General features: G+C 40.6%; 2 protein-coding genes across 7 annotated transcripts; one reads left to right on the top strand and one right to left on the bottom strand.

Annotated features, from left to right (window-relative positions):
- Positions 1-19,180: 19,180 nt before the first annotated feature.
- Positions 19,181-20,419, top strand: LOC119649387. The gene is made up of 4 exons (XM_038051508.1): positions 19,181-19,617; positions 19,675-19,831; positions 19,890-19,991; positions 20,043-20,419. The coding sequence occupies exons 1-4, from the start codon at positions 19,392-19,394 to the stop codon at positions 20,251-20,253; spliced, it is 696 nt and encodes a 231-aa protein (XP_037907436.1). The 5' UTR covers positions 19,181-19,391; the 3' UTR covers positions 20,254-20,419.
- Positions 20,420-53,570: 33,151 nt separating this feature from the next.
- On the bottom strand, positions 53,571-81,751 carry LOC119647516 (F-box/WD repeat-containing protein 7). 6 transcript variants are annotated; one of them, XM_038048483.1, is made up of 11 exons: positions 81,383-81,748; positions 81,079-81,283; positions 80,819-80,934; positions 80,614-80,755; positions 70,423-71,696; positions 70,051-70,360; positions 69,810-69,991; positions 68,829-69,054; positions 55,154-55,364; positions 54,929-55,100; positions 54,760-54,871 (listed from the first exon to the last, which is right to left on the bottom strand). In XM_038048483.1, exons 4-11 carry the CDS (start codon positions 80,623-80,625, stop codon positions 54,760-54,762), a joined length of 2,499 nt encoding a protein of 832 aa, XP_037904411.1. In that variant the 5' UTR covers positions 80,626-80,755; positions 80,819-80,934; positions 81,079-81,283; positions 81,383-81,748. The 6 variants fall into 6 exon arrangements, with proteins under 6 accessions (XP_037904406.1, XP_037904411.1, XP_037904410.1 ...); XM_038048482.1 differs by having other exon boundaries at positions 80,819-81,283; XM_038048484.1 differs by lacking the exon at positions 81,079-81,283.
- Between the last annotated feature and the right edge of the window lie 55,491 nt (positions 81,752-137,242).

Genomic DNA, 137,242 nt, shown 5'->3' with positions numbered 1-137,242 from the left:
CAGTAAGGGCAATCTGTCCTACACGGAGATACTCAAAAAGGTCAAAACTGATCGCTACCTAAAATATCTGAGCGGAAATGTTAACAGAATCCGAAGAACCCAGAAAAGGGATCTTATATTCGAGCTGAAAAGATTGAGCGTAGGCAAAACTGATGGCTTTCGCACTCAAGTCAAAAACTCACTTAGGGAGAATGCCGCAGTGCGTGCCCAAAAACATGAGATCTACATACAATGTAAGGATCTCGATGAAGTGACATCGAAAGGAAAAATGTGTACTGCTCTGAAGGAGGAATTCAGACTTACAGAAGAGTCTGTTGTGGACTTACGAAAAGTCTATGGTGGTACTCAAACGGTCACAATACGAGCACCAGCAGAGGTAGCGAAGATGTTGTTAGTTGCCGGAAGGGTTCGCATTGGATGGGGTGTCTTTCGTTTAAGAGAACAAACTTCACTGAAGAAATACCTCATGTTTGGGCACTTCGCAAAGGCATGCACTAGCAGCATTGATCGATCCGATCGATGCAGAAGGTGTCGGGAGAAAGGCCAAAGTGCCAGAGAGTGCAATAGAAACCCCAAATGCCTATTGTTCTGAGTAAAAGAGGGACAGGATAAACGGCATATTGTCGGAAGTGGTAAATGTCCGGAATCTAGGAAGGCGCTCACTGCAATGATAAAATGAGGTTTATTCAAATAAACCTCAATCATTGCAAGGTCACTCAGGATTCGCTTGAGCAAACTACATACTAAGATGGAAATTGCCATCATATAGACATCGTCACGGTGGCATATGGGTCACAGATTCGACTGGTGGAGCGGCGATATAGGCTTGCGGTCGACAGGCCATACAATGTACTGTAAGTCAGGTAGTCAGTGGCTTTGTCTTCTTTTTTTTCTTCAGCCTTTGTCCCGTTCACAAGCGGAGTCGGCTCGTCGTGATCGGCTTCGCCATTTGGCTGTATCGAATGCCTGATCTGGGTGCAATCTCGAGGCTTTCAAATTCCCATCCAGCGCATCAAGCCACCGTTGCTTAGGTCTGCCTTTTGGTCGTTTACCATCGACTTCGATGTTCAGACCAATCTTGGCAAGTGAATTCTCGTTTGCACGAATTGCGTGACCATACCATCGAAGACGCCTCTCTCGCAAGTTTTCCACGATCGGTGCAACCCCATAACGATCGCGGATATCCTCATTTCGGATGTGATCTAAACGTGTGACGCCACTAGTCCAACGTAGCATCTTCGTCTCCATTACCGCAAGACGCCGTTCATTGTCTTTTATAGTCGGCCAACACTCAGAACCATAGAGAGCGACTGGACGGACAACATTGCGGTAAATTTTCGATTTGAGACGTTCGCTGATACGTCGATCACAAAGGACACCAGTTGTGGAACGCCACTTCATCCAGGTTGCGTTAATACGTGAAGCAATTTCATAACGCAGTTCTCCATTGGCTGATAGCGTTGACCCGAGGTATTTAAATCGCTCAGTTCTGGGCAGATCACTGCCGCTGACAGTGATTGTGCCTGTTTCATGGGGATCGGTCGTCAAAAATTCAGTTTTGTTTAAATTCAATCTGAGACCGTGTTGCATGAGGCGATCATTCCATTTTTGCTCGAGATCATTTTTGCTATCAGATGCTAGGAAAACATCATCTGAATAAAGCAGTGTGTAGGGCGCTGGACGTTGGATATCCCGTGTGACGGTGTCCATAACAAGGACAAAGAGGAGTGGTGAGAGGGCACTTCCTTGATGAACACCAACAGAAACACGAAGTGGTTTTCATACACCCGCCATACTTCGAACTTTACTTTTCGGATCGTGGTAGAGCAATTGAACCCAGCGTACGAGTTCTTCTGGCACGAAGTGTTGTCGTAAAGCATACCAGATGAGTTCGTGTGGCACACGGTCAAACGCTTTCTCTAGATCCAGAAGGGCAATGTAAAGAGGGCGATGCTTCTCACGGTGTTTCTCCATAAGTAACCGCGCAGTAACCGTGCAGTTCTTGACAAATCCGGCTTTATTCACGGTTATTTCAACGACTTCGCGAATACGGTTGTCAAGAATGCGTTCAAAAATCTTCATGGTATGGGAAAGTAACCGGATCGGACAGTAATTTGAACATTCTGCTGGGCTACCTTTCTTTTTCCATATTATAACAATGGTACTTTCTTGCCAGTCAGATGGTGTTCTTCTTCCTGAATAACCCGGTTAAAGAATTCACTGAGCCACAGTGTTGGGTCCCAGCTCTTCGCTTTCCAGAGCTCACATGCGATGTCGTCAGGTCCTGTTGCCTTCCCCGATTTCATTTGTTTTATTGCCTCCTCGACTTCAGTTGCGCTGACTGGCGGAACTGCTCCAAATGTCGGCAATGATTGTGGAAGTGGAGGATGAGCAAATTCTTCAGTTGAAATCTGCTCGAAGTATTCTCGCCATCTATCCATTGCAGCTCGACGGTTGGTAAGCAAAGTACCGTTCTTGTCATTAACACAACAGAAGTATTCGATATCCTGTGTGCGTTCATCACGGTTTTTAGCAAGTCGATACAGATCTCTCTCGCCATCCCGAGTGTCCAGTTTATCGTAAAGATTTTTGAAATGGTTCGCTCGGTTGACAGCGACCGCTTTCTTTGCTTCCCGGTTGGCATTCTTATAAATTTGCCAATTAGCAGGCGTTTTATCGTCGAGAAATTTGTGGTAGAGGCGTTTCTTTTCACGGACCTTCATTTCAACATCATCATTCCAAAGCCAAGTATCTCGGTTGATGTACCGTTTACCCGGCTTGGTGACCCCGAGGGTTGCAGAGGCCGCTTTGTGGATCGTGTCTTTCATTTGGTTCCATGATTCTTCCACATTCGTAATGGTTGGCAATCGTATGAGTGAGACCGTTTCTTTTTTCTTCTCACCAAATCGCCACCATTTAATGCGCGGCGGGCCAGTGCGTTCCTCACGCTGTTTTATCGGTGGCTTAATTCGCAGGACGGCAATCAACGGCCGATGTTGAGGTGCGATGGTCTCATAGGGAACGACTTTGCAATCAGTGACAGTGGTAAAATGTTGGCGTCTTATGAGAATATAGTCGATTTGCGTTCTATTGTTCCCACTATAAAATGTGGAAGATGAGACAATCGTTTGATGAACCATGTATTCATAAGTACAAGGTCATGGGTGTCCGCAAAATCGATTATACGCTCGCCACCCTCATTGCGCGCTCCGAACCCCTTTCCCCCATGGCACCTGTTACCGTCTGCTTTTTCGGTAAGGTCGCCGGCAATTATTATGTAATCGTCAGCAGGTACGTAACAAGTCTTTTCATCGAGAAGTTGCCAGAAGGCATCTTTCTCGGCATCAGGTCGACCTGCCTGTGGTGCATACGCGGTGAAGAAGTGAATAGTGCGATCAGCTGATATAATGGTGAGCTTCATCAGCCGATCATCACATCGTTCGACTTCTTTAATGGCATCACGGAAATCCTCTGAGATGGCAATGCCAACACCATATTGAGTGTGTGGGTTACCAAAATAGAGAAGTTTGTAGCCATTTTTACCGCGTTCGCGTTCAATGCCGCAGCTTTTGGCACCAGACCATCGGGTTTCTTGCAGAGCGCAGATGTCAATGCACCTTTTCCGAAGGGCTCTTGCGAGTTCCTCGGTCTTTCCAGTTAGGGTACCAACATTTAGCGTACAGACACGTATTTATTTTGTTCGTTGTGTGCGGACTAAGTTGCTTACGTCCTGACGCCGTCCATGCGTCAAGAACCCTTGCCCATTTCTCGACAGGACCGGGGCCCGTCCTGCCGCGTCGACTGAGTTGGACGCCCTAGCATTTCTCCGAGGCCTGTGACTTAATCCGATCATCATGTTTGTAACGACATTGTATGCATTTTCTTGGTCGACCTGTCGCGGGGCCTGTCACCAAGAGAGATCAGGTAGGATTTAGGATAGTAGAATAACTCCAACTATACTCTATTTATCTCTTTCCCTGATCTCAGTATTTTATTTTTGTTTTACTGAGGATAGTACAGAGTACGTTGCCTCAAACCCTCCTCCTTTACCTGGGCTCTCCTCTACTCATAGAGCCCTCCATTTGGCTCAATGCATCGCCAAAGCGTGTGACGCGTCCATGCCTAGGAGGTGCTGTTTCCCCAGTAGAGACCAAACTACTGGTGGAATGATGAACCGACCGACCTTCAATCAACCTGCCACCGAGCGAGAAGAGGGGCTCAGGGAGCGATAGGGAGAGTCTATTAGGGGCAGAAAGAGTGCGCCTATAAGGTAGCCCGCAAAACCCTCAAGCTCATCCAGCGAAGCAAGAGGAAATGTTTTGAAGAGCTCTGCCCGGAAGCGGACGTAAACCCATATGGGGGGTGCCTACAGAATCGTGATGGAACGATTCAGAGGCCGTTCATCTCCATAGATCATGTGTCCCACCCTATTGCTGGAAATCATCCAGTGGTTATTCCCCCAGCAAGAGGAGGGCACCAACACATTCCAACCATCTCTAAATGTGACGGCAATTTCGCCAGCCACCAGAGACGAGCTGCTGGAGATCTGCGGTAGAATAGGAAGCAATAAAGTGCCGGGCCTGGACTGAGTACCAAATAAGGCCCTTAAGCTCGCCGTGAAATCCAGGCCGGACATGTTTGCTAAGTTATTCGAAGCGTGCATGTCCGAGGGAATATTTCCAGCGGCATGGAAGCGGCAGAAGTTGGTACTTCTGTCTAAGCCTGATGTTAAGTGGTGAAATCGAAATGTGTAAAAAGCTAAAACTGAGACAAAATATGAGATTTATGTCTCTCACATATTTCGTACTCGGAATGTGCAATAACAGTTAACGTGTCTCCGACTCATTGATTATCAATGCGCAATCGGATGAAAACTATGTAATTACATAATTGTCGTGGAAGAGGTTTAGTTAAACGTGTAGGACGAGCATGATAATACGCAATTAGTAGACGTACTAACATGTTGTCATAGCTTGCAATCCTACACAAATGAGAAAATTGGGAATGGATCTTGACGGAGATCTTCCAATAATACATGTGTGTGGTGAATATGTGTGTGTGAAAACAGGTTTAGCTTGAAACCCTTCCACTTGTCCAGTTTTACGCTTTAAGATAAGAAAGGATCTCAATCGGAGATACGCCGTGAAAGAGTTAGATAAAAGAAGATTATAGAAGAGTGAAGATTTCGGTCGAATATCGAGCACGAAATAAAGACAAATTGACGGATTTCTTTTGTTTTAATATTTGTGCGTTTAAATACTTTACATTTGGTCCTTCGAGCCGGATCTATCGCATCGGCAATAAACAATTTGCAATCGTGTAATTGAATAATTTGATAAGAGTCAATGAGGTGTCGGTTGCGGTTAAATAATTGTTGAATGTTTGTGTATTGAATAAATTTGATGAATTAAGGATTCCTAAATTTCGTCGGAAATTTTGTTTCTTGTTGGAATTTGACCAAGTCTTGTAATTTGTTGTCTCGGGCGCGCCGTGCCAAATTCGAAGACGACAGAACATTACCAAAGGACAGCTTCCGAAATTTTTGTCGCGAATTGTGAAATAGCGTGACAAGTACAATTATGCCCCTATCGTTACAGCCTCGGAACTGTCATTGGCTAAAATCAGTGATTTTGGGAAGTGATTTTGCAATGAAAAAACAAAGCATCATTGAAAATTTTACTGTGAAGATTGACGCGTAAGAGGCGTCTTCCGTATCTATGGTGGATATTTTTCGTGGCCGAGGAACACGTAGCCTTGTTGCGAAGTTGTGCAGAGCTATAAAATTAGTTGCGTCTCAGCACTGTGTTTGTTTCAGTTTACTGTGAATGTTATCTGCGGGCCGGGTGTAGTTTTGTTGTTCGTTTTGAAGCAATCCGCGAAATGCGTAAATACTCATAGACGGACCCCGGCGCCGAGACGCACCTAAATGTGGAGATGCAGCACAGCATCCGGCTGTTCCGAGCCCAATGCAACTTCTACATTTCTGGGTTTGCCATCTTTCTATCGTCAGTGATCCGCCGGCTGGTGACCTTGATTTCCACCCAAGCGACACTTCTCGCCCAGGCAGAGGCCTCCATGAAGCAATCCCAGAGTGCCACCACCTCAAGCAATCCCAGAGTGCCACCACCGCTGCTCGCAGTCTCTTCGAACAGAAAGCAAAGTCGAGTGACGCGGAAGAGGTCAAGTCATGGGTTATGGTGTTTTGTTTCTTCCGCGGCCGGATATCCGTGGGAGGACGGAAGATAGCAATTTGGAAAACCCGGAAAACAAAATGATTCCAGGAAGTGTATAGTCGACGAAGTGGTCAACAACAATTTAAGTTTAATTTACTTTTTAGTTGGAATGTTTCAACGATTAAATTATATTTCCAGGTAGGCTACTATTATTTGCTTACGTCTGTGCATCAACTCATTTTAGCAGAAGAGAAGAAGCTACAACCGAACGATATATTGTTTGTGAAATTGCCAAGAATCGTTGAAAAGTAGGCTGAATCGTGCGAGATTTTTTTGGTGACAATTTTCTCGCAGATTGCATTTCCGCTATGTTGGGTCCTTGCAGCGGCAACGGACTAAAAAAAAAAAAGGTTCTGTGTTCAGGTCGTTCTCTCCTTTATGTATCATATATATTGTTGATGTATGTTGACTCCTGTTAATTTTTTGTTCGACGTCATATGATTTTGTGAATTTTTAGAAGAGGTTTGGTTAGCAGGGGTAACTGCTTCAAAATATCGTTTTCGACTGGATGGTAACCAGCCATACAAATACGGAATTAAAACATAATAGGATTCCACATATTTAGATATCAACCCAGTTTTATTTAATTCTTATTTAAGTAGAGAGAACGATGCTTGACACTAACTTCAACTGATAATTTTCCTCTCAATTAATCTTGATATCTGTTTATACACAAGTGCCATAGTACATTGTTGATGCATCCGAAAATCAAATCAATGCAAATTAAATCAACAATTTCGAATTCATTCAACCCAAATGATCTATCAATCTTTACATTTTCTAAAATTTTAAATTAACACTTAAGAATGTTTCAAGTTTTTAGTACTTCAGCTGGGATCCTATTATCCCTATTTGTTTCATATTTCCATATTTGGTGCATTGAATATTTATCATTAAAGATGTTGGTGCCAATAATCCCATTGGACCAGATATCATTGAGATCTCTTTCTGTTGATCATGGTAATAATTAGGAAAGCCAAAATACTCATGCAAGATATTCCATGATGGCGCCTAGTACTTTTGGATGACTTTTTAATTTAAAATCCCATATGTGAAATGTTCTTTACTATTTCATAAGAGTTCAAAAATCACTTGCGTAATTCAAGTTTCTTTGGAATACTTTTTATTTTATTTTTTGTTTTCGTTAATTGCTCCAAGAATATGCTTCTGCTGATAAATCGTCTATATAAGGACAAGAAATTATAATTTGCCGTTTTTGGGGGTATTTCTTTTTATTTGAATAGCAAGCGATTGTAAACGTTGCAACGCCCACGCTATCAAAGGTAAATGTCAATAATTCAAAAATGTTGGCCTTAATGGCAAATAATTACTCAATGACTACTAGATTAAATGCAAGATGCATTAAAACCACGCTTCGGTTTAATTGCTGCTGAAGGGTGCGATACTCCATGATGTGGCAAAGGATATTCAGTAATATCATTTTGATGCGATGCTAATCGCATTCGTTTTAAATTTAAATATTCAATTATTCATTCTAAATAACGCATATTCAATTCATTATTTGCTGGCAATCTTTGTTCTAATCTTAGTTGTTGAGTTAGGGACTCTTCTCCAAATCAAACTGGCTCTTTGTCAAGGTTCTGCTCACACCAATTTTCCAAATGAGCAATATTGTATGAAAGAATATTAACCTTTATACCATTATACAAAGGAATTTGAATAACTGGCGAATGAGGAACGGAATAGGAGAAGTCAACTTGTGTTTGCAATATTCGCGAATTTCATTTGTTTACATGATTAAGTTTGATAACTTATACATAAATTGCTGTGAATCAACTTTATACTATAGACGGTTTGGATGGTTTGGATACATTTCATAATTCCAAACACTAGTAATCTCCTTAAGGTGGGTCTGTAATTAATCAATTATTTTTTTCTTTTCGTTGAAATAATGCTGAACAGTGGATCTGCCTTCGTTGATTCTCGGAAAAGTTTTCTAGAGAATAATTTTATTTGATTATTCTTTTATTCAATTCAGTTAAAACTTCTAATTGATTTCTTTTAGTGCCTTAACATAATGAAGTGTAATTAAGCAGATAATAATTTGAAGTCGAACTCATGATCTGAAGATTTCATTATGTTTGGCTAATATTATTCCATTGTGTCGAATAAAATTCGAAGTATTGCGAAAATATATTTATATTAATAATATAGTGGCACTTTGAACTTCCTGACCGAAGTTACAAATATTCTACAAGCAAAAGGCAAATCCAACTGATTATATTAGTAGAGGTATATTCCCAATAAAGTTAATTAAAAATAAAATGTGGTAGAATGGTGGTAAAATTTCGTAAAAGCAAAGTTGACTCACACTGAAAAAAAAGTAGTTCAAGTTCAACAAAATCCAAATTGATAATTTAGAGTTTTTAAAGAAGTACTGTTCCTTTTCAAAGACAAAAAGGATTCTAGTTTACATTTTGAGATTTTTCATAGCTTTGAAAATGCCGATTTAATTGTTAACTCTGAGCGAGCTAAGAATCGTGGAAGTGAAACTAATAAAATGCATAACGTATTAAGTGAATTAGAAAAAGGAAAAGATCTTAAATCATTCCTTTTTACTTCTTTGTGATCAGAATAAAACAGTTAGAGTTGAAGGGCGGATATATGATTTTATAGAGAATTTAAAGTTGAACTTACAATCAAATTATGGGCAATTTGCTTGAAATCATTTAAGTCCAAGTAGGATTTCCTCAGTTGTGAGTCTAAATCATCAAATTACTGTCTGATGCCTTTTTGCGACATTCGAAGATTTATCGGTAACCGAGGATTCTCCTTGAGACTATATTGAACTAATGAAGCTAACTATATACTATACTATGAATGAGATACCTTAAAAGCATATATAATAATACAATTCCCTAAATTTTGTATGAAATAGAATGAAATTTAATTCCCAATCGGTGGGTTGTTGAAAAGAAAATATTAGACCGGTGAAAATGTATTTCAAAGCAAAAAAATATAATAGGATCTGTTTATTTATTGAAATTTCAAGGCGAATTACGCCTATTTCGAATAGTTCAAACGAATTGACTATATTGACGCTATGTCTTTTTAATGATGGCGATTACCTAAAACTATATATGCACTAAAGTAGATGAAAATATTGAATACTCAGATCTATGTGCAACAATAAGTTAAATACGCAAAACCTTAGAAAAAAATGAACAAATTGGCGAAAAGATATTTAATTTGAATAATTAAATTAAATTAAAAAAAAAATAAAGTCAATATTGAATTAGATAATATCGCTATTGCAAAAGATCAATTCCCGCAGCAGTACAAATAACAAATATAATATTCAATCAATTTTTCAAATGAATAAAGGCACTGCTGCCCGGGGAATATGTTAAGTGGTGAAATCGAAATGTGTAAAAAGCTAAAACTGAGACAAAATATGAGCTTTATGTCTCTCACTTATTTCGTACTCGGAATGTGCAATAACAGTTAACGTGTCTCCGACTCATTGATTATCAATGCGCAATCGGATGAAAACTATGTAATTACATAATTGTCGTGGAAGAGGTTTAGTTAAAGCCCCATACGCCCAGAACATCATTGGCCCATACCAAAGAGGCTTCACTCCAGGCAAATCAGCAACAGATCAGATTTTCTCTCTGCGGCAGGCGATGGAAAAACTGTTGGAATATGGACAACAGTTGCACCATCTGTTCATCGACTTTAAAGCCGCCTATGATAGCATAGCCAGGGTAAAACTGTACACGGCCATGAGAGAATTCGGTATCCCGACGAAATTAATAAGACTGACTAGGCTGACCCTGACCAATGTGCGAGGCCAGATAAAAGCAGCAGGATCGCTCTCAAGACCATTCGACATCAACAACGGTCTACGACAAGGGGATGCGCTATCATGCGTCCTCTTTAACCTGGCCCTCGAGAAGGTGATCCGTGATGCTGAGGTGAATGCAAGAGGTACGATCCTCTTCAAGTCCACCCAACTACTGGCCTATGCTGACGATATCGACATCATGGGAAGAACCACCCGAGACGTTCAAACTGCCTTCATCCAGATCGAGCAGGCGGCCATTGGCGCGAGATCTTGGGCTGCACATCAATGAAGGCAAGACAAAATACATGGTGGCAACGTCAGCACCGAAGACGAATCAACCAACAACATCAAACCGCACTGGTCAAACACAAGCACGAACAAGAATAAGGATAGGGGAATACAACTTTGAGACCGTTGACAATTTCTCCTATCTAGGGTCGAAAATCACAACCGATAACAACTACGATGATGAAATCCGCGCACGGTTGTTGTCAGCCAACAGAGCCTACTTCAGCTTACAAAGACTGTTCCGCTCGAAACGTCTCACCATAGGGTCAAAGCTCTTACTGTACAAGACTATGATCTTGCCAGTCCTCATGTATTCCTCGGAAACTTGGGTTCTTAGCAAGAAAAATTGCGAACTCTTGGCCGCGTTCGAGAGAAGAATCCTCCGAAGAATTTTTGGCCCCCTACATGAGGATGGACGATTCCGTAGCCTACACAATGACGAAATCTATGAGCGATACCATGACCGTCCGGTTGTGGATAAAATCCGGCTCAATAGGTTACGGTGGGCGGGTCACTTAATCCGTATGGATGAAGATGATCTCACCCGGAAAGTCTATAAGGGCAATATCTATGGTAGGAAAAGAAGACGAGGCAGACCCTGCCTAAGATGGAGCGATGGCGTGGGCCAGGACGCCAGACAGCTTTTAGGGATATCGAATTGGTGGACCTCGACGCAAAACCGGGATGTCTGGAGTTCCTTATTAAGGCAGGCCTAGACCGGATACCGGTTGTTGCGCCGTTGATGATGATGATTTATGTCTCTCACTTATTTCGTACTCGGAATGTGCAATAACAGTTAACGTGTCTTCGACTCATTGATTATCAATGCGCAATCGGATGAAAACTATGTAATTACATAATTGTCGTGGAAGAGGTTTAGTTAAACGTGTAGGACGAGCATGATAATACGCAATTAGTAGACGTACTAACTTGTTGCCATAGCTTGCAATCCTACACAAATGAGAAAATAGGGAATGGATCTTGACGGAGATCTTCCAATAATACATGTGTGTGGTGAATATGTGTATGTGAAAACAGGTTTAGCTTGAAACCCTTCCACTTGTCCAGTTTTACGCTTTAAGATAAGAAAGGATCTCAATCGGAGATACGCCGTGAAAGAGTTAGATAAAAGAAGATTATAGAAGAGTGAAGATCTCGGTCGAATATCGAGCACGAAATAAAGACAAATTGACGGATTTCTTTTGTTTTAATATTTGTGCGTTTAAATACTTTACACCTGGTAAACCTCCAGGTGAACCATCCTCATACCGACCTATGTCTTTTGGACACTGTAGATTACTGTTGAGAGCCAAAGCGGCCTTTCAGATCGGCAGTATGGGTTCCGTAAAGCCAGATTAACCATTGATGCCGTCAAATTGGTTACTGGCTTGGCCGAAGATGCAATCCACGGAAAGGGTAGTACCAGCAAATATTGCGTGGTAGTAACCCTGGATGTGAAAAATGCATTTAATTCGGCCAATTGGAATCTAATACGAAAATTCTTAGCGAAGGTTGGTATTCCCGCTTATCTCGCTGATATCGTCGATAGTTATTTAACGGAAGGGAGGCTCTGGTATGACACGGATGACGGACCCCAGGAGAACGTTGTTTCCGCGGGTGTCCAACAGGACTCCGTATTGGCCTACTAGTGTAGAACATCACGTACAATGATGTAGTTAATCTTCCCCTTCCGAGGGAAGCCACAGTAATGGGTTACGCCGATGACATAGCGCTGGTTGTTGTGGCAAAGCATTTCGAAGATGCTGAGTTATATTCAAGCGGGGCAATCAGCGCTGTTAAAAGTTGGCTCGAGAGCTCACTTGCGACGGAAGTGGTCCTCATCACTAAGCGCTGGAAGAGAAATTACACCTGCATTAGAACCGGGAATCATATCATCACTTCCAAGCCGACCTTCAAATACTTGTGGGTGGTGATAGACAGGAAGCTGGGTCGAAAACTGGGAAATAAAATTCAGGAGCCTGAGCTGACGGGGCGATGTCTTGTCCGACTTTTGCATAAAGGCGAAGGTAGGCGGTTTATTATTTTCCTAGTTATCACAACCTCGGCGGATGAAGGATTTTACTTAATACTGGCACTAAGTGCCAAGCATTTAGACTGGGACGATCCTATCTACTTAAAAACCGAGGGGGCACTGGTGGTGGTGGCCGGTTAATGGGAGAATCCATCGAGAACTCCCCGCAACATCCAGCACGTGTGCAGAATGGTGTACTTCTGCATGGTTTGAACCAGACTGTGCGAAAATCCCAGCACATCAAGGGAAGCCGTGAGGGATTTAGGTACAATACCTGTAGTTGACAATATTATGGGGACTACAACCACCCGCTCGAGACGCCAAATTTCTTTGATTTCCCGAGCCATCCTCTGCAGTGGCAGGAATCTTATGAAATGCCTTAAGTGGGTCAATTTCTGAAAATATAAAGTGTCTGGTGAAGTTTGCCACAATGTCTTGTATGTCGGGCATCGGGTAGCGATCTGGATTAGTCACGGCATTGAGTCTACGGTAATTATCGCAAGGGCGCCATGATCCTTGCTCCTTTTTTGGCACTAAGTGTAAAGGGCTGGCCCATGAGCTTCTAGATGAACGACAAATACCTTTCCGCAACAGGTAGTCGAACTGTAGCTTCAGTTTTTTAGAGTTGAGTTTACAAGGGCGCACTGCAACCGAGGGTCGAATAGTAGTGATATGAGTTACACCATGTTTCTTTAAGTTTCTGGCTGTTGACGGGTTCGTGATGGCAGGATATTGATCGAGCAGATTATGGTAAACTGAATCGCGAGTTTCGCAATAGACATCGTCTTGCCCGATAGAGCTGATCGAGCCGATTAACCGAATCTGCCAAGCGCTTAGTCTCAATGTATAGCACAATTCCGAAATGATTTAAGAAGTCGGCTCCAATAACGGGTTTGGCTATTTCCGCAACATAAAAATCCCATGAGAAATAACATTGCAATCCGAGAGAAACTGTTACGGCTTAAATGTGCAAGGTTCTCTGCACTTTCGAGAATCGGCACCAAATCTGCGGTGATAATACCAATACCCACAAATTGCTGCGTCTGCTTTGTGGTTCCGATCACAGTTAGATACTAGACAGCTACCTCACTCCTCCTTGCCCCTCAAGGGGGGAAATCAGTGCGAGTACACACGATTTCAAATTGTTTTGTCCTTGAGCATGAGCGAGATGTACCGAAAACCCGATCAGCTGTGTTTTACATACCGCCCGGACCTGCCAATGTATTGGTGAGATTGGCAAGTTTTTGCTTATGTATAAGTGAATACGTGAAACAACTTTTTGCTATATGGGTGAGCACGCCGTAGTACCAGAATAGCAAAAGCTCACCGATCTCTCTCTTACCAATACGATTTGACGAAGATTATGCCTTTTCCTTGTTTAGCGTCTCTGATGTGTACAGATAAGCTTCTGCAAGCACATTTGCAAGTGGGGTCATTTTTGTAAGGGTACTGCCTATAGTAGATCTACTGTGGTTCCGCTTAGTGGGCCGATGACTGCGTCGTAAACGGTCGCCATGGCGGAAATCGCCCTTTGTTTGCTGCTGCTGGAGGCGGTGAATTTGAGAGCCCATCTCTGCACTTTCTTGCACTGCTGAGCGCTCTACGAGCGATGACAATGACGCGGAAATTTCTGCGACCCGGTCGGAAAGTCGAATTTCCACGATGCGGTTCGCGATTTAGTCAATTCGGATAGGTTGTTCGAACTCGAGACCGCCAGGATGGACTGCATTCGTGATGGCAAACGATTTAGCCAGAGCAACACGACGACAAGGTCAGATATCTTGCCATGTGCCTTTATCTGCATCGCACGACGCCCCTGTGAAGACTTCTAGTCGCCGATTTCAATTGTTTATCCGTGTTTGATTAACGGTTTTTTAACAGTAAAACAGTGGAATCAGCTTACACTGCCGCCGCCCATAGATTGGACAATTCTAATATCTCGACACAACTCCTCCATCCGGCCGACAAGACCATTACGGCCGAAGAAATGATAAGTGACGACTGCCCCGTCATAACTGTCGACGACGGCAAGAGCTATCATCCTGGAGACCAGCCCGACGCTCGGACAAGTGAAGCAAATTACTGTGTTAACTACATCCATGGCTTCCAAGATGAATTCAAACTTGCTTCAGGTAAGTCTGTCTTCAAACGAAAACAAACAGACTCGGGCATCTCGGACAACGAGGCCCCAGCGAACAAAAACCGATTTTATCTCCTCTCTAACAACGGGCATCGCCCCGAAGCATCGCACGGACGTCCCGGAACCTCGAAATCCGCTGACACGGCCATTCAAGTTAAAGATAAGAATATAATTAGCTTTCTCCCCCGATTTTCTTGTATGGATTGGCTGCCAGGGCACTGGGCCTTGTAATCAAGAACATAGACAAAAATGCCGCATTAAAAATTACCAACCTACCGGCCGACAGGCTCAAAGTCCGGCTCACTTGTCCCAATACCCATAGGAAACTAATACATTTAATTAAGATCACCAAATTGGAAGGCCATTCCTTCACACTGAAAGAGGAGAGGAAGCCAACCCTCATCCCCAGAGGAATCTCCCCCATGAGTTCACTCCCGAAGACGTGGCTTCGGAAATAAAGGAGCTAACGCAGGACACACATGTCCGAGTAACTAGATTTTCCACCCCTTGGTCACGAGCGAATGACACCAATTTGAGCCTCTTCCGCGTGACTTTCAACTCCGACGCAGACGCCAATTTAGTCACAAAAATTGCCAACAGTTTGGCCACGTATCCGCAAACTGCGAATACGATCCCAGATGCGTGAAGTGCGCGGACCCATACGCCTCCAAGGACTGCCCCGTTCGAATGTAGAAGACAACGCCGAAAAGGAGTCCGCGGCACCCCTCAAATGTGCAAACTGTGGCCAACTGGGTCACCCTGCCAACTTCTCTAAGTGCCCCCGTAGGCTGGAATCTATCCAGCGCAAAGAAAGAGCAAAAAGCATCCCGCACTCTCGATCTGCTTCGTTCTTCTCCCACCTTGACAGACCCTCGTCTGCTCGCGTCTCGCAACCTAACACTCTGCCCCATGCCAACTGCACGGCCCTTCCTCATTGACTCTGTCTTTTGCCGCAGTGGTCAGAGGCCGAGCAAGACCCGAAACCCTTAGCCCTTTATCGCCTGCACATTCTTCCATTCCAACGGGCTTCTTCATTGAAGCCAGGTCTCTTTTCAATATGTCTTTCTCCTCGCTGTGGAGCACAATTTCCGACTTCTATCACAATTATCTCCGGCTTCCCCCCTAAACGTAAACCCGAAGCGTACCTACAATTCCTCTTCAAATTGCTACACCATCAAAAAGAAGGTTCTCACACTCAACACTAATTCGCTCATTTCTAACGACAAACTTCGCTCTCCACAAGCTCTTAGAGGATTAAAATCCTAATCTCGCTCTCCTATAACGTAAAATTACATGCGCCCGGTTCCAGTACTTTCCGCAACGACGCGAGCAGAGGCACAGCCATACTAGTCAAACCGGGACTAAGGGCAAATCGTATCCCATTGGCTGCACTGGCGTCAAACTGCCTGTTAGCAGTAGTCAGACTTCCTGTCAGTGGCGGTGGCGTCTCCTCTCCGAGAGCATCAAAGACCTGTCCAGCAAAATCAATGGAGCTATTCGGTCAGAACTGAATGCATCTTACAAGAAACTCCTCAAATCCCTCAAACCCGGCCCACAAGTTCTCTCAATAATTAATCAATTGGCCGGAAGAAAAAGATATACTAACCTCGACCAAATCCCGATAAAAATAGGTAAACTCCCCTGTCACTCCCCTGAGGAAAAAATATCGTAAACTGTCAGCTGTCAGCAATAAAAGGTTGAGCCTGGAAGAGTCTTACCTTCGCCCCTTTTCTCCCAGATGCCCGGCTGATACAGTCACAACAGGCCCGTTCGCCTCCTTCTTTACCTCCCTAGGAGATGTCGAGATGAGATGTTCAATCTCCCGGTGCAACAATAAAAAATCTTCGAGCCCCAATGACATATCTGACTTTGTTCTGTGGAAGTGTGCGCCTACCATTAGTGAACGTCCCGCCATCCTCTTCAACAACTGCCTGAACAACGGCCACTTCCCGGTTTCTTGGAAATTAGCCCTCCTCATATCTATCCCTAAGAAAGGGTGCTCGGGCGATCTCAAAGATATGAGGCCTGTCTCTCTTCTTTCCATTATTGGAAAAATCTTCGAACATATCCTATTAAGTCACCTCAATAGACACAACTCCATCATCATTCCACTTAATCAATTCGGCTTCGAAAACCTCAGATCCACCGAGCAGGCAATCATGTACCTGCAAGACCATATCCTCAATCAACTGGAAAACAGGCATTGCACCGTAGCCTGCGCCTTAGACCTCGAAAAGGCGTTTGATTCAGTTTGGAAAGAGGGAGTGCTCTACAAACTATTCCAGTCCAATTGTCTCCTCCCCTTATTCAGAATCCTCGCAGACTTCATCTCCAACAGAACTTGCCGCGTGCGCTACGATGGATTACGCTCCATCGACTTCCCGGTAAAATCAGGAGTCCCTCAGAGACCTATTCTAGGCCCCAAACTTTTTAACATCTTCCTCCACGATATTCCCCTCCCTCCCGTAAACTTATCCCCCACGACAACGGCAACTCGGGCAGCCCTTCTCCCGCATTTTTCCCCAACGACAATGGTTCTCCCGCGTCAGGAGGGATCCTCTTCGCAGATGACACCATCCTATATGCGAGTGGTCTCAGGCCCTCAATAGCCTCCCTCTCTCTCAATATCCTAATCAATAGGGTCATCGCTTATTTCAACCGGTGGGCCCTTACCGTTAATTCCCTTAAGTCTGAGGTTATTTGCTTCAGAAACCCTAGTGGGGAGTGCTACTGGCGCACAGTGCCAGAAAGCAAAAACCTGCATTTACGCATTACTAACCACACTCTCAAGCCGAAATCAAACATTAAATACCTGGGAATCTCCCTCAACAACAAACTCAAATCCAACCCTCACGTCAGATCCGCTATTGCCAATGCCTCTAAAGCCTCAACTCCCTTAAAAAACCTCCTCTCATCCCGGGCCACTAAAATCCTATTATACAAAATTCTTATTCGTCCAATGCTGACCTACGGTTTCCCAGCATGGCCTACCATGTCACCGAACGTAGCAGAAGCCCTCCAACGCTTTGAAAGGACGATACTCAGGAAATGCACGGCCAAATACAGAAGGCCAAACCTAAAATTTCACAAAAACTCTCTCCTGTACGACCTTTCCGGGGTTTGCTCCATAATTCCGAACATGATCAAGTTGTCACGCGGCAGACTGAAAAAGTGGCTGTCCCACCATAACCCGCTGATAAAAAATCTCGCTAAACGCAATGCATTGTCACGCGAGCAGAAATACTACGTGTCAGGGCTCCTCTCGGACAGTAACTCTCCTCTCAACCATCACGCCTCCCCTCCTTTTATCAAGGCTCCTCCCCGGACTTTCACAGAGGCTAAACGCGAAAGTCCAATGTTCTAGCAGTCAATCCCCGCGCAGGTGTAGATCACCTTTCATTATTTTTCTTTACTTAATCCAGATTAAGACAATGGACATTAATTAGCCTTTACAATATGTAATACCTCCAAGCATTAACTTCTTCCCTAAATTAAGGTCCCTCCTTCTATCAATTAGGCTCCACAATACATGCCTCGCAATCCTACAGTCCTCTTCATCCCTCCCGCCTTGGGTCACTGTCCTTGTACAGGTCCAATTCAAGTAGAAGGTAGCCCTTTCTCGGAATGCTACCACCATTGAGAAACGACTGCGCTTTACTCCAATTCCGTCGATCAGTCCTGTCCACCGGTGCCTAAAAACTCCCTTTTTCCCGTTTTCCAGTACGGAGTACTATTTTGTGTTATGTTTGTTTAGGTGTAAGTTGTAAAATATTCTTTGGTTTGAGCACATGTTGTGTCAAATGAGCACAGACATGCAACACCTTTTCGCTTTATAACATGTAACCGGCTAGACCGGTTATTCCCGTAGGTTAGCGTTACATACTTAATTAGTCACGCTTGAGCTTTTAAGTTATTATTCCTTTTGTACCGTACATATATTTCTTTTCTTTGCACAATAAATAAATCTGAAATCTGTTCTGCCTGCAACTTGCCTACCGTTGATGTGGAATACCAGTCGATTCAGCTGTCAATGAGTACCTCAGTAAAATCAGGGTAATAATCTCGTCCGAGCGCAATGCTGAGCACACTGCCTTCTACAGTGTACTGTAAAGTATCCTTGAATGAAGTGCTCTAACATACTTCAAAGCCCTGGTCCAAAATGGATTGTTGTACCAACAATTTATTATTTTATTACAGCATGTATTGGGAACTTGCCGGTCCCAATACATGCTGTAAGTAGAACTATCAAGTACTGCTTGAGGCTCATATCGGTAAACCGGGCATGTTCCCGTGATCAGCCCATGCTTGATGGATGGATGGATAACTTTGCATACAGCATTATGCCTGGTGATGTACTGCACTGGTGCCATAACAGTACAGCCAGAAATGAGATGGTCCAACGTCTCTAACGCCGAACCACACATTCTGCACTGGTCATTCTCTGCCCGTTCTTTCATGATGAGCTTTTTATAAGCCCGGGCGGCGACCACGCCGTCCTGAATGGCACACATGAAACCCTCCGTCTCAGCAAAGAGCTCCCCAGCACACAGCCATCTGTTCGACAAATGCAAATCAACAAATGGCTGCCAAAGACAATTCACGTGTTTACCGTACATTGCCTTCGACTTCCATTCATCGATCCGCTCTTGGTCTGATTTCACCCCACTCAGAGCACAGTAGATCTGCTATAGGCAGTACCCATGAATCAAAGAAAAAACAGATTGCGACACGCGCATGTGTCGAAATTCTGTGACGTCACTAAGAGCGTTCAGTCTCCATTTTGAATTTAATTGCCGACACGAATGTCAGTTAAACAGGTGTTAATTGAGTAAAAGTTGAATTGTTTTTGCCGTTTTTCGTAACGTTTTCAAAAATTAGCAGTAAATAAAAATGCGGTGCGCAGTATTTGGGTGTAATAGTGACAATGAAAAGAAAAATCGAAGTGAAGAAGAAAAGAAAATACGGTTTTATACGTTTCCGGAAGACAAAAAGCAAAGTGATTTGTGGAAAATTAAGTGCTGCCGAAAAGACAATTTAAATGCGGCTACGTCAAGAGTCTGTAGCAGGCACTTTACACCAGAAGATTATAAAAGGAATCTACAACACGAGCTTTTAGGTGAATTATAAGAAACTTTGGTTAACTTCTTTATTTATATCGGCTTTTCATATTCAGGTTATTCGAACAAAAAAACCTTGCTTTTGAAAAACGACGCTTTTCCATCGTTATTTCTTCCAAAACAGAAGACTACTGATTCAGAGGAGCAGGAAGAAAGGACGAAACGGCTGCAGAAAAGAATTAATAAGTCAGTCGTTAACGAAATATTAGAAGGGTATACAAATCATATATATTTTTAAACCAGAAAGTATTTTGAAAATTTACAATTTTAGGATTAGAGAGCCCCTCGAAGAAGACGTTGTAGATGAGCGTACTACGTGCCAATATTCAACGTGCGCTCTAAAGGATGAATTGGAACAAACCCAAGCATTATTGTAAGTGTAAGTGTAAAATTTTAACCCTAACCATTCTCTTTTTATTTCCAGCAAATACATAGCAACCCTACTGGATTTGACTAAAGACGTGGAATGCGGTATTAACATTAAGAAATTGTTCTTCAAATCTAGGATGTATTTTAGAATAAGATCTCTCAATAAAAATATGATAGAAAGTAAGCGCTTACCTTATAAGAGAAAATTAGATTCAAGTCAGGAAGATAAGAAAAGAAAAAGAAAGATGAGAAAAATCATAGAATAATTTTCTAGTAATTTAATCTTATTTCATTAGATGAATTTAATTTTTAATCTGTTTCATGAAAAGATTTTTGTTAGCATAACATTTTAATTTGGGCCGATTTGCTTTAAACGTCCTCGTTTTAGCATTGATTCGGTAAATTTTATCCAGCATTCAACCAGCTGAGATAGTGCGTAATTCTATTATTACTATAATAAAGTTATTTACTTAAATCGAGTAATCATTTACTTAAATCAAGAAAGTATCGTCAATACTTATTATTTTTTTCTTATCAGACTAACCATTCACTTTGTTCTATCAGCTGGTTGAACGCTCTTTATGACGTCATGCGCAGAACTGTGACCATTTTCTGCGCACACTGTCGCAATCTTCTCTTTCTTTGATTCATGGGCAGTACCCTTACAAAATGACCCCACTTGCAAATGTGCTTGCAGAAGCTTATCTGTACACATCAGAGACGCTAAACAAGGAAAAGGCATAATCTTCGTCAAATCGTATTGGTAAGAGAGAGATCGGTAAGCTTCTGCTATTCTGATACTACGGCGTGGTCACCCATATAGCAAAAAGTTGTTTCACGTATTCACTTATCCATAAGCAAAAACTTGCCAATCTCACCAATCCATTGGCAAGTCCGGGCGGTATGTCAAACACAGCTGATCGGGTTTTTGGTACATCTCGCTCATGCTCAAGGGCAAAACAATTTGAAATCGTGTGTACTCGTACTGATTTCCCCCCTTGAGGGTCAAGGGGGAGTGAGGTAGTTGTCTAGTATCTAACTGTGACTCAGAGGATTGAAAGATCGATCCTTCAAGTTAAGTGGAGTCAGTCCACAGTCTGCCTTACAGACAGCCGCGTGCAAGGGACTCGCCTGATCTTTACTGTAAAAATAAGCGCGTAGCGAGTCGACTTGGCGATGATGTTGTGCCGCCACGTCAACCACGGATCTACCTCCGATGTCACGAGGCAGGTTCATCTGCTCCACGGCAGACTTTGGATGATGCATTCGGAATTTGCACATAGTGTACCAACTATACTATATTGTTGTTTCTTAGTTTTTCTTTTAGTGATTTGTATATCAGTATGTACATATATGTATTTGCTAGTGAAAGGCATATATGTATTTGCTAGTGATAGGCAATGATTGTTTGGTTTAATATGTGTATACACACAGGTTTTCGTAGGTGAACGTTTTCACATTTGTTAATAATGTTGAACTTGTTCTTAGTGTGAAGCTTATGAAGTTGATCATTCTTATAACAATTCTTATACAATGCTTTCCAGATCAGAGAAGAGAGAGAGAATTTTTAGGGGTGCGTGGTGATTTCACGGTTTTCCCTATATATATTTGCATGTTATTCAATGTTGAGTATGTGATTATGGAAATGTGTATACCGGGATGGAAGTATCGAGATCGTGGACCTCGTCCTTCTGGTAGGGTATTCCAAACAATTTTGAGGGAGTTACATTTGGGATAGTCTAGATCTAAGGAATTGGTTAATGAATCGCCAGTTGGTGTTTCTAAAGTCATTAATTGTTATCATTGATTGCCTTTAAAAATATCATTACATTCCTTATTTAATATATTTCTCGTGATATTATTTCGGGTCTGTAAGTTAAGTTGGAATACCAAAGCTGGACGCTTCGAGTATAAAGGCTTTGTGTTCATCTTTTAGTTTTAACATTCATACAAAGTTAAAAATTCAAAGTACTCCATGAGATATCCAACTCCACCGTTCATATAGGTTCACTATATACTATGATGATGTCATACACGTCTTAACTTGCGATAAATTCACGTGAAATGCAAAAGTTTGATCTTCTACAACTTTGTTAGTAACAGATGAATTTCCTTCAAACTTTCCAAAATTGTGTATTATTACTTATAACGGTATTGTACTTTCAATGAATGAACTATCGTATTATGCTATTATTAACTTAATTTGAACAGATGGAATGGGATGTATTTTTATGCTTAAATTTTGTTTAGATGAACCATTGTGATTTTTTTCAGTTTCTAGGTTCTAAAAACGATGTTACGCTTTTCGGGACATACATTTTGAGCCTTCACTCTAATCTTATCAAGCATAGCGTCGTAACCTTTCTTTCGATAAATCTACATATATTAATTAGCTTCAACATAATAAAACATAGTTCGTACGATTCATTCTATTTCTCCATATATCAAATTAGCTTCAATGTAATATGATACAGTTCGTAATTGTAATTTACTACATTTCTTTGCCATCTATGAAATTACGAATATAGACCAAATGCGTTCAGATGTTTACTACATGGTAAGAGAAAAATGCAATTATGCAGTTAACTTGAACAATGAATCACATTTGTAACTTCAATCGGCCAACCTAAATATTGTTACTAGTTGCACACAACCCATTTCTGAAATGACGGTATGGATCATGAGGAAAAATATTGAATGCTAATGAAATTGGAAGCGCACATTGTACATATATTGATTCATCCATAATGGCATGAGAAACAAGTCGGAATACCGGAAGCTGGGCGCTTCGGGTATAAAGGTTTTGTGTTCATCTTCAAATATGTGAGAAACTCCTACGCACATTTTTCCGTCCGTATGTAGCTACGAATCCAACATCTTTCTTCTTCTTTTCCTTCAGCCTTTGTCCCGTTCACAAGCGGGGTCGACTCGTCGTGATCGGTTTCGCCATTTGACTCTACCGAATGCCTGATGTGGGTGCAATCTCGAGGTTTTTAAATCTCCATCCAGCGTATCAAGCCACCATCGACTTCGATGTTCAGACCAATCTTGGCAAGTGAATTCTCGTTAGCACGATTGCGTGACCATACCATCGAAGACGCCTCTCTCGCAAGTTTTTCACGATCGGTTCAACCCCATAACGATCTCGGATATCCTCATTTCAGATGTGATCAAAACGTGTGACGCCATGTAACATCTTCGTTTCCATTACCACAAGACGCCGTTCATTGTCCTTTATAGTTAGCCAACACTCAGAACCATAAAGAGCGACAGGACGGACAACATTGCGGTAAATTTTCGATTTGAGACGTTCGTTGATACGTCGATTACAAAGAACACCAATTGTGGAACGCCACTTTATCGAGGTTGCGTTAATACGTGAAGCAATTTCATAACGCAGTTCTCCATTGGCTGAAAGCGTTGACCCGAGGTATTTACATCGCTCAGTTCTGGGCAGATCACTGCCACTGACAGTGATTGTGCCTGTTTCATGGGGATCGGTCGTCAAAAATTCAGCTTTGTTTAAATTCAATCTGAGACCGTGTTGCATGAGGCGATCATTCCATTTTTGGACTGCTAGGATGCTAGGAAAACATCATCTGCATAAAGCAGTGTGTAGGGCGCTGGACGTTGGATATCCCGTGTGACGGTGTCCATAACCAGAACAAAGAGGAGTGGTGAGAGAGCGCTTCCTTGATGAACACCAACAGAGACACGAAGCGGTTTTCATACACCCGCCATACTTCGAACTTTACTTTTCGGATTGTGGTAGAGCAATTGAACCCAGCGCACGAAATCTTCTGGCACCAAGTGTTGTCGTAAAGCATACCAGATGAGTTCGTGTGGCACACGGTCAAACGCTTTCTCTAGATCCAGAAATGCAATGTAAAGAGGGCGATGCTTTTCTCGGTGTTACTCCATGAGTAACCGCGCAGTGTGTATTGCGTGAGTATTTCTGCAGTTTTTGACAAATCCTCTTTGATTCACGGTTATTTCAACGATTTCGCGAATACGGTTGTCAAGAATGCGTTCAAAAATCTTCATGGTATGGGAAAGTAATCGGATCGGGCAGTAATTGAACATTCTGCTGGGCTACCTTTCTTTTTCCATATTGGAACAGTGGTACTTTCTTGCCAGTCAGATGGTGTTCTTCCTTCCTGAATAACCCGATTGAAGAATTCACTGAGTCACAGTGTTGGGTCCCAGCTCTTCGCTTTCCAGAGCTCAGATGCGATGTCGTCAGGTCCTGTTGCTTTCCCCGATTTCATTTGTTTTATTGCCTCCTCGACTTCAGTTGCGCTGACTGGTGGAACTGAACCAAATGTCGGCAATGATTGTGGAAGTGGGGGATGAGCAAATTCTTCAGTTGAAATCTACTCGAAGTATTCTCGCCACCTATCCGTTGCGGCTCGACGGTTGGTAAACAAAGTACCGTTCTCGTCATTGACGCGACAGAAGTGTTCGATATCCTGTGTACGTTCGTTACGGCTTTTAGCAAGTCGATGCAGATCTTTCTCACCATCCCGAGGGTACAGTTTATCGTAAAGATTTTTGTAATGGTTCGCTCGGATGACAGCGACTGCTTTTTTTGCTTCCCGCTTGGCATTCTTATAAATTTGCCAATTAGCCGGTGTTTTATCGTCGAAAAATTTGTGGTAGAGGCGTTTCTTTCCACGGACCTTCATTTCAACATCATCATTCCAAAGCCAAGTATCTCGGTTGATGTACCGCTTACCCGGCTTGGTGACCCCGAGGGTTGCAGAGGCCGCTTTCTGGATCGTGTCTTTTATTTGGTTCCACGATTGTTCCACATTCGTAATGGTCGGTAATCGTATGAGTGAGATCGTTTCTTCTTTCTTCTCACCAAATCGCCACTATTTAATGCGCCGCGAGCCAGTGCGTTCCTCACGCCGTTTTATCGGTGGCTTAATTCGCAGGACGGCAATCAACGCTGGATGTTGAGGTGCGATGGTCTCATAGGGAACGGCTTTGCTATCAGTGGCGGTGGTAAAATGTCGGCGTCTTATGAGAATATAATCGATTTGCGTTTTACTGTTCCCACTATAAAATGTGGAGGATGAGACAGTCGTTTGATGAACCATGTATTCATAAGTACAAGGTCATGGGTGTCCGCAAAATCGATACTCTCGCCACCCTCATTGCGCGTTCTCTGCTTTTTCACCCACATGACCATTAAGGCCGCCGGTAATGATGATATAGTCGCCGTTCGGAAAATTGAACTTGTGATGCGTGACAGATAAGTTTGTTGCTACTTTAATTATTAATTAATTTAATTTGATTGAATTCGTTTTGGGAACTGCGGAAGGCGCTGTTTGCGTTGCATTTAAAATGTATGGAAAAGTAACAGGCGAAAACGAAAAGCGCCGCCATATTACAAATGACTGTAATCTGTCCACAGAGCGAACCTTTCCGATGTGGAGAGAACTTTGCCGACCTGAGATCTTCATTGTATATTGAAGCTTCTTTCGTCCGTATAAATTGATCGTATTTATGTTTCTGGTTTACTTCATCTGCAAAAGTATTCATATGTACACATATAGTACGTATATGGAATAACGCTGGTTTAATGTACTAATATATCTATCAGGATTAACTATCCGCAAATTTCATTAGCACGTATATATACTGTTTAAGCGATTTGGTCAAGTTTTCTCAAGTAGCCGCATCTTTGGTGCCAGCCGAATGAAAACAAATCTGCTTGTGCATTTAACCTCTTCCGTCGTTACATCACATGCAATGCAAATGGCCTATTTGGACATAGCGAGATTCTTTTCTGTCGTTGCATCAACATATTACCTATCAAATGGTGTATTTGCCCTCATCATGGTTCTCTTCCGTGTCATTACTTCGCATTTGTGTACACAGCAACAGGTGTCGATTTGTCCCAAACAACAAAATAAATAATAATAAACAAGTGTTCGTGTCTTGTGTACAAGAACACTTTCGAACTAATGTGTAAACACGGAAGGGTCAAAGATAGGTGAATTAAAGAATGACATTACTTTTGATTTTTAGTATTCGAGAAGTCTCTGGAAAGAGCTAAAGTGTTCTAATCGAGAACACTTTACAACGCGCGGTTGTTCTTTAATTCGCCTTTAGATTATATAAGAAATTTGGAAATAGAACAGTCAAAAGTAAAATATTGTTTTTTGGAAATAAAGTAAGTTTTTGAAAGTGGAAACGCGAGTGTTCATAATAAGTCCAAGAGTCCCCCCAACGACGTAAGTAATAGTAATAAATCTTTAGCTTTCCTTTTTCAGGAGTTCGAACACCCTATAGTCCCGTAGTTAAGATTCGGCAGCGGCGGCGGTTTTGGGAACTGCGGAAGGCGCTATTTGCGTTGCATGTAAAATGTATGTAAAAGTAACAGGTGAAAACGAAAAGCGCCGCCATATTACAAATGACTGTAATCTGTCTACAGAGCGAACCTTTCCGATGCGGAGAGAACTTTGATCTTGAATGTATATTGAAGCTTCTCTCGTCCGCATATCACACGCATTGTAATTGTGCTTGAGCCTTTACTTCATGCACAAAAGCATAGATATGTACATATACAGTACGTATATTTAACAGCGCTGGCTTAATCTATAAATATGAACTACCTCAAAACTTCATTAGCATGTACATATAAATACATATATATGTCTGTCTTGAGTAAATAATAACTATATATAAATGATTGGTAAACTAAAACGAAACTTTTCCCTGCGACCCCCCATGCATAAGAGCTCACTTTGTTGTGGTATTGAAGGATTGATATGTTATAATGACGTCATACAAAGTTGTTCCTTATGTTGTCCCTTGCACTTGTACCAGCATAGATTTAAGGGACTTTGTCGTTCTAGCGTGGACTTAAGGGGGTTTCGGGCGAAATTGCTAAAATTTGCTGATATGCTGTTATCAACTTTATTTGTGCAGATTTCGGAACGGGATGTATTTTATTGCCTAGATTTCGTTTAGATACATGACTTCGTTTTTTCTTTCAGGTTTTTTAGTTGGATAGGTTCTGAGAATCAGACCTATTACACTTTTTGAAGGTCACATTTTGACTCTCACTCCCCCAAGTTTTACTCGACATGAAATATGGAAGTTTCGAAAAATGCTAATTGAATCCCTTCATTTGATACCCCACGTGACCATATTCTGGAAAAAAAAGCCCCTCTTAAACTCAACACAAAATGGCGCCACTATTTCACACAAAACATTAAATATAAACAGTGAAATAAGAAAGTTGTGGAACTCTCATCCCTAAATCCAATAATAGGTTCTCTACAACAATTGAGAACGATTTTATCCACCATCCCCCAACGACCAGACCTGAAATACAGGAGCAGTACAAGGGAGTGTTCAACAATTGGCCGTCGAGCCTGAATTAAAAATAAAACCGACGAGCAATTTTGATTTATCGATCCGTACACTAAAAATCCTATTCCTAATCTCCAAGTCTCCAAGTGATCTATCGATAAACTTGGCCGAAACGATCCTAAAGCAGCAAAGGGATCTTTCCAAGAACTGGAGGTCCTCGAGAAGAATTTCAGGAAGGATAGTGTCGCTCGAAAAACAACGTAGTACCTGCAAAAGATGTTGAAGACACTAATATCCATATTCAGGCTGAACTACCGGAAGTTGCTTGGTATTCTGGAAATAGGCAATCCATACTTTGGACTGCAGGAGGAGATGGAAGGTAAGGTTGGAGCAATTAATGCAATGGTCCAGAGTGATCAAAAGCCCAGTCCCAACACAAGCCAACAACAGAGGACAGGATATAGGAGCAATAAACACTGGCGGCAATGCCAAAATGGTGAAGGAGTTCAGGCATCAGAAGCCGTTGACGGAACACCATACGTCCTTCTTGCTCAACTGCCGGAAATACCGGCAATCCAGATTCCCACTTTTCTGGTATCAGCAAAGAGTGGTGCCAGTTTCTAGAGCAATTCAAGCCGTAATTGGCAGCAATCTGTCGATTGGAAATATTTAAAAGCTACAATACCTATTAGGGTATCAACGAGGGGAGGCGAAAGAAGTCGTATCGCACCTGCAGCTAGTAAGGAATAATTAGGAAGCAGCGCTAGGCTGCCTGTGAATATATGGACGCCATTGTAGAAGGTTACGACTGGGATGACATTATTGAGGAACCGTCCCGAAGGCAACTAGAAAATGTGTTCTCGTCCATAGAATACGTGAATGAAATCCGGGTTCCACGTTGGAGTGTACACACCTCCAAGGATGAAGAGATGCAGCTAGTAAGCTTCAGCGATGCATCCGGTGATGGTTACGATGCGGTCATCTATAGCCGACGCAAAATTGAGACAGAATACATAGCGCGGTTGATCGCAGCCAGAGGGCGCGTCACACCTTTAAAGACACAGTCGAGTATAGGTTCCAAAGCATGCACGATCCCGAAACTCGAGCAGGAAAGTGTAGTACTTTTAACGGAATTATTGAACGACGTCCGTAAAAGTCAAGGGACTAGCCCAGTAAAGTTCACGGCGTATACGGATTCCGAGGTGGCCCTCTGCTAGATTCTGTGTCGGAAGGATATCGACAACAAATTAGTTCAGTGACGAGTAGCCATCCATAAGTATCTGTCACCCACAGATATCCACCACGTTAGGTCAAGCCATAACCCTGCAGATTGTGCATCCAGGGGCATGTGTCCCCGGAAATTTGTAGCTCACGAATTGTGGTTCCGTGAACAGCAATTCTCGCAAGGGGAACTCCCTCGCACGGAGGTCGTCAGTTCTGGCGCTGAAACAGTGACTCATCTAGCAGAAGTTGGTTCCGAGCCTGCGCCTGAACCAGATTTCATTGAGCGATTCTCAAGTTTACTTCGATTGATAAACACAATTGCGAGATGCCGTCGATGGAGAAAAACGGGAACTTCCGGAACGTTCTCAGCTCAGGAGTTGAAGCAAGCGGAGTGGGTAGTCGTCAGGTATCAATAAAAACTACTCTTCGGGGGCAAACTTTCCAGAATTCAGAAGGAATTGAATGTTGAGAAATACCATTAGCTGCCCACGCTAAACCCTTTTGTCGATGAGGTATCTGGGGTTCTCCAAGTGGGTGGAAGATTAGAGCAGGTGTTCATCCCGTTTGAGCAGAAACACCCTATAATTCTCGGGAAATGTCACCTAGGTGACCTAGCTGGGTCAAGTTCGAGACTGACTATCTGGGGTATCTGCAGAAGCGGTATAAATGGAAGGCCTCCGGTAGGCAACTGAGGCCAGGTGAACTTGTTCTAATCGAAGAAAGTGGTCACAGGCCATTAGGTTGGAAGACCGGGCGAGTGTTAGAAGTTTTTCCAGATCCACAGGGCACACCATCCGTCAAGTAAAACTAAAAACTGTCGGTAGGGACAATATACATCGGGCCGTGCATCAGCTCGTTCCCCTTCTTCCAGAAGAGGAAGCTGAGCCCTCTTAAACGCAGAAGGCAGATGATAATGCATTAGAACCGGACAAGGTTCCAACTAACATTCCCTCCCGAACGCGGAGCGGAGTAGGATGAAAGCCATGGTCTTTGGCGCAAGTGGTCACTCAGCTGTGCATATGCCTTATGTCCGCCACAGTGGTGTCCTGCGCAGTTGACCCGGTCTTGGAAACCAGAGTTTTGGAATTGGGATTAGTGCAGGGGAAGGCATTTGACCTAAAATAAACTATTGCAACCTCAGTAAACCTCACGCGTGATCTCGACATAATATCGCAACAGCTGGAAAAGTTCCATAGGATCTGTTAACGACAGATGCCATGGGGACAAACATCGACAAATCCTATAGGTACCGTGGCACCCGTAAATTCCTCAGTCTGGAACTCCTGTATATATTATACATTCCCATGTAAAAAATAGAAAACCCGTAGTTGAATCCGAAATTGTATTCTATATTAATGATATTAATTAATAATCAGAACCCACGTAAAATTCTTGTATATAAAGGATTTGTAAATAAGTGACTAATCCAAATTAACAACAGACCGGCGGCATAAAGTCATCATCATCAACGGCGCAACAACCGGTATCCGGTCTAGGCCAAGAACAGTAGCATGACTTCAAGGTTCCAGATTTGCTTTTATTGTTTTTGTTTTATGTTATGTTGAGTGACGGTATGTTGTTTTGTGTTGTTGTTTGATGGCATGAGCTCAAGCTGATATGAATGCAGACTCGTGCAAAAGTAATTCAATGTCTGGGGAAGCCGGCGCTCTGTTTTTAAACACGCAAATTCAAAGCCTGATGGCTCACATTTCTTTTCCGTGGTACGTCATCGTGAAATTGAGCTGATGATGTATTTCCTAGGCATTGAATTGTTCATCATAGATTTACTAATATCTTGAGCGTGCATAGTAATTTTACCATGTCGATCACATAGTTGATTATTGAAATACAGGGCAATTTATGAACCCATTTCCAAAAAAAGGTGTTTTTCTGCTGCCATGTTAGAGGGCGCTGTGATCATCTTAAAGAAAACCTACAGACTTAACTACAGTCCACAAACTAGGATTATTAAAAACTATTAAAAGCTAAATTTTTGGTGCCGCGTTAAACTTTTTTTTTGCGAATTTTGGTGTTTTTTCACGGCTTCTTCAATGAATAAAAAAAATGACTGAATGAATTGCCATTATCCTAGTTTGCGGACCGTGGAAATATGTTTTGAATAAGTCGTGAAAATTTCAAAGAATCTGGTTGGATTTTGGGCTATGGTGGCAGCCGATTTTCAACATGCAGTTTCGAGAAAAGCGCATTTAAAAAGTAGAATGCGATTTTTAGCCATAAAACCTTAACTGACCATTAATCTGCTATACCTAATCCGTAAACCTTAGCGAAATCATTCGAATGTCATTCGGATTGATAAATACGAGCTTTATTTCCGAACGACTCCGAATATCAAAAAATCACTTTGCCCATATATTCTACACTATATCTAGATTCAATTGATGTAAAAAAAAATTCGATTCCGCGAATCCGGCACACGGAATGGCCTCCTTAAGTGCAAAAGGCACAGAAAAGAAAAAGACATGCTTAATATGAAATATAAATATGTAACTGTACTTAAAGAAACTATGAAAATATAAATATGTAAGCAATGTAATACGTTCTGTACTTAAAAAAACAAATTGTGGACCCTTGCGCAAAGAGAAAGTTAGAAATAAGTTTTGATATGTACTAGCAAGGCAATCGACTTTCAATTACATCGAAACGGAAAAAAAAACATCATTACCCGGAAGACAATTCTACGTCGACCGGAGATCTATCAGGGGAGACTACCGATGGAAGGGGTTAATAAGGCGCTACGCAGCACTTAGGGGTTTTCGATTCGGGCGCCGTCATTTCGAACATTAGATGGAGATGGATGGCCTTACACCCTTCAAATGCGATAGGTTCGGTGTGTTAGAGTGAGATAGCACGATAGAACTTTCAACCTTTCATGCTATCTCGCTCACTCCGTCTCTTTTGCACTGCAAGCTTTCGGGTGGGTGCCTGGGGTAAGGGTGCGTGCCTCTGGTTGGGTTTGGCCGTGCGCCTTGGGTAAGGGGTATATGCCTTCAGTGGGTTTTTGGGTGTGTGCCTTTGATGGGGGATTTGGGCTGTGTGCCTTGGATGAGGGCGTGCTTTGGTGGGGCCTTTGGTACGGGTTATTACTTTGTGTGGGGGTGTCTGCTTTTGTCGGGTGGTCGTGTCTTGGGGTTAGCGGTTTGTGTCTTGGGGATAATAAGCTCTATTGTTTTTCTAGAATAAGTACTTTTGCTGTGTGTCTTGGATGATACCGAGTTATGTTTTGGTGTGTTTCTGGGATATGAAGCTTCAATGGGCGTCTTGGGAGATGTTAAGCTGTTCTTGGTGTGTTTTTGAGATAGCGATCTTTTTCAAGTGTTTTTGGGGAGTGTCAAATTTTATTTGGTGCCTTTATGGGGATATTGTTCTTTTTGGCGTGGTTTTTGGAGGTTATTAAGCTGGTTTGGTGTGTATATGAGATAGCGATGTTTTCCGAGTGCTTTTTGGGGAGTGTCAAGTTGTTTGAGTGTCTTTATAGGGGGTATCGGTCTTTTTGGTGTGCTTTTTGTAGGTTATTAAGCTGGTTTGATGTATTTGTTTGGGTATCGGCCTTTATGGTGAGTGGCTTGGTTGTAGTGGGGTTTGTGGGGATTACGGCGGACGCCTATGATGCGGCCCTTAGGTGGTAAGTTTCGCCGCGGGCTTGAGGCGGTTGCTTGGCCAATGCGACATTTTGAATATTACTTTAAATTACAATGCATAAACTGAATAATTGTTATTTTGAACAAATTTTATTTTGAAATAATTGTGTTTCTGCACATCCACTCCTTCGAAATAATGTTCCTGTATGGCGTTCAGCTCATCGATCTGGTTCTGGTTACGAATCTTTTCGGAGAAGCGAGGGGGTAAGAAAACAAAATTGTATATTATTAAAGTGGACTGTCAAACGCTGTCCAGATTTAGTTTTAACAAGCTTGAATTCGGTGACGAGATATTTTTACCCATCTTTAAACTGGATATTGACACATAGGTCTGGGGTAATGTTTCGCTGACATTGTTCAGGATTTCGGAACAAATAATAAACTATTGTAAAATCTTTTCTTAAGTAAATCAAGAAAATTGTACTAGTGAACCCAAACTTGAAGTTGGCGCTCGGTTCTCCTGCGCTAAACACAAAACCTTATTAAAATCGGTTTACTGTCTGTCTGTCTGTCTGTCTGTCCGTCTGTCTGTCTGTCTGTCTGTCTGTCCGTCACACGCATTTTTCTCGGAGACGGTTATAGCGATTGACACCAAATTTGGTAGAAAGGTGAAATTTGGGAAAGGTGAACGCTCACGCATACAGTGAATTACATCCTTTTACGTCGAATTTAAGGCGGGGTCCCCATACATGTAAAAGGGGGATGTACAATTTTTTTTCATCAAATATAGTCTTGTGGGGTATCAAATTAAAGGTCTCGATTAGTACTTTTCAAAGCCGATCTTAGTTTTGACATTCGTTGGAAGGGTGGGGAGCGCGGGGGGTTGAAAGTGATCACTTCTTTAAGGGGGCCATTCTCAGAAACTACCAAACCGAAAAATCTGAAAGAAATCAGGAGGCTGCCACTATACGGTGCCTGGGCTCCGAAAGACCTTCCATGCCGATGTCTGTTTAAACAAAGTTAATAATAGTATATTACTACATTTTTTTGTAATTTGTTAGAAACCCCCCTTACGTTCATCCTAGTACCATGAAATGCAGTGATATAGGCTATAATATAGAGCATGATCTTACCAAGTTTGGTGGAAATCGCACTATTACTAACAAAGTTATAATACCTTAAATTTGTTGCTTCTTTGAAAATTGAAGACTATCAATGTCAATATCACCCAAAAGTGGATACTCTCACATAATATATGCATATATTACGTGCTACGTACTAAGAAATACACAAAACCTTTCGTACCTGAAGCTTCCAGCTTCCGGTTTCCCGAGTTGTTTTCTGTTTCATAAAAGTAAAAAAGAAAAGTATATAATAGCGACCCAAACATAAAGTTGGCGCTCATCTTCCTTGCGTTAAAAGCGCATTGAATCAATGTTAAAAAATTAAAGCGATATTAAATAAACTTACCATGTTGGTATAATGCAGCCTTGTAAATGATAATTACCTCCAGAAGAAATTCCTTTTATACATATATTCGCTACATTAGAAGATAATATCGCGATCATGAAGATATCTACATAGCTCATAAAAAATCATCATCAGCATGATACTTGCCTTGTAATTTATCCAGGACAGTTTTCAGATTTTCTTATGTTCTCTGAAATTAATTACACAGCATGTGCAAAATGTAAACTTCCTATTGATTTATAAATCCATAACACTAACATATGCAACCATATGCCTAGGAACAAGATTCCGCAGATATTTGTCTTATGATTTATTGCAATACTTTGCATGATTTTCAAAATGAATAAAAACAAAATACATGGGCCTAAGATATTGCGATCATGAAGACAAGTTGCAATTTTTTTGATATTTTTATATTCTCTGAAATGAATTACCCGACATCTGCTTGGGAATAATATCTATAAATATATAAAAAATATAATGTCTTATGATTTATATTATACATTTCGCATGATTTGCAAAATTATGCTAAAAAAAAATGTATAGAACCATTGCGATCATGAAGATACGCTGAAGATGCTTGCCAACAAAAAGAGAATTGCATATGCCTCCGCCTTGATTTATCCAATGCGAAATGATGCATAAACAAGTCAGAATACCGGAAGCTCGCGCTTCGGGTATAAAGGTTTTGTGTTCATCTTCTCTAAGAAATTTCAACGCATATTTTTCTATCCGTATACAGCTACAAAACTACGAGACATACGTACATATTACAGCCGCAGATGTTACGCTCACCCTGAACAAACAAACTGCCTATTTTCGAATACTGTACACATATATGCACGCATATAAATTGATCGTACCCATATTTCCGATTTACTTCCTATATCTATCTGAATTAGGCACTACCCGCAAAGTCCATTAGCACGCATATACTTTTTTTTTTTTGGTGCGTACACGGAGGTGGAAAATCTTAGAAAGACACGTCCGCCGCCCGAACGGCGGAACAACAGCGGGCGCCTGTGGGATTCACACCCACTAAAAACCACCCCCGGTCTCTCCAGCCCCAGCCCCGCGGGACCACCATTGAGGTATTACTTCGCGGGGTAGGTTTGCTCTTAGGCACTCATCCTTCTTCTATTTGCAGCTTTCCTCTTTCTTTGTTCCTTCTGCAACTCCTCCTGCATTTGGATGATTGCAGAGCCAACCGCAAGTCACTTCTCCTCGGACTCCAGCATCTCAGTAACCAAGCTCTCCGGGGTCACGCTCCTGCTCAGCACCTGGTTTAAGCTCCTTCTCTCCATCGCAAATCGTGGGCAGTGAAACATCACATGCTCTGGATCCTCCGGTATGCCATCGCATCTGGGACAGTTCGGAGAATCATCCAACCCAAAGCGGTGCAGATACTGTCTGTAGCAACCACCGTGTCCCGTGAGGAACTGGGTAATGTGGTAGTTGGTCTCCCCATGTTTTCGCTCAAGCCACACCCTAATGTTGGGAATGAGCCTGTGCGTCCACCGACCTTTCGCAGACTCGTCCCATCTGCGTTGTCAGAGATCAAGCGACTCTGACCTTGCCGCATTTCTACGCTGTGCATGCCCCTCCATATGTCTTGCATTGTACAGGACACTCATTTCTTTGGCCAGAATGTCAACCGGGATCATGCCTGCCACCACCAATACTGCCTCATCTGATGTGGTTCTAAAAGCACTGCAAACCCTCAAAGCCATCCGCCGGTAAACCGAGGTCACCTGCTTCCGTCTCTGAGAGTTTGCAAGCGCCTCTGCCCACACAGGCGACAAGTAGAGCAGGATGGAGCGCACCACTCCGGCTAGCACCAACCTCCGGCAATGTTTCGGACCGCCAATATTTGGCAACATTTTTGCAAGTGCCGTGGTGGCACTGGCTGCCTTTTGGCATGCATACTCTAGGTGCTCCCTAAAACTCAATCTGGTGTCAATTATTACCCCGAGGTATTTGATAGCCGGCTTTGATACGACCGTATGTCCACCGACCTCCACTTTTACAGTGTTATTTTCCCACCGTTTCGTTATTAAGACCGCTTCCGTTTTCGCGTCCGCCAAGGTCAGCCCGGCCTTTTCTAGCCAGGACTTTACCGCTCTCACTGTTTCCCTTGCGTAAACCTCCACATCTTCTGGATGTTTTGCTGCAACAACCACAGCTAGGTCAACAGCAAAGCCGACAATCGTAGTCCCCTCTGGGACGGGAAGAGCAAGCACCCCATTATACATGATATTCCACAACAGGGGACCAAGTACCGATCCCTGTGGTACCCCGGCTGTGACAATGTACTCTTTGGGGCCCTCATCCGTCCCGTACCAGAGAGTCCTCTCTGAGAGGTAGTTTTCCACCAAATTCGCTAAGTATCCGGGGACACCTATATCAACCAACGCCTCTTTAATTTTATTCCAGTTGGCCGAGCTGAATGCATTTTTGACATCCAACGCCACCACGGCACAGCAGCCGCCAGAAATCAGTGCACCTTTTGCCAGGTTTACCACCATGCCAATTGCGTCCACCGTAGAGTGGGCGCGTCGGAAACCAAACTGGCGTTCCGACAAACCATTGCTGGCTTCGACGATGGGCAGGAGTCTGTTGTAGATGACTCTCTCCATCATCTTCCGCATTGTATCCAACAGGCAGATAGGACGGTACGACGCTGGGTTTCCAGGTGGCTTGCCAGGCTTCGGAAGCAACACCAACTTTTGATTTTTCCACTGGGCAGGGAATATTCCTTCTTTTAGGCACGCCTCGAAGGTGTTGGCGAAAAGGTCGAGCCTAGTCTTCACTGCCAGTTTCAAAGTTCGGTTGGGGATGCCATCCAAGCCTGGGGCCTTGTTGTCACCGAACCTACCACATATTTTCCGCAGCTCCTCCACAGTTGCAGGCGGTATTATGCCGTCATTTAGCTGGACAAAAATTTCCCTTCCCCTATTTTCGTGGTGAGGGAACAGAGTGGTAACAGTCTGTTTCAGGAGGCGCGGACAGGTCACCTGGGGTGATTTCCGTAGCCTTTTCATCAGCACTCTGTAAGCCTCGCCCCAAGGGTTTATGTCGGCATGGTCGCACAGCTGTCTGAAGCAGTTCCTTTTGCTCCTCCGAATGGCTTTCTTTAGGCGGCCACGCAATTGCTTGTGTGCCTCCTCTCGACCGTCGCCACCGGGTTTTCCCCTGAGCCTCTGGCAAAGCCTTCTTGCCCGAAAACATGCGGCTCGCAAACTTGCGATTTCGTTGTTCCACCAGTAGTTGGGTTGCCTACTGGGGAGCAATCGCCTTCTGGGCATAGTAGCATCGCATGCTTCCGTCATCCATCGAGTGATCTGGGTGGCTTTCTCTCCAGCCGTACCATTCAGGGATATGTCGGATTTGAGCACCGCGGAAAACGTGTCCCCCTCGAAAGCTTTCACTGTCCAGCCAAGCATACCACCCGGCATTCTGCGAAACTCTTTTTCGAACCCGGTCCGCCCTTGATCTCTATGCAGATTGCCTGGTGGTCGCTATGAGTATAGTCCTCACTGACATGCCAAGCGATTCTACTGGCTAAAGTGGCACTCACGTATGTCAGGTCCACTATAGACCCCAGGCCCCTTCCCCGGAAAGTGTACGAAGACCCAAAATTCGCCAGTACCACGTCCAGTTCCGCGAATGCTTCGAGGAGAACACGTCCCCTGACATTAATTATCCGGCTGTCCCATTCAAGAGCCCACGCATTGAAATCGCCTCCTATTATGATCGGCCAACGTTCTCTTGCATCCAAAACAAGAGCAGCAAGCATCCGCTCATACTCGACGAGTGTAGCGCTGGGTGGAGCATAGCAGCTGTAGATGTGGATGCCCTTCACCTTCGCTCTGATGAAGCCCTCCTCCGGGTGCTCCATTATTTCCTGGAACGCTTGTTCTCCACAAGTCCACAGCGCTGCTTGGCCCGTTTCGTCTTTGACCCAAACGCTACCACCGCGGTTTCGGTATGGTTCACTTAGTATGACCACATCGATGTTTTTCTCGCGGATGGTTTGCGCGAGTAGATCCTGCGCCCCCTCGAAGTGGTTGAGGTTGATTTGTATCAACCTCATCTGCGATTTGTGCTAAGGGCTCTCCTGTATTCCGGGCACCTGCTGCTGCCCGCAATGTGCCGATGGTCCACACCCTCCTTTCCTTTGCACAATAGACAATTTGGGCCAGCTCCGCAGTCCTTGCTGATGTGGCCTTCCACTCCGCATCTCCTGCATTGCTTTGACCTGTCATTTGGATTAGTGCATGACTTCGCAATGTGATCAAAGCCAAGGCATCTAAAGCATCGTTTTAACGCCACCTGTTCCCTAAGGCGACACATAACCCAGCCTATTCTCACTCTCCCTGCTGCTAACAGTTTGAGTGCGTTCCCCACTGGTAGGCTGATGATGGCGGTTTGTGTTCCCCCATAGGCTTTCCTTAGCGATTTCACCACTGATTCTTGTAGTCCGGCAAGATCGGACTGTTTCTCCAACGCTTCGCGAACCTCCTCCTTCGTCGTGATTTCATCTATATCTTTACAGATTATAGTGATCTCCGGCCTGCTAGCTCTTATGTCGGCTTCCTGCCCTAAAGTCTTCCCGATTTGGCTTAAGAATTTGTCCGAGGTTACATCCTTGGATTTCTTAAGTTCCAACATAAGATCTCCCTTCTGCGACCGTCTAATACGGCTGATGTTGTCTCCCAAATTGGTGAGTTCGGGGTCTGCCTTCACTTTCCTGAGAATGTCGGCGTATGACCCTTCGCCTCGTTTGGAAATGAAAATAACCTCCGGTCTAATCTTCCTCCGATAATTTCTTCTCCGCGGTTCTACCTTCCTCCAAGCTTCCGCATCCGCCTTTGAAGGTTCGATCCCTTTTCTCGAGGTAGCCACTGCAGTATTTTCACTGGTAGCTTCAGACGTACTTTTCATGAACTCCGCCTTTTTGGGAGTTGAGTCCTTTTTTCTTTTCGGGGTTTGCCGGCCTGTTGAGTCATTCAGCTTCTCGCGCAGCCTCTTCCCCGGTTTCTCCCCTTTTGTGTTTTGAACCGGCGTTACTTGAGTTGCCTGGTTCACTTTTCCAATCGGCGACTTCCCTACTCGTTCATCCTGGGCCTTGCCGTACGTCAAACGGATGCCTCTTATCATGGCCCTTATATTTTGGTGAATGTTCCTGCGCTCCTTTATAAACTCACACAGCTCCATGATCTTTTTACCGAGGGCAGTAAAGGCAGCTCCAGACTGATCATTGCCCAAAACATCGCTCGGGTGAATCGGCGTCAGTGATTCTTCCTCATCGAAGACTCCCGCTATACACTTCCCACTGGGGGTAGCGATCGTGGGGGCTTGTGCCCGTGTGGGAGGGGATCTGCGAAAAATCGAGCTCCTTCTGAACGGATCCATCACTGGAGCCAGTTCAAGTTCCTCCCGTACGCTTGTAACATTAGATGCCACAGTAGCCAAGGTTCCCACTACTGAGGCACTGCGGTCGTTGGATATCGACGGCCGGGAGCCCGCTTGCTCACTCCCAGAAACCGCCGGCACTGGGTTTCCGAAGCCCTGCACCGTAACTTCATTCTTCTTTTACTCCTCCATGTTTGGTTTTATTTCTGGGTATCCTTCCCATAGCCAATTTTTATCCACGGGTGGGCGTTTACTTCCCACCTACCCGGCCTGTGCATAAACATGCCCATACACGCACATCTCCGGATGCGTGCATGTGCCTGGCCATGACACATTCGCCGAGCATTCCCTTATCCGCACGAAGGGACGCGCCTGATGGGAGATTTGGCAACTCCACACAGGTCCACACTAAAAGATATGTGTACATATTATAGACATGGATATTATTCTCACCCTAAACAAACAAACTGCATATTACCGAATACTTCATGAACAATAATATACATATGTACATATATAGTTCGTATAAAACTAAAAAAACTTAAAATAAAATGATGCTTTGTGACCCCCCATTCTGATCAGCTGACTTTGTTGTGGTATTGACGAATTGATACGGGATGATAACGTCATACACATACACACAGAATGCACGAAATTCACAGCAAATGGCAAAGTTTCACCGTATATAACTTTGTTAATAATAGTTGGATTTTCTTCAAAATTGACCGAATTGTGCCTTATGTCGTCTTTTACACAAATGTAGTTCTAGCGTGAACTTAGGGGGCATTCCGGCTAAATTCTAAAATATGTTAAATGTCATCAGACATTTGATAACCGGGTAAATTTCGAAAATGTGGAAATGTACTATTATTAACTTTATTTATGGAGATATCGGAACCGGATGTATTTTAAGGCCTAGATTTTATAGAGATGCACCGCTATGTTTTTTTTTCAGATTTTTCGGTTGGATAGGTTCTGAGAACGAGACCTGTCACACTTTTTGGGGGTCATATTTTGAGCGCTCACTCCCCTTCATTTCACCCGATATCTAATATGGAACCAGTTTCGAAAAGGACTAATTGGGCCCTTTCATTTGATACCCCACGTGATCAGATTTTATGAACAAAAATGTTGCATCCTCCGTTCACATGTATAGGGAGCCTCCCTTAAACTTACTAGAAAATGGCGCCACTTGTTGCAAGTAAAGGAAACGACAGATCACACGCTTTTACTAATTTTCGTGACACTCGGTCTACCCGTTTCCGAATAAATCGGGTGTGGCAGACAGACAGGTTTTCCGTTTACACGAAACTTTAAAAATTGCGTAGCTTACTTAGACGATATGTTGATTAATATTCGCCACATCTCTTCAGGAAATGGAAGTAAACAGTGTCAGATCCGAGGAATCGATTTTTGTTGGCATCAATTTTATCTAGATATAGTGTAGAATATGGTATATGGGCAAAGCGATTTTTTGATATTTGGTGTAGTTCAGAAATTATAGTGCTTAACAAGTAGAATGTCACTTGCCACCTTTATGTCGATCGCCATAATAAAGCACGTATTTATCGGTCCAAATAACGTTCGAATGACTTCGCTAAAATCATAAGAATTCAAGTCTTCAAGAAACCAAAAGTTTATGAAAAAATGTCAGGCGATGACGGCTTTACGGTTTCTTACCAGGACAGAGGCAAATCGTCAGACGCTGCCTCACCTCTGCCCTGGGAGCAGCGTGACCGAAGCGGCTCGTAGATGTTGAGTGCTCCTTTATTTAATTCGTTCAAGGGAAAAACAACAAGGTAGCCGATTTTCTAAGTCTAATTGATAATGCAACGATGCACTCAAATGTTAAAGATGAAAGCGGCTGTATTCCGAACAAAGAAGGAGTATCCGATCTTTAGAAAACTCAGATTACAATAGTGAAGAGAAAACAAACAAACAAAAGGAAACTTAAATGATAAATAAAATAGAAAAATATATTTACACGAACTTGGCCTCAACAGTGAAAGCCAAATCAGTAATATACTAAGACGGTATATACCAGAAAAAGGATGCATAGGAATATATTGCGAATTAAACAATCATAAATGGAACACTATGCAATAAATAATAAATTTTTACTAAGATAATAATAACTTAAAATTCATCAAATGCTCACATCATGTCATAGATTTACTAAATACAGAGCAGTGTTCCAAGAAAATAAACAAGTCGGAATACCGGAAACTGGGCGCAATTTTCCGTCATATTTTACTAAAATCCAAGGTACTCATATCAACGATATAAATACTGCGTTAATCCTAAATAAACAGGCATTATATATCACCGTATTACGATTCATACATACATGAATATGTGTGCATTTAAATTGATTTAACGCATTTTCAGCTTTATTAGCACATACATACGCATGTCTACCTCGAGTAATTGATACTGATATACAAATAAGTAAAAAAGTTCACTTTTTATGATGATAAAGTCATACACGTCTTAGGGTATAATAAATTTACTTGAAATGCGAAATTTTGATCTTCTATAACTTTGTTAATAATTGTTGGATTGCCTTCAAACTTTTCAGAATTATGACTGATATGTATATTGTGCTGATGCCAAATTTAATACTTCTAGAATGAACTTAAGGGGGGTTTTCCAGTAAATTTATAAAACATGGTAACGTACTATTATTAACTTTATTTGTGAAGATGCCGGAATAGGATGTATTTTGAGGCCAAGATTTCATATATACCACTGTGTTTTTGTGCCGATTTTTCGGTTGGGTAGGTTCTGAAAACAAGACTTGCCCTTTTGAGGCATACATTTCGAGTCCTATTTCCCCTATGTTTCACCTATCAGAAATAAGATCAGTTTCGGAAAGAACTATTCGAGCGCTTTTATTTGATAGTCCTCATGACCATATTCTAGGAAAAAAATTTCAATCCACTCTTGCATGTATGAATCCCTTGAAACTCAAAATGGCACCACTCGCTGCATGTAAAAGGGCACACTGACTACATGTTCCCACCAAATTTCGTTACAATCGGTTCAGCTATTTTGAAGCAAATTGGATATAAGAAACAGACAAACAGACCGATAGATAGATATTGAATCGATTTTAATAAAATTTTGTTTCACACAAATCCTTAAAAAAAACAAACCTCTTTCCACTACATGACCAGATTCTATGAAAAAAAATGTTGCATCCTCCTTTCGCATGTAAGGGGAGCCCCCCTTCAAACTTATCACAAAGTTGCGCCGCTTACTGTATGTAAAGCGATGAACAGACCATACGCTCCAACAAACTTTCGCGATAATTGGTCCAGCCGTTTCCGAATAAATCGGGTGTGACAGACAGACATCGACTATGTTAATAAGGTTTTGTTTCACACAAGCCAATAAAACTGGTTAGAGATTATCGTAGAATATACAATAAAATCGACCTAAAAGCAATAAGAACAAACATTAGATAACATAATCTTCTACTTCTTCAGCCTTTGTCCCGTTCACAAACGAGGTAGTCTCGTCGTGAACGGTTTCGCCATTTGGCTCTACCAAATGTCGGATCCGGATGCAATAGCGAGGCTTTTGAATCCCCATCCAGCGTATCAAGCCAGCGTTGTTTTGGCCTGCTTTTTGGTCACTTATCATCGACTTCGATGTTCAGACAAATCTCGGCAAGTGAATTCTCGTTGATTCGAATTACGTGACCATACTATCGAAGACGCCTCTCTCGCAATTTTTCCACGATCGAAGCAACCTTATATCAATCGCAGATATCCTCATTTCGGATGTGATCAAAACGTGTCACGCCAATATCCAACGCAACAGCTTCGTCTCCATTACCCCAAGACGCCGCTTATTGTATTTTATAGTTGGCCAACACTTAGAACCATAGAGAGCGACAGGGCTGACGACATTGCGGTAAATTTTAGGTTTGAGAAGTTCGTTGATACGTCAACCACAAAGAACACCAGTTGTGGAAAGCCACTTCATTCAGGTTGCGTTAATGCGTGAAGCAATTTCATAACGCAGTTCGGCATTGGCTGATAGCGTTGACCCGAGGTATTTAAATCGCTCATTTTTGAGCAAATCACTGCCGCTGACAGTATTTGTGCCTGTTTCATGGGGATCGGTTGCCAAAAATTCAGTTTTATTCAGATTTCATCTGAGACCGTGTTGCATGAAGCAATGATTCCATTTCTGCATAAAGCAGTGTATAGGGCGCTGGAAGTTGGTTTTTCCGTGTGATGGTGTCCATAACAAGAACAAAGAGGAGTGGTGAGAGGGCGCTTCCTTCATGAACACCAACAGAGACACAAAACGGTTTTGATACACCCGCTACACTTCGAAATTTACTTTTCGGATCGTAGTAGAGCAATTAAACCCAGCGCACGAGTTCTTCTGGCACTAAGTGTTGTCGTAGAGCATACCAGATGAGTTCGTGTGGTACACGGTCAAAAGCTTTCTCTAGATCCAGAAATGCAATATACAGAGCTTGCTTCTCATGGTGTTTCTTCACGAATAACCGCGCAGCATGTATTGCGTCAGTAGTTCCGCAGTTTTTGACAAATCCGGCTTGATTCACTGTTATTTCAACGATTTCGCGAATACGGTTGTCAAGAATGCGTTCAAAAATCTTCATAGTATGGGAAAGTAATCGGATCGGACAGTAGTTAGAACATTCTGCTAGACTACCTTTCTTTTTGCATATTGGAACTGTGGTTCTTTCTTGCCAGTCAGATGGTGTTCTACCTTCCTCATTAACTCGATTAAAGAATTCACTGAGCCACAGTGTTGGGTCCCAACTCTTCGTTTTCCAGAGCTCAGATGCGATGTCGTCAGTTCCTGCAACTTTCCTCGATTTCATTAGTTTTATTACCTCCTCGGCATCAGCTGACAGGTGGAACTACTTCTAATTGTGGAAGTGGAGGATGAGCAAATTCTTTAGTTGAAATCTGTTCGAAATATTCTTGCCATGTATCCGTCGCGACTCAACGATTGGGAAACAACGTACCGTTTTTATCATTAACGCAACATAAGTGCTCCATAATAAAATAATTATCCCAAATTCATATACAATCGGAACCACAGAAACAATAAGAGGTGGACTACAATGGACATGGACAACGATGACTACGAAGAATCCAGGAACACCTAAAAATAATTGACGCTAATAAGCACGCTATAATTGAATCTACAACCAAACAAATTCAAATTAACAACATATTCCAAGAGTATCGAAAAAATAATAAACAATATAAACCAACTACAAAAAACTAATTATAAATTCCAATAACGAAACAAAACAAATAAGTCTTTAACTACAATTGAATTAAACCATAATCCCGAATTTATTAAAGGCGAAACCTTAAACATCAAAACAAACGAAGTAATATTTTTATTATAAGGTTTAGTAATAGTAAAATAGAAATAAAAAGAAAAATTCATACTAATCGGATAAACGAATTCTAGCAAATAGTTACTGTAGATCCTATTAGAAATGTAACAGCATATAATCTTTTTCCTCAGTCTTTGTATTATTCACAAGCGGCGTCGTCAATATACAAAATGTTGAAAAAACAAAACAAAAAAAATCAAATATAAACGTGAAAACACTACAACTATTGTAAGTTCATTACTAGCATTCGTAATAATAGTAATCATAATTGTATCTACATAAAATATAGAAATACAATAATTAGAATAAACATAAATAAAGAAAAAAATGTTAACTTACCAAATATAAGCAATGTTGAGGACAACATCGAACTTAAGGGGGAAGAAGTTACACCTCATAAATCAGATCCCGATTCACATATGACAACTAAATTTTTCAATTCACACCCCATATAAAGGACATTGAATTATGCATATTAAATTATTATAGACTTCAATCATATTTACCTATTATCATGCATACATACATATATCTAATAATATCTATTCTTAAAAGATGACATCACCCACATAGCCCTTCGTCAGCAGATTATTAAACAGAATAAGTACAATTAGTGAAATGCTTAAACAGCCAAAGCACATTTTCCCAAAGATGCAATTCAGCAAATCAGCCAAATCCATTTTTTGTCTAATAATCCATAAATAAGAGATCCATCAGTTGGATCGAGAAGTTTTAAAAGTTCTTTGAGTTCATTAAGTAATTGAGTCTCGGAGAGTTCAATTTTAATTCGGTTCTTGTTGTCCTAGTTTTTTGTTAAAACGTTTTAATAATACGTAGAGTTTCTCTACATAGCTATAAGAAAATTACAATCTATTTGAAAATACATTTATTTTCGAAAAGAATAGCCTTTTTTTGGAAAGTACGCGGAAAAACTGAAGATTTTCCTTATTTTGGGTTTAACTAAAATTGAAATCATAACTCACGTCCTTTCGGTTTCATTGAGTGACAAAAATATTATAACATGAATCATAATTATTTCAACATAGTGTTAAACATGAAGTGAACACAGTTTAAGAGTACAGTTTTTAAGGTTTTGTTTGTAAAACAAAACCTTATTAAAATCAGTTCAATGTCTGTCTGTCTGTCACAGGCACTTTTCTCAGAAACCGCTATACCGATTGACGCGAAATTTGGTGAAAAGGTGGGTACTGTGGACCCCCAGACATGCAGTGAGTGATATCCTTCTACGTTGAGATTTAAGGGGGGGGGGGGTTCCCATACATGTAAAAGGGGGGTGTACAATTTTTTCCCACCAAATAAAGGCATGGGGTATCAAATGAAAGGTCTTAATTAGTACTTTTCGAAGCTGGTCCTAGTTTTGAAATTTGTTAAAAAGGCGGGAAGTGGGAGGGATGGAAAGTGATGATTTCTTTAACGGACCAATTCTCAGAAACTACCCAACTGAAAAATCTGAAATAAATCATGAAGCTGCTTCTGTATGGTGCCCAGGCCTCAAAATGCTCTGCATATCGATATCTGTTCAAATTAATTTAATAATAGTATATTACCATATTTTTGGGAAAATTCAGTAAAACCCCCCTTAAGTTTATGCCAGAGTTATAAAAGTTGGTATTAGTATAAAATATAATATGAAGCATATTATCTCCAAGTTTGATCGGAATCATACTATTAGTAACAAAGTTACAGTAGCTCAAAATTGTCTTTTCCGTGTAAATTTACAACCCGAAGTACTAAATCTAGCTTGCTAAATGCATAATCTTAACGGACTACATACAAATGGGATAGTTCTACCCTCAAATATACTCACAGAAGAAGCAAACAAAACCTTTCATATCTGAAGCGCCCACCTTCCGATTTCCCGATTTGCTTTAAATTAATGACAGCGAACGTTGTGCAGTAAGTGAATCATATTTTATGACTTTGTTGTAATAATAATAATAATCGCTGGCGCAACAATCCATATTGGATCAGGGCCTTGAAGTGTGTTAAAGCACCTCATTCAAGACCGTAACAGTATACTAGAGTACACTGTAGCAGGCAATGTGATCAGCATTGCGCTCGCTTGAGATTATTACCTTGATTTGATTCAGGTACTCATTTACAGCTGAGTCGACTGGTATCCGACGTCAAATCACGACACAAATCCTACTGCCACCAGTGAAATTTGAACCGCGACCTTCCGTAGAGCACAAGGCTATCTGCTCTAACCGATCAGCTATCCGGACACATTTTGTTGTAGGGTAAATTAAAAACAGTGAAAAGCAGAGAGCTGAACATCGTGATCCGTTCTGCGGTTGGATCTAATACACGGACACGGAATTTCACAACACACCGTATATAACATTGTTAGAAAAGAAAAAATATATGGGACGGTGGAAACTTTCCGAAGCGGGTAATCTTGGGGTTAGATTAAGAAAGATTAGTACTAAGAAAACTTTTTTTGGATACCCCACATTGCTATATTCGGCGAACAAAATTGTGCATCCATCTTTTAGCGGTGTGGGGACTCCCTTTAAGTTCAACGTGTAGCAATGTAAACCACCGCGTGTGCTTCCACCTTTACAACAAATTTCCGTGAATAGATATAACCTCAAAAAGAAAAAACAAGTCGGGAAACCCGGAAGCTAGGCGCTTCAGGTATGAAAGGTTTCGTTTGCTTCTTGTGTGAGTATATTTGAGTGTAGAACTATCCCATTTGTACGTAGCCCGTTAAGAATATGCGTTTAGCATACCAAGTTTAGTACTTCGTATGGTAAATTTACACGGTAGGCAACTTTGAGCAACTGTAACTTTGTTATTAATAGTATGATTCTGATCAAACTTGGAGATAATATGCTTCATATTATATTTTATACTAATACCAACTTTTATAACTCTGGCATAAACTTAAGGGGGGTTTTACTCAATTATCCCAAAAATACGGTAATATACTATGATTAACTTAATTTGAACAGTACCGTATAGAGGCAGCTTCATGATTTTTTTCAGATTTTTCGGTTGGGTAGTTTCTGAGAATGGCTCCGTTAAAGAAATCATCACTTTGCACCCCTCCCACTCCCCGCCTTTTTAACAAATCTCAAAACTAGGACCAGCTTCGAAAAGTACTAATCGAGACCTTTCATTTGATACCCCACATGACTATATTTGGTGAAAAAAAATTGTACCCCCCCTTTTTGCATGTATGGGGACCCCCCCTAAATCTCAACGTAGGAGGATATTACTCACTGCATGTTTGGGGGTCCACAGTTCCCACCTTCTCACCAAATTTAGTTTCTGAGAAAAGTGCCTGTGACAGACAGACAGACAGACATTGAACCGATTTTTGTTTTACAAACAAAACCTTAAAAGGACAGACAGGCAGGCAAATAGTAAACCGATTTTAGAAACGTTTTGTTTACAATATTAGATTTTGTTTACAAACCTTAATAAACGAGGGTTATTGTTTGTAAAGGCTCATATTTCCAAGTTTAGAATTCGTTCATATTCCGCGGATATCATGAAATGCAGACTACATCAAAAATTTCGAAAGCTAATGGCTGTATAGCAAATACAAAATCATGATGGCGTTTCGATTATATTTTGTGGTTCATTTCGTACTTCTTGGTTCCTTCCACTGACGACGATTCAGAATCATTACACCAAGTACTAAACGATCACGCGTTCTCATTAGGTGACAAATTGCTAAATAAAGATGATTGTATCTTTAACAGGTTAATGCATCATCCCACCAAGGTATGATCTTAATGTTATTGAGCATGTTTAATAATAATTGTTGAGGCGACAATTTAGGTGGATCAAGGCCTTTAGCGTGTTTGAGTACTTGATTCAAGTCCATGACAGTACAGTATACAGCGGAAGGTAATGCCGTCAGCGCCCGCCCGTGATTATTACTCAGATTTGACTCAGGTACTCACTCATTTACAGGTGAGTCGACTAGTACCCGGTATCCCATCGCGATACAAACCCCTCTATCACCAATGAGATTTGAACTGAAGCCTTCCGCTACGACAGCCTAGCTCTTTAAACACTGAGCTATTCGAACACTTGAGCATGTTTGGTTTGAAGACATAAAGCCGACGTGTAGCTGATACGATGAGAAACAAGGATAAAATTGAATAAACTGGAATATCTGGGACTCAGTTCCCTACAAAATTTAGTAAAATCCAAAAAAAACGGTTAGAAGCTGGAATTGATCCAAAAAGGGGGACAATACGGGATACTAATTGGTTGGTTAATATACTAACTAATTCGGTTTTTGACCAGAATCTCTACGAATCAGTTCTTTGCCTTTTACATGAATTTATACCAACATATTTTTTCAGAAATGGCTGATGTTGAAATAATTTTGCAACTCGATAAAACTGCTAGAGCACGCAAACACAGAACTTATTAGTTTTACTATTATTCAAGAATCGTACCTAGCATAAGTTGGGAAACAAGAAGCTAGACGCTTCAGGTATAATAGGTTTTGTTTCTTTATGAGAGGAACTTTAAGTGCCTGACAGTTACGCATGTACAAACGGAATAAATCAATTGCGCACTATATACTTATTTATGCAAAACACTAGATTTGCAAAATACGCTTCACACTAGGAGTTAAGAAGTGAGAAGTTCACCTAAAACAGATACAAACAAGTCGAGATACTGGAAGCTTGGCGCTTCGGGTATAACGGTCTTATCTTCAACTTATGTGAAGAACTCAATGTACGTCTTTCCATTTGAAAGTAGCTAAAAATGAAAAATATTCCTTTATATATTGCCAAACTCCACGATATACATATCACACTCTTGAGATGAAAGTGTCCTAGCTAAAAAATGTGTTTTTTAGTAAACTCTTGTGTTACCAACCAGGTACCCGAGTACCCATCGAAGTATATTTTGTTAAATTACTTTCGTTCTTGGAAAAGTGTCGGATCTACACGATTGGGCAAATTTTCTACTAAATTATGGATTGAATAATTTTCTTTCAGTTTCTTAACTGAAAAAATTTTGAATACAAAATTCACGTCATTCATGTAGTATATCATAAAGCACAAGTGCTTACAGACAAACAAATGTAAATAGATGTTAGATAAATAAATTATAATAGAATATATTCATTTTTAGTATTTATGTGAATACAATGATTATGACAATAACTATATTTCATAATACCATCGTTACGAAAAAGTGTTGAATTTTCGACTGTTTATGTGCAAAAAAACGAGATAATTGCATTGTAGTAAATAGCTTCATTCAAAATAATTTCAATTTATTGATTGCATTCTAAACATTTGGTTATTTTTGACGTGTGGGCAAAGGGTAGTATATGTCCCAGGGTGAAACGTGGATTGGTACCCACGATGGAGCATAAAACCTGGGAAATACCTGCTGAACCAACACTAACAGCTCTACTACCAAACTCTATCTCCACCTCCACGTGATGACCGCTGGGAGCTCTTTCTTAACGAAAAGCTGCAGACGGAGAAGGATGAAGGCGAGTATACCGCGCCTAAAAATGGGACAAATTGTACCAACTGGTCCTCCAGGTTGGGGGTTGGGTAGGGCTGACAACCCTACACATCGAAATTTATTACGTAGCCACAAGAGGAGCCTCGGACTGGACGGATTACACAACGACGAACCCGGCAACGACAACGGAATAACGATTTACGACGACGGGCGATCCCTGTACAGAGATGAAGCTGATGAGTAGCTAGCCCATACCCTGTCCCAATATAGGGCTGATGTAACAGCGTTAGAGGAGATGCGTTGGACAGGGACCGGTTTTCTGGAGAAGAGCCGCTACACCATATATTTTAGTGGCCATCCAGTAAACCATATGCTCGGAGTAGGTTTCTTAGTTAACCAAAAAATGAAACCTGCTGTTATCGGCTTTGAAAACAAGCGAACGGCTATGCACGCTGCGCTTGCGAGGTAAGTTTAGAAATATAAGCCTCATTAACGTTCACACCCCTACAGAGTCGGAGAAGGATACCTTCTACGAGGCAGTAGAAGGAACCCTCGAAGCCTGTCCCAGATATGATATCAAACTCATACTTGGGGATTTTAACAGCCAAGTAGGGAAGGAACTCGTATTCAGGCGATACGCTGGCTCCCACAGCTTACACGAAAAAATAAATGATAACGGACTGCGGATTATTCAATTAGCAGGGTCACACGAAATGGTTGTTGGAAGTACCTGGTTTGCGCGGAAAGCGGTCCACAAACATATATGGGCCTCTCCAGACGGGACCACCTTCGACCAAATTGACCACGTGTTGATCGAACGCCGCCACCTCTCAGCCTTGATGAAGGTCAGATCATATAGGGGGGTGAATATAGGCTCGGATCACTATCTCGTTGGCATGGTGTTCCGACCTCGAATAACAACACCACCCAGAATCCCCTCTAACAATCAGGTTAGAGTTAACACTGAAGCCATCCACAACACAGCCCTCCGCGACACCTATAAGAGGGAAATGGATGCCGCAATAATCGCAGTCAACAGAGGACTTGGAGATGAAGCATCAACATATGATCTTCACAACCACCTGAAGAAGAATGTTAGCATGGATACGGCCACAAATGTATTTGGCCCCAGCCGCAAAAGGAGCCGGAACGGCAGGTTTGACGATGAATGTAAGCTGGCAACGGAACGGAAGAATGCCGCATACCGAGTAATGTTGCATTCTCAAAGAACGCGGGCACGCGCAGAGACTTATTACGAACTCCGCCGCTCACACTCAAGACCATTCGACATCAACAACGGTCTACGACAAGGGGATGCGCTATCATGCGTCCTCTTTAACCTGGCCCTGGAGAAAATGATCCGTGATCCTGAGGTAAATGCAAAAGGTAGGATCCCCTTTAAGTCCACCCAACTTCTGGCCTATGCTGACGATATCGACATCATGGGAAGAACCACCCGAGACGTACAAACTGCCTCCATTCAGATCGAGCAGGCGGCACGAGATCTTGGGCTGCACAGCAATGAAGGCAAGACAAAATATATGGTGGCAACGTCAGCACCAAAAACCAACCAACCAACAACATCACCATAGGGTAAAATCTCTTACTGTACAAGACAATGATTTTGCCAGTCCTCATGTGTTCCTCGGAGACTTTTGTTCTTAGCAAGAAGAATTGCGAACTCTTGGCCGCGTTTGAGAGAAGAATCCTCCGAAGAATTTTTGGCCCCCTACATGAGGATGGACAATTCCGTAGCTTACATAACGACGAAATCTATGAGCGATACCATGACCGTCAGGTTGTGGATAAAATCGGGCTCAATGAGTTACGGTGGACGGGTCACTTAATCCGTATGGATGAGGATGATCCAGCCCGCAAGGGCAATTTCTGTGGTATAAAAAGAAGACGAGGATATTAACATAGTATGCTGGTCCCAAGCCCAGGTAAAGGAGGAGGGTTCGAGGCAACGTACTCTGTACTATCCCCAATAAAACAAAAATAAAATGCTGAGATCAGGGAAAGAGATAAATAGAGTATAGTTAGAGTTATTCTACTAGGCTAAATTCTACCTGAGCTCTCTTGGAGACAGGCCCCGCGACGGGTCGACCAAGAAAATGCATACAATGTCGTTACAAATATGATGATCGGATTGCAAGCCGACCTCGCTTGTGAATGGGACAAAGGCTGAAGAAAAAGAAGACTAGGCAGACCCTGCCTAAAATGAAGCGATGGCGTAGGCCAGGACGCCACACAGCTTTTAGGGATATCGAATTGGTGGAGCTCGGCGCAAAACCGGGATGTCTGGAGTTCCTTATTAAGGCAGGCCTAGACCGGATACCGGTTGTTGCGCCGTTGATTATGGGTAAATAGCTTCATTCAAAATAATTTGAATTTGATTGCCTTCTAAACATTTGGTTATTTTTGACATGTGTTCATCACAAACGGGCTTTTTACTCTTATCGCCACACTTCATTGTCTTTCTTCGTTTGGATAGGTTGCTTACTGCAAATGAGGCATAATCCTACTACAATCCTTCTGTTAATGTTATCTAGCAGTTGATTGGCAGTACTAACCTTCACTATAATTGGTTCGCCGTTTACTTTCCATTGCCAAATTCTTTTATTGATTTCGCATAATCAGTTAACTTGGCTTGATTTTCTGTTATCAGCTAACTCTTCTGCGAGTGGTCGTATCAAAGGTCTTCGTTGTTCTTTTTACAAAATCCCTCTGAGGTGTAATATAAATTGTTGTCGCTAGATAACACGACATTTCGGTTGGTTCAAAATAATATTTACGAAAAATTTTCCAAAAAGAAAAAAAAATTATTTCAAAGAAACATTAAAAATGTAAAAAACTTAACATTTACGTTATGAGCTGGTTGAAATATGTGGAAAAGTGCACGGTTTTCATTCCAAGAAGGAGAAGCAAACATAATTGAAAATTCAGTTTTTTAGCAGGAAACGGGTTTTTGACGATTCTGAAAAACTAGCCTTTGAATTACGCCACTTCGCCACGACATCAAATTTGATCATACATAACTTTGTTAATAGTTGTGGGATTTACTTAAAACTCAGAATGACGTCCTATCTTATCACTTATACTGATGTTAAATGTTGTACTTTTAGGATGCATTTAAGCGGAGTTTCCGGGAAAACTTCTAAATGTGGTAATATTATATACCTTTATGCAGATATCGGAATGGGATGTATTTTGATTCCTAGATTTCAGATAGATGCAGCCTTGTTTTTTCAGTTGGATAGGTTCTGAAAACCTGTTTCACTTTCTAGGAGGTCATATTTCGAGCTCTCACTCCCCTATGTTCCGCGGGTTTTCGGTCAATTCCAAAAAGTTGGTAATATACTGTTATAAAATTTATTTGAGCAGTACATTGTATCATCACACCATTCAACATCACCTTGATGTTTGAATCAAATCGTATCTTGCACATCTCAATGAGTTTATCGAGTCATTGAGTTTGTACTGCATGCAATGCTGATGTTTGTCGCCCCGACCCTTCTGACCCGCCACTTCCGTAATGAGTCGTATCATTCAATGTATTTACTGACTAGCACATTTGAATCGAATCACTCATGAGCTACACATCACAATTTATCCCTATTTACGAAAAAATTGGTATAAGGGTTAACTTTACTTAATTGCCTAAACAGTAACAAATCCCATACTCTTTCAATGGACGATAAGCCGTTTATTCAATTATAATTTCTTGATTACTTATTTTTACGAATATCAGTCTATAGGCAATAATTGTAATTGTACATATTATTCACACGTGAGTGTAACAAATTTTTATTAGGTACAACAAAGGTGCGGTTTTATGAAAACGACCGAGTTATCAAATGTCTTTACTTTATAGAATGGCAATTGTGTGGCCTAAAATATCTTATTTCGAATGTTAAACTCGCATACTGATAGAAGGTTGACTAAAATAACTAAATTAACAATAAACCAATAAAAGTTATTGCGCATGAACAAAATTCAATTCATCCTTCCCGCTGGAAATTTTGATGGTTTGTTATAAAGTATGAATTATCTTTGAAAAACAGCTTAAAAAGCGAACAATTTTAACAATCCTGCAAATTGTATTGGAAAAATCAATAACAACAATTACAACAAATCGGTTAACAATACAAATAAGTTATAGTTGGGGAATTAGAAACTGTGCAAATGAATAAATATAAACTGCTACAATTCACGTTTACATTAAGGAAACAAATATGTTCTTAGTGGTATTTTTATTTCACACATTTCCTCCTAATTGAAAGATAGATGAATGTAAAACCAATGCGATGTGAAATTGCAATCAATGCAATCAAAATCGTCAAAAGTTCATCTTCAAAAATGCTTGGATTCATTTGAAACCGATTCACAATCATTCTCACATTATGAGAGTCTGGCTTAAGATTGTGGACAGTCTGAATACTGAATTCAAAAGTAGTAACGATAAACGAATAAGTTAGGGTCACTTTTTCGAAGGATGGATACAAATGATATCACCTCTTGCCATCCATATTAGATTTTTAAAATATGTTGTTCATCAATTTTCATAATTTCTTCACTATAAAACTTTTATGATTTTCAACTCCATACCATTCTTAATAGTTGAAATAGTTTAGTGCATACTTGTGAAATAATAAAACTTCACTTAGGTACTATATTGCTTAATTGAATAACTGACTGATGATATTTGTATAAATAGATTTACATATAAGCTACAGCGAGTGGTTTGGTTCTTTTAAGCGCGTTGAATATATTCACTTTCCCTAAACTTGAATTGATCAGCTCCACAGAGCAATGGTGTAAACTAAAATGCAAACCATCGAATAACTAAATGTGATATACAGTTCATCAACTCAAGAACATTTGGCACATGCACCATCAACGTCGAAATCTAATACCATCAACTTAGTTTCTTCCGTACCATTTCGAGAGCCCACAGCGCATATCAACTTTGTATCGCTGGCCCTAAAAATATCAAATAAATATAATTATAAATGCAAATGTATGGCTTATATTAACTACCTTATTCTCCAAACAACGCCTCCAGATCCCCCTGAATCTAATGAAACCAGATTTCTTATAAATTCCCCAGTTTTGACGTCCCACAGTTTTACTGTACCGTCATCAGAACTTGTTATGACAAAGCTTGAATTAAATTGTAGACATGTTACCGCTGATTGATGTTTATTCGAACCTAAATTCATTGTTTTATAAAATAATTCTTTGCGATGCAATTGTATATATTACCTGACAAAGTTTGAAGGCATTGTCCAGTGGTTATATCCCAAACTTTGACAGTAGAATCAGCATTACCGGAAACTAAAATGTTTTGTCTTAACTCCATACCAGAAGTAAGACTTTGGTGGCCCATAAGCGTATGTTTACAACTACCAGTTTCTGCATCCCACACCCTTATCGATGTATCGAGCGATCCAGAAACAATGTGTATTCCGTCAAACTGGAATTGTTAAGAAAGTTACGTTATTTAAACAATATTTAAAAATGTCCAATTATTAAAAATTATGAGAAGTCAGGTCCCAAGCCCGACTGTCTGAAGGGAGAATAGGTAACATCAATGTGAATGCTTCTATGTTGTATATGTAGTTGAGTGAGAGAAGAAAAGTCATGTAAAATTTATTCAAGGAGACTTTTCACAACCAGCATTTTTCTTGCCATTTTTTTTTAATCCCTAATTCGATAGAATACATTCTCAAAAACCATCCCTCAAAGTTTTGATTCGAACCTCCCAATAATTTTTTTAAGGCAAGTCAGGAAATTTCATACAAGTCACTACTAACAAGAAGACACAGAACAGCTCATTTTTTTCACAGAATATAGTGATGCGGGGTATCAAAGTGGCAACCGGAGAAAAAAATCAGAGCGATGCACCTATGGAAAATCATTCTAGCAGTACGATCGACGTACGATTTTTCATCAGTATGGGTGATAATATAAGACAAGATTCCGAAAAGTTTGAATACAATCCAACTATTACTAATAAAGTTATAGGAGGTTGAAGTAGTGTATTCCACGTGAATTCATTGTACTTCGACATGTGTGAAATCATCATCATATAAACTGAACTCACATCACACGCCATCTATAGAATGGCGGCCGCACGAATTTTGACCAGCAGCTCACTCCGTTCCGCTTGTTAGTAGATGGCGAGCTCAGGACCACTCATCAGCTGAAGTCAATTTAGATGCAAACCTGAAACTTTGGAACAAGAATTCATAAAAAGTGAAGCGATGACAGCTTTACGGTTTCTTACGAGGGGTCCGTGGACCAGGAAAGAGGGAGTAAGTTGCTCCCCATTTGGTCCGGTCCAGCATTAAGTTGATGGACGGACTTGGGACCCCATCATTCTCAAAACGAAGAATTCATATTTTTGCCGAGTTTTGAATTAAGCAAAATTCGGTTTCGATCACGCTCCTCAGGTTGGAGGCACGTCTGATGAGATCGCCCCCAGTCTGCGATTGAAACCGACCAGACAGAATATTTTTGCGTGTAATGTTCCATTCTGATAAATGTATATCTACGTTGGTACCAGCGTTATTCAGTTTTTGCACTTATATATGTATGCTTTGGGGTGCATGCAATAAAATGGAAATATTCAGATGCATGCTATCTGTTTAGATAGGTATGTGCGTATATACATATGCACAGATACGGTAATAGACATTGTTCGTTTAGGATGAGCATAATATGTTTTTTATATGTACATATATCTGAAAGTTTGCAATATTTTGAATTTGTAACTATCTGTGAAAAGAAAAACGTACATAGAAAATTCCTCACACACAAAAACTTTATACGCCATTTAAGATGAATAATGTTTTAAATTCCGAATGGTCGCAAACACCTTATGAAACTTTAAATCAGTTTATCTCGAAAATACGTTCTTCAAAATTTCTCATGTTCCTCAGGAACTGCTGGATCGATTTTAATAGGTACTTTATCAAATTAATTGCAACACTCGTCATTATGGCCTGAACTAAAATCCCTTTTTAAAAAAATAAGGCTGCTTAAATTTTATTTTTCAACCGATCCAGTTAGTTCTAGTTCAGGCCATAACTACATGTATTCTAAATAAAACTGCGTTTACAATTTTTTTCGGGTTTTATGGTTTGGTCAAAAACGAAGGACAAATTGAATCAAGTCTCAAAAAACGGGCAATTTCAACGTCAAATACAACCCTTTGGATAACAACAACCGGATACATTTTCTATTTTGATCTCATTATTTATCTTCAAAATAAAGGAAACCCCAAATCATTATGTCATTATTTTAAAGACACTACTAATTGCGTTCTAAGTATTAAAAAGGCCCCTAAGGAGCTTTGTATATGGAATCAAGGGTCAATTTCTACGATTTATATGTAAAAAAAATTAATATTTTTAATTTCTGCTTTTTAAGGTTTGGTGTGAAACAAAACCTTATTAAGATCGACTCAATGTCTGCCTGTCTGCCACACCCGATTTATTCGAAAACTGGCTAATACGATTGTCATGAAATTTGATAAGGTGTATCGCTGGGAGCTCTTTCTTAACGAAAAGCTGCAGACGGAGGATGAAGCCGTATATTCCGCGCCTAACAACGGGACAAATTGTACCAACTGGTCCTCCAGGTTGGGGACTGGGTAGGGCTGACAACCCCACACGGAAAACCAAAGTTACAAAGCCACAACGGGAGCCTCGGAGTGGACGGATAACACAACGACAACGTAATAACGATTTGCGCATTTACTCATGGAACGTGCGCTCCCAATATAGGGCTGATGTAACAGCGCTGCAGGAGAAGAGTCGTTATACCATATATTATGGCGGCCATCCAGTAAACCATGTGCTCGGAGTAGGTTTCTTAGTCAGCCAAAATATGAAATTTGCTGTTATCAGCTGTGAAAACATAAGCGAACGGCTATGCACTCTGCGCTTCCGAGGCAAATTTAGAAATATAAGCCTCATTAACGTTCACGCCCCAACAGAGGAGACTGCAGAGTCGGAGAAGGATACCTTCTACCCTCGAAGCCTGTCCCAGATATGAAATCAAAATCATACTTGGGGATTTTGACAGCCAACTAGGGACGAAGCCTATACTCAGGCAATACGTCGGCTCCCATAGCTTACATAGGGATACTAACGATAACGGACTGTGGATTATTCAATTAACAGTGTTACACGAAATGGTTGTTGGAAGTCCACACACATACGTGGGTCTCTCCAGACGGGATCACTTTCAACCAAATTGACCACGTGTTGATCGAACGCCGTCACCTCTCAGCCTTGATGAACGTCAGAACATATAGAAGGGTTAATATAGACTCGGATCACTATCTCGTTGGCATGGTGCTCCGAGCTCGAATAACACCACCCAATCCCCTCTAACAATCAGGTGAAAGTTAACACTCAAGCCATTCACAACACAGCCCTCCGCAATACCTATAGGGGGAAATGGATGCCGCAATAACCGCTGTCTACAGAGATAATGGAGATGAAGCATCAAGAAATGATCTTCACAATCACCTGAAGAACGTTATCATAAATACGGCCACAAACATACTTGGCCTCAGCCGCAAAAAGAGTCGGAACGGCTGGTTTGACGATGAATGTAAGCATACCGAGTAATGTTGCATTCTCAAAGGACGCGGATACGTGCAGAGACTTATCACGAACTCCGGCGAGCGGAGAAGCGGCTTCACAGACGGAAAAAGGAAGCCTGGGAGAACCAACAGGTCTGTGAACTCGAAAAGTACAGGGAGGAACCTCATCAGGCGCGCAAGTTTTACCAACAATATTCATCCTGCCTAGACAAAGAGGGAAATCTGATTTCCCACAGAATGGGCATATTAGAGCGATGGGTTGAGTACTTTGATGAACTACTTAACAACCAGAACATTGGTGAGTTGGAGGTCCCGCCAACTGAAGACGACGGACAAATGCTGCCACCACCAAATATAGAAGAAACAGTCCGCGCAATTCATCGGCTTAAAAATCATAAGTCGCCAGGTTCCGATGGAAATACAGCCGAATTGGTTAGATATGGAGGCGACCAATTACACCAAGTGGTTCATCAACTTGTGCTCAAGGTGTGGGAAAAAGCGAAAAGCGAAACAATGCCTAACGACTGACAAAGAGGCACTACCTGTCCCATACACAAAAAGGGAGATATCACGCAGTGCAGCAATTATAGACGTATCACATTACTGAGTAAGCTTTTGTTTTACACAAAACCTTAAAAACGGAAGCAAAATGTTACAAGTTCCGTCCGATCCGATTACTTGTTCCATACCATGAAGCCTTTTGAATATATTCTTCAAAACCGTATTTGCGAAATCGGTTAAATAACCGTGAATAAAGCCGGGTTTGTCAAGAACTGCGGAATTACTGATGCAATCCGCGTTGCGCAGTTGCCCATGGGAAAATATCGTGAGAAGGGTCGCCCTCTTTACATTGCATTTCTGGATCTTGAGAAAACTGGTATGCCCTACGACAACAGCTAATGCCAGAAAGAACTCATAAGCTGGATTACATTACTCCACCACGATTCGAAAAGTAAAGTTCGAAGTGTAGCGAGTGTATCAAAACCGCTTCGTGTCAGATCGAAGAACGGATTCTGGCAACTCTTTGATACAAAGGAAAATCGAATATTCCTCGCGTATCCTCGCTCAAACTTCTGAGTTTGATACCTTTCCAAATATCAAAACTAAGACCGCATATAGAAGGAAGATGATTAAGCTAGAATGAGCTGACTCCGCCCCGTGATGTAATACCTTAGAGTGGTGCCGCGGGGTAGAGGGAGGGGTTGGTTTCAGTGGGTAAAAATCCACCTCCGAAAAAAAAGACAGACAGACCAGGAAGAGTGGAGGAAACAGAAGCTTGTGCGAACCCCGAAATAAACGTTTGTATGATCCTTCGTTGTATAGACCTATATGCCTGCTAAACGGCATGGGCAACCTTGCCGAACGGATCATCTTCAATAGGTTTGTACCAATCACAGAAAAGGAGGGTGGTCTCTCAGACAGGCAGTTCGGATTCCGAAAGGCGAGATCAACTGTTAATGCCACCCACACGGACGGAAATTGCAGAAAACGCAATGAAGACCAATAAATCTTGCGCGGTAGTTACTCTCGGCGTGAAGAATGTCTTTAATACGGCAAAATGGAGCAAAATAATTGTGGCTTTAGCCAAACTGGACGATTAACCTATACAACAATCTGCTGGGTTTCATAAGAATGACGGATGAGATGATTCACTTAAACGACGCTGGACACACAGGATTATTCCAGATGTTCCTAAATATATCAAATGAAGGCACGGTGAGGTTAGTTACTACCTAATCCAATTCTTAAGCGGACACGGAGGGTATCGTGCATACCATTGTCGCCTCGGGTGTGACGACTCTCCGTATTGCCCGACATGCGTGATGATTCCGGAGGATGCGAAGCATGTCGTTTTTAACTGGTTCGCCGCACACAGAGCGGAGGCGGAAATTGAGGCCGAGGTACGGTTAACACCCGAGAATATCGTGGACCGCATGCTAGCCTCTGAAATATCTTGGAGGGCGATGGAAAAATTAATAAAGACGATCCACAATCTACTGAGGGAGGAGCTTCGGAGGAAAGTTACAAACAAGAACAACTCGTCGACCACCAACTATGTTATGCAACTGTGAAGAGGAGAACACCCAGTACATAACATCAGCGTGTAGGATGTTGAGCAGTATCGAGTACATCAATCGTCATAACTCCGTCTGCAAGATTCTCTATCAAAAGTTTGCGTTAAGTATAACTTAATGGCAACCTACCATACTTACTATAAGTATACTTCGCCAGTGCCAGACAACAAAATTTTCGCGCTGCGAGTGTGAAAGAAAATTCAAGTTCAAAGGGTATCATGTAGCCGGAGAATAAAGTTGTGCTTCATGTGAAATTCTTATTATTGCACCAGCAGAAGTTCTATTCAAAGAATATGGTGGAAAGGAAAGTTAAAGTTTTGAGAGAAAAGGTATATTCCTTGTAGATTTGTGTGTTAATAGTAGAGTTTAAAAAAACGTCGAAAATAAACATATACACATATATTAAACGATTTTTTTTAATGAAAGTAAATAAATGAAGATGTCTATAAATGTCAAATTAGAAGAATTTTCACTTTTTTTTTATTTTCGGTCTTTAGTATTTCGTATGACCACCTTTCGCCCTAATCACTTCTAGAACTCATGCGGGCATCGATTGGTATGAATTTTCAATAAAATCGTCTGAAATTTCATTAAGCCATATCTTTTCAAAAGTTTTTTCTAGATTTGCTTTGTTCCTTATCGATCTTTGTTGCAGTCGCCGCTTTATGAACGCCCATAAGTCCTCTATGGAATTCAGATCTGAACTGTTTTCTGGCCATGGCAGCGACTGTATACCAAACTCCTCTCTCCAAGATGTTACCTGTGAATAAGAACCGTATTGAGGATAAAACAGATTAAACATTTCGTTTATTGACAGGTACGAGCTCTATGAAGCGTTCTGAATCATTACTTCATCAAAAGCCTCATGCAGTGCTTCTAATGTCTGAACAATGCGATCTTCGATAACCTTTCTGCATTGACAGCACCGCTTAGAAACGAAAAACTACCAATTCTTTTGGATGTTATACATCCCCACATCATTCCTGAAGGAGAATGGCTTGCAGTTCGTACAACACACTGGGGGTTAAATGTCTCTCTTTTTCTTCTTCGCAGGCAAACTGGACTTCGTTCATCCACACAATTGTGCGGGTACAAATCCAACACCTGAGAGAAGCACGCGCAAGAAGAGCGCAGAGAAATGGAGAGGCTGTACCCTGAAGACAGAATGGAGCTGTGAAGGAAGCAACGAAGCGGACGACTGGAGATTTGGAAACATAGAGACCTACGGAATGCAAGCTCGCCCCGTGGAGTCATGCCTAGATGGTGGTCCCGTGGGCAAGGGTAGGAGAGAGGTGGGGGTGCTTTTTTAGTGGGTGCGGATCCCACATTGCATCCATGCCAGCTTTGGCGCTCACACGGCAGAGCTGAAATGGATGTGTCTTTCTAAGATTTAACACCTTCGTGTATTCAAAATATACATATATATATGGTCAGCTACGAATATCCCAAGTTTATCTTGTAAATAAGTACCCGCGGACAAGCAGAACGTTTTCCCTTTCTGGGGGAGTAAACCTTAACAAAGGAATCGACGCGCCTATCGGATGACGTGCAGTGACGTTGTACGGTATTCAGCGCTCCCCTCCAAATTCCTTCCCTACCTTTGGAGATAACCATGGGGCATTGCAGCATTGCGGCTCTGTTGCAGGGCTGATTGGTTCCCCATTACTCGTGGGAATGAAATTGAGGACTTTTTTTTTAAAAATTCTTTAAATGGGACCCCACGGACACGAAGACAGTACCTAAGACGGTTAAGGGTCGTTCAGCAACACCAGACCGGCTCTTCGTCCTTGGATGTTTTGGCGGTTATGCCGTCAACCACCAGAGACAGGAGACCTAGGCGTCGTATGGTTTGAACGAACCAACTCAACGAATTTATCGTCTGCGCCTATTATCGTGTCACGGATTTGGAACGGAATCCATAAGGGTACAGACACCGACTTCATGACGCGTTCATAACTCGCTTCCCGGAATTAAGTCATGTTCCGGAGCTGAACGTAGTCAGTTAATACCGGGTGATAGTGAAAAATAATCGAGTTGCCTTACCAACCAGGCAACCGATTTTCCACGAAATTTCACTTGAACTCGGTGAGTCATCAACTTACCGGACTGAACAAACGAGCAACGCGAATACTCCACCTATAACGTACTCCATGAACCCAGTAATCAGGAGAAGCTTATTGATTGGGGATGTCGATCCAATTTATAATGAGGCTTTGACCACATTCCAGGTCGCATTCACAGAATATGCTGAGATTCTCCCAGACGCTAGGCCAAGGATCCCAAAACTAAAAATTGCTTCGGCAACTACTAACATCATTGCTGCCCTTGACAGAATTTTGGCTGATCGTTTGGCTAGCGATTACTGCTCCAGAAATTCACAGCCTAATCTAGTTGTAGCTGCCACCGTTATTCGACTCCATAATCAACATCGTAGAGCGAATAACAGAGGTGCTAAAAAGCAGAAACTTGCGGTATGCTCCAATCGCATCCGTAGGTATCAAAAAAGCTTTCAGCGAAGTACAGACAACACCTTACTCTTCCAATACCAACGGGGATTCTACAAAAATCTCACTAACTCAGGTAGGGAAAGAACCTCGATCTGAATCAGGCAGAAGACTTCTGGAGAAGTGTTTGGAGCGAATCCAGCCGTTGCAATTTAGAAGCGGCGTGGCTCCCACACCTTATGCGTCCATGCGAGGCCCTCCCCGAAATGACCACGCGTGACATTACTGAAGTTGATGTAGACGCAGCCCTTGAAAAGGTAGGTAATTGAAAGACGCCAGGAGTTGATAAGATTCACAACTTCTAGCTGAAGCGGTTCAATAGCACTCACAGGGTATTGACAAATCATTTTAATTAAATGATTGCCGATCCTAAATTAGTTCCAGAATTCTTCAACAAGGGGGTAACTTTCCTTATTTCCAAGGAACAGGGCGCCTGTTGCCCTTCAAAATGGTGACCAATTACTTGTCTTCCTACCATCTTCAAGGTCTTCACTTCAGTTTTGAGCGCGAACATCTCAAAACATTTTGATGATCATAAATTGATGAGGATGAGGAACGAAAAGGATGCGCAAAATGATCCCGAGGTTGTAAAGAACAGTTTGTAATAGATACGGTCGCTGTAAAGCAGGCTGTCCACCAAAAGCGAAACATCTTGACAGCCTATATCGACTATAAATCAGCCTTTGACTCCATATCACATTCGTGGTTACTGCAAGTGTTACACTTGTATAAAATCAACCCGAATGTCGTTTTTCTTCTGAGAACAGTAATGAAGAATTGGAGCACGAAGCTATCGGTATCCTCACAAACATCAGGAGAGATACCAATCAGGCGTGGCATTTTCCAAGGCGACTCTCTAAGCCCACTGTGGTTTTGTTTGGCTTTGAATCTACTATTTCATCTTTTGCATGAAAGCAAATACGGGTTCCAAGTCAAACATGGCATATTGTCGAAATGTACATTATGCCATTTAATGTACATTGACGACATCAAATTGTATGCTAAAGACGAGAACCAAATTCGCTCCTTGCTGGACATCACCATCCAGTTCAGTAGGGATATCGGCATGCAGTTGGATTTGGAGAAATGTCGCATAAAAACAATAGTTCGGGGAAAACACACCGACAACGAAGGGTATGGATTCGGACGACGTGTACAAATACCTCGGCATATTGCAAGCAATAACATCCGCTGTAGCAGTAATCAAATCTAAGTTACTGGGGGAATTTGAACGGCGCCTGGATCTTGTTCTGAAAACTGAGCTGTTCGAGAAAAACAAAATCATGGCGATGGACACCTTCGCCATTCCCGTTCTTCTTTACAGTTTCAGTGTGATATAGTGGAGTAATATCGATTTAGAATCTGTCAATAGACGGGTAAAGGTAGTTCTTGCAAACAACAATATGCACAATAGAGTTGCGAAAAATTGAGGATCGAGAGTTTTCTTTGAGAAAAAAACCCTTTAGTCAATTACACCAGGCTACCGTCATGGCAGATAATAAATCTCCTTTGAACTTGAGAAGCAGAGAATGGGATCCCATGTGAAATATTACTTCAGTCCAACAGAAGGTCGACATGTGGAAAAAGAAACCCAATCATGGAGGCCATATAAAAAATTTGTCGCTGCCAGGCATTGACATCGAAGCCTCCAACAAATGATTTACTAATGGTGTACTGTTCTATGAGACCGAAGCATTCCTAACTTCAATTCAGAGGAAACCATCCAGCACATGACATCTGCGTGCAGGATCATGGACAGTACCGAGTACACCAATCGTCATAATTCCGTCAGCAAGATTCTCCATCAAAATCTGGCGTTGAAATATAATGTAGTGGCAACCTACCATCCTTATTATAAGTATACTTCGTCAATTGCCAAATTTCGCTGTCACCCGAGCGGTCCATTACAAAGCTCTTTACGATAAATTGGACATTCAGAATGGCGAGAGATTTCTATCGACTTTCCCAAAGCCGACACGAACGCACGCAAAATATCGAACACTTCTGTTGCGTTAATGACAACAGTACTTTGTTTCGAGCAGATTTCAACGCAAGAATTTGTTCATACTCCACTTCCACAATCATTGCCGACACAATAAAGGGAATGAAATCAGGGAAAGCTACAAGACCTGACAACGTCGAATCTGAGCTCTGAAAAGCGAAGAGCTGAGACCTAACACTGTGGCTTAGTGAATTCTTCAATCGGGTTATTCAGAAAAGTAGAACACCATCTCACTGGCAAGAAAACCACAGTTCCAATATGGAAAAAGTAAGGTAGTCCAGCAGAATTTTCAAATTACCGTCCGATCTGATTACTTTTCCGTACCATGAATATTTTCCAATGAATTCTTAACAACAGTATTCGCGAAATGATTCAAGTAACCGTGAATCAAGCCGAATTTGTCGCGGTACGGTTACTCATGGAGAAACGCCGTGAGAAGCATCGCCCACTTTACATTCCATTTCTGGATCTAAAGAAAGCGTTTCACCGTGTGCCACACCAACTCATTTGGTATGCTCTAGGGCAATACTTAGTGCCAGAAGAACTCGTGCACTGCGAAACCCAGTGATTAAAAATCGCTCGACCACGATTCGAAAAGTAAAGTTTTAAGTATGACGGGTGCATCAGAACCGGTTAGTGTTCATGAAGGAAGCTCCCTCTCAACACTCCTCTTTCTTCTTGTTACGGACAAAGATGATCTCGAGCAACTTGTCCAAAAATGGAATGATCCATTCATGGAACACGGTCTCGGATTGAATCTGAATAAAACTGAGCTTTTGACGACCGATCCCATGAAACAGGCACAATCACTGTCAGCGGCAGTGATCTGCCCCGAACTGAACGATCTAAATAACTCGGGTCAATGCTATCAGCCGATGGCACAAAGGCTACAGGAAAAGAAGATGCTTTGATAGAAGCGGTTAATCATATCCTTGATTAAGTTATTATTTTCCCAGATATCGATAATTTTTGCTTAGGCACGTTTATAGTGGAATTAGGAGAGGAGTAAACTTTAGATTATAATAGAGAGTTACGGATCCTTAGCCGGGCGAGATAACACAAAAGTTAAGCGGGGGTCTAGGAGTTCGGATCCCCAAATTAATTCATCCTGCAAACAGATATAACAGCGGCTCTAAAAAAAGGGGTTTTCAAGGACATATACCGTCATAGACATTCGTATAAGCGCACTATGCCTATCACAAACATGTGGGATTTACTCTTTTGTTTTCATCAAAAGAAATTTGTATATAACTGATCGCCTAGAGATCTTCTTGGCTGTATGAAGTGAATTTGACGATAACTAACGGTACATCTTCTGCAGAAATAGGCAATTTGCTAACTGCTTCTATCCATTTCATAGATATATTGGCAACATTCGTATACTCGCATGCTATCAGTGAAAACGAAATTAAATGAATTTTGTTAAAGAATACTCTTTTCTACGAGCATACGTTCGACTTTTTAAGAAAAAGCTTATTCTGATTTTAAATGAAAATTGTGGCAAAAAGTATATTGTTCAAAAAGACAATGCCAGTCCAGATTGCAATCCTATCGAAAATTTGTTAGGAATACTTGCAAGCAAGGTTTGTGATGAAGGTAGTCAATTTAGCTCGGTGAGTGACCTCAGAAACGCCATAGATTAAATTTCCTAAAAAAACATTAGCAAATTTGACCGATTTTTTTCTGTTATAGAAAATTAACGGAGCGACACTAATTATTAGCTTCAAAGAAACTTTTTTTTTCCGTTTTATTGAGCTTTAATAATTTATTTCTTTATAATGCGCTTATATGAATGTCTATATGAAATGTATGTACTTTTCAAGCCTTTATTTTAAAAAAATACAAATTCAATTGGATTATGTAAATAAATGTAATGTAAATTAAAAAAAAACGAAATTGCGCTTATATGCTTGTGTCTATGACTAGCAATTAGCCAAAGAAATATGTATGCTTCTGGAATGACATCATCCAAAACAATGGCTTTCGATATAAAAACAGCCACAGCGCTGATTAAATATTTTAGCGGAAACCCTAAGATTCCAAGCAAATATTATTAAATGAACTGACGCGCGCCGAAAACAGGTATTCTTGTTGAATTAGTGAAAACCCGGACAACTGGTAGACCAAAATACACAATATCCAAGAAAGTAAATACATTGGACAAACTAATTTTTCGTGCATGCTCTTGATGATTCTAATACTTGGTGTTTCTTGGGGCATTACCATTTTAAATCTGATTATTTCTTACAAATTAAGTAGAGGTTAGCAGCTATAAAAACAAATCGGGAAACCGAAAGTATATTTCAGTGCAGAACTACCCTGTTTGTAAGTAGTCTGTAATGTCTATGCATTTAACATATCAGACTATTTACTTTAGTGTGATATTGATATTAAGTACTTTGTGTTGCAGTAAATTTACACGGTAAAGACAACTTTGGGCTACTGTAACATTGTTAGTAATAGTATGATCTATATTACTGCAAGTTTTTATAACTCTACTTTGAACAAAAGGGGGACGGGGGAAGTTTCTAGCCAATTTCCCAAAAATATAGCAATATACTATAAATAAAAAATAAAGTTAATATATTTGAGCAGATATCGATATGGAGAGTGTTTTGAGGCCTGGACATTGTACATAGGTAGTAATCAAGACTTTTCATTTGATACTCAACATGACTATAATATTCGGTGAAAAAAAAATTGAATGCCCCCCTTTTGCATGTATGAGGGTTCCGCCTTAATCTCCATGTAGAAAGATGTAACTCAGTGCATGTCTGGGCATTCACAGTTTCCATCTTCACACGAAAGTGTGTTCTATGAAAAGTGCGTGTAACAGAAAATCATTGAACCGATTTTAATAAGGTTTTATTTTACAAACAAAGACTTAAAAATTACAGAGGAACAAAGTTTTTAAAGGTGATTTTTCAATTTTAATAATTTTCCAACATCTGGCTCTACAAACTTCTGCGCAAACTTGTATATAAAAAAATCGTGTAATTAAAGCAAATCGCCGAGCGCATGAAGAATTTTAAATCGTTCAATAAAGCATTAAATTCATTGAAGGCAAAACGGGAAAAATCTTAAGGTCAACACTACATTAAAGAAAAGAAAAATATTGCAACGGATTGCCAAATGTGGAAAATCCTTTCAAACCTTTTGCCTCAGACGAGGAAACTTTAGGAGTGATAATCGAACTTTAAAAAAACTCTAACCAGCCAGTTTTTCAATGGATTGGCATTCTGATTAGCAAAATAAGTCTACACTAATGGTAGGCCCAGTCGTTGCAATAGAAAAATCTCCGCTGTACTAAGGGACAGAAAGAAAAGAAATGATGACACGACTTATATTATTGATCAAAATGCTGGCAAATATACAAAATGCAGGAGAATGCATGTTATAGAAGAAATGCGTATGCTTCGATGCACACGTGATGTGCGGGATTAGATGAAATCAAGAACAAATAAATACGAGGCCGTTTAAAAATTACGCATATAAACAGTAAAATATTGAATGGTCATTAAAAACGCGTAGGATGACATCACCAGAGAAATATTATTCAAAACAGTGGAGAAAACTAAGAGAGACCTCTAAATGGTACCTAAATACAATTCAGGGACCGACCTAAAAAAGACGCAGGACAGAAGTTCCTGAAAAACATATCAAAGATGGTGGACAATATTAGAATATAATGGCAAATTAATATTTATGTCTTCTTCCCTATTTCATTCAACATATTATTTACCTGAAGAGAGTATACTCGGTTTGTATGACCTTGCAGCGTATGTAAGCATTCCTGGCGTTCGGGATTCCATACTTTCACCATATAATCGTATGCTCCAGATACTATTAGTTTTCCGTCGTACTGAACACATCTTACAGCGGCTAAATGCCCAACTAGCACGTGCAAACATAATCCTTTTTCTATATCCCACACTCTTAATGTCGCATCTCGAGATCCGCTTACAACTCTGAAATGTTAGCCAAGGAAAATAATTAACTAAATGTAGATTTATATATATATATATAAGAAAAATTCTGATTAAAATCAAACATTGTACAGAGCCCTTATATCCAAACGCCAGCGGACAATGATGCGAAAACAAACATCTAAAATGTTTAAATTTTATTTCATTTTAATTAAATTGGTTTTATATTCAATGTTTAATCCATTAAATTATATAAACAATAGTTTATTCGTAAAAAAGATTAATATCAAATTTCAGAAAAAAATCATTTTTCTTTCTTTTTTCCGTTATTGCAAAAGCAGCCGGATTAATAGTTTATCGAAAATATGTACATAGAAGGCATTTGCATATTATTAGTTCAATTTGTATTTAAACAAGTCGGAAACAGGAAGCTTGGCCCTTCAGATATGAACGGTTTTGTTGAACTTTTGGGTACACGATGGTTCCATTTATACATAGCCATAGTGTTCATACGTTGAATGTACCCGATATTCAATTTGAAGTGGAGTGTAATGAAGAGTATTTTGATATAATGGCTACATTTGGTGGAAAAAATGTTGGGCCCATCTTTTACTTACATAATTCACATGTTTAGGCGTTCATAGTTCCAACCTTTCTACAAAATTTCGTGACAATAGGTATTACATGAATACTAAAATACGCCACGCTTGAGAAATCTGTGAGCTTACAGGATCTCCAATTTTCGCGAACCTACATTTTATTCTAGAAAAATAGTATTATTAAAAAAAGGAACATACTTTTTTCCGTGCAAATGCATGCAGCGAACAGTTGACGTATGTCCTTGCAATGTATGAATACAATGACCAGTGTCCATGTTCCAAACTTTGAGTGTCCTATCAGTACTTCCAGAAATTATTATATTCCCAGACATCTGTGATGACCAAACACCGCCTGTGTGGCCTACTAGAGTTCGAAGACACTGGAATAATAATAAATTTTTTAATGTTAGTCTTGCATGAAATTTATTTAGAAAAGTACTTTTCCGTTGATTGCTGACCACACTTTTAACGTATTATCGTCTGATCCTGATACTATGCGGTTTCCATGAAACTGCAAACATGTGATTACGTGGTCGTCGTGACCTTTTAATATTTTTGGTTCTCTAATCGGCTTTGACCTCCAGTTAGTTTCAATGATATGCTGCCGTATAAACGCAGCTTTCCATGGAGAAGAAATTGCGGGCATATTCCCAGCTCTACCCCGTTTAGGTTGATCAGAGTTAGGCCCTGCCATTATTTGTGATTGCTTACACTTTTCTTTCCAAAGTAAATTGTCATCGCAAAGAAACCTGTAATTGATAAAATACAAATGTGTTTGTATTTGAAATCTAAATAAAAAAAGCACACTCACCGCCAACTTCGACAGGTTTGAGCTGCCCGTAACAAGTCTTTCGGATCCAAGTAGGACAATACTTGCAATGCCAATTCTTTTGGTAAGAGAGAAATAAAATCCCGTTGGAATTGAGGTTCAATTACTTTCATCATATGGCGTACTTGAGTAGGCTCACAGTGAGCTATAAGTTTGTCAACAGCGACGAGTCGTTCTACATGTGACCATCGCTGAAATTGCTTTATCCAATTTTCTAATTCAGGCGGAGGATTATCTTTAGTTGGTATTAATGTCCTAGATGCAAATCGACGTGGATCACCCGACGATGATGTAGATTCCAGTGCTATTCGTTTTCGACCGATCGGAGGTGAAAAAGCTTGACCTGTTTTCGGCTCATTTCCTTGGATATCTTTGAGTTTGCGTTTTCGTTGTAGATTTCCGATAGTAGTAGTACTGTTCTTCGTGAGCAGATCCTCAGTCATAGTTACAGATTGCATATATTTCGATAAATCGACATCTTTTGATGGTAGCTCATCCTCCAAATCATTGTTCGTTTGAGTGGAATAACTGCAACAAGTGCACACTTCTTCATCAGATGTTTCATCGCAATCCCCCCAAGTATCATCATTGAAATCGTTGGTTTGTTTACAAAAAAAAGAAACCGCACAAGCATCCTCTAGTATCTCTTCCTTTTTACTTTCATTCGATAAATTCGATGATATTAAATTAGATGTTGGATTATTTTCATCAATTGTTGAGAAACTACAGATGTGACTATTTCTCAATGGCAAAGTTGGCGATTCTGACATAGCTGTTGCGTCCGTTTGATTTGATAATATGGTATTTTTATTTATGGCAACCTCCGAATTTCCAAGTAAACTGGAACATTGCGGCTGTGAGCCATAAGATGATGTCGAAGGAATCGGCTCTAAAATAACTTTTTCTGTTGTTCGGCAATTTTCAGGTACTTTGGCCGCATCTTTGCTGTTTTCAGTAAGTTTGTTCTTAATTAAATCTTTATGTGATTTACAAAAATAAGACGAATTGTTGCCGGATGATGCATTATCTGAGGATAAACTGTCGTCGGAATTCGTATAAAATGCATCACTTTGTTTATCATAGGAAATATCGTGAACTCCCGATTGAAATTGAGAATTTGAAAGATTTTTCGCATCTTTTGCTACGCACATTGTACAGTCAGAAAGTGCAGATTGTGGATCGCACTTCACTACCTTGGGTAGAGATTTCGATAAGTAGCTTCGGCTTGTACTGGGAGTAATCGAATAATGTTCAGGCTGTAAATGTAATGAAATTAGATATTTTAAATGTGACTGACCGTGCAAAATTTATTTCTATAATTGGAAAGATAAAGGATAAAACATTCTCTGTTCATTTCGCATCATACCTTATGTCTAGGTAGAAATTTATATGAGAACAGATTTAAAGAATAATAAGTCGGGAACCCAGAAGCGAGTTCACAACTTTTGGTGGAACTCTGAAATCGGAGAAAGCCGCAATCCCAGAGGGCGCAACCAGTGAAATAAAAACCGATCTGAATACGAGCAGCTACATGAAGAATACAAAAACACTCGGTAGAAATTACATGTGGCCATAATAAAAAGTAAGAGCGAACATTTTCAGCGACTGCCTGAGGCAAACGCTTCTCACAAATTTCTTGGCCTACTCTGCTTAATGGAATATTAACGGATCCTTTTCCAAAGATTGTGAGTACCGCCAACCTTTCCGAGATAGACAACGCTGAAGTTCCCTTGGTAAGTGAAAAGAAAGTTCTCACATGCGACCCAAGTGACACCAAAGCACAAGGTCATTGACCTCCGATCAGGTAAAAGAATGCGATATAAAGAGGAGGAAGCTTTAGGAGATCAACTGGCACCAAAAAGGAAACAAGTCAGGAAACCGGAAGCTACGTAGTACGTAATATATGCATATATTATGTGAGAATATCTATCAAAAAGGGAATCTCATATTTGAGCTGAAAAAATCCAGCGTGGGAAAAACTGACGGCTTCCGTAACCAAGTAATAAGCTCACTTAAGGAGAATGTCGCGATTCGTTCCCAAAAACATGAGATTTATGCACAGTGCAAGGATCTCGATGAAATAACATCCAAAGAAGAGATCAGCACTGCCTTGAAGCAACAATTCAAGTTGGAAGAATCTATCGTGAGCCTAAGAAAAGCTTATGGCGAGATTCAAACGGCCACAATGCGACTGCCAGTGGAGGCAGTGCAGAAGCTGTTGGCAATAGGGAAGTTTCGGATTGGATGGGTTGGTTGCCGACTAAAACACTATAAAGAGGTGCTCCAAATGCCTAATGTTTGGACACTTCGCGAAGGCAGGTACTACTAGCATCGATCAGTCCGATCGATGTCGAAGATGTGGGAAGAAAGGACATATTGTCAAGGAATGCAATAGAGACCACAAATCCATTTTGTGTGAAAGTGGTAAATGCCCGGAATTTAGGAAAGCATTAGCTGCAGTGAAAAAATGAGGTTAATACAAATAAACCTCAATCATTGTAGGGTCGAACAGGATTTGCTTGCACAGACCACAATATAGCATGGGTCAGGCGGCTAGTAAGTTTGTGTGGGCAAAAATAAGCGGTATATTCGTATACAGCTGCTACGCCTCATCGAGCTTCACACTGCCTGAGTTTGAAGACCTGCTAGACGATCTTGTTCACGACGTAAGGGGCCGAGGTCCACTTTAATGCGTGGACCATCGAGTGGGACAGCAAAGAGACTAATGCAAGTTGGCGGTGCTTATTAGAAGCATTCGCCCAGTTGGATGTAGTTCTGGTCCGAGGAGACCCGAAATCCAAAAGAACACCAGGATAATCTGCAAAGCGATGGACGGGCAAGCATTCATGGAATTGTGGTTAGATAAAGCTCTCCATATTACAGAAAACATCTCTGAAGCATGTGGCGTGTCGATGCGTAGGAGAAATTCGTTCCCCACTAAAATTATTGGTAGAATAGTGAACTTGCCAGACGCCAGACGAACGGTTCATAGGGCAATAGGTAAGATTGATCAAGGGCAAAAGGCGCATGTCTATAGAGAAGCTCGCAATAACCTTAAGCTTGCCATCCAGCGGGGTAAAAGGGAATGTTTTAAGGAGTTCTGTTCGGAAGCGGACATACATCCATGGGGTAGCGACTACAAAATCGTGACAGGATGATTCAGAGGCCGATCATCTGCGCAGATCAGGTGCCCTATGCTCTTGTTAAAAATAATGCAGGGATTATTTCCCCGTTACCAGGGACGGCTTCTGGAGTACTACAGATGAATAGACGACGGTAAAGCCCGGGCCTGGACGGCATACCAAATAAGGCCCTCAAACTTGCCGTCAAATGTAGACCGGATATGTTTGCGTCGCTGTTCGAAAGGTGCAGGTCCGACGGTATCTAACCTGCACCATGGAAGCGGCAAAAGCTGGCGCTGCTGCCTAAGGCTGGCAAATCTCCAGAAAAACCGTCCTCCTATAGACCCACATGTCTATGGGGAAATGTTGAAGCGGGTGATTTACAATAGATTACTCCTCGTCGTCTAGAGCCAAAAAAAGCCTTTCAGGTAAGACCCAAAGAGTACATTGTCTCCGCGGGTGCCCCACAGGGCTCTGTACTGGGGCCACTACTGTGGAACATCATGTATAATGATGTACTACTTAACTTTCCGTTTCCGGAGGAGGCCACGGTGGTGGGTGGCGCTGACGATATAGCACTGGTTGTGTTCGCAAAGCATCTTGAGGAAGCTAAGCTGTACTCAAGCGAAGCAATCAGTGTTGTTAAGGCTTGATTAGAGAGTGTTGGTGGTCATCATAAAATATCAATTCTCAACACCACAACATGGTGAGCTCACATGAATGGGAGGTCTAAGGGTATATTTCGTTTTAGTTAATCATTTATATCATCATCATCAACGGCGCAACAACCGGTATCCGGTCTAGGCCTACCTTAATAAGGAACTCCAGACATCCCGGTTTTGCGCCGAGGTCCACCAATTCGATATCCCTAAAAGCTGCTTTGTGCCCTGGCCTACGCCATCGTTCCATCTCAAGCAAGGTCTGCCTCGTCTTCTTTTTCTACCATAAATATTGCTCTTATAGACTTTCCGAGCTGTATCACCCTCATCCATACGGATTAAGTGACCCGCCCACCGTAACCTATTGAGCCGGATTTTATCCACAATCTGACGGTCATGGTATCGATCATAGATTTCATCATTATATAGGCTACGGAATCGTCCATCCTTATGTAGGGGGCCAAAAATTCTTCGGAGATTTATATATCAATATCAGTTACTCGAGACAGCCATGTATGTATTTATATGTATATGCAAATGAAGCTTTGGGATAGTGCCTAATTCAGATAAGATATATTTATACATTGAAGAAGAGGTATTCAATATACATACTTTATATGTACATATACTTTTATGTATAAGTAAATCGGAAATGTGTACGATCAATTTATATACATACACATACAAGTACAGTATTCGATAACAGGCAATGTTGAGTGGGCATTTGTACCATCATCTAGTACGTAATGTATATGCACAAATTATGTCAGAATATCCACTTTCGCGTGCTACTGACATTCAGAGTCTTAGAATTTGCACGCAGCGACAAACTTGACCGACTATAACTTCGTGTGCGATTTCCAAAATAGAAAATTTCACAACAGTGCAGTTATCCAACTATTACTAACAAAATTATTTGAAGTCAACTTATTGCATTTCATGTAAATTTATTGCATTCTACGACGTGTATGACGCCATCATCATATGTATAAAGTGAATTGATACGAAAGACGAGGTCCATGAAGACACACTTTGGCTTTTTTTTCTAATTATTTGAATATCAGTATCAATTACTGTGTGTATACGTATATGCTAATGAAATTTGCGGGTTGTGGTCAATAAGATGGAAGTGTATGTACGTATGTATACTTTCGAGCACAGAGTAAAGTGGAAATGCGTGAAGATGCATTAGATCAATTTTGTGTACAATATTTATTTCTTCAATATGTATGTACATATGCATATTTTGTTTGGCAATGTATGATGCATGTATGAATAAATGAAGCGCCGAGCTTCCGGTATTTGGATTTGTTTTAAACTTTAACATTATGAAAATATATGCAAAATTACATCAAAATGTTTTTCTTAAAAAACCATTTGCACAAGAAAAAAACCAAATTTTTACCCGCCACGTTCCCTTAAATTTAATTTCAATCCTGATAATTCGTACTTTCAAATGACGAAGGTGTGGTACGAACTATTATCGAGGAAACTTAATGCATGGGTTTTATTTCACTTATAGCAATTTTGCTTTGGGGATCTGCAAATTTGTACCAATAGACTCCCAGCCTTATTTTCACTAATGACGACAACTGGTAGTTAGTTCACTAAACCCCCAAAATGTCAAAATTGATTTCGCGCACGAAATGTAAAAGAGGGGACTAAAATTTTGTTTCGTGCCTTATTGCACAAATAATTCCGTAAAAACTCCATTGAAAGCTTTTCTAGTTGCCCCAAGAGAAAATATTCGTAAAACGTGGATCGCCATCATGCGACTAAATTCAGTTTCCCTAGTCAGATTTAAATTTTGAGGATCATTTCAACGTGAATTAAAATTTTTTAAACTTGAACTCAAATCTTAATTGATAATATATGATTGCGTTAAAATCTTATTTCACTATTATTCATTTTTCATGTTTGTGTTGCAGGAAAATCAACAGACTTCCCAGAATATTCATCCTGTCCAAGATTCGAATCCCGTTCATATATATTTTGGCGAATTTAAAAAATACGCACATTCTATCGCCATCCAGGTAAGGACGCGAGTGAAATTTCTTGTGTACTTTGTGTTCGAGCGTTATTTCCGCTAACGCCATGTGAACATTGTCCTTGCTCATTAAGGGTACTCTCCCAACTGCATTGTCTCTACAACTTTTACGCTGGGACCTGCTAATCAATTATGGAGCAGTATGCCGAAAATTTCATTTCTCACGTTTGTAAAATGGAAAATGTTTGAAGCTATCCCTGGAGACTGGCGTCCACATATAATTATTCTGATTTTCGTTTTGAGGATATTGTACTTGTTAGAAGTTGCTATATACAGGGGTATAGCATAAGTCGACCTAGATCCGTTTAGGGCGTGTAGTATCCATCAACTTAATCGTTTTCGAGTTTAATTTTTTTTTTATAAAAATTATTACTATCATTCAATTTTTACATGTAGAATAAGATGCTTTATGACCTCAATAACCATAATTGTACGTAAGTTAACTAAATAGGTCGTTGTGAACGATTGAAAGTTAAAAAAAAGTTAAGTTATCCAAAAAAAAAAAAAAAATTGGCAACTGTTTTGCAGATGTGCTTAAAAATATCTACGTTTTATCATCTATCCAACGGGGTATAACAATCTAGGGTTTTATTTAAACTCATAGAAAAAACTTCGCTTCTTACACATAGGATTCAAAAATAATGGCGGTAATTTATTCTTTTAACTTAGATAACTAAATAAAACAATAGATGAGTACAAAACAACATTCAACTTTTATGTTCGAATAAAATACCTCTAAATTTCATGTTCAACATATCCACCTCTATTTTGCACAAAGGCCCACATTATCCAACTCATTTATGGGGATAATTTGTGCATTCTCTGGGACACGTCTTGAAATGTGCAGGGCAGCCATCATGCTGAAACCACTATTCTCGAAGTAGATTGAGTGGGAGATCCTCCAGTAAGTCGCCTAGGTCACCTCTCAGGAAATTTTCGCAGTATTCGTCATTAAAATTATCACAGAGAATGGAAGGGTCAATCAAATGATTAGAAATGATGCCCATCCACACTTCACGCTGAATCTACGTTGTGACCCCTTTACTCTCTTCTTATTGGGATTTCCTTGTTTTTTTTGTGGCCCAATAGTGAGGGTTTTAGTAATTGGTAATCCCATCTTTATCAAATTTTGATTCATCAGTCCACAATATTGATTTAAGGAAATTCAGGTCTTCCACATCAACATTTAACATAAATCTGCAGAAACCTAACCTTCTTGCAGGATATCCTTCAGTTTCATAAGTCTTCGATAAACTCCGTTGAACCCGTTCACATCCGGCACTCGACGGCCGGGGTAGCGTGTTATGTATTCATTGCGAGCTGGGGCGCATACACAATTGCATTATCCTTAGCAAATCAACATATTAGCATATTCCTCGTTCCTGTAGGTTATCATCTGCAACAGTACCGTATCACAAGCACAAATCAGAGTCAATTAAACAAGTACAGTAGTCACAATTAGAAGAATCAATCCAGAAACAAAGCTAACCCGAGTAGAAAATCGAAAGCAAAATAATATGGCATCTACTATGGACGGATCCCATAAGCAGACTAACTAACAATAGCAAGCAATCAAACACAAAACAGTGGCGTGTTGTATTCCCTAACCCGTTTCTGCACATTATTTTTCTCACTCACATCTGAATAATTGAAAATCTGAAAAATTTTTTTTGAGATGTCCTGTAAAGAAAGTTAAACTTTTTAAATTTGTACTAATTTTTTAACTTTCAATCGTCTACAACGAACGTGCCAGTAGTAGTAACTAAATAGTTAACTTACGTATAATTATGGTTCTAGAGGTCATAAAGCATCTTATTCTACATGTAAAAATCAAATAATAATAAGAGTCACATATTTCAGAATATCTAATTCAATAGACGAAAAATCGGCCATTTTTATAAAGAAAAATTACTACACGCCTGTAACGGATGTAGGTTGACTTATCCTGTAACCCTCTATTAACTCTTTAATCTTACAGCCGAAACGTAAGGTAAATTGAAGGATTGTTTCTGATAAAAACAATCGCCGCGTTTTCTTTCCCGCCTTGTGAGAATTCAATTTTTAAACCATTATAATTAATAATTTTTTTCAACGGATATGGTAATTGGTCAGTTGAAACTGTTTAATTTAATTTTACCATATTTTAGAAATTTACCCGAAAACCATCCTTAAATTCATCATTGAAGAACAAAATTTAGTAGTGTTATAAGGGATAATATCGGGCAAAATATTGAGAGTTTAAATCAAATCCAACTGTTATTAACAAAGTCATAGAAAGCCAAAGTTTTGCATTTCAAGTAAATTTATTGCACTCAAAGACGTGTATGACTTCATCATATAACTTAATGAACGGCGAGGTACATGGGAACATTTGATTTTCCACTTTTTTGGCTTTTTGTAGTTATTTGTACATCAGTATACTGAAAAGAGGCATGTGTATTTATACGAGTATGTATGTTGAAATGAAGTTTGCCAGTAGTATTCAATAAGATGGACATGTGTATACGTTAGTACCAGTGGTATTTAATTTACGTACATACATGTATTTATGCTTTTGTGCAACGAGTAAAATGGAAATGCGTGAAGATGCGTTAGATCAATTTAGTTTCTTACATATACATCAGTATGTGGTAATGAGCCATGTTTGTTTATCTAGGATGTGTTCATATTTGTTTTTGATGCTAAAATGAAGTTAACACATTAGAGAATCATAAAAGTTAACTCGCTTATCTTTGGCCAATTGTCAACTTTTTAAGGACATTAGTATAATTTGTATATTTGTCTTGTGTATTTGGAAACTACTGCACTAGAAAACCTCAAATTCATTTCTAACCAATTAGCTTTATGCAGATGATGTTTTCCTAGCATCTGATAGCAAAAATGATCTCGAGCAACTTGTTCAAAAATGGAATGATCGCCTCATGCAACACGGTCTCAGATTGAATTTAAACAAAACTGAATTTTTGACGACCGATCCCCATGAAACAGGCACAATCACTGTCAGCGGCAGTGATCTGCCCAGAACTGAGCGATTTAAATACCTCGGGTCAACGCTATCAGCCAATGGAGAGCTGCGTTATGAAATTGCTTCACGCATTAACGCAACCTGGATGAAGTGGCGTTCCACAACTGGTGTCCTTTGTGATCGACGTATCAACGAACGTCTCAAATCTAAAATTTACCGCAATGTCGTCCGTCCAGTCGCTCTCTATGGTTCTGAGTGTTGGCCGACCATAAAAGACAATGAACGGCGTCTTGCGGTAATGGAGACGAAGATGCTACGTTGGACTAGTGGCGTCACACGTTTAGATCACATCCGAAATGAGGATATCCGCGATCGTTATGGGGTTGCACCGATCGTGGAAAAGTTGCGAGAGAGGCGTCTTCGATGGTATGGTCACGCAATTCGTGCAAACGACAATTCACTTGCCAAGATTGGTCTGAACATCGAAGTCGATGGTAAACGACCAAAAGGCAGACCTAAGCAACGGTGGCTTGATACGCTGGACGGGGATTTGAAAGCCTCGAGATTGCACCCAGATCAGGCATTCGATAGAGCCAAATGGCGAAGCCGATCACGACGAGCCGACCCCGCTTGTGAACGGGACAAAGGCTGAAGAAAAAGAAGAAGCCTAAATGCCTTGTTTTATCTTTTAAAATGAATTTTCAACAAGAAAAAAACAATATGAATGTTTCTATAACCATGTATGCGCATATCTCATAACGGTTAATGTGAATACATGACCGTTTTATCGTTTCTTCTGAACATCCAAACAGTGACAATCGAGGCAAAATCAAATTTAATTGAGTTAAAAGTTAATTTTTTCAAGTTTTAAGTTCTGTGAGCCTCTACTGTAACAATTGATTTTTATAATTTGAGACTTTACTGCGTATTGTGAGCTGCATCTGCTCTGCTCCACGCCAGCAAATGTTTAAATGTTTTAACTGAAAACATTTTTTTTTTAACTTTCAAATATTTGTTAAAACCCACAAAAAACTTCCCTCGCTCCCACCTGAAAAATCGAAAAAACCGCCTTCTTGAGACCTCCCGAAGCAGGTCCCCCCTTTAAGTTTTACTTTTCATAGTTTACAATTACTAAAAATTACTTCCCTCAATCTAATAAATATATTATATTTTAAAACAATACTTCTTAACAAAATAATTGTCGTCCAAGGTTTCTTGGCAATTCGTAACATTAAGTATATCAGAATATAGAATAAGATCCAATTGCTGATTTTCTTTTGTAAGATTTTGTTAAAATTACTAGAAGCGCTTAAGTTTAATTTTGTCTTACTACTTAAAATAAACTAATACCACAGTTCGCTGCCTTGAATATGTACTTACAATATGGAACATCTTATGTTGAAGGATATGTTCCCAGCATACGCATTAGGCTTGTGGTGAAAATTCAATTCCAAATTTTCAATCCCATACCGCTTTTTTCTGTACACCACCAAACCCTTCCCTTCATTTTAATGACCTTAATCTAGAATACAATGAATGAAAGTAAACACTTTAACATTTTTTCAAGGCTGAAGGAAAGTTAAACCTCTATATCGATGTCAGACCAAATCATACGAATACGAATATTGTAAAATCTTCTGGAAGTCAATAGCAGTCTGTTGTGGAGGCGTGGTTGTCAAAATATACTTTTGAAGGATCACCCTGAGGAATAGTTGAATAATATTCTGTAATGGATAGTTCCAAAAGTCTCTAGATCGCAGAACCAAACGATTGGCATTATCTCCAAAAATGTACAAAAATCTTTTCGACACTAAAACTACAAGCTAACATCAAATGTTTGATTACTTCAATTGTATTCTCTGGAGTACAATGAACAACGAAGTTCGATTTTAGCGTCAATTCTTCTATAAATTTTTGATAGTTCTGACGCGGACGCGATTTTACTGTTCCAATCATCTTCACTATGCAAGAAATTCATGGACAGGAAGGAAATATACAGGCAGTCTCCACACTTATACTTCCTATCTCTTTTGATAGGGTTCCGCCACGTCTTGATACCGAAGCCGGAGAAGAATACATGCATTTTAATTTATGTTAACTTCCTATAGTATAGAAACATGCTAAGCTACATCAAATCCATTGTGCCTACCTTTGTGGTAAACTCTTGGTCTAACTCATTTGCGTACAAATCAATATCCAAACTGTCAGCCATTTTCAGCTGACACACGCAGCCGTACAAACGATAAATTCGCACAAAGTTGTTGAGCGAAAGAATTTGGAATCACCCTCAGGTGCCGACCATTCTCACGATTCTTAATGTTCTGTCATGCCACTGTCAAATATATAAATATATGGCCAACACTCCAATTAAATTGTTCAGATGTTATGAGCCTGAAATATTACACTAAAATCCACTCCAAAACACGATGCCACCACCAACTCACGACAAATTTGGCAAGCCGCCATCACAAGTTACCAATGATCATTGAAGTTCACTGTATGGACTGTGATTTAAATTAAACGTAGTAGAATTAGTGTTTAAGTACTAGACAATGTGATGAACTACTCTTTCCACCATAACTGGCTAACAACCACCTACCACACTCCTATAATGTTCGATTTTATCGATTCTGCTTTAAGTAGGAACGTTCATCTTTACTTTACTTGACAAATAGCTCGAATTTGCCAATTTATTATGTATTGACACTTTTATCTACGTATTTGTTATCATGTAAACGCTTCTGGTGTTTTTTATGTCTCATCTCTTTATATGAAACCAACAGGATATTCTCCAAGTAGGCAAAGCAAAATTAAATGTAGATACCTATATATATATTAGGGTTTTTTTTAAGTATAGTCACTAGATCATTGGTATCATTCTTCTCTTCGATAACCTTTTAACTGTTTTCTTTGAATTTAGTACTACATTAAATAAAAAAAAAAAATTACTGACGTTTGTTATAAAATACGAATCCACAGTTTTTAGCAAAAGAGGAAGAAGAAATAATAAAAATCGTCCAACATGAAAACAATTTTGTGGAGAAGCCAAGCATAGAATTCCATGAAACTATATTTTTAGTATTTTGCAGGATTCATAATGAAATTGGCGGAGGATGATGCCTTTCCATTGTTGAGGAATTTGATGAAATCGTACAGCCGTAATAATCCATCAATAGAAGAAATCGTATATAATTACAGGTGTAGTATATATGTACAATGCTACCAAAATGGCAATTACGCCAAATCAAACAAATCAATTCAAAGATAAGAAACACATATCATAAATTGTAATATCATCAAAAGTAATTTGAATCTTTCAAAAAATAAAGGTAAGAGTTGTTTCACATACTCAGCAAATCATACGCTCAAATAGTAAACAAACATTCTTTCCATTCATAAAATTCGTCTGCTCTCTCGTTTACTAAAACGAGAACATATGGGCGAGTAGGTAGACTCACAAATCGTAATTAGAAACTATTTATGAATGGCCATATTCACAATGTGCAGGAACTCTGTGGGAATTAGTGTTTAACTTTAATATTAATTTCTTTGCAAACCACACTTTTAGGTACACCGGAACATAGACTGGGTTTTTACAATCAATCTCGATAGATTTAACCATTAGACTTTATTAAATAATTTGTGTGACTGTTACTGTTTGCTCGTTAGAGGCAGAAGAGAGTCTCTCGCTTCAAGTGTTTCTTTTCTGCCCCTAACTCATGGCACACTTTTCTCGCCGGTCCTCCACTCCCGTGGCGAGCTCCGCAAAGTGGATAGATCCGCGCCATCTATTCGTTCGCATTCGCAACATTCGAAATAAATTTCGAATGCTGCGAATCCTGCCGCGCCACAAGTGCATCGTTTCAAGTAACATACCCAGTGCATGGAACGTGCGGTGAATCACATGGAGTATTGAATATGGGTAATTGACCTAGTGGTAAAAACTTTAGTTAAACAATAAATCATGTAATTTATTGTTTTCAATTTTTATTTGAGAAAACCGAAATGTTTAATAAATATTAACTTATTTAGAAAATATTGACTTGTTACATCGCTATGCTAGTGTGTCTAGTTCCTCCATGTAACGACCCATTCGTGGCAACGAATACTAGAAACCACGGTAAATTTTTACGTGTAAAAACGTTAACATTGTGCCAGTCTATCTGCAGTCTAATGACTGTGGTAAGTATACTGTTCTGTCAGAATACTCAAATTAGTCTCTACTTCAGGTATTTTCTTCAAATTTACTGTCATGATATAATAACAAACAATGCATTAGCCATTAACACAGTGAACGTAATAAAGAATTATCAACATGCGACTTATATTACATTCCCATCTTTCTTTCAGTCGAAGTGAAACTTAACTCTTGACTAAATATTTGCTACAGGGAAATGACTGTACTGGCCAGAGCTACAGCATACCTCGCTCCTCTGGACGTCAGGTCACAGCTGTACAAGCCGCTCACTCCAGTGAATAAGCCTCCGGGTATTAAAGAATACCCTTTAGAAGGCGACTGTGACTCTTTAAATTGCGATTCCCTTTACACTACAGTTTACAGGGGATAGACTTCTACTCTGATCCATTATCTGGAGATAGTACTGGAAATTCTTCTAGACATTTTAAAAATTCGTCTTATGGCACTCTTGCCATTACACCATCATATGGCGTCCCCGCCAACCAAAATCCAACTCCAATACATTATTGGTAATTAATAAATTGCAATATATCTGTTTTTTTTTCTTGGTATTAGGATAGATGGATTCGTATACGCACGTTTAGATGGTTCAACTCCCGCAACACCCCCTGTCATCAGAGAACTAGCCTGGAAAGCTCTCTCAGATTTTGGGAGCCTTCAAGTCAGGGAATCCCTTTCACCAACGGGAGAGAGTTATTAGTTCAGGGATCCCCTTGCTATGCGGTCCCTCCGCCAGTCGAGCTCAATCTTCTTTGCAATAAGAAGAGCCCGAACATAATGCGCAATACGACTTCAGCTGCCAGTGCTCCTCAGCATCTCCCTGACAATGTTGTCTTTAAGAGTTGCCCTGTGTCTGCATAAAGTTGCTGACGAAGGCCGTCCCACCTTTCGCAAAAGAAAAAGGTGTGTTCAACGTCGTGTGCGACTCAGAACACACAATCGGGAGATCGCGCCTTCCCAATGTGCAGTTAAAACTGAAAACCTCCATGCCCGCTTAAAGTTGTGTAAGGAAGTAATCAATTTCACCGTGCATTCGGTTCAACCACGGGTCTAAATTGTCGATGATTGTCGATTCATTTGCCCCTTGGCTCATTGTGCCAAGAAAGTTAACACTTGATAAGAGTGCGGTGATGTTCTTTACGGGCAACCAACTCTCTTAAGTTTTCGCTCTTACGGCGGTAGGTAACTTTACGCTCCTTCGCAAGGAGGCAACGGGATTACTCTCGCGATCACCATCATGACCGGTTGTGAGACAATGCGATAAGCAGACGCCACTCGTTAAGCTCCCCGTCTCTGCACTTGAGCAATGCGCTTACGATGCACTTCCCTGTCAAGAGCATCAGCCCATACCCCCTCACCATAGAGCAGACCCGACTGCGTTGCTCCCATAAGGACACATCACTTAGTAGATATAGGGCCCCCAACATTCGTCATTAGCGGACTCAACTCCGAGACTTCAGCTGCAGCCCTGTCCGCTGCTTTGATTTGTTGGAAGAAACTCATCTTCTAGTCGAGGATTAAACCAAAGTATTTAACCGCTGGTTTTGACTCTATAGTCAACGCAAGGTCGGGATTCTCTTTCTGGTTAAGCTGACTACTTTTTTTCTAACGTTTTTTAAATAATCTCTATATCCGCAAGAAATAGGTTGGCACGTGGAATGATTTTTCTAATATGCGTAGCAAATTTGTCCATCTTACTGAATTGAAGCCATTTCTGACATCAAGCGTTAATCGTTCGCGCAACAGTCTAATTGGATCTTGAAGTGTGTTAGGACACTTCATTGAAGACCGTACCGGTACGCTACAGGATTACAGTAGCCTATAGATGGCAATGTGGTCAGCATTGCGCTCGCCCGAGATTATTACCCTGATTTGACTCAGGTACTCATTCATAGCTGAGTCGACTGGTATCCGACGTCAAATCACGGTACAAATTCCACTGTCACCAATGATATTTGAGCCTTGTGCTTTAACCACACAGTTATCCGGACCGAACAGGCAGTATAGATCAGCAAAAAAGATATTCCGCAGCGCGGAACGGTCAACGAGGTGACGGGGGACTTGACTATAAGCTTGTGACACGGAAAATAGAGGCTCTACGGAGGCCCTGCATACTAGGTACCGACCAGATGGACCGCATTATACGGGAATTATTCCCCAGACATCCTGTACTGGTTGATGTCAATAGCGCGGGAAGCTTCGAGATAGTCCCCTCTTCAAAATGACAGAGCTCGAAGAAGCAGTTCTCACCATGAAAAACAAGAAGGCGTCAGGTCTTGATGGTACCTCGATGGAAGTCTACAAACTGGTGTACCGCCAATAACCAGACTTGAAGGAGAGCATTTTTTCTTGTCGCTGGAAGGTGGCCAGGATCGCGCCGATCAGATGCTTCCCTGACAGCCTGGGCGCTGAAACGTTGGCCTGGATCCGGTGTTTAAAACTACGCGCCCGGTTCTCGCCGCCATTTCCAGACTCCGTTTCCCTCTAAAGTCTGGTTTAGGTATGCCCCACTCAAGGACCCTAGCATTAAAATCACCGCCTACCCGAAACAGCGTCCCCAAAGCATCAAGTCGGCGCCGAAAGTCCGGCATCGTCTCATTCGTTGTCAGGTAAACGCTAAAAAACGTTATCCCTAAACACCGAATCCAGGTAAACCCATTCCCTCGGCCTTGAGCAAGAACACGACGTCGACCGTCGTCCCGAACCCAAATAGCAGCGGCACCCAATAAGTCGAGATGCAATGAAGCCGGGTACTTGTTTTGCTATTGCTCGCTGATTAGCACTAGATCAGCCTTTACCTCCGCAGCAAACTGCGCTTGAGTGCATGTTAATTTGTAAAATGTGGATTATGCCATTCGCGTCCTTGCCCTCTCCAGTTCCACCCTAAAGATTGGATACCCTCCCTAGCCCGCAGTATGTGCGATGCTCTCATCAGACGCGCCACGATTTCTGCAGAGAATGCAACTTTCGCTTTCATTGCAGGTCTTTGCTTGGTGACTTACCTGGCCACGTCTCCGGCATGCTGTCCTTCTGTCCGGTCCCATGCAAGTTGCTGGCGTCTGTTGATAGTCCAGACGCGTGTAGCACTTGATGGGGACTACCCGCATTCGTACCTTGCATACTACCCACCCAATTTTGATTTTCGAGCTGCTAAGGAGTTTCCTTGCATATTGCTCGGGGACTTCCACCACGGCGAGTTTTTGGTTTCGAGAGAGATGTGATGAGAGGTGATACTTATCGGGCATTGGTTACCCCTGGACAGTTAGTTAAGTTAAAACTGACGCGTCACGCGCTCCTTTTCCTGATTGTGCTTTCTTGCTGGACGAAGGGCTTTGGCCGAGCCAAAGTGAGCCGTTTCACCGTCGACTTCGCTCGAGGACTTCGAAGGGTTCCTCGTTAGGTGACTGCAGCAGCTTCCGAGGGGCATCTGCCCTAATTAGGACATGCGTACAGGATTCGAGATCCCTGGGCACGTCAGTTTCGGTTTTCGTGTGGTTGGTGGCGGTTTCAGCATTGGCATTGCAGGACCTGTGACCAAGAAGGGTCATCTTGGCCCATTCTATCGACCTTCGGTGTCCTGTGCCACCTTTCAAGCATCCCATTCGATTGCGGGCAGTACGCGGTTATTCGGTGCTATTTAAAATCGAGAAGTTTGCCTCTGAGAAAAGGGAGGACTCAAAATGCATTCCCTGGTCGGTGATTATAATTACGGGCACACCAAAGCGTGGCATCCGTTCTCGACAGAGCGCCTCTGCACAAAATTGTGCAGTAATGTCTTTCAGAGGTATTGCCTCAGGTCACTACATGCACCTATCGATGAATGTGAGGCAATATCTGAAACCGTGCGTGATATCGAGGTGAATTGTGTGGAAACGCTTGGTGGACTGAAGGAACATTCCTACCGCTTTTCCCACATGCTTTGTAGTTTTGCATTTCTGGCTGCAACGCACAGTCTGACCCAAGAATTAATGTCCTTGTTCATGGACGCCCAGAAAGACTGCGCCAGATCGTGAACGGCGGGAAATACTTCCTTTCGGAAATTGGCCGGAATATATGGCCTTGTTCCCTTGTCTAAGGTCTCACAGTAAACACTGGATGTTGAGCCAAAGATAGGAAACCCCCTAAATATGTATTTGCAGTAGGTCCTCAAGCTCTGAAAAACTGCGATTGACTCTGCAACACGTGACAAAGCATCAGCAACCTCGTTATCTTTTCCTGACACGTGTTGCTTGTGAACCCCAGGTCAACCCACTCAATATTTCACCGATCCCTAGTACTAAAAGCAATAATGACATTAGTCCATACAAAATACAATTATTGTAATTATTGTAATAATTAAATCATTATATCGTTGAACCAGTAATGCCAATGTCGGATGAACGACATCTGCTTGGCGGCTTATTATTATTCAGTGTCGGAAAAACGACAGCTTCCTAAGTTTATTATTAATAGTCCTCATAGTTACAATAATTACAAATACGTGAATGCATAATTCTAGTGAATTGAATCTAGTTGGAGAATAATATAAAATCACTCGAAGAAAATTCGACTGGATAACAAATGTATATATAGTTCTTGTATTGACTAATAAAACTCCACTAGTAGACAGGAAAAAATTCAGTTGAAGAGAGCAACAAATCCGTTACAAACTATAAATAATAATTATATCGTGCAAAATCACCACGCCAAGTAACTTTGGACTTTGGAATACAAAACAAATAACGAAAATAATAATACAAAATGGCCGAGCAACAATAATTACCGTTAACTTACTCAACGAAGCGCGAAAATTATACTGGCAACAATAACGAATACTCACTAACAACATGGTTAGAGGAAGCCTCATCTTTACTACAATTGATGCAACCTGGTGTTCAACAATCTTATATCCTTTGTCTGATCCTCTATAAACTTCAAGGCGAAGCGGGAAACGTAATTCAAAAAATCCCGAACCCCACCTGAAATAGTGTTCGACATATCCTACATACCGACCTGCAGTACACTAGTTAATAATATTATGTATATATATATAACTCTATCAGAAACGAAAACTTAGTCCTGAACAAATTTAAATCACTTTTACCTGAATATAAAGCCTACTTATTGAGATGAAAAACTGTAGAACGCTGAGCCAAGCCTATAATTTACTTCGCGAAATGGAACAAACTATTGACAATAATAATTACAATTATATACATAATCGTGAAAACAGAAATAGAAATTATCACAATAATAATAAACCCACGTAGCTGGCCCCACGCCCGGTTGTGAAAGGAGAAGGGATGGATAACGTCTCAGAGGGTGGATAAGGAAAGTGCAGGAACTTTGCAGTTTTGCAGATTACTCACTGAGAAAGCTATCACCGCACCTGGCAGTTAGGTATAAAATGCAAACCCATCTAATGAGAAGAAGGAGAAACTTGAGGTCCGGTACGAATAACCCACGAGAGTCGTCTGACTTGGTGACTAGGTCGGGTTCCCGTAGTAGACAGCACGGGGTCGAAAACGCTAGTCGTGGGGCGATTCGACGTCTAGGCGCCACGACGACCAGAGAAGGCCGGAAGTGAGAAAATATTGGGGTGAGCTTTGGGGGTTACTCGCCCAGCATGCTGAGTGGTTCACCGCCGAAACACTCGCCATGTCACTCCGTCTGGCATGAATTTTGCGGATGCTACCGAAGAGGAAGTTCGACGAGCCATAAACAGCTCGAAGAACTGGAAGGGCCTTGGTCTGGATCGGGTGCAGAGTTTCTGGTATAAGAAATTTACCAGTAAACACAGTTCGTTGGTACATAGCATAAATCAGCTTATTAGTCAGGCGGAGGAATAGTGGAAGGGTCAATGCGCACCTCGAGACCAACAACTTCTGTCCGAGGAGCAGAAGGGTTGCCGAGTTGAGTCAAAGGGTTGCAAAGAGCAACTCATTATCGACTCGGCAGTTGTAACACTAGCAACTAGAGGCAAAAAACTTCTTTAGTTGCTATATCGACTATATCAAGGCTTTCGACAGCATCCTGCATACCTTGCTAGTCGATGTCCTACGTCTGTATCCGAAACTAATAAAGTTATTGGTGACAGTCACGGAAGGGTGGTATATCACCTTATCAGTGCGTACATCTAAGGGTGCTAATACCTCAGAGACCATCCATATACTGTGGAGTATTTTTCAAGGGGATTATTTGAGTCCCCTTTGGTTTTGCATGGCACTGAACCCCTTTCATGGCTACTGAATGATGCTAGAGGGCATGGTTTTGCAATTAAATATGGGCTACGTGCTGAATGCGAACTGACACACTTGATGTACTTAGATGACATCAAGCTGTATGCTGGTATTAACGACCACCTTAGAAGTCTGTTGCGAATAGTAGACATGTTCAGACATGTGACATCCAGATACAATTTGGGTTAGACAAGTGTCAATTCCAAAGTCATCACACACCGCATGCCGGACATAGCATTGATGACCTCCACATCGAAGCTATGACCGAGACAGACTTCTACAAATACCTAGAAATTCTGCATTTTGCTCTCGGAATTCGTGCGACGTGTAAAGCTGGTACTGAAATCGCCGGGGAAGAATAAAATGAGCGCTTTGAATATATTCGCTATCCCTTCACTGACTTATGCATTCGGAATATTGCCGTGGACGAAAACCGATCTGGAGAAGGTCCAGCGGCGGATACTATCTATATCCAAAATCCACCGGCCACAACCACCAGCGCCCCTTTATAATTTAAGTAGGTAGGATCGTCCGAGCCTAAATACTTGGCACTTGGTGCTAGTATTATAATAGGTAAAATCCGGCATCTGTCGAGATTGTGACAACTTGGACAACAGTAGAAATAATAATGAGCACAATAATCGAAATAATAATTTCCCTAATCGAAACAATAACAATAACCGAAATACGAATACTAACAACAATAGGCTGCTGATAGAAAAGTTCAATAGACCTAACCTATAGATATAAATTTTCAGGTATTCGCCTCGGAAACTACTTTCCATTACCCATAATTAATCTTCATATCGAAAACCAAGTAATTCCAAGGTTCCTATTAAGTTAAATATAAAATTAAATCAAATATGCCCACAGAATTCAAATTACCTGAGTCTCACAAAATGTTACGGCGTGTCATTAACTTTGCAAATAGAGACTTTAAAGCAGTTATTTGTCAAAATATTCTGCATACTTTAAACGCTCAAATAAATGTCGGAGAAGGTAGTATGGTAATCAATGATGGAAAATTAAGTTCAATTACATGATCCCTGATGAGATAAATTATCAAATCGACGTTGAAACTGAACAATTTCGCAAGAAATTGTTTGATGGATTAAACAGCAATGAGTTAGCCTCACTTTTTTACTAAGCCGGAGAAAGCCTCAGTTGTATTACCCAAACAAAACACGAGATAATCCTAAATCCAATAAACCAATTTACTCCAAAATTTATCGCTTCCAACGTGCTCATGGAAAGCAGGTTGGAACTCAAATTAACGATATGTTAAAACAAGGTATAATTAGACCTTCATACTCTCCTTACAATACCTTAATATGGGTTATTTCAAAGAAAATGGATAGCTCTGGCAAACAAAAATGGACAATTGTAATTGATTATCAGAAGCTCAATCTGTTCTTTGTGATCGACGTATCAACGAACGTCTCAAATCTAAAATTTACCGCAATGTCGTCCGTCCAGTCGCTCTCTATGGTCCTGAGTGTTGGCCGACTATAAAAGACAATGAAAACCGTCGTGCGGTAGTGGAGACGAAGATGTTACGTTGGACTAGTGGCGTCACACGTTTAGATCACATCCGAAATGAAGATATCCGCGATCGTTATGGGGTTGCACCGATCGTGGAAAAGTTGCGAGAGAGGCGTCTTCGATGGTATGGTCACGCAATTCGTGCCAACGAGAATTCACTTGCCAAGATTGGTCTGAACATCGAAGTCGATGGTAAACGACCAAAAGGCAGACCTAAACAACGGTGGCTTGATACGCTACATGGGGATTTGAAAGCCTCGAGATTGCACCCACATCAGGCATTCTATAGAGCCAAATGGCGAAACCGATCACGACGAGCCGACCCCGCTTGTGACCGGGACAAAGGCTGAAGAAAAAGAAGAATGAGGAAACCATTGACGAAAATTTTCGATTCCTAATATTGAATCGAACAACGACAACGGATTAATGATTTGCGCATTTTCTCATGGAACGTGCGCTCCCTGTACAGAGATAAAGCTGATGAGCAGCTAGCAGATACCCTGTCCAAATATAGGGCTGATATAACAGCGTTACAAGAGATCCGATGGGCAGGGACCGGTTTCGTCGAGAAGAGCAGCTACACCATATATTATAGCGGTCATCCAGTAACCCATGTGCTCGGAGTAGGTTTCTCAGTCAACCAAAAAATGAAACCTGCTGTTATCGGCTTTGAAAACATAAACGAACGGCTATGCACTCTGCGCTTGCGAGGCAAAATTAGCAATATAGACTGGGATCATTATCTCGTTGGCATGGTGCTCCGAGATCGAATAACAATACCACCTAGAATCCCCTCTGAGAATCAGGTGAGAATGAACACTGAAGCCATCCACAACACACCCTCCGCGACACCTATAAGAGGGAAATGGATGCCGCAATAACCGCAGTCAACAGAGGACCTGGAGATGAAGCATCAACAAATGATCTTCACAATTACCGGAAGAACGCTGTCATGGATACGGCCACAAACATACTTGGCCCCAGCCGCAAAAGGAGTCGGAACGGCTGGTTTGACGATGAATGTAAGCTAGCAACGGAACGGAAGAATGCCGCATACCGAGTAATGTTGCATTCTCCAAGAACGCGGGCACGCGCAGAGACTTATCACGAACTCCGTCGAGCGGGGAAGCGACTTCACAGACGGAAAAAGGAAGCCTGGGAGAACCAACAAGTTTGTGAACTAGAAAAGTACAGGGAGCAACCGCACCAGGCACGCAAGTTTTACCAACAAGTCAGCAGGATGAAGCCTTATACACTTCGATGCTCATCCTGCCGAGACAAAGAGGGAAATCTGATTTCCGAGAGAATGGGCATATTAGAGCGATGGGTTGAGTACTTTGATGAGCAACTGAATAACCAGAATATCGACAAGTTGGAGGTCCCGCCAACTGAAGACGACGGACAAATACTGCCACCACCAAGTTTAGGAGAAACAGTCCGTGCAATTCATCGGCTAAATCATAAGTCGCCAGGAGCCGATGGAATTACAGCCGAATTAGTTAACTATGGAGGCGACCAGTTACATCAAGTGGTTCATCAACTTGTGCTCAAGGTATGGGACAGCGAATCAATGCCTGACGATTGCCAACGAGGCATTATCTGTCTCATACATAAAACGGGAGATATCACACAGTGCAGCAATTATAGAGGTATCACGTTGCTGAGTACCATCTATAAGATATTCTACGCTATCTTGCTAGGCTGGATAGCCCCATATGCCCAGAACATCATTGGCCCATACCAAAGAGGCTTCACTCCAGGCAAATCAGCAACAGATCAGATTTTCTCTCTGCGGCAAGCGATGGAAAAACTGTTGGAATATGGACATGAGTTGCACCATTAGTTCATCGACTTTAAAGCCGCCTATGATAGCATAGCCAGGGTAAAACTGTACACGGCCATGAGAGAATTCGGTATCCCGACGAAATTAATAAGATTGATTACGGTGACCCTGACCAATGTGCGAGGCCAGATAAAAGCAGCAGGATCACTCTCAAGACCATTCGACATCAACAACGGTCTACGACAAGGGGATGCCCTATCATGCGTCCTCTTTAACCTGACCCTCGAGAAAATGATCCGTGATGCTGATGTAAATGCAAGAGGTACGATCCTTTTCAAGTCCACCCAACTACTGGCCTATGCTGACGATATCGACATCATCGGAAGAACCACCCGAGACATACAAACTGCCTTCATCAAAATCGAGCAGGCGGCGCGAGATCTTGGGCTGCACATCAATAAAGGGAAGACAAAATATATGGTGGCAACGTCAGCACCGAAGACGAATCAACCAACAACATCAAACCGCACTGGTCAAACACGAAGAAGAATAAGGATAGGAGAATACAAGTTTGAGACCGTTGACAATTTCTCCTATCTAGGGTCGAAAATCACAACCAATAACAGCTACGATGATGAAATCCGCGCACGGTTGTTGTTAGCCAACAGAGCCTATTTCAGCTTACAAAAACTGTTCCGCTCGAAACGTCTCACCATAGGGTCAAAGCTCTTACTGTACAAGACTATGATCTTGCCAGTCCTTATGTATTCCTCGGAAACTTGGGTTCTTAGCAAGAAAAATTGCGAACTCTTGGCCGCGTTCGAGAGAAAAATCCTCCGAAGAATTTTTGGCCCCCTACATGAGAATGGACGATTCCGTAGCCTACACAATGATGAAATCTATGAGCGATACCATGACCTTCCGGTTGTGGATAAAATCCGGCTCAATAGGTTACGGTTAATCCGTATGGATGAGGATGATCCCACCCGGAAAGTCTATAAGGGCATTATCTATGGTAGATAAAGAAGACGAGGCAGACCCTGCCTAAGATGGAGCGATGGCGTAGGCCAGGACGCCAGACAGCTTTTAGGGAAATCGAATTGGTGGAGCTCGACGCAAAACCGGCATGTCTGGAGTTCCTTATTAAGGCAGGCCTAGACCGGATACCGGTTGTTGCGCCGTTGATGATGATGAATATTGAATCAATATTCGACAAATCTTCACTACTCTTGACCTAGCGAAACGTTTTCATCAAATTGAGACACCGAACATGATAGTCACAAAACCGTCTTTTCAACCTCCAAGGACACTACGAGTTCCATCGTATGCCTGTTGGACTAGAAAGCGCAACTACAACTTTCCAACCCATGATTAATGAAGTTCTCAGTGAATATGTAAACATCTCATAGTATATTTGCCAGTTCACTCCAGGAAACGGAAGTGAATATCAGAAAAATATTCGATACATTGAAAAAATATAAATTGAAAATACAAATGTAGATGGGGGACATGACCACAGCAGGAATAAAACTCAATACTGAAAAAATAAAAATAATTAAACATCTTAAAATGCCTAAAACAACAAAAGAAATAAAGTCATTTTCGGGAATTACCGGCTTCTTTCGGAAGTTTATTAACAATTATGCAAAAATCGCATCTCCATTCACTGACGTCCTAATGAAAGATAAAGATCTCGACGTTGGTAACCCAAAGTTTATTGCAGCCTTCGAAAAATCGAAGGAATTGCTAACCAATTATCCTGTTTTGAAAAATTCTAATTTTTAACAAAAATTTATATTAACAACTGGCGCTTTGGATAAAGCCACCGGAGCTGTACTTTCACGGAATGGGCATCCTATATCATACGCAAGTAGACCACTCAACGAACATGAGCGTAACTACAGTACTATAGAAAAAGAACTATAACATAATATTTTAGACCCTATTTATATGGAGTTAAATTTGACATTAGAACTGAACATCGTTCTTTAGAATGGCTAAGTAATTTGAAAGAACCGAATTTAAAGTTACAGAGATGGAAAATTAAACTTAATAAATAAAATTTCAATATTGAATATGTCAAAATGGATGTAGACGAACCCGTAAAATTAGATAAAGTAACTGTATATTCAGAAACAGAAAGTAAACGTAATTACATTCCTATAAAAGCGGGTATAGTCCACTTATACAAAACTCAAATAATAATAATTAACAGAAAACGAACAGAAATTCAAGCAATACATAACAAGTCGGGAAATCGGAAGCTGGACGCTTCAGGTATGAATGGTTTTGTGTATTTTTTCATAAACACCTTTGAGTGTGAATTTTTCCCAATACTGACTACATACTTGACCCATACTTGACTTATTATAACTTTGTTAGTAATGGTACGATTTCCACCAAACTTGGTAGTATCAAGCCAATTACTGAATATTATAGTAATATATTATTATTAACTTTATTTGAAGGGATATCGGTATGGAAGTTATTAGGATCTTAGCCACCATATATTGGAGGCCACTTGATTTTTTCAAGAAATTTCGGTTGGTTAGTTTGTGAGAATGGCCCCGTTGAATAAATGACCACTTTCAACCCCCGAACTCCCCGTCTTTCCAACAAATGTCAAAATTAAGACTAGCTTTGGAAAGTACTAACCGAGTCCTTTCATTTGATACCCCTCATGACTATATTTGGTGAAAGAAAATGTACACCCCTTTTTGCATGAACGGGGACCCCTCTTAAATTCGACGTAAAAGGATGTAACTCACTGCATGCGTGAGCGTTCACCGTTCCCAACTTTCCACCAGATTTGGTGTCAATCACTGCAACAGTCTCCGAGAAAAATGCGTGTGACGGACAGACTGACAGATAGACGGATACTTCCAAGCCGGCCATCAAATATATATACTTACTCATTTTTAAGCAGCACATAGAGCATACTTGTAAACAAGTCGGGAAACCGGAAACTGGGCGCTTCAATATGAAAGGTTTTGTTTGCTTCTTCTGTGAGTATATTTGAGTGTAGAAGTATCCCATTTGTATGTAACCCGTTAAGAATATGCATTTAGCATGTCAGATTTAGTACTTCGGGTTGTAAATTTACACGGAAAAGACAACTTTGAGCTACTCTAACTTTGTTACTAATAGTATGATTGTTATCAAACTTGGTGATAATATGCTTCATATTATATTTTATACTATTACCAACTTTGATAACTCTGAGATAAACTTAAGGGGGGTATCACTCAATTTTCCCAAAAATATGGTAATATATTATTATTAACTTAATTTGAACAGATATCGATATGCAGGTTGTAGTGACCGCGGCTGCGTGACGGGAGCGGAATCTCATTCGGCTCTTTCTTAATTAATTTGCTGAAACAACGCATTTAATAGTGTGCAATTGCCTTAATGTTCGCTGCAGATTGCACATTATTGAATGCATTCGAGCGAATTGATCTTGACAAGAGGCGAATGATTTGCCGCATCCGCAGGCGCGTGCGCATGTTACCGCAACATTGCCTAGCGAGTGAGAAAGGCTATGTAGCGGGAATAGAAGCGGTGCACGAACAAAGAACGCGGAGAGTGGTGTTGGTTCTTTATTGAGGACAGGAGGAAAGAAGGAGCTGTTGTTGTTTGCAATCGAGGAAGAGGAAGAGAATTCAATTTTGATAGAAGGAGAAATAAAGGAAGAGGAGAGAAAGTCTTGGAGAACAGAAGGGGATCATTCTTCGGATTAATGAAGATGTGAAGATTTTCGCGAGCAAAAGAAAAGAATTCGACCAAGAAAACTAACACCACATCGTGCTAAACCCTAACGCAAGTGTATTTTAAACGAAGATTCCGAGAATAAGTTCAAATCGTTGACAAATCGTTCAATCGTTAACAAATGATAAATGCACAGTGATTTAAAGCAAAAAGGAGAAAAACAATTGAAAAGAGAGATAATTGAAATATCAAATGAATGAAGTTAATATTTAGCTGCAGAAGTAAAGTGTCGGAATTCCCGCGCTGTGTATAAACCAAAACAAACACATAAAACGTGAAGTACGAAATTATAAAGAGAAAGTGAATTAACGTTAGTTTTTTTCTAAGGACTATATATTTTTTTTATTATTAATATATTGAATTGTAAAAAGGAAATAAGTACCAGAAGCATCAATCCGAGCTCGAAGTGACATCTGGGTAAGTTGTTTGTTTATTTTCTTTTCTGTTTTCTTTTTTCCTATGATTTTATTTTCATTTTTTTCTTTAAACTTTTGTTTATTTTTATTTCCATTTTTTTTTCTGTAAATTTTACATTTTGGTTATTTTTTTTTATTTTATTTTCATTTTTTTTTCTGTAAATTTTACATTTTGGTTATTTTTTTTTTATTTTATTTTCATTTTTTTTTCTGTAAATTTACCTTTTGTTTATCTTTATTTTCATTTTTTTTTTGTAATAAGTATTGAATGCTTGAACAAGTACAATGTTGACTGAATAATCCTATCGTAGTTTGAGGACTTCCTCCCTTTCGTTCCTCCTTACTCCCGCAGAATTTCTATAAAGGGACATCCTCTAAATGAATAACTGGCCGAAGGATGTCGAGGAAGGGTGGGAACCTCAGAGGCCGCGCCTCATACAAGATCTGTGGCGGAAGAGACAGCAATTGAGACGGTGATCCGTCGTGGATCTTCCCCTCCTTGATCGCGGCATTCGAGTCCGGAGACTTACGGCTCCACGCGCGCGGTCGAGCCGGTTTTTTTTCTTTCCTCTTTTAATTTCCAACGTTATCTCGCGTTCTGTTTGTCCATCGATAGGCCGTTGCGAAATTCCTTGTAAAGTCCAATTTAAAATCCGGTGCGGACCCACGCATCGGAAAAGACACGTTGGTTTTTAGTAATGAAGCGTGAGGGATCAAAGCGCTCAAAGGACCCCCCCACATTCCCGAGCCTGGCTAGCACAGAGGCGTGCAAGAACGTGTCGACCGAGCACTTTGATAGAGCTTCAATCTTTGTGGGCGGACCTTCACGGTCCATTTAGCCAATTTGTTTAGATTTTTGGGATAGCTCTGCCCTCTAGGTCGTTATCGGCCACTCAGGATGATCGACCTGATCTCCTTATCTCCACTCTTATCATTACAAGGTTCGTAGAAAAAAGAATATACTACCTAGAGGCAATTCTAGGTGAAGTGCTATCACCGGAAAATTTTGTCCGGAGAATGGTAGCTTGCCAGGAAGACTGGGATGCGATCAATTCCATGATCGCAGTAATCCAGGAGAAAGTGCGAAAAGCAGAAGAAGTGAGGAAGGCGCGGTTACGAACCCCGCAGGAAGACGGAAGGAGACCTAGCTAAAGTAAGCTAACTCTGACCCGCGATGTAATACCTAAAGGTGGTTCCACGGGGTAGGAGGGATTCGGTGGTGGTTTTAGTGGGTAAAAATCCCAAACTCTGGCGTGCCCAGGCCAGAGTCTTTTAAAGATTTCCACCTCCTTAAAAAAAAGAAAAAGGCAGACAATAAACCAATTTCAGTAGGGTTTTGTTTTACATTAATTTATTTTGTTTTACACAAAACCTTAAAAAACGAAAAATCTATATTGATCAGTCCGACATGACTAACAAAAATAATATCTTGATTATACTCAGAAAATACATACCAGAAAAACGATATATAGGTATATATTGTGAACTAAGTGATCCTATATGGAATATCGTAGTAATAATAAATCTTTACTCCGAAAACAGTAATCTAAAGTTTATCAAGTGCACGGAATATACAATTGATTTACTCTACGAGGGGCAAAGTAATAATAAAATCATAGAAGTACATGAGCATACATATCATCGTGGAATAATAGAGAACTATACCGAAAACAAAAATAAATACTACTATAATATAATAAACTCATAACTAAATCTATAAATAATTGCGACATCTGTAATAAAGTCAAATACGACCGACACCCGACACCAATTATGAAAATCCTAAATACAGAAAAGTAGAACAAAAATGGAAATATAATTGCATATAAAGGTAGACACAATAAACATCAAACAAAAATTTACCCCAGGAAAATAAAACGTATAAAGAAATACAGTAGCAAACAGATAATATCAAAGCCGGACAATATAAATTTGACAACAGAACAAGAACAAATAATAAAAGACACATTGCGAATAAGTACAGATAATTCAGTAATTACACATAAATACAACTTGAATTTGACAAAAAAGGATATTGTAACGTTAATTGTCAATAATTGGCTAACTCACCAAATAATAAACTTTTACCTAAACCCAATAGCAGATGATACAAACAAACCCAGTTTACCATAAATTCATGTAATGAATACGTTTTTCATGCCAATACTTAGAACCTCTGGATAGAATTCAGTTAGAAGATGGACAAGGAAAGTAAATATATTCTTTTTGATCTTATAATAATTCCCGAAAATCAGAATAATATACTTGAAAGTTCAAACAATAAAGATGTATGACTCATTGGAAAATGACGAAAATATACCGAAGTTACCTTGCGAATATCTAGAAAAGGAATCTTTGGATAAATTAGACAAACGAAAAGAATCGTTAATTTTAGACAGAGAATAATATTTCAAATAATTCAAGGTAAACTTCTTTCATAATTGCAGATCTCCTCAATAAAAACAGTCTTCATAATACTGTCATTCATCATTCCTGTGATCAGGTGCAGAGCAGAATATTGTTAATAAAGAAAGATCCTGTCCGACTAATTAAAGACTACAAACGTATTTACCATAAAAGGAATCTAAACGAAATAGAACTAAACCCTCACATAATTAACGCAATAGAAACCATTTTTAGTGAACTGAAATTACTAAAATTTACTAACACTAGACAGAAGCGTGGCCTAATAAACTCTATAGGAATCAAATATAAAATACTTTTTGCCTCATCTTAAAGCAATATTTGAATATGAACCAGCAGATGAAAATCAATAATGTATTTCAGAATAATCTCAATAAAATAATACTTAATATTAATCAAACAAATCCAATATTTAAAGAATTTTCGAAAAACGTGAATAAACTTACCGAACAAATGAATAAATTACTAATTAATACACAGCTCAATCAGAATTTCAACTTAATAAAGGATGAGTTAGAAAATATAATATTAATTCGGCGAAATCAGGATTAATGTCCCATTCTATATTAACGAAAGACGAAATCACTGATTTAAATATTTCCTTTGACGAGCTTAAAGACATAACTATTAATGCATTTGCCAAAGAAAATGTAATTGTATTTGTTATCAATATTCTTATACTTACTAAACCAACATTGTCATACTATATTAGAAAAATACCAAACAGAAATAATAATAACGTCCAGCACCCTACACACTGCTTTATGCAGATGATGTTTTCCTAGCATCTGATAGCAAAAATGATCTCGAGCAACTTGTTCAAAAATGGAATGATCGCCTCATGCAACACGGTCTCAGATTGAATTTAAACAAAACTGAATTTTTGACGACCGATCCCCATGAAACAGGCACAATCACTGTCAGCGGCAGTGATCTGCCCAGATCTGAGCGATTTAAATACCTCGGGTCAACGCTATCAGCCAATGGAGAGCTGCGTTATGAAATTGCTTCACGCATTAACGCAACCTGGATGAAGTGACGTTCCACAACTGGTGTCCTTTGTGATCGACGTATCAACGAACGTCTCAAATCTAAAATTTACCGCAATGTTGTCCGTCCAGTCGCTCTCTATGGTTCTGAGTGTTGGCCGACCATAAAAGACAATGAACGGCGTCTCGCGGTAATGGAGACGAAGATGCTACGTTGGACTAGTGGCGTCACACGTTTAGATCACATCCGAAATGAGGATATCCGCGATCGTTATGGGGTTGCACCGATCGTGGAAAAGTTGCGTGAGAGGCGTCTTCGATGGTATGGTCACACAATTCGTGCAAACGAGAATTCACTTGCAAAGATTGGTCTGAACATCGAAGTCGATGGTAAACGACCAAAAGGCAGGCCTAAGCAACGGTGGCTTGATACGCTGGATGGGGATTTGAAAGCCTCGAGATTGCACCCAGATCAGGCATTCGATAGAGCGAAATGGCGAAGCCGATCACGACGAGCCGACCCCGCTTGTGAACGGGACAAAGGCTGAAGAAAAAGAAGAAAAAGAAGAAAGAAGAAGAAATAATTAAAATTTCAGCATAAAAATTAAGTAGCATTATATTGTGAAGAATATTTTGAAATAGAGATGTTAAACAATTGAAAAATAAATTAAAATATCTTCTTCTTTTTCTTCAGCCTTTGTCCCGTTCACAACTGGGGTCAGCTCGTCGTGATCGGTTTCGCCATTTGGCTCTATCGAACGCCTGATCTGGGTGCAATCTCGAGACTTTTAAATCCCAACGCAACAGCTTCGTCTCCATTACCCCAAGACGCCGTTCATTGAATTTTATAGTTGGCCAACACTTAGAACCATAGAGATCAACAGGACTGACGACATTGCGGTAAATTTTAGGTTTGAGACGTTCGTGACACGTCAACCACAAAGAACACTAGTTGTGGAACGCCACTTCATTCAGGTTGCGTTAATGCGTGAAGCAATTTCATAACGCAGTTCTCCATTGGCTGATAGCATTTCGAAGTCGGTCGAAGTTTTAACATTCATTGGGAAGTTGGGAGGGGTGTGTCGTAGGTCGAAAGTGGTGATTTCTTTACGGGCCCCATTCTCAGAAACTACCCAACCCAAAAGTCTGCAAAAAATCAAAAAACTGCCCCGGCCTCAAGCATTGATTATTAAATTAATAATAGTAATATACTATTATTAACTTAATGTGTTTTGCTGGAAAATTGACTAGAAACCCCCTTTAAGTTCATCCTAGATTTATACAAATTCGTAATATACATTATAGTATGAAGTATGATATCCCCAAGTTCGATCAAAATCGTACTGTTACAATAACTCAAAATTGTCCGTTCCGTGTAAATTAATATCAATCTCACACTAAAGTGAGTAGTCTGACATGTTAAACATACAAATAAATTACGGGCTACGTTCAACGTTCTGTACCCAAATGCACTTACATAGGTAACGAACAAAACCTTCCATACATTAAGCACTAAACTTGCAGTTCTCGACTTGTTTAACTTATTTGGATATCACTGTCATTTACTCGAGGCAGACATGTGCTTCTATATGTATGTACTGATAAAGCTTAAGGGTAGTAACCAATATGATAGACATGTGTGTATGTTGGTACCAGTGGTTTTTAATTTACGTACATATATGTATGCTTTTGTGCAAGGAGTTAAGGGCAAATGTGTGAAGATGCTTTAGATCAATTTGACTTTGATGTTCAGACCAATATTGGCAAGTGAATTCTCGTTAGCGCCATTTACGTGATCATACCATTGAAGATGCCTCTCTCACAATTTTTCCACAATCGGTGCAACCCTACATCGATCACGGATATCCTCATTTCGGATGTGATCAAAACGTGTCACGCCACTAGTCCAACGCAACATCATCGTCTCTATTACCGCAAGATGCCGTTCATTTTCTTTTATAGGCGGCCAACACTCAGAACCATAGAGAGCGACGTTGATACTCGATCACAAAAAAACACAAGTTGTGAAACGCCACTTCATCCAGGTTGCGGTAATGCGTGAAGCAATTTCATAACGCAGTTCTAAAAAATTTACCAGCGTGAGAGTCGGTTGGCACACAGCATAAGCCAGGTCATGAGTCGTCCAGAGGAATTTCACCGTTCCTCACTGCGGGGATTACTTACCTTATCCCTAAGAACACCGTGCAGAGCCCCGCAGACACCAGACCGATTACTTGCTTCCTAACCCTCTACAAATTCATATCGTTGATTATTAGTGGAAGGGTCAATGCGCACCTAGAGTCCAACAACATTCTGGTCGATGAGCAGAAGGGTTGTCGAGTTGGGTCGAGGGGTTGCGAAAAGCAACTCATTATCGACTCGGTAGTTGTAGCGCTAGTAACTAGAAGCCAAAGATACCTCTTTAGTTGCTATATCGATTATGCCAAGGCTTTCGATAGCGTCCTGCATACCTGGCTAAACGATGTCCTACGTCTGTATCGCATTGATCCGAAACTAATAAAGTTTTTGGTGACAGTTATGGAAGGGTGGTATGCTACCTTATCAATGCGTACATGGTTTTGCAATTAAATATGGCCTACGTGCTAAGTGCGAGCTGACGCACTTGATGTACTTAGATGACATCAAGCTGTATGTTGGTACTGACGACCATCTTAGAAGTCAGTTGCGAGTAGTAGACATGTTCAGTCGTGATATTCAGATGAAGAAGAAGGGGAATAAAACAAGCGTTGAATCCAAGCCATCCGTAAAGATTATCAGGAGCCGCACGCCTAGGAATTCTGCAAGGAACCCATGCTCTAGTTGGTGAACTGAGGGATGCTCTGCTGTCCGAATTCGTACGACGTGTAAAGCTGGTGCTGAAATCGCATCTCCCGAGGAAGAATAAAATAAGCGCATTGAATGTATTCGGTATCACTTCACTGGCTTATGCATTCGGAATATTGCCGTGGACGAAGAACGATCTGGAAAACGTCCAGCGGGGGATCCAAACTCTGCCGTGGAGCGGATGAACCTGCCTCGTGACATCGGAGGCAGGGGCGTGGTTGACGTGGCGGTACAACATCATCACCAAGTCGACTCGCTGCGCGCTTATTTTTACAGCAAAGAGCAGGCTAGTCCCTATCGGCTGTTTGGAAGGTAGACTGTGGGCTGCGCGGGGAGTTCTCGACGGATGCTCCCATTGACGTACCACCAGCCACCACCACCAGCGCCCCTTTAGTTTTGAAGTAGATAGGATCGTCCGAGCCTAAATGCTTGGCACTTAGTGCTAGAATTTGGTAAAATACGGCATCTGCCAAGATTGTGACAACTCCGAAATAATAATCATAATATACCTAATAATTTGTGACTACTATAGAAGAAATAATATAAAAATTAGAATTTGATTTAGTAAAGTAAAAGAACCAGAAATTGAATTAAAGGAGGGAGTTACATGTGAACCCCAGGTCAACCCCCTCAATATTTCGCTGATCCCTAGAACTACAACTAATACTGACATTAGTCCATACCAAATACAATCATTGTAATAATTAAATCATTATATCATTGTAACAGGAATAATTATTAAGTAAATTAAATAAGTAATTGTATTATAATAAGTATAACTTGTAAAATATTTCACAATATCACATAATATTATTAAATGAATAATGAGTAACATAATATACTTTTGTAATATAATATCAATGTAAACATCACTCATCGACTTATCAGTATGAGTCACCACCCGAACATAGGATCAAATTGCATAGCAAGCATAATTTCAATCTAGAAAAGTTCAGATTACTGAAGATGCAAAATGTATCGTCAACATTTTGCATCCTTTATTTCCTAAAGTATAGGAATACATGAGGACTGGCAAGATCATTGTCTTGTACAGTGAGAGCTTTGACCCTATGGTGAGACGTTTCGAGGGGAACAGTTTTTGTAAGCTGAAATAGGCTCTATATAACTCACGTCTTTAATGTCGGAAGTGAACTGGCTGTTAAAGCTCAAGTGCTTTGTCGAGCTTTTCTTTCAAAGCAAAAGTGAGTGGCTTATGGTCCATGAACAATGTGATCGGCGTGCCTTCAAGGAAATACTGGGAGTATTTAATTGCGAGATTCGCGGCAATAACTCACGATCATAGGTGCTGTAGTTCCGTTGAGCGTGATTCAGCTGTTTGGAGAAAAAACTCAACGACTGCCAGATTTGGTTCATTTTTTGGTGAAGGGCAACGCCTACGGCAGTGTTTGAGGCACCGACGAATACGGCTATCTTGCTGAGAGAATGCCAGAAGTGTAGCATCCACTACCTGTTGCTTAGTAGTCTCAAACGCCTGGACAGCCTCTGGGAACCACACAATCAGACGGGGGTCTTTGGTTTTCGGTCCAAATAAGAAGGCGTTAAGGATCGACTGAGGTAGGTGGCCTCGGGCAAAAACCAGTATAGAAGTTTCAATATGGAGACTTTGCAAAATGCATTCGAGGTGTTCCAAATGCTCGGACTCAGAGGAAGACGCGAACAGAACATCATCTACATATACGAAACAAAAGTGGAGGTTCCGCAGGACAGAGTGGATGAATCTTTGAAAGGTTTGCGCGGCGTTGCACGGTCCAAAACTCATCCTAGTGCGTTGACTAAGTCCATGTCGAGAAAATCCGACAGTTTGCGATAGAGTGCAAAATCGTGGATGAGTGGGATGAGGTATCGGTCTTGAATCGTCTGATTATTTAGATCACCGTAGTCGCCACAAGTCACACGTCTGTAGTCGCACCATGTGAAGTGCCGAAGACCATCAACTGTCTGAAGATATGCGACTCTGCGAGCTTCTGTGGTGGTAATGGACGCACCTTAGAAAGGAGGTGTTGATGTGGTGCTGAACATCATACTTAACGGGCTGAGACTGACTACGCTCGGCAGTGATGTTGCAGCATTTTTGAAGAAGTGATGGAATACGTGCGTCGGCAACGTATTCAAAAATAAGCAGGATGAGATTTTTCGTGATGTCCTAAAGAAAGTTTTGGGGTCAATGGGGGATCTATTATGTATATCTACTAACAACCCAACACGCAAATGGAATGAGTAGAAACGACCAGAAAGAACGGGGAAGGAAAACAGTCTTGCACCATCAATTGCGGTGTTTGTTTTTGTTTTATAATATTTGGAAAAAAGAGGCAGTGCTAACTCTTGCGTCCTGACAATTCAATAATGTGATGTGCATAAATGGTTTTGAATATCTTCACACCACCTTTAGATTGGACCGAAAAGAAAGATCTATTAATAATATATAAAACGATTAACAATGGCAACAATACAAGGCAACAGTAAACGATTTCCAACCGAACATAATATATCCTAAATCATTAAATTAGATATAAATGTTTCACGCTTTCTTCTAATATTACCTTGTTGTTGAGCTTGGGACTGATATTGTTGTTAGCGGATGTAGTTTGCAGTTGACAGCGTGAATGCGCTTGTAGCTCTCAGATAATATAAAATAATATAAATAATAATATAAAATAACGTGCTCATAATAATAATAAGAATGGCGCAACAATCCATGTTGGATCAGGGCCTTGAAGTGTGTTAGAGCACTTCATTCAAGACCGTACACTAGGAGGCAATGTGGTCAACATTGCGTTCGCCCGAGATTATTACCCTGATTTGACTCAGGTAATCATTCACAGCTGAGTCGACTGGTATCCGACGTCAAATCAAAATACAAATTCCACTGCCACCAGTGATATTTGAACCGCGACCTTCCGTACGACAGCCTTAATAACGTGCTCATGCCGCCCATTTCTGATTATTCTGCCACAAAGATCTCAAAGTGTTAAAAGATGATGGTAACGGTTAAAACATGATGGTGATGGCCAATAAGTTCCTAAGCCAATAGTTCCTAAAAAAATCAGTTAATACGGATAGCACACAAATCACCAAAATCAGCTGCTGTTTGAAAGTATCGGTTCAAAATATTGATCATTGAATTTTCACGAAGTCTTCGTATGACCTAGTGTTGTTACTTAAATTGTTTAACGACACCCTTCCCTGAGTTGCCTTCAGTTTGATTTTTTGGAACTTCGATCTGTCTGTTACTGAATGTCTGATATTTCACCTTTGATAGCCAAATCACTTACAGCGTCTGCCCAATTTCAATTTGTGGGTAAGCGGTGAATGTGAATGTCTCGAATTGAGAGGGCCTGGTTTTGGAAACGTGGTCCACCGTTATAACGTTCTTTTTCGCCGACGACGTCAACTAGTTATTTAGTGGAGATTCGAAAACGAATAGAAATTGTTTGAACATAATCAAATAGATAGACAACTCATTACATGTTTATTAATTTTATTGTTTGTTGTTGTGGGGTCACAAATTTATGGTTAATTAAAAAATCACAATATATTTTATTTTAATTCATTTGTTTAAATTACTATTATTTTATCATAGCGTAATTATTATATTATAATATATTTATTTCAAATTATCGTTTCTATTTTATCAACTCGCGGCAGACTCAACTGCCCCGGTTCCTACTCGATTCTCTACTGAATTACTACCGAAAGGCAATTTTTGATGTCCACCGCGATTCGCGCTTGTGTGCGTCCGCCATAACATTAGGACCCTGCAAAACTAAACTTATTACATGGCGATCCTGCCGATCCAGCATTATTACACAGGGTTTGAAGGGCTTAAAGTGTTATGGAAAATGCATTTGGAATTGTGGCAATGCGATTGCTAGCTAGCTAACATAATAGTTCTAACATGTTGTTATCTGTACAATTTTTAAGAAAAATGTTGAGCACAATAATGGTGGTATTCAATAAGGCGCTTGGAAACAAGACACCCAGTAACTTTGTGAACTTCAACCACAAATAAGAATGAAATACACTAGATATTTGAATGGAGTTGGAGCAGTGCTTTGGCAAAGTTTGTTCATAAACAAAAATAACAATTAGGTTTTTTCGTCTTATAGGTACGTGTTTGGTACGGTGATATATATTTACACATTTAAGTAGAGATAGTAATTATGATAGTAATGCTATATATGATATATAACAAGTGCATATATTAACTTTAAATACAAACAGGTATCACTCAAAAGCTTCTATTAGAAGGTTCACTAACCTGAAGATCATGTTCAATCTGGGGTAAGGGAAGTTGTTCGCTACTATGCCGACTTGAAGTGAAGAATGTTGTGGTTTGAGCAGTACTAACTGTAGCCAAAATTAGGGCCCCCAATTGCCCTAGCATCAAAATATCTTCAATTGCCTTTTTCGCGTATATTTGTTGCAGTAGGGCAAGCTTCCCAAATGAAGTTATCTAGCTTTCTGAATACGCGCTGACATCATTTTTCGGCTTCTCTGGGGACGCGAACTGGGCGAACGCGTCTTACGTTTTACGCTGTGCTCAGGCTCATGAGTTTCCTGAAATAATTAAATAATGTTAAATAATTGTAACATAAATTAACGAAAAATGTAAGTAGAGAATCTTAGGTTAATAATTATTTACCGCTGATAGCTCTAGATCTTCATCATCCAAGTCTACGATGGACGAATCACTTAATTGACGTTGGTATATACTCCTCTTCGAAGCCAGCTCCGGATTTTCGGCTCCTTTCAATCTTCTTTAACTCCCTGTGGTAGCAGATTCTTATATTGTGAAGCTTTTTTTACTGTGTCTTCATTCGCGTTGCTGTCGATGGAATTTTGCAGGGTTTTTTCATTTTTGCCTTTAAAGACATACGCTTTTACCTTCCAAAGCTCCAGCAATCATCAATCCTTGCCACAAGTGTAAATAAATTCTCACCATAATTATTTTAAATACACAGCAAACAATTGAAAATCAAAGTAATTATAAATAAAACAACCCTCTCGGATTTTAGCCAACAAATTTTATATATTTAGCTGAAAAATCTCAAAATGTCGCTGATTAATAATAATAATAATGTGACAAGAATATTTTATTATAATAAATTGTGTAAGCAGCTTATCACTTACTATCTACAATCATTAGGAATATATAATAATATTTGTATATATAATGTGTTAGGTAGTTCCCTAATTCCTTTGTCAATACAAAGTTACCTTACCTTGTTTGCCGCCTTACCATAGGAGTAATCCCTGCCGATCGTGTACAAGAAAGATTCCATTAAAACAATATATAATTCAGCACGGCGACGTCACCGTCTTTTCAACCATTTCCAAAGGCGAAATTTATATTAAAAGGACGTTTCACTTTTGAGCATTGATAAAGGGTTTTCTTTTCATTTGTAAACTGCATTTACTTTTTATTGCCGATAATAGCTCTCATACTTGGGATTAGTTAGCTTACCCCAGCGGAAAATACTAAAGTCATAAATACTACTTTTCATCCTGGGCAAGGCAAATGCTTGCAAAACAAAACAATGTAAACTTTCGTACAGCTACCTATTCTTGAATTGAAGCTGTGCTTGAGTGATTTACGCATTGTCGCATCTTAAATGATTTCGTGTTGCAAAATGCAAAATGCAACTTCTTGGCTTTAATCTTATCGCTTAATTGACTTATGTTGAAACAAAGTAAAATTAATGGTTTCAGTAGGAAGCAAAGAACCACTATTATTTCTCATTTGGAAAAATTACCAGGCAACAATACAGGGTCCAGGGCAAGAAAACTAGTCCAGCGACATCGCAACACCAGTTTTCGAATAAAGAAAACTCCTATCTGAGCAGGCGTTTTAATACAAACAATTAGAAAATGAATCCTAAAGCAAGACTGATTACATAACATAATAAATTGAAAACATTAGCGGTTTTGCTTTAACAATTTTTAGTTTTTGCAGATATGCATATTTTGGCGACTACTTGCAGCCTTCTTCAGGGCTTAGGAATCGTCACGAAAATATGCATATCTGCGATAGATAGTCATTAGTAAAGCAAAACCGCAACGATCGTTAAAACAGAACTAAATTCTTAATTAGGAGGGGTGTGGTACACGGAAATTCCAAGTATTCGCACATACATCAAGCTCTTGCCATAATAAAAGGATTAAGGTAGACCAGGAGGGTCAGAGTTATTTCTAGTAAATTACTTCATAATTAAGAAAGCGGTAAGGTAAAGGTGCATCCACGTGAAAATCATTTATTTAAGAATTAATATAAATACGTACAATTAATTATCACTTATAAGAAAGAACAGCTCCCTTTCATTTATAATAAAGTAAATCCATTATAAATCGACCACTACTGCTGAAGTCTAATTCTAAAACAAATAAGCAAATAGTCACATACATTTGTGAAACCGAAAATAAACGTCCTTATAAGTTTTAAAAAACGATAGGGGATCCTAGCAACTGTAACATCTTCACATTCAAATATAGATATGTCGCCACATTCCAATATGCGTCCCACCACCCAAACACTTGTCCAAACAAAAATTATAATCCATTCAATCAAATTCAAAGCGCATTGGAGACTTCATAAACTAATAATAACAAGTCGAAATACCACTAGTCCAGGTATAAAGGTTTTGTGTTCATCTTATGTGAGCAACTTTCTATTCACATTTTTCCATTCGTACATAGCTAAGGATACACGTCCATCTTATTGTATACTACCCGCAAATTTCATCAGCATATACGTATACACACACATGCCTGCCTCCAGTAATTAATACTGATATTCAAATAACTAAACAAAGCTAAAAAAGAAAAGCGAAAGTGTCTTCTGGGACCCCGCCGTTCATATAAATTCACTTTATACATATGATGATGACGTCATACACGTCCTAGAATGCAATAAATTTTCGAAATGCAATATTTTTACTTACAATCTTTTTTCTTCAGCCTTTGTCCCGTTTACAAGCGGGGTCGGCTAATTGTGACTCAATCCGATCATCATGTTTGTAACGACATTGTATACATTTTCTTGGTCGACCTGTCACGAGGCCTGTCACTAAGAGAGATCAGGTAGGATTTAGCATAGTAGAATAACTCCAACTATACTCTATTTATCTCTTTCTCTGATCTCAGCATTTTATTTTTGTTTTACTGAGGATAGTACAGAGTACGTTGTCTCGAACCCCTCCTTTACTTTCAATAACTTTGTCAATAATAATTCCAGAGTTATGACGTATATTATCGCATAAATTAGTGTCAAATTTTGTATTTCTAGGCGAAACTTATTTTGAGGCCTAGATTTTTTAAAGATGCATCATTGTGATTTTTTTTCAGATTTTTTATGCTGGATAGATTTCGAGAACGAGACCTGTTTCACTTTTTAGGGCACATATTTTGAGTCCTCACTCCCCTGTGTTTCACCTAATGTGAAATCAGATCATTTTCGGAAAGTACTAATCGAGCCCTTCCACTTGATATCCCGCATGACCATATTCTGCGAAAAGAAACTTACACCCCGGTTCAGCAGTTTCGGAGTAAATTGGGAGTGACAGACAGATATTGAACCAATTTTAATAAGGTTTTGTTTCACACAAAAACCTCCAATGAGTGAAATATTGGATGCACATCTCCTTAAATATTCAAGGATAAGAAACATCATAAGATACATACCACAGTAAATGTACCTACATTCAAAGTAAGATAAATGTATTTTAACAGCGAACAGTGCCATTGATCCAATGTGGTGATCGCACCTTCAAACTAACGAAAATTTTCCAGTACAAGCCTCAGTAGAAAACATAGACTTCCTTATCTCAGAATATATGGAAAGCCCCGTAGATTTCTAATCGATACAGGTGCATCATTCAGTGTAATAGATCCAGATATTTGTCATCCTAACTTAAGAGTCTTCAAACAACTGTTTTGCGCAATCGCTTTTAATTCAGAGTTACAGAATTTGGTCAATGTATAGGGTTCGAATTCGAATTAATTGAGAAAAAATTCTCAACTTTCTTCAACAGAATAAATGTCAACATTTTATCAATGTATAAAACTAAAGTCGAATTTGGACCAAAACAATTACGGTTGAATTGTGAGGTTATTCCAATTTTCTTCGATGAACAAGAGCTTATATATTTAAAACAAAAAAGGATTACATCTAAAAACACATTAGAAGAAATTCGTATCGATCATTTGATGAAATGAATAAAGAAATATACCGACATATTTTACCAGGAAAGCAACAGATTTAATTTTTACAAACGAAATTATAAATGAGCCCATTTATACGAAAATTTATAGATATCCCGAAATTCATAAAACCCAAGTAGCAAGGCAAAATAAAGAAACGTTATCACAAGATATAATCAGTTGCAGTAATTCACATATTCTTCGCCAATATATGTTGTGTCTAAGAAGATTGACTCATCAGAAAAGAAGAAACCGGTGCATTGTTGTTGATTACAGAAAATTGAATAAGATAACCGTTGATGATAGATTTCCTATACCCAATATCAATGATATATTGGAAAAGCAGGCAAGGTTAGTATGTATTTACAACATTAGACCTAGCTAAGAGCTTCCACCAGATTGAAATTAAGGAGAAAAACATCCAAAAAGCTACTCTCTCAACTAAGTTGGTTAGAATGTACCCGCAACCTTCCAACGGTTGATAAACAATATACAGAATTGTCTCTTAAAAAAATATTTTAACGACTCGGAGAAGCCAATTTAAAACTACGGATAGATAAAAATGTATTCAGGAAACGAGAAACAGGATTTTTAGGACATGTGATAACTACCGAAGGAATCAAACCAAACCCGAAAAAAATAGAAGCGATTAAAAATTGTTTAATTTCTAAAAACAAACTAAGAAGTTCCTTGGTTTACTGGGATATTATAGAAAATTTATAAAGGAATTCGCTAAAATTACAAAAGCTATGACATCAAAACTGAAAATTGGAACGAAAATTAAAACTAATGACAAAAAGTATCGAGAAAACTTTGAAAAACTGAAAGTCTTAATTATGTCGGTATCTATTTTGAAATACCCTGACTTCAATAAGAAATTGACAGTAACGACGGATACTTCTAATTGTGCAGTTTGTTGTGCAAGTAGAACTTAACGATCATGAAATTAAGTATTCTGTTATCGAAAAGGAGCCTTCAGCCATTATCTGGTCTTTAAGATACTTTCGTCCATAAATATATCATAACATTACCACCATTAAAACTGATCATAAACCCCTAACAAGGATTGCAAATCTTAAGGAATCCAACCGCAAACTCCAAAAGTGGAAAATTCAACTAGAAGAGTATAATTATAATATAGAGTATATAAAGGATAAAGGCTGTCCAGATCATCTATCCAGAGCTATAATCAATGCAAACCATCTTGAATTATCCACCTCAATGCAAGCAACTTATCATAACGCCAAATGTTCCGGGTAAGTCGAAATTAGTAAAAAACCACTAAGTCGTTGCAAAAATCAGATGATTATCAAATTTCACTTTGGGCGAACTAGGAAATTATTTATTTCGCTAAAACGGAATTCAAATTTTTTCGTATATAATAAATAATCATATTCCCAATAAAGGTTTACTCGCAGTATATATCCCCCCGCAGTATATATATTTGTGTAAACACAAAACCTTATTAAAATCGGCTTACTGTCTGTCCGTCACACGCATTTTTCTCGGAGATGGTTATAGCGATTGGCACCAAATTTGGTAGAAAGATGGGAACTGTGAACGCTCATGCATATAGGGAGTTACATCCTTTTACGTCGAATTTGCGGGGGGGTCCCCATACATGCAAAAGGGGGTGTACATTTTTTTTCATGAAATATAGTCATGTGGGGTATCAAATTAAAGGTCACGGTTAGTACATTTCGAAGGCGGTCTTAGTTTTGGCATTTGAAAAATATCAGGGGGCTGCCACTATATGGTGCCTAGGCTCCGAAATACTCTCCATACCGATACTTATTCAAATAAAGTTAATAATACAATACTACAATACAATACTATAATTTTGAGTAATTGACAGGAAAACCCCCCTTAAGTTTACCCTAGAATCACAAATTTTTGCAGCATGTAGGCTACAGCATAGAGCATGATTTCGCCAAATTTGGTAAAAATCGCACTATTACTGATAAAGTTTTACTAGGTCAAAGCTGTCGCTCCTCTGCAAATTCAAGACTATGAATGTCAATATCACTTTAAACTGGATATTTTCACATAATATGTGCATATATTACGTGCCACATACTAATGGGACAAATGCACACCCAAATCTCTTTATGAAAGAAATACACTAAACCTTTCATACCTGAAGCGTCTAGCTTCCCGCTTCCCGACTTGTTTAAATCTGATATTCCCAATGAACCAAATGAAAGGGTTGACATGGACATTTGGTTTAAAGATCAGAATCATATATATTTAAAATTTATCATAAATTTTGTTAAGTTTGCTCAAGTAATACCGATTCAATCTAGAACTTCGCCCGAAATTAAAATAACACTGAATCAATACCTTAACACTAATGGAAGGCCTAAACTTATTATCACCGGTAATGAAGGGCCATATCAATAAGTGTCTGGATAGCTGAGTGGTTAGAGCATAAGGTTGTCGTACGGTCACGGTTCAAATCTCCCTGGTGGCAGTGGAATTTGTATCGTGATTTGGCGTCGGATACTAGTCGACTCAGCTATGAATGAGTACCTGAGGTAAATCATGGTAATAATCTCGGACGAGCGCAATGCTGACCACATTGCTTTCTACAGTGTACCGTGACGGTCTTGAATGAAGTGCTCTAACACATTTCAAGGAACTGATACAATTGGATTCTTGCGCCAACGATTATTATTATTATTACATCAATACAATTTAAAATACTTTTAAAAACAAGAAAACATATAATTGCATCTAACCACTTGAAACTTTTAAGCAGCAAACCCCGACTCGGCGAGAGTTGCGAGAGCAACAAAATATAACCATTCCATTCATAGTTTGATAAAAGAACGGCCAACAGACTTAAAAAACGATAAAGTTGTGCACATTATTAGAAGCAACTTAAAAATTAAAAAGATGAAGAATATAATAAAACTTTAATAAAGGATATTCCACGTAAGAAATTAGTCCCGGAATTTAGGGAACCCAATAGAAATAAAGCGTGTGTGTGTGTGTTTTTGATTTGTCCCACGTTGTCCCGGCAGGCTAACGATGTATACCACCAGATACCACCTACGATGACTCCGTGACACGGTTGGCTAGACTGTTGTCTATGTTGCCAGCATGACTACGAAAAATATGGGCTACTGGGCCTTATTTTGCTTTGTAAATTTTCATTTTGTTAACGTGATTGAGTAGTAAGAAGTAAGATTCCTTTTGCTTATTTTTCGACTTATAACCGTAAAAAATTTAGGCTTTTACCTAGGCTTTATTTAAGTGCTAAAGTTTTACTTCTGCTTGTTCAAGAAAGGTGATAATTTCTAGTAGGTGTTTATTTAGGTCCTCTGCAAGCAGGAGCTCTACAGAGTTGATGGATCTATCCCAGTTAAAATTATTTCTGATTTGGATATACTTGGTACATTTGAAGAGGATGTGGTCTAAGGTTTCCTGCGCATTGCATGTATTGCAACTGTCATTTCTTATGATTTTCATCTTTTTGAGCCATGGTTTATTATAGGAGTGACCTGACATGATTCTGTTGGCAGTTTTTATCCGCGACACCTTTTGTTTGGAGAGGTCTTTATAGAAATAAAGCAAAAATTCATAAACAGTTACTTAAACGTCAACAATGCTCATCCTCTCCTTATGTCACTTTGAAATAAGTTATAGTCAAAGCCACAGTATATCTACTATAGGCAGCACCCTTACAAAAATGACCCCACTCGCAAATGTGCTTGCAGAAGCTTATCTGTACACATCAGAGACGCTAAACAAGGAAAAGGCATAATCTTCGTCAAATCGTATTGGTAAGAGAGCGATCGGTGAGCTTTTGCTATTCTGGTACTACGGCGTGCTCACGCATATAGCAAAAAGTTGTTTCACGTATTCACTTATGCATAAGCAAAAATTTGCCAATCTCACCAATACATTGGCAAGTCCGGGCGGTATGTCAAACACAGCTGATCGGGTTTTTGGTGAATCTCGCTCATGCTCAAGGGCAAAACAATTTGAAATCGTGTGTACTCGCACTGATTTCCCCCCTTGAGGGGCAAGGGGGAGTGAGGTAGCTGTCTAGTATCTAACTGTGGTCAAAGCACTGAAGTTTCTGAAATATCGTATCGAAACGGTTACATGTTGATTCGCACTAAGGGACGTTCCGGTATCACTCACGATCGTTGGTTCAAAAACATTGAGACGAAATGTCAAATCAAAAGTTTTTTAATGGCCTAAAGGGCGAGATAATTGAGGAAATAGTTACATTTGCGGATGCTCAACGTGCAAAGAGGGGTAAGTAATGGGAAACATGTAAACAAATTTGCAATATTTAACGGCTAAAGTTCTTTGTTATCGATTAAAGCGAATAATCTCTGGCAATATTTGGTTATGTCTTTATATATGATAATATTTTGGGTGTTGTCCTTCAGTGAAGTAGAGAAAAACGCTTAATTTGCTTCAATGTTTTATAACTATTTACACGGGTTTTCATATTATAGATAGCACAAATGCAGAACTTTTGATCCAAAACTTCCGGCAGCAAAATTCACCGACAACTAGCGCAAACACAATATTTAATTTGAACAAAGTAACTAGACGTTCACAATTTTTCTGAAGAACAAACAGGGTTCATCATTAAATTACATGATACAAAATATATACAAAAATATCTCCACAAAATAATTACCACCTCAAAATTCAGTTTTCACAGTTAAACGATCGCAAAGCACTCGAAACCGTTTCGTTCGCAAATGCACACAACGTTCACAAGCCAAATCGACTTTGTCGTCGTCCGTGCACACTCCCGAGTGATGTCGGTACGCAGCTCTAAAGAAATACGAATTATTGACACACTATGCTGAATATTATAGATGTGATTTCTATTCAACTCACATGCGACATAAGCAAATCCGCAATCAAATCCTGAAGAAGTTAAAACCACACTTCCCCTTGCCCCTCTAAAAAAAAAGAAATCAGTGCAAGTACGAACGATTCCAAACTGGAGCATGGGCGCGTTACAACGCAAATCGGATCTGCTGTGTTTGGCATGCCGCCCGGTGAAATTGTGTTTACACAAAATCGGTTTACTGTCTGTCCGTCTGTCTGTCTGTCTGTCCGTCACACGCATTTTTCTCGGAGACGGTTATAGCGATTGACACCAAATTTGGTAGAAAGGTGGGAACTGTGATCGCTCACGCATACAGTGAATTACATCCTTTTACGTCGAATTTAAGGAGGGTCCCCATACATGCAAAAGGGGGGTGTAAAATTTTTTTTCATCGAATATAGTCATGAGGGGTATCAAATTAAAGGTCTCGATTAGTACTCTTCAAAGCCGATCTCAGTTTTGACATTCGGTGGAAGGGTGGGGAGCGCGGGTAGTTGAAAGTGATCATTTCTTTAAGGGAGCCATTCTCAGAAACTACCAAACCGAAAAATCTGAAAAAAATCAGAATGCTGCCACTATATGGTGCCTTGGCTCCGAAATACCTTTCATACCGATATCTGTTCAAAGAAAGTTAATAATAGTATATTACTATAATTTTTTTTAATTGGCTGGAAACCCCCTTTAAATTCATCCTAGCGGTACGAAATTCTGCACTGGTATAGGCTATAATATAGAGCATGATCTTACCAAGTTTGGTGGAAATCGCACTATTGCTAACAAAGTTATAATACCTCAAATTTGTTGCTTCTTTGAAAATTGACGACTATGAAAGTCTACTCTGACATAATATATGGATATATTACGTGCTACTAAGAAATACACAAAACCGTTCGTACCTGAAGCGCCCAGCTTCCGGTTTCCCGACTTGTTGTCTATGTGAATACGTGAAACTAGCAAAACCTCAGAATGAATTATACGATATTACAAGATGGGTAGCCATCGTCAAAATGTTTGACGCCAATCCGGTGTTAAATTGGAAGTAATTTGGACCGTTTGGCATTTTGGACGGAATGAAGTGCGTAGTAAATTAACTAAATAATTAATAGTATAATAATTCTATAAACTGCAAACTATCTATCTTAAATTGTTATCCATTTATATTCTGCATATCGATTATAAATCTGGTAAAAGCATAACTAACCTTCATTTAGTCTTCGACTGGATTTATACCTCATTTCCGGCGACGAACACATTATGAAGGAAGTTATATTTGGAAGTTTTTTTTTAAATGTTATTGTCCATGATTATTACTAACAGAATAAATTAACAGTTACAGATTTTCAACTTGATATTTATTTCTTCTTTCAATTTGTTTGGGGATGAAATAAAGATGATCGAATAAAAATAATTATAACTTTCTTACGAAAAGCTTTTTTCTCACTGTATCGCCGGTTTCTTTTTACTATCGCCATCACTTTCAGATGAAGAGGAAACTTTGCATTGTGAACATTTATAAATGATGCATATCTACTAGGATTTCAGCTACCACATTCAAACTTTACCGTGAGAAACGCTTTTTATAAACAAACTGATCCCATTTTCGTTAATTTTTCAATAAAAGCCTAATTAATTCCCCGCACGTCATCCATCATTCCTCACACGCTAAGTTACGCCATCCATCATTCCTCACATTCATAGACTGCCATTGGTCCACTGAAGTGAACGTAAATTTTTGAATAATGGTTCTTTTCATCACTTCCTATTAATTGATTCCAATAGTCTTTTAGGTAAACATTTCATTTCACATTTCGATTTAATTCTTTTTCTTCAGCCTTTGTCCCGTTCACAAGCGGGGTCGGCTCGTCGTGATCGGTTTCGCCATTTGGTTCGACAGAATGCCTGATGTGGGTGCAATCTCGAGGCTTTCAAATCCCCATCTAGCATATCAAGCCACCGTTGTTCAGGTCTGCCTTTTGGTCGTTTACCATCAACTTCGATGTTCAGACCAATCTTGGCAAGTGAATTCGCGTTTGCACGAATTGCGGGACCATACCATCGACGACGCCTCTCTTGCAACTTTTCCAAGATCGGTGCAACCCCATAACGATCGCGGATATCCTCATTTCGGATGTGATTTAAACGTGTGATGAGGTGACTCATTGGGCGCGACCTGGAAGTGTGTAACCGATATTGTGATGGAAAGTGCAAGCTTTGTATTACAATATGCGGAACATACTTGTCGGTCAGTATTGTGTTGTAGAATGCTGAATGTTGGCATAACAGCACTGATGTTTTGAGGTAATCATCGATCGGCAAATGAGAATAGGAAAGTAGGTTAAGGTAGGTTTAGAATAAGTATAAGGAAATGTTAGAGTTAGTCGATTTTTAAAAGCGAACCCGCAAGGTAGGAAAAGTTCAAGTAATGTAAAGTAACGTAAATGTAAGTGTAAAGTGTAAATTAAGTGTAATGAATAATAAATTTAAGTGTAATAAATAATAAAATTTCACTAGAAACGGAAATAAAGAGTTTGCGTATTAAAAAGAAGTGGACAGTGAAAGTGGAGGTCACGATATTTGGCACAGCCGGTATTAGGTAAGTGTTTTTATATCCCTTATTTTACATAAATTATAAATTATATCTTAGAATAATTGAGTGAATCCTGCGTGGGGAAGTTAGTGTGTCGTTAAATTTAGTGTGATGTTAAATTTATTGTGGCGTTGAATATTTGCACGCAGGTTATTGTGCCGTTGTGGAGTCCTGAGGGTGGGACTAAATGACCAACGTATTGACAAAAGAGGAGCTTGCTCTTTTTCAATCGTTGCAAGTCGAGAAAGGTTTGTGGGCGGACACTATTGCTCAGCTGAGAAAGGATCAGGCAGACACAATCAAAAGTCTTTTCCTTTTTGCGGAATTAAGGGCTCGGGGGAGCAAGCAAATATAAAGAGTGATACTCTTAGTGCGGTGGAGGATGTGGATACTCTACTATCTAGCCTCCTAGAAAGTGTACAGCATAGGGAGGAAGGATTGGAGGGGAAATTAGCGCAAAGGGATAAAGACGTGGAACAATTAAGCAAGATAGTGAGTGAACTAAAGCGGCAATTAAGGGAAGCAGAAGAGTGCAATGTGGAATTGGAAAAGCAGCTAGACAGAAAAAGCGTAAATATTGAAGAAGGTGTTCGCGGAAGTAAGGAATTGAATAAATACGAAAGGAGGAAAAGTGTCAGTGGCGTGAGTGGAACAGAAAGTGCTGGTGTCACTTCATTGAAAACGCGCGCAAGTGAAGTACAGGCTAGGTCCAGAAACGAAATTAACAAAATGGCTCCGGTAGGGAATGATATCTATGATAGGGTCATGGATATGTTGATAAAGTTTGTTCCTTCTTTTTCGGGGGAAAGATCACCCATCCTCGTTTCGGAACTATGTACATTTTTAGACTGCGTGACGGAGCTTTATGAGCGATTATTAGAGGAGCAAAAGGTTGTTCTGTTTACTTGCATCAAATACAGGCTGACAGGGGATGCCTACTATTTGATATCCACGGCGGACTGCGGAACCATTAAAGATTTGGAATTGACTCTGAGCATTGCGTACGTCCCAAAGAGATCATCAGATGAGCTTCGAGATGAGCTTAGAATATGCAGATAGCGGCCTGGAGAGGAATTGGAGGAATATGCGCAGCGGGTTAGCTTATTGCTAAAACGGAAGCAGGATGCCATTAGCGTGAAGTATCCTGGGGGTGATGAAGGTCTTAAAAAAGAATTTGAGCGCGATTGTATCGGTGCTTCTAAGGTAGGTGTATTGAATTATGGTACAAGAGGGCATCTGCTGGGTAGAAGTTTCACGACATTGGAACAAGCTAAAGCAGATGCCATTTGTTATGAGGAGAAGACTATGAAAGGAATTTTGCGTCGGTACGAAGTGGCGAAATAAGGAATGAGGACGTTCGAGTAGGCTCGAAGCAGCTGCACGGTAGGAGTGCGGAAGCTGTGGCGGAGGATACAGGAATAACAATGGAAGAGCTGCAAAGGGCGGAAAAAAGCAGCAACAGCATAGCGTCGGAGCTTGAAAACTGGGAAGGTGCCACACGACAGCAAGCAGAGCTAGAAAATATTAGGGTAGGTCCTAGGGAGGAAAGGATCATTGATTTACTCGTAGAGTTTGAAGAAACCCGAATTTGGCTTCGTCAGGAAGTAGTGCCGGGTGTATTTATAAGTAATGCCGTAGTGAAACCTCGAAATGGGACGGTTTTCATTGGGCTCATCAACGTGAATGAGAAGGAAGTGAAGCTTAGGAATCTTAGGCTCGAGTTCGGGTATTTGTCTGACTATAAGCTCTGGCGGTCGGAGGAAGGACCGAGCCGACATCTGAACAACGATAGACTTAAGCAGTTAAAGGAGATACTGGTGTTATCGGACAATCTCAATCAGGAAGAGAGGGATAGCATTACTCGGTTGTGCCTGGAGTATGGAGATATATTCCTACTCGCTGGGGATAAGTTACCGTACACGGAAGTAAAGACTTTTTCGATACCCCTGTTGCCGGGCGCGGTGTCTGCAAATAAGCCACGGTATCGGATACCGCAGGCTCATCGGGATGAATGTAATCGGCAGATAAATAAACTTTTGGAGGACGATATAATTGAGCCAAGTGATAGTCTGTACAACTCCCCATTCATTCTGGTACCGAAGAAGCAGCTAAAGGGCCCGGAAAAAACGTTTCGCCTATGTGTAGATCTCCGTGACCTTAACACTAAAGTGGTACCTATGTCATATCCATTGCCACGGATTGAGGATATCTTGGATGAACTTGGGAACTCAAGATACTTCTCTACACTCGATTTGGCGCAAAGGTACCACCAAGTGCTTATCGATGAGGAGGATAGGTGTAAAACTGCATTCAGTTTCTTGTACCAGCACCTGCAGTTTGCTCCTGCATTTTTCCAGTCCTTGCTGAACCACGTTTTGTCAGGCTTCCAGGGTATAAAATGCTTTGTATATCTGGATGATATAGTCGTGTTTGCCAAAAACCTGGACGAGCACAACCGAAAATTGAGGGAGATATTTCAACGATTCCGTGAAGCCAGGCTGAGGCTACAGCCAGCGAAGTGTCAGTTCCTGCGAAAGGAGGTAACTTACTTCGGGCACGTTTGCTCAGAAGATGGAGTTAGACCCGATCCCAAACTAACAGAGAAAGTCAGAGATTTCCCGTGGCCAAAAACCCCCAAGCAGATAAAATCCTTCCTTAGATTGGCCAATTACTATAGAAGATTTGTACTCGGTTTTGCGAATATTGCGGCCCCTATTAATCGCCTGGTGAGGAAAAATGTGAAGTTTGAATGGGATGAAGAGTGCGAGAAGGCTTTTGAGAGATTGAAGAAAGAACTAGTCTCGCCGCCCGTCTTGGCGTATCTGCAATTCGATAAGGAATTCATATTGGTGACAGATGGTAGTGGAGAAGCTCTGGATGCAGTACTGGAACAGGAGGAACGACCAGTGGGGTATGCGAGCCGTATGCGGAACCCAGCGGATAGGAATTACTCAACTTCTGAGCGAAAACTTTTAGCACTGACATGGGCGACAAAAAATTACGGTTGTTACCTCCTGGGGAGGCCATTTAAAATGTTCACGGATCACAAGCCGTTGAAGAGAATGCTAAAGGCTAGAGACACCACTAGCCGGATGCTTCGGCTTCAACAGAAATTGTCTGAGTATGATTACGAATTGCTATATAGGCCGGGCCGTAAGATGGGGAACGCAGATGCTTTGAGTAGGGTGGTACAGCGAGAAACCTCAGCAGAGCGGGGGTCTGATTGGTAACGGGATCAAGGGGACAGGTGCAATTAGAGATGAAAGGCGCACTGATAAGGAGGAGTTAGGGCAGCCTAAGGTCCGAGTGAGGCAAAAAGTGCAAGAAATAAGAAGTCCAGAGGAAGTACGGCTAGTCCTTAGAGACTATCATGACTCACGGTTCGGAGGCCACTTTGGGGCCAGCAAAACTTTCGCTAGATTCAGAAGGTATTTCAGGTGGAAGGGGATGAAAAAAAACGTTCAGCGACATGCGGCCAAGTGTCTCAAATGCCAGAAGAACAAGAATCATCGTCAAACGAGGATGCCGTTGGTGTTTACTTCGGTATCGGATAGGCCATTCGATAAGATATATATCGATTTGGTGGGACCGTTGCCTCAGACCCCGAGGGGTCACAAGTACATTCTGTCGATCGTGGACGACTTGACAAGGTTTGTGGATTTCGCTGCACTGCCTGAACAGGAAGCTAATACAGTGGTCAAGGTGTTATTTAATGAAATAATTAGTCGCTATTCTTTACCACGGTCCATTGTGACGGATCAAGGGGAAAATTTCACAGGTGAGGTTTTCAAGTCTTTATGTAAACTTTTGAATGTGAAAAAGTTGCAAACGACGGCATATCATCCGCAGTCTAATGCTGTAGAAAGGCAGCATTCGACCTTGGGGAACTATTTGAGATGTTTCATGGATGATGCACCTGGAGATTGGGATGAATACTTCAGGACGGCGGCTCACGCTTACAACAACACGCCCCACTCTGGAACGGGGCTGTGTCCGATGGAAACTCTTTTCGGGTTTGTGTCAGATACACCGAGTAGTCTCAAGAGAACTCCTGAGCCGGTTTACAATGACCAATTGTACATTAACCAGCTGCGTAGGAAACTGCAAGTTGCTTTCAAGCATGCGAAAGAAAATTTGATGAACGCTAAGTGGGTATCTAAGAGGAGGTACGATAGAAAGATGAATTCTATTCAGGTACACATTGGTGATAGTGTCCTACTGAAAGATATGCGAAGATCTAGTAAACTGGATTCTATCTTCCGAGGCCCGGACAAGGTTGTCAATGTCCATTCTCCTGAAAATATATCCATTCTAGTGAATGGGAAGTTGCGAAGAGTTCACGTGAACAGAGTTAGGATTTTTAATGCCTAGAAGGTCAAATGAGTAATGTGGCAGTTTTCTCAACTAGGCAAGCAAGCGGACTGGCGACGGGTGCTGTAATTGCGGTGAATAAGTATAATCGTTTCCCATTTGTATAAATCCCTCTTTAGGCGACCGAATTGAGTTTCTTTCTCTCTTTGCAGGCATCAGCTGCTGCTACTCCCACCATTAGTGTATGATTTGCAGTAGTTAGTAGTAGATAAGTAGGGAAAAGAGAAAAAAAGGAAAGAAAAATATTGTATAATAGTTAGTGGTAGATGCTAGTGGGAAAGAACATGAAGTTTGTAAAATTAGGAATAAAAACTGTTAGAAATAAGGTGACATGCATATTGCTGCTAGTTTCGTGGTGGTGGACATTGGTTTGCGGCGGAATGCTACAGGTGCAGCAGATCGAGCCTACAGGAGCCCTATTTGAGAAGATAGGGCGCCTCCATTTTTTTCGCGTCCCGATGGTCTATCTTGACGAAAATCCAACTAGGAGATACAAGCGAATCAAGGGAAATGGTAGGAATTGACGCGAGGTGTGGAGTTCTGGCAGCAACCATGCATCGCTGGCTGGATGGAGGGGAAAGCGAAAGGAGGCAGCTTGTCCACGTGGTAACAGAAACCCCTCGGCGTGGAAGGCGATCTTTCTTTGATGGTATTGGGAGGCTTAGCAAGACTCTCTTTGGTACTATGGATTCCACAGATGAAAAGCGAATTAATGACGGGCTGGCAGAGTTCGATGCCAAGGAAAATCGGACTTTCCATTGACTGGAGCAACAAGTAAGCGTGATGAAGTCCAATTACGAATTATTCAACGTGACGAGGGGGCAAAAGAACGAAAGCAAATCGTGTTGTTCTATGCATCTTTAGCAGCAGCTTTGAATTCGACAGCGAGTGCGGTGAACTTCGAGGAGCGACGGAGTGATGTATTCGAGCTCTTTTTATTAGCGCAGTTGGAAATTCAGATTTTGCTGGACCGTCAACGAACTCTAAGAGGGATCATTGAAAGCGCGAAATATGGAAGGCTACACCCAGGTCTACTTCATAATCAGGACCTCCTAGCACTGTTGAAACAGCTACCAAATCGGGATTCTCTGAATGTGGAGACTTTGAGTCTGGATCATCAATTGCTGGATCAATTGATGAAGGTTCGAATGGTGCAAAGTGGTCGTGAGCTGCTGTTCCGACTTGATGTGCATTGCTAGAGAAGCGATTGTTTCAACTCTTCCGAGCGTATGCTATTCCGGCGGCCCTGGATGGAGGGTTTCATTACTACCATTTGGAAGCCGACTATTTGGCGGTTAGTAGTGCCGCCCAACATTTCGCCCTGATGAGTGAAAGGGGAATTAGCGAATGTACCCCGATGTTGTTGGCAGCTGATGAGACACGCTTCGCATGTGAAAAGAAAGTCCCTATCATTGTGTCGGCTGAAAGGATGTGTGTGACCAGCATTTTTGCCAAAATTGGTAATAAGGGCTGCCGTGGCAGTTGGGTTAGCCCTTGGGATGGAATACTTAAAATGAACACACGTAATTATTGGCTCTTTATCCTGTGGAAGGTAGTGGCAGTTACGCTCCTCTGCTCAGATGGGCAAGGAGAAGATAGCACCCTCAGCGGAATGGGAGTGTTGGTACTTGGAGAGCGGTGCATTTTGCGGGCGGACGGGTTTCGCTTGACGTCGCAAGATGTGGTAAGGAAAGAGGTCTTCATTCATACGGGTCAATGCTGTGACGTGGTTCAACCGTTACCGGAAGAGATTCGTGAGCTCGTGCGACTTAACGAAACAAGGCCCTTGCACGTACTGAGCGCTGAACGATTAGGTGAGCGGTGGCGCAGCGAAGGTCGGGTGGTGGAGGAGTTAGCAAAACGAGATAAGGACGAGGAATTCGTTCGACAACATCAGGCAGCGGGAAGACTGCATATGTACACATCAGCAGGTACACTAGGCATTATGTTCGTTATTATCATTGCAGTCGCGTTGATGGCATATGTGAGGTGGAGGAGGACAGCAGGACGAGATCAATCGATTAAGTCAAATGCAGAAAAAGTGACGTCTTCGGTCGACAGCCAGCAAGTAGATATATTAAGAAAAGGAGCACCCTTATCGAACAGCAACCTGTCAAGGAGCCGTTCAGTGAAAGTTCCGATTCCACCACCTTTGCCGTTGGAGACATGCACAGACACCATACAATAAGAGGAGTTAGCCTCATTGAGTCAGGCTTTATCAGGGAAAAATAGTGCCGAATGTCAGCAACATTCATCTCGACGAGAAATAGCTCCACAGAAATCATCGGCATGTCGTTCATTGTTTAAGTTAAGTGAATTGTAATTATATTAATAGGAAAACTATTTATTTCATATATATTATTTGGGGTAAAAGGCATTGTAACGATAATATATAGTAATATATTGTATAATGATAATATATAGTATTTGCTAATTAAGTTAGTAGTATCATTTAGCAGGCCAAGATTGACTCGGAGCAATTGTGAAGTCGCTCTCAGCGATAGCTCCATCTACGGTGGGAGGGACGAGGTGGCTCATTGGGCGCGACCTGGAAGTGTGTAACCGATATTATGATGGAAAGTGCAAGCTTTGTATTACAATATGCGGAACATACTTGTCGATCAGTATTGTGTTGTAGAATGCTGAGTGTTTGCATAACAGCACTGACCTCTTTAACATATTTTGAGGTAATCGTCGATCGGCAAATGAGAATAGGAAAGTAGGTTAAGGTAGGTCTAGAATAAGCATAAGGAAATGTTAGAGTTAGTCGATTTTTAAAAGCGAACCCGCAAGGTAGGAAAAGTTCAAGTAATGTAAAGTAACGTAAATGTAAGTGTAAAGTGTAAATTAAATGTAATGAATAATAAATTTAAGTGTAATAAATAATAAAATTTCATTAGAAATGGAAATAAAGAGTTTGAGTGTTAAAAACAAGTGGACAGTGAAAGTGGAGTTCACGACAGTGACACCACTAGTCCAACGTAGCATCTTCGTTCCCACTACCGCAAGACGCCGTTTGTTGTCTTTTATAGTCGGCCAAAAGTCAGAACCATAAACAGCGACTGGACGGACGACATTGCGGTAAATTTTAGATTTGAGACGTTCGTTGATACGTCCATCACAAAGAACACAAGTTGTAGAATACTACTTGATAATGGTTGCGTTAATGCGTGAAGCAATTTCATAACGCAGTTCTCCATTGGTTGATAGCGTTGACCCGAGGTATTTAAATCGCTGAGTTCTGGGCAGATCACTGGCGCTGACAGTGATTGTGCCTGTTTCATGGGGATCGGTCGTCAAAAATTCAGTTTTGTTTGAATTCAATCTGAGACCGTGTTGCATGAGGCGATCATTCCATTTGTGAACAAGTTGGTCGAGATCATTTTCGCTATTAGATGTTAGGAAAACATCATCTGCATAAAGCAGTGTGTAGAGCGCTGGACGTTGGATATCCCGTGTGATTGTCTCCATAACAAGAACAAAGAGGAGAAGTGGGAGGGCGCTTCCTTGATGAACACCAACAGAGACACGAAGCGGTTTTGATACAGCCACCATACTTCGAACTTTACTTTTCGGATCGTGGCAGAACAATAGAACCCAGCACACGAGTTCTTCTGGCACGAAGTGTTGTAGTAAAGCATACCAGATGAGTTCGTGTGGCACATGATCAAACGCTCTAGATCCAGAAATGCAATGTAAAGAGGGCGATGCTTCTCACGGTGTTTCTCCATGATTAACTGCGCAGCGTGTATTGCGTCAGTAGTTCCGCAGTTCTTGACAAATCCGGCTTGATTTACGGTTATTTCAACGATTTCGCGAATACGGTTGTCAAGAATGCGTTCAAAAATCTTGATGGTATGGGAAAGTAACCGGATCGGACGGTAATTTGAGCATTCTGCTGAACTACCTTTCTTTTTCCATATTGGAACAGTGGTACTTTCTTGCCAGTCAGATGGTGTTATTCCTTCCTGAATAATCCGTTTCAAGAATTCACTGAACCACAGTATTGGGTCCCAGCTCTTCGCTTTCCAGACCTCAGATGCGATGTCGTCAGGTCCTGTTGCTTTCCCCGATTTCATTTGCCTTATTGCCTCCTCGACTTCAGTTGCGCTGACTGGTGGAACTGGTCCAAATGTCGGCAATGATTGTGAAAGTGGAGGATGAGCAAATTCTTCAGTTGAAATCTGCTCGGTAGCAAAGTACCGTTCTTGTCATTAACGCAACAGAAGTGTTCGATATCCTGTGTGCGTTCATTACGGCTTAAAAGCCTTGCTAAAGCAAGTCGATACAGATCTCTCTTGCCATCCCGAGTGTCCAGTTTATCGTAAAGATTTTTGAAATGGTTCGCTCGAGTGACAGCGACCGCTTTCTTTGCTTCTCGGTTGGCATTCTTATAAATGTGCCAATTAGCAGGCGTTTTATCGTCGAGAAATTTATGGTAGAGGTGTTTCTTTTCACGGACCTTTATTTCAACATCATCATTCCAAAGCCAAGTATCTCGGTTGATGTACCGCTTACCCGAGGGTTGCAGAGGCCGCTTTGTGGATCGTGTCTTTCATTTGGTTCCATGATTCTTCCACATTTGTGATGATCGGCAATCGTATGAGTGAGACCGTTTCTTCTTTCTTCTCACCAAATCGCCACCATTTAATATGCGCGTGCCAGTGCGTTCCTCACGCTGTTTTATCGGTGGCAGGACGGCATCAACGGCCGATGTTGAGGTGCGATGGTCTCATAGGGAACGACTTTGGAATCAGTGACAGTGGTAAAATGTTGGCGTCTTATGAGAATATAGTCGATTTGCGCTTTACTGTTCCCACTATAAAATGTAGTAAGATGAGATAATCGTTTGATGAACCATGTATTCATAAGTACAAGGTCATGTGTGTCCACAAAATCGATTATACGCTCGCCACCCTCATTGCGCGCTCCGAACCCCTTTCACCCATGGCACCGTCTGCCTTTTCGCCCATCTGACCATTAAGGTCGCCGGAAATGATTATATAATCGTCAGCAGGCACGTGATAAGTCTTTTCATCGAGAGGTTGCCAGAAGGCATCTCTCTCGGCATCAGGTCCACCTGTCTGTGGTGCATACGCAGTGAAGAAGTGAATAATGCGATCAGCTGATATAATGGTGAGCTTCATCAGCCGATCATCAAATCGTTCGACTTCTTTAATGGCATCACGGAAACCCTCTGAGATGGTAATGCCAACACCATATTGAGTGTGTGGGTTACCAAAAGTTTGTAGCCATTTTTACCGCGTTCGCGTTCAATGTCGCAGCTTTTGGCACCAGACCATCGGGCTTCTTGCAGAGCGCAGATATCAATGCGCCTTTTCCGAAGAGCTCTTGCGAGTTCCTCGGTTTTCCAGTTAGGGTACCAACATTTAGCGTGCAGACACGTATTTGTGTTGTTCGTAGTGTGCGGACTAACTTGCTTACGTCCTGACGCCGTCCATGCGTCAAGAACCCTTGCCCATTTCTCGACAGGACCGAGGCCCGCCCTGCCGCATCGACTGAGGTGGACGCCCTAGCATTTCTCCGAGGCTTGTGACTCAATCCGATCATCATGTTTGTAACGACATTGTATGCATTTTCTTGGTCGACCTGTCGCGGGACCTGTCCCCAAGAGAGATCAGGTAGGATTTAGCACAGTAGAATAACTCCAACTATACTCTATTTATCTCTTTCCCTGATCTCACCATTTTATTTTTGTTTTACTGAGGATAGTACAGAGTACGTTGCCTCAAACCCTCCCCCTTTACCTGGTTGGGACCACCATACTATGTTAATAGCATGGCGTAGTTACATTTCGACTTAATTGATTTCTAATTTATCGGATGTAATCAACATTTCGTTCTACCTAAATGATTTCATTGTCACTTTAACCAATTGATCCATTTGAGTGATTTCACTACCGCTTCACCCTAATGGATTTAGCCATTACCATGAACTATGTGTGGACTGTGTTTTTGCTGGATTTCTAAATTCGTGTCAATTTTTGGAATCTTAAGACGAATTGACGATTACACAAATTTATCTTTATATTTTCTTTCAAGTTCTTTATACAAATCTTTTGCGAAAATATTCATTATAATAACGTTTATTCTGCGATTTGGCGTACAAACTTGTGGGAGCGAACCGTATTCTCACAAGTTGATTTCGGCATAATTGTGAAATTAACTGAAGAAAGTTTCAAACAATGTCATGAGAAGCTTCTTACCCGTCAAATGTTTAATGCGATTTATTGTACAACATGAAAACTGGATATTGGGCGCTTGAAGTTGTATCTGATTTTATTTTGAATGTTGAACAAGTCGGAAACCGGAAGCTCGGCGTTTCAGGTACGAAGGGTTTCGTTGATCTTTTATCTACTAATGTTTGGGTACACGATGGTTTCATTTCATAGTAGTGGATATCCGTTGATATTTTATTTCTTAAGGAAATTTGACCAAAAGAAGCAACTTTGACATCCTGCAGCTTTGTTAATAATAATGGGATTAGCAACAAACTTTATAGTATGACGCCTAATATTAATGCGGGTCTAGGATGAATTTACGGGGGTTCACAGTAAATTTTGAAAATATGGAAATATACTGTTATTAGCTTTATTTGAACAGGTGTCAGTATGGAGGATATTTCGGGGTCTAGATGTCACATATCGTCATGATTTTTTCTCAGATTTTTCTGGTAGGTAGTTTCTGAGAATGGCCCCCTTCCATCCTAAGTTGAAATGAATCTCCATGTTTGATTTGTTTTTACAGTTAATATGTAAGTTAAGAAAAGAACTAGGTATTGAGGAAGGAGGCACGTGGTCTCCGAAACAATTGTATGCGGAAGGAAAATAAAAATATTTACAGTATAAGGAACAATATCTAGCTCTTTTCTTAATTTATATTCTTCCATCGATTTGGGCATGACGAATCGCCATATTGTCCAAGATGCCCGAACATTGCAGAGGATGCAGAACACGTCAATGTCCGCAACATTAGAAGTTAATATTGGGGAGCACTTCACTCATGAAAATATGATGAGCCATATGTTGAAATCGAAGGGGATATGGATTGCAGTCGAAAAGTGATCGAAATGAGGAGCGCGGGCTCGAATAAAAGTGCAGAATAAAAATTGGCCCTTGCGAGGCTGAATTTTTGCAATACTGGACAAATATTGTTAGAAGGCTATACTAAAAAGTACTGCCGGTAATTCGTATTTATGTCCTTCACTGATAGATTAAACCACTTGCAACGTGTTAGGCGCCAAATCTGAATACCCTCCCTCTTCCAATCGAGGAGAAGGCAATTCAGAAGATATACACTTTTAAAACATATTAGATAAAGCTCTCTTTCGAATGGATGTTGGGAAAAATTAACTTTAACTAATGGTGGTTATAGTAAGCGTTCAAACCGGCAAAATTCATACATATTTTCATCCATCTTGAATTTTAAGTTAATATTATAATATTATGTATATATATATATATTTCGGGAGCAACTTACTCTCTTCATCAGTACAAAACTACTGAAAACAATTGCCATTCTACGGTTCTATTTATACTAAAAACACTAATTACCTAAATTACTTTTCAACAAAAAAAAAACAAAACATCAAATTATTAACCTAATTATGTATTAATTACCGCGGCGAGTCTTATTAATTTTGAGGGGCAATTACAGGAATCTGTGTTTAATACCCGCGTCCCGTCTTCTCTCAGAATTTCTAGACTTTGAAAAGGGTCCAAGGTTGTCGTTTGGTTTGTATGCCGCAAGAGTTCAATATTTTCGCGTTGAATGGTATGGGCTTTCTCAACTATGTGCGCTGCCACTGGTGATCTTATGCACGACTTTTGTTTCCGAACACTAATTACCGCTTCCTTGATGTGTTCATTAAATCTAAAAGGGCTGCCAAAAGGCTTAAAGTTGCAGAAAACACATGTTAGCATATTAAAAAGTACTACTGACAATTCACATTTATATCCTTCACTGGTAGATTAAACTACTTGCAACGTATTAAACGCCAAATATGAATACCTTCCCTCCTCCAATCGAGGAGAAGGCAATTCAGAAGACATACACTTTTAAAACATATAATATTACATAAAACTACGTTTCGAATGGACAGCGGGCCAATGGTGGTTACAGCAAGCTTTCAAACCGCCAAAATTCATACTTATTTCCATCCATCTTGAATTTTAAGTCATTATTTCATAAATGGGAAAAAATTTGATTTTAAAATTTCTCCCATAAATTACTTCCTCAAATTTAAAGTCAAATGTGTAGTTGGTATTATCAGACACTGTCTACTCTTTGGCAAAGCCTCTCCATATGAAAAATTTGCGGTACAATAAACGTGTTCACAATAACAGTTGACCTATAATAATGGAGTTTAAGTATACTATGTCACGAAAAAAATGCTAAAACTCATTCAAATAAATGTAAAATTATTGAATTTCGTCCATTTAAACTAGGCTAAATGTCGGTGTTTTTTAACGAACATAACATAGGTGCTTTGTAACATCGTTCAAAGTCGAAATTTCCACCATATCGAAAAAAACATATTTGTATTCAATGACACAATAAAAGGTACATATTCTCACAATACTAAATAACGCGTTAAAATTTCAAATTCCTGATTGTATTAAATTCGCAGTCATTATGAACATCTTCTCAACACTTTCTTTTCACACTACTGGTACAAATATTTCATTGAGGAACTTGCAAGCTTACTAATCGAAGACGCCGTAACTTTTCTTACCCATCTCCTGTTTGCATCGCGGACATTTTTTACCCTGTTAATTAGCATTTTTTATCCATTCCAAAATTGAATTCAGATTCTTTTCTTCTTTTATTTCGGTTAGTGAAAGTCTTGCTCAGATTTTGAAAACTAGACAATTTATGTGCACATGTGTAACTTTACAATTTTTTTCTTTCCGTACCGTGCATATGAAGTTGACCTATTAATTGTCTTTGGAGAGAAAAGTCAACCTTAAGTCAAACATGGAACCTAAATTAAATCTATGAGAACATCTGCTTGTTCGTTTGTTGAGTTGCCCATCTAAAAGCAATTCTAAGTTATCTTGTGTTTTGAAGTATTAAGTTGATACCGGCATGACTGTGGAATTAACTGAAGAAAGTTTAAAACAATGCAATCAGAAGCTTCGTAACCGTCAAATAGTTAACATGAAATATAAAAATATAATTTTCCTGGATCGTATAAACAATGTTAGTGGATATCATTCGACTTTCCACCGAATTTTTATCCCGATCACGAAAAAGTACATTAACGAATATAATAAAAGTGAAAATAATTCTCCTGCAACAAATGTTTACCACCCTTCAACTGTTGAAGTTTCGACATTTGCAAACGCCTCAGGTAATTTGAATTTTAATATTTAGTAATGTTTTATGTTGCAGTTGTGAAAACACCCGCAGATTTAATTTTGTATTCACGGATCGCGGCAATATTGTTGCGAGAAGATTGGCGGACCTAATTCACTTTACTAATTTGATAAGTGCTCGACAACCATGGGCAAGAAGTGATGGAATAAGATCAACGATGATTTCGTATGTATTTGTCAAATACATACGAAAAAAAAAATCCAGGATACCACTTCTAACTTGGAAAAACATATAATTATAAAAAGTCTCTTCTCATTATTAATTTTCAAGAGTTTTCACAATCTGGGCAGATTTCGGATTTTACTTAATACTACCACTAAGTGCCAAGCATTTAGACTCAGACGATCCTACCTACCTGGTGGCCGGGGGGAGAATCCGCAGAGAACTCCCCGCAACATCAAGGGAAGCCACTAGGCATTCTGGTACAATACCTGTAGTGAACAATATTATGGGAACTATAGTTACCAGCTCGAGACGACAAATTTCTTTGATTTCCCGAGCCAGTGGCTCATAGTTCACCTTCTTCTTCTCGTATTTTCATTGAATGTTGCTATTATGGGGGATAGCAACATCAATAACATACGCGGAGCGACTCGTCTTCTCAACTAACAGCACCTCAGGCTTGTTGTGCGATACGTGGCGACCAGTTAGAACCTCCCGGTCGCAGCGCATGTTGTAAACAAGACCATCAAATACTGCCTGCGGCCCATACCGATAAACCGATTACATTCCCGTGATCAGACCATACTTGTATGCACGGTTTTGATGAATGACCTGGCATACAGCATTATGCCTGTTTGTGTATTGCATCGGTGCCATTACAGTGCAACCATAAATGAGATGGTCCGTCGTCTCTAGCGCCGAATCACAAATTCTGGATTGGTCGTTCTCCATTCGCTCCTCCATTACCAATCCACGTTTCGCCCTGAGACCTATAATGCCCTTCCATCGCGGATCACGAGAATGCGATCCCCCTTACGCAAGGACAAGTTACTTCATCCATCATTCCTCACATTCCTAGACAGCCATTGGTCCAATGAAGTGATCGTAAATTTTTAAATAATGATTCTTTTCATCACTTCCTATTAATTGACTCAAATCGTCTTTTAGATAGAGAATTCATTCCACATTCTGACTTAATTGATTTCTATTTTATCGGATGGGATCAATACTTCATTCTATCTAAGCGATTTCATTGTCACCTTAACCAATTCATCCATTTGAGTGATTTCACTATCACTTCACCCTAATGGACTTTTACTTCAACATTCGATTTGATTACCTTTTGTTTTGAAGCTAAAAAGGCTATTTAGACTCTAAGTTTGAAATTAGTTCAGATATAACTCTCATTACGATCCGCAGCTTTTATCCTTCAATAAAAGATTAGCCTGAAAGAAAGGGTATTTATTTCATTAACAAAAAAAATGCTTCCTGATCTCACGGAAATTCTATCATCATCATCATCAACGGCGCAACAACCGGTATCCGGTCTAGGCTTGCCTTAATAAGGAACTCCAGACATCCCGGTTTTGCGCCGAGGTCCACCAATTCGATATCCCTAAAAGCTGTCTGGCGTCCTGGCCTACGCTATCGTTCCACCTTAGGCAGGGTCTGCCTCGTCTTCTTTTTCTACCATGGATATTGCCATTATAGACTTTCCGGGTGGGATCATCCTCATCCATACGGATTAAGTGACCCGTCCACCGTAACCTCATGGTATCGCTCATAGATTTCGTCATTGTGTAGGCTACGGAATCGTCCACCCTCATGTAGGGGGCCAAAAATCTTCGGAGGATTCTTCTCTCGAACGCGGCCAAGAGTTCGCAATTTTTCTTGCTAAGAATCCAAGTTTCCGAGGAATACATGAGGACTGGCAAGATCATAGTCTTGTACAATAAGAACTTTGACCCTATGGTGAGACGTTTTGAGCGGAACAGTCTTTGTAAGCTGAAATAGACTCTGTTGGCTAACAACAACCGTGCGCGGATTTCATCATCGTAGCTGTTATTGGTTGTGATTTTCGACCCTAGATAGGAGAAATTGTCAACGGTCTCAAACTTGTATTCTCCTATCCTTATTCTTCTTGTTTGACCAGTGCGGTTTGATGTTGTTGGTTGATTCGTCTTCAGTGCTGACGTTGCCACCATATATTTTGTCTTGCCTTCATTTATGTGCAGCCCCCCCTGCTCGATCTGGCTGAAGGCAGTTTGTATGTCCCGGGTGGTTCTTACCATGATGTCGATATCGTCAGCATAGGCCAGTAGTTGGGTGAACTTACATCTCTTACCTCTTGCATTTACCTCAGCATCACGGATCACTTTCTCCAGGGCCAGGTTAAAGAGGACGCATGATAGGGCATCCCCTTGTCGTAGACCATTGTTAATGTCGAATGGTCTTGAGAGTGAACCTGCTGCTTTTATCTGGCCTCACACATTGGTCAGGGTCAGCCTAGTCAGTCTTATTAATTTCGTCGGGATACCGAATTCTCTCATGGCCGTGTACAGTTTTACTCTGGCTATGCTATCATAGGCGGCTTTAAAGTCGATGAATAGATGGTGCAACTGTTGCCCATATTCCAACAGTTTTTCCATCGCTTGCCGTAGAGAGAAAATCTGATCTGCTGCTGATTTGCCTGGAGTGAAGCCTCTTTGGTATGGGCCAATGATTTTCTGGGCGTATGGGGCAATCCGGCCTAGCAGGATAGCGAAGAATATCTTATAGATGGTACTCAGCAACGTGATACCTCTATAATTGCTGCACTGTGTGATATCTCCCGTTTTATGTATGAGACAGATAATGCCTCGTTGCCAATCGTCAGGCATTGATTCGCTGTCCCATACCTTGAGCACAAGTTGATGAACCACTTGATGTAACTGGTCGCCTCCATAGTTAACCAATTCGGCTGTAATTCCATCGGCTCCTGGCGACTTATGATTTTTTAGCCGATGAATTGCACGGACTGTTTCTCCTAAACTTGGTGGTGGCAGTATTTGTCCGTCGTCTTCAGTTGGCGGGACCTCCAACTTGCCGATGTTCTGGTTGTTCAGTAGCTCATCAAAGTACTCAACCCATCGCTCTAATATGCCCATTCTGTGGCAAATCAGATTTCCCTCTTTGTCTCGGCAGGATGAGCATCGAGGTGTATAAGGCTTCATCCTGCTGACTTGTTGGTAAAACTTGCGTGCCTGGTGCGGTTGCTCCCTGTACTTTTCTAGTTCATATACTTGTTGGTTCTCCCAGGCTTCCTTTTTCCGTCTGTGAAGTCGCTTCTCCGCTCGACGGAGTTCGTGATAAGTCTCTGCGCGTGCCCGCGTTCTTTGAGAATGCAACATTACTCGGTATGCGGCACTCTTCCGTTCCGTTGCTAGCTTACATTCATCGTCAAACCAGCCGTTCCGACTCCTTTTGCGGCTGGGGCCAAGTATGTTTGTGGCCGTATCCATGGCAGCGTTCTTCCGGTAATTGTGAAGATCATTTGTTGATGCTTCATCTCCAGGTCCTCTGTTGACTGCGGTTATTGCGGCATCCATTTCCCTCTTATAGGTGTCGCGGACGGTTGTGTTGTGGATGGCTTCAGTGTTCATTCTCACCTGATTCTCAGAGGGGATTCTAGGTGGTATTGTTATTCGATCTCGGAGCACCATGCCAACGAGATAATGATCCGAGTCTATATTGGCCCCCCTATATGTTCTAACATTCATCAAGGCTGAGAGGTGGCGGCGTTCGATCAACACGTGGTCAATTTGGTTGAAAGTGTTCCCGTCTGGAGAGGCCCACGTATGTTTGTGGACCGCTTTCCGCGCAAACCAGTTACTTCCAACAACCATTTCGTGTGACCCTGCTAATTGAATAATCCGCAATCCGTTATCATTTGTTTTTTCGTGTAAGCTATGGGAGCCAACGTATCGCCTGAAAACGAGCTCCTTCCCTGGCTGTTAAAATCCCCAAGTATGATTTTAATATCATATCTGGGACAGGCTTCGAGGGTTCGTTCTACTGCCTCGTAGAAGGTATCCTTCTCCGACTCTGCAGTCTCTTCTGTAGGGGCGTGAGCGTTAATGAGGCTTATATTTCTAAACTTGCCTCGCAAGCGCAGAGTGCATAGACGTTTGCTTATGTTTTCAAAGCCGATAACAGCAGGTTTCATTTTTTGGCTGACTAAGAAACCTACTCCGATGGTGTAGCTGCTCTTCTCCAGGAAACCAGTCCCTGTCCATCGCATCCCTTGTAACGCTTTTATATCAGCCCTATATTGGGACAGGGTATCGGCTAGCTGCTCATCAGCTTTATCTCTGTACAGGAAGCGCACGTTCCATGAGAAAATGCGCAAATCGTTAATCAGTTGTCGTTGCCGGGTTCATCGTTGTCAGATCCATTCTGTCCGAGGCTCCTT

This window comes from Hermetia illucens, chromosome 2 (assembly GCF_905115235.1).
Source record: "Hermetia illucens chromosome 2, iHerIll2.2.curated.20191125, whole genome shotgun sequence".
NCBI lineage: Eukaryota > Metazoa > Arthropoda > Insecta > Diptera > Stratiomyidae > Hermetia > Hermetia illucens.
Note: the sequence above shows the minus strand (reverse complement) of the source record. Positions and strands in the feature narration are given on the sequence as shown.

Coding starts and splice junctions, on each gene's coding strand:
- LOC119649387 (XM_038051508.1), top strand. CDS start 19,392: ATGCGGTGCGCAGTATTTGGGTGTAATAGTGACAATGAAAAGAAAAAT. Junction 19,618..19,674: donor TCTACAACACGAGCTTTTAG/GTGAATTATAAG, acceptor TTTCATATTCAG/GTTATTCGAACAAAAAAACC. Junction 19,992..20,042: donor GAACAAACCCAAGCATTATT/GTAAGTGTAAGT, acceptor TTTTATTTCCAG/CAAATACATAGCAACCCTAC.
- LOC119647516 (XM_038048478.1), bottom strand. CDS start 81,445: ATGGCTGACAGTTTGGATATTGATTTGTACGCAAATGAGTTAGACCAA. Junction 69,992..70,050: donor GGTCAGCAATCAACGGAAAA/GTACTTTTCTAA, acceptor TTATTATTCCAG/TGTCTTCGAACTCTAGTAGG. Junction 55,101..55,153: donor ATGCCTTCAAACTTTGTCAG/GTAATATATACA, acceptor CAATGAATTTAG/GTTCGAATAAACATCAATCA.